At 39.1% G+C, this 121,896-nt stretch overlaps 1 protein-coding gene across 3 annotated transcripts; it reads right to left on the reverse strand.

Moving 5' to 3' along the window:
• Positions 1-28,425: 28,425 nt before the first annotated feature.
• On the reverse strand, positions 28,426-121,267 carry SPAG9 (sperm associated antigen 9). Of its 3 annotated transcripts, XM_063293250.1 has the most exons (30): positions 120,823-121,267; positions 116,403-116,523; positions 105,348-105,418; positions 99,572-99,666; positions 92,019-92,172; positions 79,798-80,005; positions 79,047-79,146; positions 78,173-78,294; positions 73,547-73,604; positions 72,243-72,395; positions 72,109-72,160; positions 71,623-71,753; positions 68,368-68,424; positions 66,718-66,891; positions 64,223-64,352; positions 60,267-60,362; positions 59,556-59,723; positions 58,297-58,468; positions 55,551-55,778; positions 53,736-53,934; positions 49,531-49,653; positions 47,731-47,811; positions 46,721-46,788; positions 45,148-45,296; positions 43,756-43,927; positions 42,740-42,853; positions 40,089-40,127; positions 38,648-38,824; positions 35,171-35,317; positions 28,426-32,085 (listed from the first exon to the last, which is right to left on the reverse strand). In XM_063293250.1, exons 1-30 carry the CDS (start codon positions 121,126-121,128, stop codon positions 31,970-31,972), a joined length of 3,981 nt encoding a protein of 1,326 aa, XP_063149320.1. In that variant the 5' UTR covers positions 121,129-121,267; the 3' UTR covers positions 28,426-31,969. The 3 variants fall into 3 exon arrangements, with proteins under 3 accessions (XP_063149320.1, XP_063149321.1, XP_063149322.1); XM_063293251.1 differs by lacking the exon at positions 40,089-40,127; XM_063293252.1 differs by lacking the exons at positions 99,572-99,666; positions 105,348-105,418; positions 116,403-116,523; positions 120,823-121,267 and adding an exon at positions 98,695-99,023.
• Positions 121,268-121,896: the final 629 nt, after the last annotated feature.

Here is a 121,896-nt window from a genome sequence, read left to right on the forward strand (position 1 = left end):
ACTCCACGCCCATGGCTGGGGTGCGATGTGGGGCACGGGGTTCTCCGCTGGTCTCGGGAGGTATGTTGCTCCCTCCCGTGGTCGGGTTGCCTCCATCGCCATCTCCCCTTGGGGTTGGAGCTGAGGCTCGGGTTGGGCCGGGTGGGTGTCCATGGCTCCGGGAGTCCGCGGTGCCTCTGGCCTCGATCGGTCCTCCTCTGCTTCTTGCCATGCGGCTCGCCCCCCTTGTCCGTGTCGCGCCGGCCTCATCGTTCCTGGTCTTCTCGCCGTCTACTCCTCCCGCGGCTCATTGTCGTCCGGTGGGGCTCGGCGAGGCTGAGTTTGTGACTCTCAGCTTTATGTCATGCACTGCCTACCGCCGAGTAATGCACAGACACTGGTTCAGTTGAAGCAGGCTCTGGTTTATTCATCGCATAGTGCCAGTTGTAGAAAAAAGCTGAGAGTGACAGGAGCGCGCCGGTGCGGGGTTTAAATACCCCGCGCCGGTCAGCGCCCCCTCACTCAGGGTTACGTCACCCCCCCTTTGTCCAACATGCTGTCTTGCCGGTAGGTGAGGGGTTGCGAGGCCCCGCTGGCGCTCCGGGATCGCCCATCATCGGTTTCCTTATTCATCCGGTGATTGCTGTCAGCTGGGCGATCTCCGTTGCGCTAGCGCTAACCGCTTGGGTGTGCCTCGCGATCCGCTTAGCCTTTGTATCTTCTTCCTTCTTCTTTGTGAGTTGATGGCTGCTTATCTTGAGTCCCTTCCCCTGTTTCCTCGTTATTGTCATGTGTGCCATTGCGCTGATGTCTTCAGCTCAACGGCACTCATGACATCATATCAATACTTGAAGGCCTCGGCAGCCCCAATGTTGCCTCTTGATCACAAGACATGGCCTTATTTCCAGCCTATGAGTAAAACATTCTTATGCCAATCCTTTTTGTACCTGCAGAAAAAATGGTTTTCCTGCTTAAGCCAACACAGAACCATGGTACATAACTCTGTTGACTTTTGGGGACGTGTGCCCCTATCACCAGATCAGCCTCCACTGACTGTTGGTACATTTCAGAATGAAGTGGGAAATACAGTCCCTAGCTATTAATCAATGCCATCAAAACATTATCCAATCACCTCCACTATGAGTAGCCATCCAAGTCACCATATCACTATCTTGACAAGATACTGTATCAACACAGCAAGAGCTGAATTACACTAAAAATCCCTACAGGAGAAGCCTTAGGCCAATTCGAAGGTCACCCATCTGCATAAAAAAGTATTTTTGAGTTATATATTTTGTAATACGAGCATTGTGCTAAGAAAAGAGCTGTCTTAACATGGATTTTGGATATTTTTCTTTTTTTCTAATCAACATGGCTAATTTTGCTTCTGCTATCTCTAGATTTCTCCCTCAAGTCAAATATCAGAAAAAAACAGGTTGGAGAAGAATAGAAAGGAAGATGGGAGGAGAAAGGGTGTTTTGTCACTGAAATTATGACCTCTATGGGCAGCATCTTAAGGTCCAATATGGGAGAAGACTACAAGCATTCCAATGGATTGATTGATTGATTGCTAAACTCAGTTAGACTTTAGGCAGGTACATGCAAATGAGGTTCTACCTCAGCCTTCCCCAACTTGGCACCCTCCAGATGAGTTGGGATAGTAATTCCCAAAATTCCCAGACAGAAGAACTAGAATAGTCTTGGGAAGATAATTATGCCTGGGGCTGTGAATGCTTCAGATTGCTTCTAGGGGCACCACCAGATTTTGTATTAAAACCTAAGGGAAGGGAAGTAATCTCTCTGTTGACAACAGCATTGCTGGGTACTACCTGTCATAGTAACAGGGAGGCCAGATTTGGTGCAATGGAAAGTGCTCAGCAGATCATCAGGTAGAGGCCTCATTTCTTTTCCTGCAAGGATTCATAACCATACCTAAATATACCCTAGGACTACTGAGATGAAGAAAGAAACACACAGTGGTAGATGCCCCATTATAAAAATATATATAAAACTCAAGAGTTACTCAATCTATTAGCTTCCTTTGGTGAATCACACAGATTCTTTGGTGGTTAAAAATTGAAATGGAGAGAAAAAACACAATTTGTTTATGAGCGATACTACAGATAATGTTAGTATACCAGGGAAATACAAATTAGGTGCCTTTACCTAATGCTAAATAGAGAGGCTAATGTAATAAATTTTCTCATGATGTAATGTAGGTACTTCTAAGTAGGGATGGGATATAATTTCTTCAGTGGTTAAGGTGCTGGGCTAGAAACCAGGAGTCTGTGAGTTCTAGTCCCACCGTAGGCATGAAAGCTGGCTGGGTGACCTTGGGCCAGTCACTCTCTCTCTCAGCCCAACTCACCTCACAGTTGTTGTTGTGGGGAAAATAGGAGGAGGAAGGAATATTAGGTATGTTCGCTGCCTTGAGTTGTTTATAAAAATAATAAAGACGGGATAAAAATTAAAAATAAAATAAAATAAGAGAATAGAAAAAACTTGACATTTAAAGCAAATGGAATGTGGGAGAAAGCAAAATGGACACATTTGTCCTGCCAATACTGAGACTGTTGACTGCTCACATCTTACAAATGTGGGTTTGAGTCCCTTTGTATTAAGCTTGCCACCTCATTTTTGTGAAGCTTCATGACTGACAGACACTGGTTCTTGGTAGCAGAGGATCATTCATCTATGATAAATTACAGGCTAAGATCAAAAGAAAGCCCCAATTCTTATGAAAACAAATAATAAAAAAAGAATCATAGAGGGATTAGTATTTGAGAGAAAAGAAAGAGAGAGAAAATTTAAAAGAGAAAGGCTTAGCCTGCAGTCCCAGAAATATACACAATCACCATCTAAGGCCTGATGTGGCTCCTCTGAATATTTTTGCCAAATTTCAAGCACTAATATGACAAAGAGTAAAAACTATTAAATATGTAATTAGCAATCCTATTAAATTAAAATAAATCAAATTAAATCCAGTTTTTGTCCTGTCTGTATCCAGCTTTTTGGAGCACTGCCCTTGGTATGCCATCCAGAGTACAAATTTCTTCAGCCTGAAAAAAAAAGTTGTGCATTCCTAATTTAAAACAAATATCCTATGAGATTTAGATTTTCTGCCAGCTTTAAAGAAGCATGCACTGAAATTAAAAACACATGTAGTTATATTTATTAAGCAGAAATATCCCCTTAATATGGCTTGGAAGGGAGAGATATTCTTAACAGTCTCCTTCAAATTGATCTTTTTTATTGGCCACAAAATAATTGAGGGTGTTTGGCATGTCTGTGCTGCTATATAGCTAAGAATTTTGGTAAGGACACCAGATCTCTCCCGTCTCCCTTTCCCAGTTATTTTCCAGTGCTACTCACTGATTTCACAGATGTGGCATGAAATAGTAAGTTCTTAAGATCCAGTTGACTGCCATCACAATAGTGGGGACCCCAGCTACTGAAAAGAATAAAAGGGGCAATGAGCTTATCACAGGTGGGAAACCTGTACCCCTCCTGATGTTGTTGGACCCTGAGTCCCATTAGTCTTGGCCCCTGGCCACACTGCCGAAGACACAGGGAGACGACTCCAACTATGCATGGAAAAGCACAAATTCCCTCTAATCACCTTTTTGCAGATCTGGCCAGTCCTCAAGGGCTCTCTCTCCTGTTCCTCCTTATGCTGCAGAGTACCACAGTTCCCATCTCTCCTCTGCCACCAGCACAAGTGCCCAAACCTATATCTGGCCCTCATGTAGTTCTCACTCTCATAATCATAGTTATCCCTCTTTTGGGTGGGAGGGGGGTGCCCTCAATCAGTCTTGACTCCTGGCAACTGCCTGGACAAGTCCCTGCAGTTTTCATGGCAACAATTTTCAGAAGTGGTTTGCCACTGCTGTCTTCCTAGGGCTGCGAGAGAGAGACTACACCAAACTAGATCTCCTTCCCTCTTAGGTTTTAATATTCTAATGTTCTGTGTGAGAGTTAAAAGTGCTCTTTGAACCTGAACTCTCTTTCCAGTATTTGGGATCTTTGCTGCTATAATTTCTTCTGAATACAGGGGTGACTCACAAGGCCCAGGAGTTGCACAGCACCAGCAAATCAATCCATTCTTTTGCTTGGCTTGCCCAGAGCTATGCTGAGATACCCTTTTCAAATATTAAGAGAGTTGATTTGCTGGCTTGGCAAGACTGCTATTTCTATTAATCTCCCAGGGAGTCTTGTATTTGTTTTGTAAAAGAATTTTGTTAAGGAAATCCAAGTGGACCTACCCTCCCCCCCACTTTTTTTTTCCCCTTCGTTTTGTTTCCAGTGTCAGCTGAAGATCTAACCTTTGGAAATGGGGAAGCAAATTATTTGCACATTCATTCAGGCCAGATGTTAGACAGGGGCAGGGAAGGAAGACAATGAAAATATTCTTCATTCAACAAATCAAATGATTCTTTTTATAACACACCACCCCAAAATGTGTAGCTAGCCTAGAATGAATCAGCTGCCTCAGTACCCCTTTTAGGAGCACGTAGTAGGAACAAGGGAATTGGAAGACAGAAATTCATGGCACACAAGGCCAACCCCAGACTTTCTAAGCTTGGCTCAAGTAGAGAGGAGGATGCTTCTCCACTGCTCGTGTTCAAGTCCAATTCAATTTCAAATCCAATCAGTTCTGAATAGAAGATTAAAGGGTAGAGAAAGAATAACTAGTTCATTAAGGGACAAAAGTGAAAGCAAAAACCCTGCAGAAGACTGTTTTTATCGGCATTTATTTCCACTGTGTAATTAGCCGTAACCCTGACTTAGGAAATGCCACTTGGAATCCTAGGTTTAGCCTTATAGTCAAAGGACGCCAGCTAGTTCATTAGATTTAGTCAGTATGGAATGGGAAGGAATGCCATTTTGTCTTTTTCTCAAGCAACAAAATATCTTTTGTCAGCTCTGCAGTAGTTAAACCCTGCCTTTTTGTGAAAAGTTATGTGTTTGGCTTTCCTGGAGATTGTCAAAGTTGCCATGGTAGTGACCTTTTAAATACCAAAGAAAGTTCAAAGATTTGGCAGCCTGCCTTGCTATTTCTAGGTGGCTGCAAGGCAACTCCATAAAAGTTAAGAAGATGTTTGTTTTTTCTGTGTTTAGCATCACAGAAGGAGAATGCCCCAAAGGTTTTCCAGTCTAACAGTTGATCTTCCATTGGATCTCATGTAACACCAGCATCACCTAATATAAGTTTGCTGACCCTTCTCTGAGAAACAACCTTTCTGTGGAAATAAGTCCCACAACTCTGCAGGCTGCATATTCTGCTGCTGGCATGTTGTTTAATATGAATGTACTTCGTTCCACTAGTTTAAGTCTCTTGTTTCTTGTCCAGTTGCTAGGTAGATAATCTCTCTTGTGCCCTTCTAGTGGCCTTAAAAACGAGAACCTTTCCATGTTCCTTCTTATCTTTTCTGCAAGATACATCCAGTTCTTTCAGGCTTTTGTTGCACAGTTTAATTTTTAGGCCATCTAGCACTATCAGCACTGACTAAATCTAATCGACTAGCCGGCGTCCTTCTTCAACGATAAGGCTAAACCTAGGATTCCAAGTGGCATTTCCTAAGTCAGGGTTACGGCTAATTACACAGTGGAAATAAATGCCGATAAAAACAGTCTTCTGCAGGGTTTTTGCTTTCACTTTTGTCCCTTAATGAACTAGCTATTCTTTCTCTACCCTTTAATTTTCTATTCAAAACTATTATCTCACCCCTTTCCTTGCCTCATTGGGTTCATATATTCAAATTTACAAGTGATTGTAACACTGCATATGGAAGGTGGGGAAGAACTCAGCATATTTCATCTTCCTAATTGCATAAAAGTTCCCATAATACTTATTACCTCTTGTTACTCCCAGCAATGGGGACTGGGGATTCTGGAACTTGTAGTTCTCCTTGAAAACCAAACCAAACCTTATGGCTGACTGGAAACCCCTTACAGATTTTTGCATGAAAAAGAAAAAAAATGCACTTGTGATTTGTGGTTTTGATGATTAGAAACAAGCTAGATAATAGAAAAAAGTGAGCTTTTCTTTTTGTAACCATGGAGTAAGACATAACTTTGTAATCATATTTGTATTTGCTGCAAAGAAAATCAGAAGCTTCTTCTTTCTATGTCTTTTTATATGTTTTTCCTGCACCTTTTTTTTTCTTTTCCCTTTTTTCCTTTCTTTATTCTATATTAATCTTTGTTAGTTTTTATCTTCTCTTTAAAACTTTTAATAAAATTTTTACTAAAAAAATTAAAAACCAGACCAAACCTGAAGAGTACCAAGTTTGGGAAGGTTGAACTAATATATCTGACAGTCATTATACGAAGCATGGGTAATATTAATTGTATTTAAGTAAACTGATTTTAAAATGCAAATTAATTGAGCTTTTGCCCAGCCTATGGGTATCCATGGGGAACACATGATGAAATGTTTGTGATGATATTATCATGCAAATGCTGTGACTTAGGGTGTCAGATGTCAGGATTCAGATACAAAATTGGGGTGTTTATATTATGACATCACCACATATCATCATTCAGACATCACTGCTATGGACCTTGCTAGCCCTGCCCACCTTTTGGAGTTCACCCTGAAATGCTGCTAAAACACCAAGTGTGGACTTTGACCAGAGAAAGATTAGACAACTCCAATATATCTTACACCAGAGTTAAGCCACCTGATTACCTCTGGAAGATGTATAAAGCATCCAAAGGCATCAAGTTGCCTATCCCTGCATTATGCCTTGTAGGGCTTCAGGATTGTGCCCTCCCCTCCTCCCAGAACAGAGTTGCCTAGCTCAGCTACAGTGCTTCCTTCCCTGACCTCCTTCAACTGTATACACCACTATTGTAATTAGGATCTCTAATCCTGATCTTTCAGAGCAATAGCTTCCAACATTGGCAGGGGTGGTGCCATTGCTGTGGCTTCCCAAATAAGCATGGCTTCCTCTTAATGCTATTCAATAAGCCACTGTAGGAGGAATAAGGGCAGCACACACTATAATTAAATACAGAGGGCTCCCATAAATGCAACACAGGTACTCTTTATTAAGAACTCAATGTTCTTCTTTAAATCTAAAAGCCATGCAATAATATTATTACCACAGTTTGTTTTCTTAACTAGTTTCCAAAGCAGAACTTCAGACAGAATGTAAATAAGCACTAATCCTTTTCTCCACTCCTGGTTTGAGTTTGAGCTTGGAAAACTCAAGAAAAATGTTGCTATGTGGCTTTCAATTGATAAATATGCATAAGCAGCATGTTCAAAACTTCCTACTTTCTTGTGCTTACTACAGACACATCCACTCATGAAATAGAGCCAAGAGAGCAGCATGGTGATGTCCAATTATTTAGACAGAAAAACAATTATTTCTCATCAGTTCCAGGATGAATTAGTCCTTGTGTTTTATGTGAAACTGTTTGGACACTATGTTCATGGAGTTAAAAATAATGTGTTACATTTATATAATCTACTTTTCTTTCCTCCGCAAAGGATCGTTACCTTGTCGTGGTGCTGGAGCTTGAGCACCTCAATGATGCCATGAGCTAAACCGTGAAGGGCCACCCAAGACGGGAAGGTCATGACAGAGAGGTCAGACTAAATGCGATCCCTGGGGAAGGTAATGGCAACCCACCCCAGTATTCTTGCCGTGAAAACTAAATGGATCAGTACAACCAGAGATATGTCGGTATACCATCGGAAGATGAGACCCCCAGGTCGGAAGATGGTCAAAATGCTACTGGGGAGGAACAGAGGATGAGCTCAACTAGCCCCAGTCGTGATGACGCAGCTAGCTCAAAGCCGAAAGGACGGTTAGCGGCCGACGGTGCTGGTGGTGAACGGCGAATCCGATGTTCTAAGGATCAACACACCATTGGAACCTGGAATGTAAGATCTATGAGCCAGGGCAAATTGGATGTAGTTATTGGTGAGATGTCAAGATTAAAGATAGACATTCTGGGCGTCAGTGAACTGAAATGGACTGGAATGGGCCACTTCACATCAAATGACCACCAGATCTACTACTGTGGACAAGAGGACCACAGAAGAAATGGAGTAGCCTTCATAATTAATAGTAAAGTGGCTAAAGCAGTGCTTGGATACAACCCCAAAAACGACAGAATGATCTCAATTCGAATTCAGGGCAAGCCATCTAACATCACAGTGATCCAAATATACGCCCCAACCACAAATGCTGAAGAAGCTGAAGTAGAGCAGTTCTATGAGGATCTGCAGCACCTACTGGACAACACGCCTAAAAGAGATGTTATTTTCATCACAGGAGACTGGAATGCTAAGGTGGGCAGTCAAATGACACCTCGAATTACAGGTAAGTATGGCCTGGGAGAACAAAACGAAGCAGGACACAGGCTGATAGAATTTTGCCAAGACAATTCACTCTGCATAACAAACACTCTCTTCCAACAACCTAAGAGACGACTTTACACATGGACTTCACCAGATGGACAACACCGAAATCAGATTGATTACATCCTTTGCAGCCAAAGGTGGCGGACATCTGTACAGTCGGTAAAAACTAGGCCTGGAGCTGACTGTAGTTCAGACCATGAACTTCTTCTTGCACAATTTAGGATCAGACTAAAGAGATTAGGGAAGACCCACAGATCAGCTAGATATGAGCTCACGAATATTCCTCAGGAATATGCAGTGGAGGTGAAGAATAGATTTAAGGGACTGGACTTAGTAGATAGGGTCCCGGAAGAACTCTGGACAGAAGTTGGCAGCATTGTTCAGGAGGCGGCAACAAAATACATCCCAAAGAAAGAGAAAACCAAGAAGGCAAAATGGCTGTCTGCTGAGACACTAGAAGTAGCCCAAGAAAGAAGGAAAGCAAAAGGCAACAGCGATAGGGGGAGATATGCCCAATTAAATGCAAAATTCCAGAGGTTAGCCAGAAGAGATAAGGAATTATTTTTAAACAAGCAATGCACGGAAGTGGAAGAAGACAATAGAATAGGAAGGACAAGAGACCTCTTCCAGAAAATTAGAAACATTGGAGGTAAATTCCAGGCAAAAATGGGTATGATCAAAAACAAAGATGGCAAGGACCTAACAGAAGAAGAAGAGATCAAGAAAAGGTGGCAAGAATATACAGAAGACCTGTATAGGAAGGATAACAATATTGGGGATAGCTTTGACGGTGTGGTCAGTGAGCTAGAGCCAGACATCCTGAAGAGTGAGGTTGAGTGGGCCTTAAGAAGCATTGCTAATAACAAGGCAGCAGGAGACGACGGCATCCCAGCTGAACTGTTCAAAATCTTGCAAGATGATGCTGTCAAGGTAATGCATGCTATATGCCAGCAAATTTGGAAAACACAAGAATGGCCATCAGATTGGAAAAAATCAACTTATATCCCCATACCAAAAAAGGGAAACACTAAAGAATGTTCAAACTATCGAACAGTGGCACTCATTTCACATGCCAGTAAGGTAATGCTCAAGATCCTGCAAGGTAGACTTCAGCAGTTCATGGAGCGAGAATTGCCAGATGTACAAGCTGGGTTTAGAAAAGGCAGAGGAACTAGGGACCAAATTGCCAATATCCGCTGGATAATGGAAAAAGCCAGGGAGTTTCAGAAAAACATCTATTTCTGTTTTATTGACTATTCTAAAGCCTTTGACTGTGTGGACCATAACAAATTGTGGCAAGTTCTTAGTGGTATGGGGATACCAAGTCATCTTGTATGCCTCCTGAAGAATCTGTATAACGACCAAGTAGCAACAGTAAGAACAGACCACGGAACAACGGACTGGTTTAAGATTGGGAAAGGAGTACGGCAGGGCTGTATACTCTCACCCTACCTATTCAACTTGTATGCAGAACACATCATGCGACAAGCTGGTCTTGAGGAATCCAAGGCTGGAGTTAAAATCTCTGGAAGAAACATTAACAATCTCAGATATGCAGATGATACCACTTTGATGGCTGAAAGTGAAGAGGAACTGAGGAGCCTTATGATGAAGGTGAAAGAAGAAAGTGCAAAAGCTGGCTTGCAGCTAAACCTCAAAAAAACCATGATTATGGCAACCAGCTTGATTGATAACTGGCAAATAGAGGGAGAAAATGTAGAAGCAGTGAAAGACTTTGTATTCCTAGGTGCAAAGATTACTGCAGATGCTGACTGCAGTCAGGAAATCAGAAGACGCTTAATCCTTGGGAGAAGAGCAATGACAAATCTCGATAAAATAGTTAAGAGCAGAGACATCACACTGACAACAAAGGCCCGCATAGTTAAAGCAATGGTGTTCCCTGTAGTAACATATGGCTGCGAGAGCTGGACCATAAGGAAGGCTGAGCGAAGGAAGATCGATGCTTTTGAACTGTGGTGTTGGAGGAAAATTCTGAGAGTGCCTTGGACTGCAAGAAGATCAAACCAGTCCATCCTCCAGGAAATAAAGCCAGACTGCTCACTTGAGGGAATGATATTAAAGGCAAAACTGAAATACTTTGGCCACATCATGAGAAGACAGGACACCCTGGAGAAGATGCTGATGCTAGGGAGAGTGGAAGGCAAAAGGAAGAGGGGCCGACCAAGGGCAAGATGGATGGATGATATTCTAGAGGTGACGGACTCGTCCCTGGGGGAGCTGGGGATGTTGACGACCGACAGGAAGCTCTGGCGTGGGCTGGTCCATGAAGTCACGAAGAGTCGGAAGCGACTAAACGAATAAACAACAACTTTTCTTTCAGGATGGCTCTCGTGATGGCATACAGGTGATGCCCAGGTACTCTGCCATTCACTAGACAGGTTCGGGCTCACTTGGCATCTATAGGCTGTGTCCTATCACAAAGTGGCTTGGCTTTTTCTTAGGTTCTGAGGCTGTTGAGTTGCTCAGGAACAAAGACTGGATTTGAAAACTCCAAAGACATTAAAAGGATGGGCTCTTGCCCAGACTCCATGCTCTTGGCTGGGTCCTCAGGGAAGCTACAATCAAGGTCAGCTTCAAGGTCAGCTTCAAAGTCTTCATCACCTGGGATGCCCAGGGTGGACATAACAGGTTGTCGTCTTTGCATCATGTAAAAAAAGATCATCGCTACTGAGGAGGTGATGAAAATGTAGGAGACAACATAAGTCTACTGGCTTATCCATGCAAGAAAATCACATTCTTGAATGCTGAAGCAAATATGATGGTCCTGCTCCAAATATTGAGATTCAGACAAGCTCTAACAAGCATAAACCATAAGTCTGAGTCCACAACTGATTCAGCAGTTGAAAAAGTAACCTCCAATATCCTCTTTCTCCTCCTCAGGAGTTATTTGATTCAGTACAGCAACTCCACTTCCAGAGGAAGAGCATCAAACCAGACTTCATGCCTCTCACTAACCAGCCCTTGAGAAGCCCCAAAATGGCTTTTTAAAAAAACCTTTTAACAAAATGAGATTTAGTTTAAAAAAACGTTTTACTGTATATAATGACCTTTTAATGATTTTTATATGGGAACTCTAAATGTTTTCAGTCATAAGAAACTTCCTCAAAAGCATATTTGAAACTTCAATAGAAATCATGCTTGGGAAGAGTGGGTGGAATATTATTTGTTTTCAGGTTTGTGAACCTGACAGATTTGTGGTTATCACATTTGCAACAGCCTTGACAGTTAAAAATGAGAGTTAATTTTTAGAAGGTCAAATTTCAGCATATAATTTAAACTTCTAAGCAATACTAAAGTGCTTCAGGGCCCAATTTCAGTCTTTCTTAAAATAGAGATCTCTGTCTCCATAAGCTGAATTTTCAGCACCTATGAATTTCTGCTCCAGATCCACTCATTAGGGACTTGAATAGCAGAATGTTATATACAGTTATTACATACAGCTCATCATTATATATAGCTCATCACTACATTACTTCAGCTGCAAGCACTATCCAGATGAAATATGAATACCTTCTTTGGGCAGATAGAGGCAACTCCAGGGAAGCAAATGAATTTATGAAAACACAGTATAAATAACCAGCTTGATGCATGTCACAACTGGTGCATTCCACAACTTTGGACTACAACTCCCATAAGTCCTAGCCAGCATTAGTACAGATCAAGTACATAAGGCTGTATACACGAATTCTGTAAAAATGAAGTCCAAAATGATGAAGAGAACAAACTGAACTCAAATTGCCTGCATGAGAAAATGAGAGTTATGTCCCTGTAGCACCCCATTCCCATCTCCTGCTTAAAACACTTATTAGCTATAATCAAGATGCAAAGTCTTTTCAAGGGAAGACCATGGCCCTCAGGTAGAACTTTGATGAGGAGAAACAGGTCTATCTATTCAGCAATCTTATCCAACCTGATATCCTTCAGAGGTGTTGGATCAACTTCCATAATGTCTAATCAGACTAGTGTGGGCTGAATCAAGACAATAGCAGGTGTAGTGATGTAGATATTTTGTCAGGACAAAGGAATCAGCCATCAAATGAAGCAAAAGTCTGAGAAACCACACATTTTGGATACCATCCCTGAAAGAAGGAGCTGTATGATGTTAGGAAGAACTTCCATCAGAAAAGACATAGTATGTCAGTTGCAAACAACAGTCGAAGTACAAAAGCTCAATGAAGTTTCCCAGAAGAGAGAGAGATCTGGAGCCTCATCCATACCGTGTGTATGTGTGTGTGTACACACACACACACACACACATACCTATTTGATCAGCAATCCCAGTTCCTTGAGCTGGATCAGAAGTTGTATAACTTTGCTCAGGTAGCCTTTCAAGGAGCTGAATGTAAGGGGGACATTCTCTCTAGTGTAACAATTCCTTTTTAATTTGAAAAAGACAATTTAAATCCTCCGTAAATGTAGAACATAGGTTCTCAATAGGTACATGGGCAGAGATGATATAGAGTAGCTAGCTAGCAAAGCCAAACTTTAATTGGCTTCACACACTGTGCAGTTTGTCCTTTTGTCTCTGGATTTTTCCATTATGTTTTGTGACAAAGAGCCTCACTTTCATTAGCATGCATGCCCACGTGAAGAGCTGCTTTATAAGCAGAACATTTCTCTCTCCCCCTTCCATGAATTTTGCTGGATTCAGTCATTGTTGACTCAATCTTTTGCACCATAATTAACACAAAGCAGGGGTAGGGTGGGGAAAAGAGGGTCTTAGGTACAAACACAATAGATTGGAGTGTCAGCTTCCATGACCTCACCTGTAAAGTAAGAATCTCCAGGCCTGTGCATGGAAATGTTATTAAAAAAACTGTAGTTACCATTTTTTTCCTAGGTATTTTTATACTGCAACTTTGCTATCAGGCCATTAAGGTGATTTTTAAAAGTAGTAATGAAAACCTAAAGGTGGAACCTACTATAAGTTCATCATAAAACATAAATAAAACATAAAGATATTTTACTACACACCAAAAACCAAACAGTGAACAGGCTAGCCTAATCTCTTTGGAGTTTCCTATCAAAAAGACCATGTCTAGAGTTCCCGCTAACCCAGATCTTTTTTTGATGATGATGATGATGACGACGACAATGTTACATTGCAAATCCTTAGATGAAAATTGTAGATCCCCATCTGGTGCCTTTCAGATGTCTTGGACAATTTCTATAATGCCAAGCCAGCTTGGTGAGCATCAGTTGGGGTCATTGTCATAAAAAAATGCAGGTTCATATCAAAATAGGTAGTTCCATATGAACCTGCCCATACCAGGATCTCAAATTGGGCCTGGAAGCAAAAATGTAACCAGTGCAACTGAGATGAGTATAATAATGTCTGCAAAATTTGCACTAGACAAGTCTGCCTACAGCAATTTGCACCTGTTGAAGTTCTGTCTTCAATGACAGACTCATGCAGTGCATGTTGCAGAAGTCTGAATGAGAATTAACCAGGGCATGAATCAATGTAGCTAGATCAGTCTTCTCAAGGAAGTGATACAACTGTTATTCCAGCCCAAACTGGACAAAAACACTTCTGACCACAGCTGCCACTTTAACTTCCAGGGGCAATGCCTGTTGTTGAAGAACTCCCGAGTTACATACCTGCTCTCTCAAAAATGCAGTCCTACTCAGAAAAACTCAGGTCCCGGTCCCATATCAGATTGTCTATTGACAATTCTGCCTTATTAAGACTGAAGGTAATTCTCCTGGACTACATTTAGTCCACTGTTATCCTTGGTTAAGTTCCCACATCGTATGAACCCTAAGTTGGTTAGTTTTACTAGTTTTAGTTGGTTAGTTTGACCAGTTGTATGAATCCAACTACTATGGCATGTAAAGTTAGTTTGACCAGTTGTATGAATCCAACTACTATGGCATTTTTGGCTTAGCACCATGTGTGAATTCAGTCATAGTGGCTTATTCAACAACACATGGTAAATGTAAAATATGATTTAGGAGACTATGAACCCAACCAAATTTTCCACAACTATTTGTCATCAGTTGAAAACAAGACTGAAAACTCTGCTTAATGATAAAACTTGATTCAGTCCTTGGAATAATATCTCTCTTGCCTTCTTGTTGCTGATAAAAAACAAGGGAACTAAAACAGATGCTTGAGGTATGCATGCCACAGGCCAATAGCCCAGGAGACCAACAACCATCTGGACTGGCTATTAGAGGGACAGTATAAGCACTGTTAGGCATAAAACAGCAGCAGAATATGATTTGATAAAAAGAAGGAAAGAATAAGATGCAGACTTAGAAATAATTAGTATAATTTGAATAGAAATGCAGTGCATGATATCATATAGAGAAGAGGGGCATTCAATGATTTATATACAACTGCTTGGTCTCTTAGTCAACAACTTAAAGTTATTTTCATGTCCCCCCTCATTCTGATACTTTAGCTTTAAACTGGAACTGTGCAGGACAATCCATCACATACTGTGTTGGATCATCCTTTGAGAACGAAAACCTGTTGCAGCTTCCAATAGAGACATGATGAGCTAAACACATCTCCAGGAGAGCAGTGACAATGACTGCAGCAAAGACCAGAGAACTGGTGAGTAGACTGGTTCTTTGGAACTCTCCAGACATGGAGAGGACTGGAGATCACCCACATGTGCTCCGTACGGCTGCTCCTCATGAGGAAACTGCAAGACAGCAGTCTCCCATGGGTTTGAATGCCGGGAGATGAAGGGATCAATCATCAAGCTCACAACAGTGATGGAGGACACTAAGTTTTTGAAGGACACTAAGTTTCCTAACCTCACTTCTAGTCACTTTCAAAAATTGCTTATCTAACCATCTTAAAGCTATTAGAGATCCTTGGAATGACAAGTATGAAAAGCCACTTGGTGAGTTTATCTTAATTTCTGAACAAAAGAAAAATTAGCTATAAGTTTAGGAACTTAAACGAATTAAATGCCAAAAAGCTAAATAAGATTTTGAACCAAGAAAATTGTAAAGGAATTAAGGATCCAGACAAATCGGGAATATGAAACTTTTACTGTAAGATGTTGGTACTAACTATATAAAATAAACAGCTTTTCATGGGACCCAAAATTACTTTGCCTACTGTAAGTCATAACAGAGACTAGAGACTTTATTATTTAAATTGGACACTAGAGGGGACTAAAGATTCCAGGCAAAAAGAAAAAAAACTTTTTGGTTTTGATTAGGATTGGAATTTACAAAATGACACAAAACACTATAAAATTTGAATATTAAAGGCAAGCTTTGAAGAATGGGGCCAGAAATTAATAATCACAATATCGACAATATCAGTAACAACGTCTGCTTCTGTAGACAGACTATGTCTAGAGGATGTTAATGAAGGAATGACAGATGTGAAACAAATCTTGCTTGATGTAGAAATAGTAGGATCAGAAATACTGGATTAAAAAAAGTGGATTACAAAACAGAGAAGCTATTCAAAGTGGAAATACAAATGATAAACCAAGAGAATGACCTGGATAATGTCTTTTTACTGGATTTACAAGAGGCTTGTTAAAATCTTGAAGAAGCCTTTGTGATGGGACAAAGAAGAATTGAAGAAAGATCAAATCCTATGACAACATTTGAATGAGTTAAAGATTAAGATTTTCAGAAGTAAAAGGAAGGAATATAAAGTTGGTTTATTTGATCAAGGCTAAAATAAGGCATGTTTTTATGAATTCTGGCCACCCTTTACAGACCTTTTGCTGACACCAGGATTGAAAAGTTGATGTCTTATGGATTTGTTTATAGATAAGAAGAGTTATCTGTCTGAAAACTTATAGTGGGTGAAGAGCTACTAAACTTGTTTATACATGTTGTGATGAAGATTGGAAGTCCTTCTTTAAATATTTCTTTTCTGTTTATGTCACTCTTTCCTTTTTCTTTTCTTTCTTTTTTTAAACTTTTTCTTTCTTTGCACTTTTTACTCTTTTTACTTTCCCTCTCTGAATTTAATTTGTATTAGTTTTTATTACAGTAATTAAAATCTTTGAATATATATACCTATACATATACATATACATATATATCCTGTTGCCACCTTACATATGAGTATGCATACCGCCAGTTTGCTTAAAACCTCTGCCTATCCAATTTCCAATTCATGGTTGGGATGATCGCTTGGAAATCCCCATGTGCAGGGCCACGATGAAAAGGTGGAACATAAAGACAGCAAAGAGAACTGCTTTGACAGCATCTTTTTATAATATTAAAACAATGAAAACAGAATCTGATTATTTGAGTGATAGGTGGGTAGGGGAAAAACAAGTTACATTTTGATAGATGTGTACAGATTTACCGCTGCTTTTCCCCTGCCTTAAAGGAGGCCCAGCTACAGTCTCTTGAAAACGGATGATCAGGTCTACGCTTGTGTTTTCTACTGAGGTGCAAGTGGGAGGGAGAAACTAGGTGTTTTAGTTTCTTGGGAAAACACTCAGATCCTGCATCTGCTTACTGACACAAGTATGCAATAAATATGCAAAATAACCCACATATTCAGAAGATATTATGAAGATCCCATATTACTTCTGATGCTTAACTCTCGGATTTATTTTTCTCAAATGTTTGTCTGGAAATCCTAAGTTGGCCCCTTTGCGCTGGAACACACATCCCATGGTGAAAAAGCACATTCATGAGGTGCCAAAATAAAACAGTCAGCCTTCTGACAGCTCATGTAATAAGCAGAGCCTGCGTATAGATTTGGTTGCCACACCACCAACTAGTAAGGCCAGGTCTTCAGGGGACCATCTTCCCCATCTTGCACAAGTTTTGTGAAGGATAAATGATCCAGCAAAACAAGGTGGAACTTAGCTGGCTTCCTGTAAGAAATCTGTTTCTAGAGTATTTATGTGTTTGCTGTGGGACCACATATAAGAAGCATCCCTGAGTCCTGCTCATTAAAAGCATGTAACACATTCCAGATTGTATAAGGCAGCCCTCTCTAGGATGCAGAATGCTGTTAGAATAGCCAAAGTGCTAAGATGATGTATAATCCCTTTTCTATACAAACTGCAGTGCTTGGCAATTTCTGGTGCTGGCTAGAAAAGCCCTCAACAGTGCAGAACTAGTTCTGCTTGGAAGTTTCTCTTTCCCCAGGTGAATTTACCCATCCTTTAAGATTAGCTGCAGAGCCTTTCTTGGGTGGTCCAGAGCCTTCAGAGTACTGCACTCTGAAAGCTTTGCTCCTTTCTTTAATCCTCCCATTCACGCAAGTTGGGCAGGCAAAGGAAAGACGAATGAACAAAAATGGGGAGGTTGTGGAAGGGCTGTTGCTTTATCATCTTTTAAAAATGTGTTTACAAATAAAAATTTGTAGTGGCTCAAGGGCTCTCCTGTAGTGTCTTTCAAAGAATGATTAAAGGTGCATCCATCCTTTTGCTCCTTGATCTCTCAGCAGCTTTCACTACCTTCAACCGCAGTATCCTTATGAGCTAGCTCTGGGGACTGGGGATAGGGGCACTGCGTTATGGTGCTCCTCTTCCTTTCTCCAGGGCCAGTTTCAGTCAGTGGGGGTCGGGGGCAAGAGATAATTCACTAGGCCCCTCTTCTGTGGGGTGCCACAGGGCTCTACTCTCTCCCCATGCTTATTCAGCATCTGCATGAAACCACTGACTGAAGTCATTTGCCAGTTTGGGGTTCAGTGTAATCAGTATGCTGATGATACCCAATTATACCTTCTTTGGGCCCAGTTCCCCTGGGCCAGTCAAGTGAGGCTCTGAGGTTCTGTCCCAGTGCCTGAAGGCTGTGCAGGTTTGGATGGGGAGGAACCATCTCCAACTCAGTCTTACCAAGACCGAGTGGCTATGGGTGTTTGGACCATCCAAGTCTGAGAATGTTCCAACTTTAACATTGGATGAGGTAGCACTTCCCCATTCAAGAGTGCTGTATAATCTGGGAGTCTTCCTGGCCTCATAGCTCCTGTTTGATGAACAGGTGGCAGCTGTGGCTAGGAAGTCACTGCATCTCTTCCTAGATCTGAAGGCCCTTCAGTCACTCATTCCTTGGTCACCTCATGGTTTGCAGTGTGCTCTACATGGGGCTGCCATTGAAGACTACCCAGTCCAGAATGCAGTGGCCTGGGCAGAGATAGACACACCTTGGTACGTCCGTGTAACACCTCTGCTCTGCGAGCTGCACTGGTTGCTAGTTTGCTTCTGTTTGCAATTCAAAGTGCTGTTTATTACCTATAAAGCCCTACATGGCATAGGGCCTATCTACCTGAAGGACCACGTATCTCCTCCAGTATCTACCTGACTGCTTCAATCTGGCAGGGTTGGCATGCTCTGGGTTCCTTCAATTAAACAATGCCATCTATTGGGACCCTGGAAGCTCCCACCCTATTGGTGTTTTGCAAGGCCTTGAAGACCTGGCTCTTTGCCCAGAGCATTGGCTAGGATGGGTTGCCCCCCTTTGTCGCTGCCTGTTCTTGCCATCTTTGCTTATTCTTTTACCACTGTGTTATTGTTCTGCAGCTTTTTGAGTTTTTTGTGAACCACCCAGAATCACTGGGGGTTGGGCAGTGTACAAATTGAATCAAATAAACAAACAAACAGCTTGACCACATAATGGTCCCTCCACTATAAAGAATGACCAACTGATTATACAAATTGAAAGAAACTATTGGAAGAAGGAATGCCTCTATACTACTGCCAATATGGAAGCCTCTCAGGAGTGAAAGAAAAGAATATAAAAGCCCCATTAGTTGCCACTAAAAGCTAAAGTGACTTCTTGTCCCTCATCATTAATTTTTTTTGTTGAGATTTTAACTACAGGGCTTACAAACCACTCCTATCAGATCCACTGAGCAGCATACAGTTCCCCAGATCCATACCCCAGATTAAAAATAAATAGAATAAATACATCATCATTCACAACATAATCAAAATAAAAACTAAGAGCTGTAGGACACGATGCAACCATATATAAACCAGGAATCAGACATTCAAAATCAAAACAACCAACTCATCAAGCAAGAATCATCATCACAACAATCTTCACCCCTCCAAGCCTTGATGGAACAACTAAGTTCTTAAAGAATTTTGGAATGTCAAGAGGGAAGGGGCCTTTTGTACATCTGGAGATACTATTTCAGAGAAGAGGGCAGCCACTGAAAAAGCATGCTTTGTGCAAAAAGGTCAGAAAAAAAAACTTATTTGTTCAGGGTGTAAAGAATCTCATGAACTCAGAGGACAGGACTGGGCCCTTCTTTATTTCAACAATATAAGCGTTGGTATAGATGATCAATGCTTTCCGACTCTGTAATTTTACAAGTTTATATTTTTATTATTCCATGATTAACAGCAATGAGTAAGAAAGCATGACCTGTCAGAACTTCCTATACCTCCCTCCTGATTCTGCAGTCTACCAGTAGCTGAAGATGCCTCTGTTAAATGTGTTTCAGGCTGCTTAATTTCACCTGCTGATTGCTGGTCTTGGTCATTTGTGATCCTCAATGCTTTTAGATGGTTGTTAATATATTTTATAATATAGCTTTAATACCTTTATAATTTTGTTGCCAGCATTAAGTGTCTTCTTGTTTTGAGGACAATTGAGGACAAAATTATAAATAATAATGAAATGATGATGACGACGACAACAAAGGAAATAATAAAGATAATTACCAGCTATTACTTTATTGAAAAATAAGATTCCTTTACTGCAATGGACAGTCCATCTATTTGGTCCATCTTACAACCTTATGCTTCAAGATGGTGGCCTACTACATACTAGCATGGGAGGGACGGAGCAATAGGAGTGATCTAGACAGAGGATTTCAGAGAGCAACCAGGCAGTTCTGCACAGAGGTCTTGGTTACCACAAGCAGGAGGCACCATTACTGATTGCCTTGTATACTTGATGACTCTGTTTTAGCTGACATAACCAATTAGACATTAAGAAACCTATCCTCCCCCATGTTACTTTTTAACAGTCAAGTTAGTTATGGGGCATAACTGCATTGTATGGAAATGTGGTCACTAAGTAGTACCCTGAGAGGGAGCCAGGAAAAAAGTCTCCCTATTGTTCCAAATTATACAATTTGTACAACAGGGGTTGTAGGTTCTTCATCTCTGGAGGTTTTTATGAACGGGATGGACAGCTACCTCTAGAAATGTGTTTTGCTTTTGCTGCACATTGCAGTGAGTTGGACAAGATAGATTATTTATTTATTTTAGCTTCCCAATGACTCTGGTCCCTTCCAATTCCAGGATTCTACGATTCTACAAACTTTGAAACTCAACAGTAGGTGGCAATATCTGGACCTGGTTTATACTTGGATGGGAGATCTGAAGAGAATGTGGAACTTTTAGGCTCCAGTGAGAAATCAGAAAAAGGTGATGGCAAACCACTTCTATAGCATTGCCAAGAAATTAAAAAAAACTTCATGGTTGTATCTCGGAGTCACCAAGAATAATAATTCCTTCGTTTTAAAACTTTAAAAAGATCAAAATATTTTATTCATCCTCACAGAGGGGAGAAATACTTACAACTTCTCAAACAACTGCATAGCACGTTTATTTCACTAGAAAAGGTAGAGGGAAACATGCCATAATAGTAATTTTCTGAATTCCAAACACAAGCCTTTTTCTGTCAATTAAATGAGAGTAGAAATAACAGCAGCTTTTTGGAAATGTGGGTGTGCCACCAGAGATGGTTATATAGTAGGGTGCAGCATATATTGATTATATAGCAGCATAACTTCTTATAATACAATTTAATATACAATGTGTTCCATAAATGACTAAATGGACTCTGCCGAATTTGAACGCCTCTTGCAATTAAGTGCCCTCCTAAGTACTTAGATAGCCCATTTGTGCCTTCTATCTAGCTTCTGACTGGGGTCACACGTGAACCATAATTTGTTGAACAGACTGCAACTGGCTGGATTTAAATAGCACGCTAAGCCAAAACCAAACCAACCACATTTTGCCTGAGCACAGCATGTGATCCCCGCTGCCATCTTCTGAGAGAGTATTCCAGAAAGCAGAAATACAGGCTTCCTTCAGCCAACACTAAGTGAGTATTGCCAGGCACACTAGAGACCAATCCATTCTAATTTAAGAATACAAAGGAGAGCCAGCAAATGAAGATGGCATGTTGTGTACAAAATTGTAAGAGTGCCATCTTGTGTTCAGCAAGCTGAGAAGTAGCTGGAACAACTCTGATTTCTTTTCTTGTATCCTTTTTCTTTTGTTACCCACAGAATCTCATTTCTGTTGCGCTACTGATCCTTTTGTACCAGAGATACATTTACACAAAGGCAAGCTAAGAGGAATGTAGGTTTCAGTCCATCGATGGCTCACTGGCTAATTTAAGGTGAGCACCTGATGTTCAGTCAAAGAATGTAGAATTGTCAGCCCTACAAGGTAGACCAGACCAAGAAACAAATGCCACATAGGCCTAAAATTACTTTTCTTAAGTTTGGCTATAGTAACAGAACCTTCCAAGTCTGAATATGCTTCCCCTCCTCCCTCTTTTATATTCATGTGAATTAGGGGAGGGGTGTCTGAGTTGTTTTTGTAACCCTCCCTCGTCTGGGCCTCTGCAATGTTTATTTTCTCATTGCCTTGGTAACGGATCTTCCCTCTCTCCATCAAAGTCTTCCTCTTTACTCTCTACATGAATTAAGGGGATCTTAGCTGGTTTTACTATGGTATTTAGATACTTAAGAATTGCCAGTCACTTACTATGGACTATCTAAGACAGTATGCCTGCTTGCTTCATAAATTTAAAATATTGGGAAAGCCACATTTTTTTTTTTTAAAAAGGGCAAAACTGGGCAGCCTCTCTCTGTCCTAACAAAACTATAGGTTTAATTGGCAGAGGAGGCTACTTCACATTCAGGGGAGAAGATGCCCATACAGATATTATTTCCAAAATTCAAAGGAACATCATATTTATTATCTTTATGTTTATATACTAATTCCCATTTCTTTGTAATGTGTAATAAACTCACATATCCAATTTAACGAGTTGAAGAAGGAAAACCAAAGCAAAAGTATTCTTACAGGAAGGAGGAGCTGTCAAACCAAATGTAGACATGGTATGTCATTCAGAAATTATAGTGCTCTGGATAGAAAACATAGAAATTATGAAGTAACTGGTAACTGCAGCAAGATGCTGTACACACAAGGATGGAAGAATAATAAAATACCCACAGTAGAAGATTGGATTATAAAATTGATGGAGCTCTTGGAAATGGCAAAACTGGCCAGTTTGATGAGGGAAAAAACAATAATGACCTTTTTACAGGACTGGAATCCTTATATGGACTTTTTGTTGAAAGAAGAAAAGATTGAATTGATGATTTATGGATTTGGGGATTAAAAAGAGTCAAAGAGGAAGGGGAAAGAATAAGATGGCAATTATTCAATAGAAGGAAGGGCAGAAGTCATAATTCTGTTTTTTTATTTTTCTTATTTTCTATATTCTTTTTCCCCCTTAATCTTCTTTTAATTTTGTATACTTCTATTGTATTGAAAAACTCTAATAATAATAATAAAAGAAATTATCAAGTAATGTTTCAGAAAGCAAATTGTGTGGTTTCAGTAGCAAGGAACTCAGGGCAGGGTTGTCTACAGGGTGTGGTAACAAAATAAATCAAGATGGTTGCCACAATGATGTGACTGAAGCTCTGTTTTTATGTGCATCACGCATGCAATGCACATTAAAAACAGCTGGAACTTTGATTGCACCATCATGGCCACCCTCTTGACCACACCTTACAGACATCCCTGACTCAGAGGTATTATCTAAATTAGGCAACAATTGGTCCCAACAATAATCCATCACATAAGCCCTTCAAAATGAGAAATATCAGAGTAGGTAATAATCAGGACATACTAATTTGTCTTTAAAAAGTTGTATTACTTTAACAACAACAAAAATACAATGAGTCAGAGTAATGCCAGTAAGATAGACATTCTCAAACTTTGCAGTGCCACAAACCACTAAAATTTGGTATGCAACTGCTATTCTCCCCACCTTGTTGTTGTTTATTCGTTTAGTCACTTCCGACTCTTCGTGACTTCATGGACCAGCCCACGCCAGAGCTTCCTATCGGTCAACACCCCCAGCTCCCCCAAGGACGAGTCCGTCACCTCTAGAATATCATCCATCCACCTTGCCCTTGGTCGGCCCCTCTTCCTTTTGCCTTCCACTCTCCCTAGCATCAGCATCTTCTCCAGGGTGTCCTGTCTTCTCATTATGTGGCCAAAGTATTTCAGTTTTGCCTTTAATATCATTCCCTCAAGTGAGCAGTCTGGCTTTATTATTCTCCCCACCTTAGTATCACAAATTCAAGTATCTGCCCTAAATCATTCAATTTAAAATTAAATTGAAATGTAGCGGTTTGGGAATGTGAGACTGACAAGAAAAAAAAACTCCCATAAAAAGAATTCTCTTTGAGCTGGATAGCATTTCTCTCAGACCCAGTGCTGGGACGGGGTTGGGGGAGAAAGCAGCAGAATATCCAGCATTCACCACTGGAAAAAAATGGAGGATGATGTAGCCAATCACCTTTATGTTCTAGACAGTCTAAATCTAAAAAGCCAATTTTATAATTTTTCAAATGCTTTAAAAAATAAACCACTCTATTTGCTAGGTTTCAGGGAAGGGTAAATCTTCCAAGGTCAACATTTCTTGATCTTGACATGGGCCAGCATTACTGATGGAGTTTTCTTAAAATACCTTTTCAGATAAATAGTTAAATACCTCTTTTTATGCACTATGGAAAAGGTCTTGAAACTTGATGTATTCATATAACAGTTTTAGCTGATTTATCTTTATATTGTTATACAAATTCAAACCAAACAGTCTAAAAATATACAGTTAAGAACCTTTATGACATGACCAAGACACGCTGTCAGAAATACCCACCGCTATGCACAGGTAGCTGTTGACTATGACATTTTGTCAGAAAGGAACTTGAGAAAAAATGAGATATTCTTAAGTAATTTTACATAAATGAAAACTGCTTACCAGACTCAATATTCAAGAGGAATGTCATTTATAGGGATAAGAATCCATAATTTCTCTTCCTGTGAATGTATTTAATATTATATTTTAACACAACTTGGGAGTCAGTCAGGAATGGTTCAGGAGTCTAAAATGGTATCTGAACCAAACCCTTAACATGAGCCACTATTGCCAGTGTAATGTAAATTCTGAATTTAAAATCAAACAGTATTTTTATAAAGGGGGAGGCTCCAGAAGTCAGGGAGAAATTCTGGAAACTAGGTTACTTTGTGTAATATCTGTTCTAGTAAAATAATGGAAAGCATTTTTGAAGACACAATTATCAATAATACAGAAGGACAGTTTTCTGCTGAACAAAAATCAGCATTGCTTCTGCAACAATGATCCGATAGGTGTTGTTAAAAACATTCCGAACGTCCAAGAAAACAAAGTAAATTTGATGTTCATGGAATGAGAGAGCATTTATGCATCAGCACTTGAAGATCAGAAAGCAGAAAATAGGAATAAATGGTTCTTCTCACGGAAGCATTTTAACATCCAAAGATCTCACTTGGAGTTAAGACATTTTAATTCATCCAAGCATTGTCTGCAGTTAGGGATTAGGAGTGAGTTTCCCAATGACACCAAATAATGAAGGGTGGTGCACTTCAGTACAAACCAGTATAATATGAATGTCTGTATCTGTATACAAATTTCCTTTTTTAAATATATATAAAACAAAACAATCTTTAATTTTAAGAAAATAAAAAGCTAAAATAAAACTAAGAAGGAAAAAAGAAAAAAATATCTTATATTTTATACTTATCAATAGTCACCAATGAATTCACTACTATAATATGAACAATACAAGATATTATTGTAAGATGTCATAGAACACATATTGCTGCATCCTTTGATTACTAGAAAATATAACCTTTTCCAAAACAGATAGATCACACATTTCCGACTATTCCTTGACATCTGGAATAATATCACTTTTCCAATTTCTTAATTCTTTTAGCCACCCCTCATGCTCGATACAACTATAATTCCTGATAAACAGTCAAGTGTATGTATAAATTTCCTAATTTTGCCTACATGATGAGAGAACCTGTGCTGGTTGGGAGAAGGGTGGAAGAAGAAGCTGAGTAATGTGCTGACTCAGAATGTGGTGGCTGTGAAAAAGACCAATTCATGCTGGGGATTCACATTGAGAGAGAGGTCAAAAATAAAATTGCCAATGCTATCATTCTTTAGCCAAATCATAACTACAACTGGGCAATTTTGGTTGCTGTACCTTAACATTGGATATTGTAGACTGGAAAACATGGCAAAAATGGCAACAAAAACTATGTAAGGAATGGGATCTGCCTCACAGGAAAGGATATGCTGGTTAAACACTTTTAGTTTAGAACAAAACTTGGGCTGGGTGACCCAGATACTCACAAAAACAGTACACAGCATGGGTAAGTTACAGACCCTTGAATACCTTCTTCTCTGCTGGGGCAAAATTCAGTTAGAGGATTTTAAAAGCAAAGAAAAAGATGGCTGTAGGGGAACAACAGACCTGACCTGCTCTCCTCTGGTAGTTGTGGCCCTGCAAATGCTGAATGGTATCTCCCAGCATACCCCACCATCATCCATGCTGGCTGGGCTGCTGGGAGCTGTAGTTAGCTCATCATCATCTAAAAGGGCACTCCAGAAGATGCTACTGATTTTAAAACACAGTCAGAAAAACATTTTAAATTATTAAATGTATGCTGTCATGTCTCTCCATCTTCACACCTCAGTCAACAGAAACTAGAAATGTAGGTATTTCATTTCCAAATGCCCAACGTTTTAACTGTTTGTTCAAAAAGAAGTCAAGCTCTTGAACAACAGATGAGACTAAATCAAGAAATCAGAACTTACTTTCACTTAACAGCTAGTTTTTAAATGAGTTTCAGTGCCAATTCTTTGTCAATGTGCATTAAAAATGTTGAAAGCAACGCCCAGTGTTACTGATTTTCCATTCCAGGTTCAGTCATAAGGAAAATCCTATTCATTCTTAGCTTATGAATCATGTATTTTGTATTTAACAGTTAGCTATGCAGGAAAAATAAAATTGGGAATTAAAGACAAAGGCACTGACACCTTTAAAAAAAAATAGAACTCAAGTGTCTTTAAGAATGGGAAGATTTTGGGGAGTAAGTATAATTATTTAAACAGTCATATGAATAGTGAAAATATTATCTGGAAATTTTTAAAATACTTTGTTATAATTCAGAATTCAGGAAGTCAATGGCTGTCTCAACTCTAAATTAAATGTAAACCTAACACTGCAGTTCAGATTTTATACCAGTTATAATACAGAAATCTTTGAATAATTTTTGTATAAATACAAATACAGGTTTCCCAATAGAACATGTGCATATTTTATAAAAATTATTACAAGAATTTTGTCAAGTACCCATATTTGTGTAAAATAAATCAGGAGCTATTTAGCTACAAAATCTGTTCATATTCAGCTTCTTCTTGGCAATTTTTTTTCATACAGGTTACCCAGAATTATGATTGTAGAGAAATACAGAAATAAACATGAACCTGATTCCCAACTCTTTAAAAAAAATACTTCATTGCCTAGAGACTGCTGTAAGAACACTTTTGTTTCCTGGTGGAGGAAGGTGTTGGCAAATAATCACTTTCTTCAGTATTTCATTTTGAGCATGCTGAGGATTACTGTATGAACTTGGTTGTCACAGATAAATTGCTAGGAATAGTAATTCCCTTTGAGACTTGGGTGGAGAGAAGAGCTATTTTTCTGAAAACTATTGTATTCTTTCCCAGAATCATACCACAAAATAAGTGATCTATTTGATGGCCTATATGTTTTTCCCAGGCATCACTAGGTCTAAGCATGTGGAAGCTACTAGAATAGTGGTAGGCATACAGAAAGAAAACATCTCCCTGATAAGCTAATAGCAATCTGGTTTGCAATGGTAGAGCTAAAACCACTTCTCATATATACAGATTATCTATTAATGAACGTATTTTTGAAGTAGGCTAAGACTATCTTACCATCAGTTTAAAAGGTAAGAAATGAACACCCACAAATAGTGAAACAACTTCTGTAGTCAACAGAGGCTAAAAAACTTCAAAGCTGGGCATCCTTCCTGCAATCTACTAGTCTTTTCAAAGTCTACCTAATCCAGAAATACGCATTCTTTTAGTGGTCTGAGTTAGTAGCCCTAACATACTTTGAGAAAGCAAAGCCACAAATAGGAATGATAAAGTGTACAGGGCTGTGTCACATACATGAGAGTGCTATAACATGCTAGTTGTTTAAGAAAAGATTGAGGGGTTTTCTTTAAAATATAGTATTAAGTCTAGTTTAGGGCTTATATTAGTTTTATACTGTCCCCAATCTTTGTCACCAAAATGACAAGAAACAATGGTGGCAAGCTTTGGCAAACATGATCAGAGGGCCTTAAAGGGAGGAGAGCTGAGAGCTCATCTCGAACCCAAGCAATGCAAATCAACTTGCACAAACTTTGAACCCCCAAATTCGTAAGGAAGGTTTGGACAAATCACTCTTAACTTAGCCTGTTACAGGCTTGTTCTGAAGGGGCTTCCTGGAGAAAAGACAAAAGACAAATAAATAAATAATTATAATAAGTTTTATAAATAAGTATAAAACTTAAATGACTGGTGCATTTGTTAATTAAAAGGTGTCCTTTGAGGAAATTAGTTGTATTTTTATTTACATGTATAGTTCATGTAAGGAAAAATACGTGCTAAGAGAAAATTGGGAAACTTCAAAAATAACTTTAGAATCCCTTTCCTCATCCCACCCCGCCCAGCATGGGGACACATTTATTACTGTCCTTTTTCAACACTAAACATTAAACACCAAGATAATTTCATTGTTTCCAATTTTGTCGAGTTAAATCTACAGTTGTGAAGAACAGTTTCCTGCATCTCTCCAATCCCCAAACATCCATGTTCTTTAATACATGACATACATTAATTTTAAAAAGTTATTTCCCCCAAGAATAAACTACATATAAATTACAATTGGTGCTGACCACAGAGATATAAGAAACACACCAAAACAAGAATGCTTTTCATATACATATTTATATATATTTCATGTACAAAGTTACATTCTGAACCCCCAAGGATTCAATAATAAATACTGAAATAACTTCACTGCTATATGAGCATATCAGCTCACAGAAAAGAAGCCTCAAGTTTAAACAGACAGCAGGTTTAATGCTGCAGTATTCATCTCAAGGTTACAGAGGAAAGTAAAATTCAGCATAAAGTGTCTAGACAACATTTTCAAAAAGTTAATGACCATAAAATGTCTTAAAACATGTTTAAAAGATAGAGAAGTGTGCAGTAATGACATTGTTAGAGAGAAGTATTTAGTGTTCAATGTTTTGAAGTGCAAAACAAAGGTTGTTACAATATGGCATAACCCTGTTAAGAAAATAAAGTTAGCATCCACAAAGAAGTGTTTTTCACTCTGTCATTTTTTACAAACTTAGGATCTTTACAAAATCCTTTATGCACAGGGTAAACTGTAAGCGTGCCAAGTCAGTTTCAATCCTTTGGTAGCTTTCATAATACTCACATGGAAATAAATATTTAATTAAACATTATTTTCAGGACACCATGTTCTTTAGAACAGTTAGCATATTAGAAGATTATAAAACATTTTAGTTACTAAGGCAGCCTATGATAAAGTGTCTACACTCTGCCAGCTCTAACTGATCCAATGCAGGAAGACCTTGCAAGAAATGAACTAAATGGCAGAATACATAAACTTATTCTTATCTTTTACCATGCAAAACACATTTACCCAAACAAATCATGTGCTGCATTTTTTTGTGCTTGAAATGCTCTCTCAAACTATTAACAAAGCTGTTAACTATCAAGAGATTCATTCCTACTTCTGATTTTCAAACTATGATTACATGAAACATATGACACTCTCAAAACAGATTTGTTAGGCAATCGTTGGATGCTTGAAATTTAGCAAAAATTTTATCAGCTACAGTTTAGAAGTGTACTGGAATAGGGAGTGTATAAATTTAAGTGAAAGTGATCTTCTACATCCATCTTCTAAAACTGCAATTCTTTAGGGCACAGAATAAAGTTAAAAATGGAGGTCTAAAAAATGGTGCTATTCCCTCACTTGCACAAATACAAGTGTTGATCTCTCTGGTGGACTCATGTCTTTTCTGCCGTGAATGACAACTGCCCGTATGAGGACAGAACGGTGGCTTACCCATAGCATCTGGAAAGGCATTAAACATATCACACAGATGCATTTTTGTCTGACAGCAAGGAAACAGAGAAAAAGCTCACTAATGTTTTTAAAATGAAAACGGACAAAAATGAAAAACATACATGTGCATTTCATTTTTTTCCCCAAAAACTATTCTGCCACTCATGAAAAGCCAGGAGGATACTTCCAAAAACTCTCATCAAAGGTGCCTTGAAAGGCAAAGGGTGACAGGGTTAATGGAACTGGCTGTCTTTTGGACATCTAGAATTATGAACTGCATGAATGGCTGCTACTGCTCTGAGGGTAGGAGAAAATCTTAAGAATCTATCTTCTTTTGGCAAGGCTTGTGTGTACCTTTTAGGCACATCTGGTGAAGCTTTTACCATCTCACCTAAACATCTTCCCCAAATTGACTATTAAGCTTTCCTATGATGGAAAAGTATGAAAGGTGCAACACAAACATGAGTCTGGTATGGGTGCATATGAGTGCAGCAGGGGTACTTTCTGGGAAAACATCCATATCCTCTGAATCTTTCTTACAGTTTTTCATCAGTGTTCCTTTTGTTAAGTTTCCTAAACCCAGCTGAGCAGTTGAAATCTTTAAGTATATTGTGATCAGATCACTTTGGGCATATTTAAGGGCAAAAAATATATTACCAAGGTATTAAACATTCAACAATTCTCAATTATTTTTAACCACACATTTTGTGGTCAAAATACATACTTACCAGAATGCATTAGTTGTGTACAAAATAGGGTGCTTAAAAAGTATTTATACATATAAATCTATAACCAATAGATCTGAAGGGAATTTTATTAACTTTTCATCAGATGATTGTTTCTTCCATTAAAAAGCTGCCTAAATAAATATTTACACAATAGATCTCAGTTTAACATGATTTTAAAAAGTAATATGTATACATATATATATATATATATTAAATACATGTTTCCTTGACAGAAGACAAACTGCTCCTATTGCATAAAAATGTTTAGGCAGTTTTTCAAGACAATTCCTGGTTTTAAATGTTGGCATTTCAAATTTAGAAATTCTTCCATTCTGTCATGTAGATATTATCAACTCCCATCTAATGGGAAGAGCTAGAGTCTCTTAGTGGACATGAGCTGAGTGTTAATATTGTCACTCCTATTTTGTAACAAGGAAAACACTGAGAAGCTGTTTATCCTCTGAGTTACTAAAAATATAGCATTTAACTTAGTTTTATCATCAGTTGGGTAACTGAGTATCAAATGAGAATACTGAGCCCAAAACTTATTGTGGAAAGACAGAATAAGTTGCATGACAGTATCTTTCCAATTCCTCAGATTTACAGATGGACCACTCAGGTTTCATACAGTGGTGTTCATTCACTGAAATTAGTGACATCACTTTATTAAGTCCACCAAAGCAGCATACTACATAGTACTTCTTTCTTTTGAATGGCATTTGTAGGCTGCTAATATGGATTGAAAAATAATGTAATTTAAACTTAATTGAGGCTGTTTCCCATTCACTGTTACTGCTATTTTGCTCACCACTTAGAGTCCTTCTATATCCCATTGCAAGAACTGGATCCCCCAAGATCCAATAAATAGGGGCATGCAAAGTTAGCCCATCTTCTGTTCAAGGAGTACATAAGGAAGATGATTTGGTCTAAGAATGCCCTTTTGAGATTAAACTGGATGCTTTCAAGTTAGGTTAAGTAAGGAAACTGGGAAAACTATCCCCGCCCCCCAAATACCACATTTTTCATTTATTCAGGATAGCAGTACTGATTTTTGGTGCTATTAGCAACTAAGTAAGAAAAACTTCTGCAACTAAATGTCTGGTAAATTTTTAGCTCAAGGATCTCAATATAAACAAAGGTTCACAAGATTGGCAGGATTCAGAAATGAAAAAGCAAAGTCTTTTAACTCATTTTAACCATTGCTAGATGTGTTCATTTTATCTTGTATATTACATACATCTGATGTTTTTGAAATACTACCCAGAATATGACATTGCTGTTTTACTCTATAAATGTTATGCAAATGAATTCAAAATGGTTCAAAATATAAACTTAATGCATTGTAGAAAGTGGGAAAAAAAGAGTTCAGTTACAGATTGCAGCGGGGCCTATAAGGTGCATTTTGGAGACAAAATATGGCATTTATCTGTTTGGGAAGACCAATTTATTCTCGCTTTGTAACACTGATGCAGTAAAACAGCATGAGCTGGTTCCTGTGTTAAGGTTTGAGAGGTTTATGATATGAAGTCAAATGACAAAGGAACGTTCAAATCGTATGCAGTGAAACGGGTTCCACAGAAACAAAACAAAACCAAAGACATGCAAAAGCTTTTGCAGTCTCAAGCCATTTCCCACGGGAGCTTATTCACTGCCACACATAACTTGCCACACTATCAGGTGGCTCCTCTCGGCTTTGGCTACAGAAGGCTCAAGTGGTAACGCTTCTCCGAGGAGTTCAGATTCACCAACTTCATCACCTGAAAGCAAGAATATTTCAGTTAGTAGTACAGGCGGATTAGAAAGAATTACACGTCCCCCCCCCCCAAAAAAAAGAGCTGTTACACTTTATTACCAGTTTGAGATCAAGGGAAGATGGCTATCTATCATTCCAGAAGCCACTGAAAATGCAAAATTCTCAAAAGATACTGAACTGTGGGCTATGTATGTTAGAAGAAATGGCGTTCTGGCACTTCCCTTTCCTACAATAATACAGCTAAAGAACAGAAACAAGGTCAGCTGTGAAATAACATCAGAAGTTTCCCTTCAGCTAAAATGGATACTTGCTGGGAAGTATCTTGGCGGTAATCCATGCGACCATTCTGGAGAAAGTGCAATAGGTAAGATACAAACAATTCTAACCATCTCGATGGTTCAATACAACACATTTTTATAATAGGAAGAGGGAAGATCCAACTTCCAAATAATTGCAGGCTTGAATAACTGGGAATACTTTTGTCATAAGGTAGGAATGGAAACCCGTGGCCCTTGTGTTGCAGCTACAATCCCAGCTTTCCTCGCTGTTGGCCAACCTGACTGAACTCCTGGCGGTTGCAGCTGACTAGCATCTGGAGGTCCCCGGGTTCTCATCTTCATTTTAAAGTTGTATTAAGTAGAACTATGGAAAGGGAATGAGAAAGTAGACAACATAGGGGTCTCATCTTAAAGACAAAACCAGTATCTAGTTTGCATTACTATCACCCTCTAGCAGGAAACAGCACTATGTAATAGGATCTACATAAAGCAAGGTGTACCTATGCTAGTGGGGCTGGATCAGTTTTCAACGGCCACCTGAGTTTTATGGCACTAAATAAACTAGTTGGTTTGTTTATTAAATTTCTCTGCCGCCCATCTTGTACACAACGACTCTGGGCGGCTTACAAAGAATAAAAGTAAATATAAAAGCATACAAATATAAATATAAAATTCAAAATGGAAAATAAGATCTTATCCTGGCACCCTCACGGAGCCAAGCACCCCCATAAATAGCTGTTGCCCCTCCCATCCCAGTCAAGCTATGGGGCGTGATTATATTTGCCTCCTTTCGGTGGCATTTACTAGCCTGACAGGAACAGATATTTTTCCTTCCAAAAAAAGCAAATGTTTTCTGAAAATCTGGCCCGCCTACAAGGCCCAAGAAACGTATTTAATTTTCTGTTAATACAAAAAGAATTGGCATTTTAAAAAACCCTCAAATCAAGACACCCTTAAACCTAATTCAAATGCTACCTTATGGAGTATTATTTAATGGGCATGTCCTAAGTTAATCTATGATTAATTTAGATTACTTGATCTGTGATTCAAGATGGCGACCGGGAATCAATGCCAGCCGGCAAGCTAAGGGTACCGAGCTAAGGAAGGTGGTCAGTTGGACCCTGAGAAGACCCCAAAGATCCCTCCTCACTCCCTGCTTACCCTGTTTACTCCCTCTTACTAGGTGGGGTCATTTGGGGGTACCTTGACTCCTGGCACCCATGGCCAGAGTGAATAGCCAGCAGCCCGTGTTGAGCTGGGGAGGACCTTGGAGCAGCCTCATGGCAGGGGAAGGCCTTGGAGGGCCTCGCAGAGGACAGAGCAGCCTCGCAGCAGAGTGGTGGAGGTGGCCGGAACAGCCAGTGGCGCGGGGACTGGGGCAGCCTTAGAGCAGCCTCACAGTGGGGAAAGGCCTCGGAGGCCCTTGCAGGGGAGCAATAGAGGTACGCCAGGACAGCCAGTGGACTGAGGTGCACCAGGTCAACTAGCAGCGTGGGGACCGGTGGCCGTGGTGACCCAGGGAGGGCCTCAGAGAGCCTCAGAGCGGCCCCACGGAGGAGTGACGGAGGTGCAGCCAACCAAAACAACTAGTGGCTGGCAGTGAGCGGGAGAGGGCTTCAGGTGGCCTCGTGACGGAGGAGAGGGCCTTGGAGCAGCCTCGTAGCATGCCAGGATAATCAGCAGTGAATGGGGAAGGGCCTCGGAGGGCCTTAGAGCAGCCTCGCGGCGGAGGGCCTGGGAACGACCTTGTAGCGCGCCAGAACAATGTGGCAAACAAGAGGTGATTGAGCCCTCAAATGAAGGGTTTGGATGGGAAACAACAGGCTTCAGCTGAACCCTGGCAAGATGGAGTGGCTGTGGGTTGGGGCCTCCCAGGTATCCAGAAACTTACCATCTTTGGTTCTGGATGGGGTTGCAATGGCCCCAGACAGACCAAGTGCAGAACCTGGGGGTTCTCCTGGACTCACAACTCCTGCTCGATGAGCAGGTAGCAGTCATGGCCAGGGGAGCCTTTGCACAACTTTGTGTTATGCGCCAGCTACGCCCTTTCCTGGATCAGGAGTCCCTTTGAACGGTCACTCATGCCCTGGTCATCTCCCACATAGACTACTGCAATACCCTCTACATGAGGCTACCCTTGAAGAGTATCCGGAAGCTACAGCTGGTGCAAAGTGTGGCCACGCAAGCAGTTTTGGGAGCCCCTAGGAAGGCACATATAACATTGTTGCTGCGCAAGCTGCATTGGGTGCTGGTTTGCTTCCGGGTCCAATTCAAGGTGTTGGCTATCACCTTTAAAGCCCTACGTGGCATGGGTTCAGGTTACCTGAGGGACTGCCTCACCCCAGTTACATCGACTTGTCCCACCCAGTCAGGCAGAAAGGGCATGTTACGGACCCTGTCCATGAAGTATTGCCAATTGGCAGGGTCCAGGAAGAGGGCCTTCTCTGCCATAGCACTTGCCCTTTGGAACAAGCTACCCCCGAGGGTAAGATAGGCCCCCACTCTCCCAGCCTTTCAGAAGGAAGTAAAAACATGGCTATGCCATCTGGCCTGGGATGGGAGAGGGGACAGCTATTCATGAGGGTGGTTGGACCTGTGAGGGTGTCAAGGTTAAGATCTTCCCATCTTGAATTTTATATTTTATATTTTGTACTTGTATTTATGATTTTATGTATTTATACTGAATTGCCACCATTTTTATTATTTGTAAGCCACCCAGAGTCATCGTGCATGAGATGGGTGGCAAAGAAATTTAATAAATAAATAACATAAATAAATAGTAAAAAATATTTGGAAAGTTGAAGTTCTTACCCATCCTGAAGTCAATGTACCCTTCTCCTCCACTTATCACCAGTACTGATTTTAAAGGAGTCTGGCCATTAGGTTCCTGTGCAGAAACATTAGTTCTTTCACCAGATAATTCTGAGCCTCCTCCCACTTGGGGACAAATCACCTGACCTAGATGTGAACAAAGTGTATATATTACCTTTTTGTAGAACTGTTTAGGAATATAAAGCTCTGCCAAAGTTATTGAATGGGTCCTTGCAAAAGAGAGCTTTAATGTACTTCCCCCAAAACTCCTCACAATACAAAAAGCAGAAAAAGGAATGAATTTTCTCCATTTCACTTTCCAAAGCTGCTTGGCTTTTGTAGCTGGAAAGAAAATTTACCACCATTTTTGATGAACAGATCACAAGAACAGTGACAACAGACTGCACACTAACTATGAGGGCTGTACTCAGCATTCTCAATCAACGAACAGAATGGCCTATCCTGGGAATTAGATTAAATTCCCCCTGTTGAGTGCCCTCAAATTTGTGTTTGAAGGTTGGGGAACTCTTCAGAACAGACCCGAGTGCACAAAAAGGGGCAGGAGTGAGGAATCAAGGAAAACCTGTATCTTGTCTGTGGAAATTGGCTCTCATAGCCTTCAAATAGCAAAAAGTCCAAAGTGCTGCTAAACTGCAAATAGCAAGGGAAATACTAGTTTTGAGGTCTGACTGAAACAGTATTTTCCAACCAGATTCAACCCAGTCAATCCACGCATCCCAGGAGAAACTGCTATAGACTTCACATTTTCACAAGAGCTGAACCGTTAGGCACTGTTTCTTAGTTGGTGTGTAAGGGTTCTTTGCTTTCCAAGGACTGGACACACCACAGCATAGCAGATCTGTACGCAATGCTTTATTGTGGCATATACCTTCACCAACAACAGGCTATTGCTCTGGGTTAACTCGACCCTTCTAGGCCTTGCAAGTTGATGTTGCCACAAAAATATGTCTTTAATACTCAGTCCTTAAAGCAAACGAAAGTCTCAAAGTCTGTGAAGTGGAATACAACCTTTGCCTCCCTCCAAAAGTTCTTGCACTGGTTGGGATGAAGTGCTGCCTCAGTGTGGTTGCTCCTTTCCTGCTTGCTGCCAAGCTTCCAGGCCAAGCTCCAAGCTCTGCTGTTAAGCAGTGTTGCTTCTGAGCACTCCAGCTGAGCTCCCAAGCCAAGCTCCAGGCAGGAATCCCACCAGGATATACTACTTACTGTAGCTTGTGGTCCTGGCAACTGACTGATAGCCCTCTTGCCTGCCTGTAACAGTTGTCAGTCTCCAAAGGTCACCTCCCGCTTCCCTGTCTGCTTGCCATTTCCTTATCTCCTCTTCTCCTGCACGCCCACACACACTCTGTCTTAGCGTTTGCTTTTGTAAGCTGAGGGTCTGGGTGGGGTGAGGCTGCCTCTGGACCTTGGCATGTCCTTGAAAATGCCAGGTTGTGGCTCCATTAGCCAGGCAGCTGGAACACCGGTGTGGATTCTTGTAAGTAAATTGTGAGTGCATGCATGCACCCATCTCTCAAGTTTACAACCGTTTGGAAAAAAGCATGAGTTGTGCTGAGCCATGGGGAAGTGGGGGCGAGGAGCGTTTCTGCATGGCTGCCGCTGCTTTTCCCAAGCATGGACAGCAATTCCAGCTACACTTCCTCACATGGTGGCCGGCATTATGAAGCAGTCTCCCCTTGGAGATTTAACTGGTCCCTACATTGCTGACCTTCTGCAAGCTTCTAAACCTGAATTATGTTAGAAAGCCTTTGGAGACTAAGATGATGCTATTAGGTTGCACAGTGGATGGATTTGTGTTCCATTTGATTTGCATTCTTAGTAATTTTTAACTCTGCACCATGGAAGTTTAACTGTATTGCCTTTAAGACTGCACCGTGAACCACTCTCAGGCACAAAAGGCAGGCAGGCAGGCTATCAGCTCTCATCCTGCTAAGATAGGCAGGGTATCTCTGCCAGAGTAATATAAGCTACCTGAATTAGATTTAATGAAATGGAAATCATGCTGTGAATGCCAGCTTTCAGGCTGCTACAACACTGTTTGACTGAGATTTATGCCTATTGTGATTAAAAGTATTTCTTACTGCATTAACACAACTCTAGGAATGTAGGCTGTATACACAGTTAAAATTAAAACTGTGGCAGTGGTGTGAAAAAGAGGAGATTCAGCAAAATGGATGAGTAAGTATCTTAAGGTTATCCTAACACATGGGGTAATAGTAATAGCACAAGTCCACAGAAGAATCAGTGGTCTTTTGAACAGCAGTTTGATAGTCCAAATAGCGCAGCAACAGCAGCAGCAAACTCTCTTTGTGTTGAATCAATTGCCTCCTATAAGTGAACAAAACATAAACTGAAAATTTTGTCCATGTTTTAATAACTTTTTGCCTATGTTCCAGTAATCCTCTCCTTGCTGGTCCTTCCACTGATTCGAAGTTTCTATGCTAAATATTCTGTCTCACCATGACAACATACTTCCCAATCTTCTAGAATTTCCATACACTGTTACTCTGAGGCTGGTTCACATACTACTAGCTGAGTGCATTGTGTGAACCCACATGTTTAACTTACGATATGTGCCTTGATAACCCAGAATGTTTGGTTAATTCAGCAAACTATGCTTAACACCTGACTAGGATGATACGTAAACACAGCCTAAGCATCAGGTTGAAATTTAATTCATATTCAAAGTCCCTTACATCTTTTACAATTTTGTGTCAGTTTCCCACTCTGCCACAATTCTTTTTACTTCTTCCTGATACTGAAGTCCCTAATGGCCCCTCATCTTGTCAGTCTTCATCACTGATGGTGCTACTTATAATTGAACAGGCAGTGTCTTGCAGACAGACAAGGGCAAATTCATCCTTTTTCTGGTATCAATTCTTCATGCATCTCTGATTATTCTACTAAAGTTCAAGGCAAGTTGTCATGTGCCATGACAATTGTGGGAGGAAAGGACTCAGGACACCCTGATCCTTGCATGGAAGTCTGGATGGGGGTTTAAGCTTGCACGTGCTTTCCCTCCAGTCTGAGAACGCTTCAGAAAAAGCCATCCCTAAAACACCCAAGACAGCCTGTTTATACTTGAGTATTGTGTGACTTTCCCCTAACTGCACGGCTGCTGTCCCAAACTCTTCTCCCACCTGCATCTCCTACCTGTAACAAAGAGCTTGCTGACTTTTTTTGAGTGTGCCACACACTGCTGGTTCCAACATCTCATCTGAAGCAACAGTCCAAAATTAGAAGTGAACATTCCCTCTGGATGAACCAAGAAAGAAAGCATGGAAAACCGATGGTTCTATAAAGAAATTCCTCTTCTGAAACCTTTGCGAGTGGGAGCAGCAGTGTGCACCAATTTCTCCTCAATGGATGGGCAGTAGAAGGCCTTTATGATGGATTCCAGCGGAAACTCTCCCCTCGTTAAATGAAACGCTGAAGGGCAGAATGACACACAAGGCTTACCAGGTACTGCGACAAAGAACTTAACAGCATCACGATGCCCATGGAAACAAAGCTGTGCATGTGCCATTGAACAATATGGAATGAAGGTTCCAGGGGTCACTTTGTCACTGTTTTCATCTCCATACACACGTATTACGTTGCCAGGACGGCTGCCAGAGCCTGCTACCGCTTTGTTAGCTACAACGAGAGAAATAAAACATTTTCCTGTGAAATGGCAAGTTGGAAAAAATGATTTAAGGAACCTTGTGGTATCCAATCTAGAAGCTAAAGCAAACTCAGATAAATAAAATAGAAAGGGCAACAAAATGCCAATTCAAGGCAAAGCTAGAAAGAAATAAAAGACAGCATGCTTAGTTATTGGAAGTACCTCAAGGGGGAAAAAATGGAGTAGCTTGCTAGCCGAGCATAACTGCACATTTTTGTTATTTTAAAAATCTATGTGCAGTATAAACAATGCCAAATGGGGTTGTTTTAATACACCAAAACAACCGCCTAAGTATATCAATGACATACCAAAATATTCAATAAAATCCTTTCTGTATTTTAGACGAGGAATTCTTAGGGTAGCCATGCTAATCTGTTGTAGCAAACATCATAGTGTGCGGTGGCACCTTTAAAGCAGTGTTTCTCAACTTGGACAACTTTAAGATGTGCAGACTTCAACTTGCTGAATTCCCCAGCCAGCCATGCTGGCTGGAGAATTCTGGGAGTTGAAGTCCACATATCTTCAAGTTGAAGAGGCTGGGAAACACTGGTGCAAATGGCTGGAGAGTTGAGAAAGGGCCAAGGCTGAGAAACACTGCTTTAAACTAAATACATTTACTGTAATATGTTTCCATGAATAAACACAGCCTGCCTTTAAAGTGCTACAGAACTTTTAAAAAGAAGTTTTCCTTGGAAGTTACAAACCTTGGACCTCTTAAAGCCAACAGTACAATTATAGGGGATGAGGAAGAGATAATAAAATGTTGTTGGCTAGTTTGTGGGACTCCTTTTTCAAGTACTATATTCCACTGCCAAAAGCAATTTTTTAACCTTACAATTTCTGCCCTTTTTTTCATGCTAGACACACAGAACTATCTCCATTTTGAACAGTGCTAGAAGAGGAAAAGAAATGTGGTATGCAACAAAAGAAAAATGGTGTGGATTAATGACAGCTACAAGGTTACGGTGTCAGAAATGATGCTGGAAGGAAAACAAGAAGCCAGCATGAGAAGTTCAGCTGCAACAAAATACGAGGGCACTAAACTGTTGAGTAGGATTGGTGGTCATTCAGCAAACATAAAATACTGCAATGCAGGTAACTGCAAGTGGAAATACAGCTTAGGAACAAAGGGGAGGGGGTGAATTTTAGAGAAGTGGGAACAGCCTTCAAGGGGCTATTAGAGAAGCCTGAGAATATGGGGGGGGGGGGGTTGGTTGGTTTGGGATCAGCACTTACCCCTCAGCCCCAGTAAACGTCCCTGGTGGAGGATTACAGCTAAAGTAAGAAAGGAGGAGAGGGGAAAATGGATAGGTGTGACAGCAAAGGAGAAGGATTAATCAGAACCCAGAGTTTGTGTTCTGCTACTTGAAAAGAGCTTCATACGTGAGCTCTTACCTAGCAAAAGTACAGTAAGATTACTATAACACACACATTTCTTGTAGGAAGAGTATAGGCAAAACAAATAACGAATTATTATTACTGTTGTTATTGCCACAGCTACTTGCTGCCTGACTAATTGTGCTTCCCCTTTCTCTCCTTCTTTTTGAATAGATATTAAGACAGAGGTGCCAGGGCCAAATGCAGCTCCCCCCCAAAAAAAATTTGGGCACGGCCCCAGAGATCTTTAAAAGATGTTACCAAATTGACCGTGTTAACATGATAGAAAAGGGAAAATATTAGGTACATGACTAGAGAATGTTATTTAATTTTTATTTAAAATGTAGTTGAAAGGAAATTAGATGGTGTTTTTATTCTGGCCACACCTACTATTGTCTGGATAGCACATCCATTGAAAGCCAAATGTGTCCCTTGGGTGAAAAAAGCTTTGCGTGACCCTTGACCCCCCACCCCCCTGCAAGATGATAAAAGCTGTCAACTTCTCTGGGGGTGGGGACAATCCATCTGCCTAGATCAGTGTTTCTCAACCTCGGCCACTTTAAGACGTGTGGACTTCAATTCCCAGAATTCCCCAGCCAGCATGGCTGGCTGGGGAATTCTGGGAGTTGAAGTCCACACATCTTAAAGTGGCCGAGGTTGAGAAATACTGACCTAGATAGTGAGCATTATCTGTCAAATGTTAATTGGTCTGCTGGCAAGCAGGATCCAGAGTATCCAGCTTGTTTGAAGTCTGCTATTATGCAACCAGCAGCAGAAAGATAGCTTCTTAGAGAGATAAGTACTTACCTGGTTGTATACTGTTCCACCAGCCATTTCCAAGACAATAAGGATAATGTCACAGACATCAACCTCACAGCACCTCCTATAGGAGGCTACTAACAGCTTGTGCCTTATGGAAAACTGGTGGAAAATAGTTACTTAGCCATTTCTTCAGATTACAAGCCATTTCTAAAGAGCCTAGTAAGAAGTACACACAAACCCCAATGTGAAGAATTCCTTTTTTATTTATGGTGAATTTGAAAAAGATTTTTCACCATTTAAAAATGTGAATTATTTGAAGTATTTCTGTTTATTGAAGACACGTAAGCCAAACCAGACATTTAATGGATGGTCAATGTAATGGTACAGCATGGAAAACAGTGCGCATGGTACTCAAGCAATTAATATGAAAAAAGTTCATTATTTATTTTTAAGAAGTAATTATATTTACTATATAGCAACATTCTGTAATGACCTATTCCACCATGCTCTCTATATCGCAGAAGAGACTAGAAACACTTGTTAATTGATTCTAGTAGTAACAAATCGGTACTTTTCCCAATGTGGAAACCCTAAACAGAAAAATATGGACTTTTTTCTTATTTAATTGCAGAAAACTAACAATTAAATAAAATAGCATTTCATAACTGCATGTATACCAGACAAGCATTAAGAAAAAAATAAAAATTAATGTAAAACAATTAAAATTAAGCTGCTCTTAGCACTTATGCTCAGAACAAAAGCTATCACACTCCCCTATTTTTTCAGCTGCTTTATGGGGTTGGAAGAGCAACAGAGGAGAAAGAAGACAGCTGCAAAGTCTATCAAACTAAAAAGAAGAGTAGGAAACAAAGCAACATTAAAGCAGCGGGCTAGAGAAGAGAGGTTGTGGAAAGAAATTGAACTGGAACAAAGTTGTTAAATAAGTGTCCCCTATAACCATTTTTTTTAAAAAAAAATCCATTCAATTGCGTCCGATTCTCGGAGGCTGCCTGAATGAGTCCCTGCAGTTTTCTTGGCAAGGTTTTTCAGAAGTGGTTTGCCATTGTCTCCTTCCTAGGGCTGAGAGAAAGTGACTGGTGTAGACCCTTAACCTCTACACCAAACTGGTTCTTATATAACCATTATAACCATTTATTTGTAAATTTAAAATATTATTTGTAAAAAACAAACCCTCTAATATATTTAATCTTAACATATTTAACATCATATCTTTTAAGACAAGTTTAATACAAATTCTTCCAGAATTGAACATCATGACTCTTGATTATCAAATCAATGGAGTAGGACTAAGGTCCTACACAAATTTTACCTAGAACAAGGCCACATTTCAGCATGTCTTATTCTTCTGTGTTAGTATGCAGAAAACTGGGTTGCAAGACCTTACACTCTCATAAGCAAAATTCATGATTTTCCTCCCAGTTCAACATTCTTGTACTCTAAAACTACATGAATTTCTGCCCCACCATCAAGTCCTTACCAAGACTGCCTCAGTTTTAGTGAGTTATGCTGCCAGCCAGAGAAGAAATTGAAAAATCCCTGTAGGGTCCCAACTGATAGATTTGCTGCAGTTTACATGATGCTCCAATTTGAAGATACTGAGAGGCTTACAAAATAGATTGGACCTCATTCTGAGCATAGTTGAAGAACACTGAATTTGTGTCTGTATTTCATATTTGGTATAAAATTGCTGGCACTCTTGGATACCCCACTGATTCTTATAAACTTACTTTCTGTTAATGGTATTGAGATGATGACTCCATTTCCTGTCCCAACCCATAAACGATTGCAAGATACCATAAGAGCTGTGATTCTCACAAATGAAAATCCCAGTTTTCCTGTACCTGAAAGAAGTATGCAGCATTCATTAAAACATAAAAAAGACAATTCTTCAGAGAAGATCTATATGTTTATAGCTAACAAAATAGCTTTGGAAACTCTTTAAATAACAAAGAATTCCAAACCAGTTATTTGGCTGCTATTTTGAAAATAGAAGACTTGCATTCACACAAAGGACAGAGATCCAAAAGGATCTCCCACTGACCCTAATTTTTTCTTCAATCTGCCAGTCCTAGCACCACCTCCAATGCTGTTCAAGGATCCCCTGATCCTTCAGAGTATCTTCCAGGGGACAGCATGAAGTGCAGCAAGAAATCAAATGTGGCAAGCTCCAATGCAGTTATACAACTCAGCAGAGCCTTTCCCAACCTGCCCTGTTTCTGACCTGTTAGGACGACAACAGCTATGCTGGCTCAGAATACTGTATAAGTGTTATAAGTACTGTAGCTAAGTACTCTAGAGTGCATTTTACAGATGCTGCAGTTGCTAGGATTACATAATATCTGTTGGGCATGTGCACACATGTACTTGCATACATATGCCTGTAAACACACACATACTATAGTAATAAACTGTTTTGCAATAAATCTTTTTTCCTCAACCCATTGTCAACATGTACAATGTATACTGTTAGACATCAAATAAAATTATATTTTCCTTTTCCAATGAAAACATCCAGATTTCCCATTCCTCTGTTCTTTCAATGAGAATATTTCTTCATCTCAAAAAGATAAAGGTTTCTTTTATTTCTTGAGATGATGTTGTTGTCAGTGGCCCGCCTAGTATTATTTCTGTGTGGAAAATGTTTATCCATAATTGTAGGATACTTCTTAAAATATTTAAAACATTGTCTGCCCAAGGAATTTGCTTCATCCAAAAACAAAAAACTCCAAGGCCAGGGACTTACCTAGCATTTTGCTTACATAAGGCTCAATGTCGACATCTTGTAGGTGCTGGTAAGTGTGCGCATGGTAAAGACGGAGGGTTGAATCTAAACGAATGGACACCCACACTCCATCTCCCACCCAAGCCAGCTGTCTCACTTGGCTCTCTTTCCTTGGGTGTGCATCAAATGATTTCTAAGAGAAAATTATGGCTCAGCTGAGACTTCAGAACAGAACACTTCTCCACACTATTTACCCTTTATAATACATGCAAGTGTCTAAGAGTCTTCATTAAGTAACAACACGATTGTATACATTTTTTCTCCCTCTCTATATTGTGAAAAGACTGACAATACAAATCTTTCCCTCCCTTGATTAGGATCTATTGTTAGTTATCTCCCAAGTTCTGAAAATGCTATTTTTAAAATGTTCACGCTAATGTCTCATTTTGTTCCATCTGTTTGGCCTTCAGTGATATTCTCTCTATACGGTATATATTCATTTCCTTTTAAACTTCCCTTTTTCTATGTTAGTTCTCATTCAGTGCTCTCCCCTAACTCATCATGATGGGATCAAAGGGCTTATAATAAGCAAAGCTGACTGCATTATGGGGAGGAGCAATGGAGTTTTGCTATCCTTAAAGTAGCAGGCTCATAACCAGGATCCAACACATTATTTCCAGTTCCTATTCAATATACTGCCCAGATCACTGTTCTATGTTTATTGCTCCTCATGACAGACCCAAATCTTCCTTTACATTTAAGCAGGGAGGTGGGTGACATACATCAATGTGGAAGGTACTGAAAAGTAGAGGAGAAAACCAGATCCCTGGCTCCAAAAAAATTACCACCTCATGTTGGAGATAAGAGAAACAAGAAACAGGAGTAAATAAGGAAATGCTAATTGACTGCTTTCGTTTCATACCTTTATGTTTTGTCCAATTACAAAGCAGGCACTGTTATACCATGAGAAAGTATCCATAGTTGGGTTTTGAAAAGGAATGTAAGAAACCTGCCTCCAAGCAGATATTCTGAGGGGCAGCAAAACTATTTTAAGTGAGCAGAAGACCTTTGGATACTGAGCAGCAGTGAAACTGAAGGTATGAGGCCTATGGACAGGGGTGTACTGAGGTTTAAGGAACAGATATGGACAAGGAACCTCTTCTACACCTGGAACAGAATACAAGCCAGTGCAAATACTGGAGGAGGAACATGGCATTTCCCAAACTAGCACTGAAAGACCGTTTTACTGAATAGGCTGCATGAATATTTAAGGAGTTAATCAAGACCTCCTAGTTTCAAGCAAGACAATGGCTGTTTATAGTGGCTGGCAGTGTTTTTTCTCGGTTCTATGGCTTAAACAGCAGAGAGAACAGACACCAATCCAGTTTGAGGAATTGCTTTGTTTTCACTTGCCTCTATTTTCATTGCTTTCGGCTGAACCACATAGATTTTATTTCTGTAGCCACACCAGACTTTATCATGCACCACAGTCATACATCGGATTGAATGATGAGGTCGGCCAAGATCTAAGAGATGATAATTTGTCAAATCCCACTGCCCATCTACAAAGAAAAGAACAGTTAAGGGAGTCAGAAAAACTGATTTACAAAAGTGTACATGAATATGTATTATATACTAGTATACTTCTTTTTAATTCTTAATACTTTTAAATACAACTGTAGTCTAAAATCACAGAATTGGTGAATTAGATGATGGCAACAGTTATCCAGCCCAACTCCTTGCCCGTGGAGGAAATCAGTCATCATATCTCCTTATTTTTGTAGCACTGTAAAATCCGGTAACTATAGAAAGGAGTGGCTCAGGGCTTGGTTCTCTCCCCTAAACTGTGTAATATCTATATGAAGCCAGTGGGAGGGGTCTTCCCCAGTTCAGGGCGGGGTATCCTCAATGTGCAGATGATACCCAACTATACATCTTCCCCCCGGGCCAAATGGAGGGTGCAAGAGAAATCCTGACCCACTGTTTTGGGTCTTTCAGAGCCTGAATGGGGAGGAATAGACACAGGATCAATTCCAATCAAGACAGAGTGACTATTCATTCACAAGATTATTGATTCTGGGATTTTACCATCTTTGACTCTTGTCAGGGTCCCTGGGGGATCCTCTTGGACACGCTGCTCCTCCTGGAATAGCAGGTGGAAGCCATGGCCAGGAGGGAGTTTACCTGGCTTAGGCTAGTGTGCCAACTGCAGCCTTAACTAGAACAAGGAGCACTTAATAGTGACTCATGCTCTTGTCATCTCTTGTATGGCTTACTGTCGTTTGCTTCATATCAAGCTACCACCGAAAACTTCAGCTGGTACAAAGTGCAATGACTCATATGCGTACTAGACATTCTCATTGCTGGCATGACCACCACTGCTGTTAGAGCTGCACTTGCTACTGATGTGTTTCCAAGTACAATCCAAGACGTTGGTTATCACTTACAAAGTCCTACAAAACTCAGGACCTTGGTGTTGAGAGGTGTGATGTGGGGGCAAAAGTAGGGAGTCTCTGTGGAGGCTCCTACCCTCTAGAACACTTTGCCCCCACAAACACACCCCAAGGGTAGTTCCCACTCTTATGGCTTTCCAGAAGCTCATGAAAAGTTCGCTGTTCCTGAAGACTTGAGATTGGAGTGCTGTAGAGCTTCCAGTGCCGAGAATGCTACATCAATTATAATCTTTGAAACTGCATTTTTATTGTATATTATTGTTATTATTGTATGGGGGGATCGGGGGCTGTTGTTTTTTATATACCACTTAGAGCCACAATGATTGAATTGGTTTATATATTCATAAATAAATATGCACTGAATGAAGTACTGAGTGAAACATTATTGGTCAGCAGTACTCCAAGAATTACAAATAGCCCATTGAGCAGATCACCTCTGAAGATATAAAAGGTTTCCAATGCATAAACCTTTCAGAACCAGATTAATAATGTAAAACACATGACAGTTCAATATATTGGAGCAAGGCACTTACCAACTCCTCTATGAAATATTGCTAAGGTCCCATCAGCTAGTGCGACTAGTACTATTCCTTTTACGTGTCTAAATAAAAGAAAAGGGCAGAAGTTATACTTATTACAGCTAACAGTAGTAAACCGATATGCTCATTAATTCTACTCAACAGTTCATAGACACATACACAGATGCATCCAAGCCTCCTCCCTTAAATGGTAGAAGACCCCATGCTGTAAGAATCCATAATGCATACCACCTGTAAAAGAGACATGGGCACTGAGGGAGGAGGGCGTCTATTAAAGTTATCGTATCAACAACTGGCTAATATAGTGAATCAGATGTACTTAGAGTGCCTTTAAGTTCTTAAAGCATTTTTATTGGCCAAACGTAGGAGAACTTCAATCCAGTATTTCAAAACGAGAATCCACTGAAAATTTCCCGTTTTCACATCTAATATGTTTGACCACTAACAAAGTTTTCACAATCTACATTTTGCACTAAGCAGGTTATTGGTGGGCGACCTGTGGCAGGAAATTGTAATATTAATGGAAGGGGGAAACTGTAGGGATGAGATAAGGAAAAGAATTCGGTACAAGCAAGCATGCAGTATATATGAAAAGTGCACATAAATAGGTGAGCGCAGCAGCCTTTACAATAGAACATTTGCTCAACCAGGAAGGAGACTTAAATAAACCTAAAATGTCTATGTACAATGTAGGATCATTCAACACACGTGGGAAAATGGATCTCTCCCGACATCCTATCAGAAAATATGGTTGAGTATTTTCACCTGTTTCTTTAATAGGCATCATCGTCCGACAATTAATGTAACAAGGATTGCTCCTTATTAACAGATTCATGATCAAAAGCAATTCTCTTTGTGACTTAATACCCCCTCAATATTCTTTTTCTCAAAAATAAAAGTATAAGCACTTCAACAGAAATGAATACTGTACTCTAAAAGTAATCTTCACTCTGCAGGAATTAATTCTAAATTAGGGAAGTACAAATTCATTTGTAACTACTTACACTATACTGAGTATTGAATCTTTAAGTTTAATTGCATGAACACATTTTCTCCACTGAGCCACTGAAGAATGAACATATAAACTGCAACAAGAAAATTAAAATAAGTTAGAAATCCAATATCCCCGCATTCATGTTAGCAATTAATAGCAGTATCATTTAGAACTGGTAGCTTTAAAAATTGCAATAGGAAAATACAGGCTTGACACAAACGCATCTAACTCTCTTTGCTGATGCTTCTTCAGGTGTTTTGGCTTACTCCCAAACATATCCTGATAATGTTACAAGTCCTCATTGTCAGAGATTAGACAGGTGACACCCAGAAAGAAGAAGGACTACTTATGGGATACTCTTCCCAGGAAGATTCAAATAGCTCCCAGCTTTTTATCTTCTTGTTGCTAGATAAAACTGACAGAAGCTTTTTTATTCTGTAGATCCAAAATGTATATACTGTTTTCAAATTTGTTATGTAATTATTGTTTGTAACTGTTTTTACTACGTAAGAAATGAATAAAAAGAGTAAAAGAATAAAATATAAAAATATAAAAATAGGGATCCCCACAGTGGGATTGGCTAGAATTAGGAGAGCAGCTGGTAACATGGAAATTATTCTGAGGATTGATGCTCCTGTACCAAGGGTTGGACATTTAAACTTAACATTTTGGATGGGATTTTAGCATTTTCAGCAATAAGAGCTTCTAAGAAGAAAGCTGCCCTAGCAACTTGTATATGAGGTGATGTAAAAGTAGGATTGTAATTTTATAAATAAAGCAAAGTGGTAGCTGCAAATTTTGCAATATTTGCCAAGGGAAGAATGCACCCTCTGGGTAATTCTGATGGCTTCTGTGCTCTAGAGGTAGTTTAAATCAGAAAGGAAAACAGAAAAGGCATTTTTCTAGTAGAGCTTACATTTAGAAAACGTACTTCTAGGCATCTAGTGCACAAACCTCTTGGTATTGGTTACAGGCTTGGCTTTAAAGACGCTTTCCCCAATATGGAGCCTTTAGATGTCTTGGGGCTGCAGTGGTAGGTTTTTATAAAGACTCTGCTTACAGGAACCACGGCTCCCAATCTGCTGGTGATGCTTCAATATGACCACAGTGCTGGCCTGACCAAGGCAGTGATCAACATACACGAACAGCCTCTGCCTAATCCACAGTTCAACCCAATTGTATACTGTGCATGCATGTCCCTATTCTGCCCAACACAGTTTGTTTACTCCTTAATCAAGAAAGACTGCCATGTTCTTTTTTAATTTGTAGGTCTGGAAGTGTCATATTTTCTCAGCCACATTTTTTTATCCACGACTCAGAAGCAAAGGGAAGAAGAAAGATACTTTTCTTTTAAAAAAATGGAAAATTGTTAAAGGTAATGTATTAAAAGAGGGGACCTGAAGAAGCTAGCTCTGTTCTAAGCAAAAAAAAAAAAAAAACAGGGAAGGACTTGGGATGAGTCCTACAACAAGAAATCTATCACTGAAATTGACAGGAGGTGATGATCTTTCCTGGCTGACTTCTCCACATCAGAACACTGTGCTATTCCATGCTTTTTTTTTCTCAATAAAAACCATAGCATAAATAGTAACACTTATCTAAATCTTATTTCTAAATATCAGCTTTAATTAGCTGAGTCTCACATCACAAGCAAGCCAATGAATGACTACGGATGAGCCCCAATTAGTATTCATTAACTGAAAATCTCATCTGGAATTAGAATTTGCATCAAATACTTAAAAAGAGGTATTTAGCAATGGTACTAAACTTCAAATTCAAAATGTTTCAAGGTCAAAACATCTGGCAATACCATCCATTCTGTGCTCCCAGCCACATAGTAGGTAAAAGGCTACTCATTTTTTGCGCTTCTTCTCTCACAAGATCCTGCTCATTGGGTAATTCAGCAACATCTTTATACAACTCTGATTCATTGCTGAAAATGGAAGAAAAAGTCAAATAGTTAAAAAGTATGAAAAAAGACAACTGGAATCTAAAACAACTGTACAGCAGATTAAGACAAGTGCTTGTGTTTTGAGGCAATTAACTCTATGAAGAGTTTTGAAAATTCTCATAAAACTGTATGGTTTTTAAACCAGGGGTCTTTTCTTTTCCTCTATCATCATAAAACAGCTACATTAGCCATCAACAAAATTTGATAAAGGGACTACACTTAAAGACACTAGCAGTTGATGATAAATCAAGTATTGCTTTCAGCCCTAAAATCCCAGAACTGCCACCAACTTCTATTTATTTCAACATCTTTCTGAGTAAATGTAATCTGTAATGTAGAATGGGAAAGCCAGAAGTGAATGCCAGTTTGCTATTTTCTTAGTCCAAAATATCTCCCAAAGCAACTGAGATATTTTCCCAAAGCAACTGGGAAAGGAGATCTTCCATCTACCCACTATTCAACTCCCTACAAAGGAGTAAGTTATTGCAGTTAAAGGTATACATTATGCAAGGGAAAAGGAAGAGGCTGAAAATGGTATGTTTTTCTCCCTACCTTACAACTTTGAGCTGGGCCATGGTCCAGAAATAGCACTGGTTGTTCTGACAGACAATCTATTGAGGGAGCATAACAGGGGGAATATAGTCCTACACATGCTCCTTGATCCATCATTCTTTTTTCATGCCATTGACCACAGTATCTTTCTGGATTGCCTTAGACGGATGGAGGTTAGTAGCCCAGCTCCAAAAGCAGGTTTCAGTCATGGTGCTGTGGAAATACTGTTCCACCACATAGCCTTCTTTCCCCATGGTGTTCTACCCCTGTACAAACTTTCTGGGAGCAACTGCCAGGAAGTGTGGGACTGGGTGCCATCTTTATGTGGGAACTATTCAATTCCCTCACTGACTTCTGCTTGGACTGAACTGCAGTCTGGCTAAAGCTGAACCCAGAAAGTCCAAGGGTCTGGGGGACTGGGTTAGGGTCCTCAATCAGAAAGAAGGGACTCTCCCTGTTCTTCATGGGGTTGTTTTTCCCTGCACCTTGGGGTGCTCTTTGTCCCTGTACTATAGGACTCAGGTCAGCACCAGTTGGAACAGAGAATTGGAATATCCCATACTACAAATCAATGATCTCAGGTTTTAAGAACTATGAAGTATCTTTCATATGATTTAAAAACTTTCCAATAAATATTTAAAAAAGAATGGTCATTGTTCATCCTATACTGGAGATGTAACTTGGAAGGTACATCAGTGAATAAGCTTTGGTCATATCCAATGGGGGTTCCTTTTTGCCTAGATATTATTACCATGATGAACCAGGTTCTTGGGAGGAAGGTGAAGTTTAAAAGAATTCATGTGTTGTTAAAGTATACACCTCCAAATTGAATTTTTTTTCTATTTATGAGGAGCTTTGTATCTATTGTGCCTGGACAATAACACAATAACAGTAAAAAGTTAATGCCTTTGTGAAAGATTTGTATGCACCAGACTAAAGATTAATGAAAACTGTTAACTCTCAGACTTTGAATTGGCACTTTACAGTATTAACATAAATGAAAGATTGGACAATATGATTCTATTGGATCAAGATTGTTGTTTAAAAATTGAGTTTGTAGCAATTTGTATTGGGGGACGCGGTGGCGCTGTGGGTTAAACCGCTGAGCTGTCGATCGGAAGGTCGGCGGTTCGAAACCGCGCGGCAGGGTGAGCTCCCGTTGTTAATCCCAGCTCCTGCTCACCTAGCAGTTCGAAAACATGCACATGTGAGTAGATCAATAGGTACTGCTTCGGCGGGAAGGTAACGGCGTTCCGTGTCGTCATGCTGGCCACATGACCCGGAAGTGTCTATGACAACGCCGGCTCCAAGGCTTAGAAACGGAGATGAGCACCGCCCCCTAGAGTCGGATTCGACTGGACTTTACGTCAAGGGAAACCTTTACCTTTACCTTTAGCAATTTGTATAAAGATGTAATTTAGTGGATTTCAGAGATATTAAGAAAGCCATTTTCCAAGTTAGAACCACTATGTGAATGGTCTGAATGGGTCATGGAACAGGTGTAGGTTTCATGAGAGTAGTTGGGGCATACATGAAGACTTCAGTAGAAATACTTAGGCAAGAACAGCTTGATGTGTGAGTGTGTGGGATACAGGCCATCCTTCAGCCTCTGCAAGAACTGGTGCCAATACTGAGAATTTCCATTTCAGTGTACTCAGTTGCAGGCACTGATCCAGTCCAGACTGAAGGAAGGCAAGTACCTGAGGAACCAAAGTGGACAGGGGTTGAATCCCCTTTGTCCTGCTCCAACATAAAAGGAACATTTGGCAAATTTATATACCCAGACTATAGATATTCCAGGAAGCAAACAGCAACCTCTGAGATGACTGCTGGCCTATTTCACCGGCAGGATTCTGGATGAAGCATGGCTCCATCAGTCACTGGTAGAGGTAGAATCAGGTGTCCATCGTGAGACTCAGTTCCTCTCGTCCTCAGAACCCTTATTCTCTAAGGGAATCGAGGATGACTCCTTTATCCCAAACGAAAGAGTATGGACAGTGTCTCAAGTCTCTCCTGCCACTATCAAAAAGTTCTGGGGCAAATGAGATGGCCAGCCATCCAGACAGGAGGTTTAATCATCTTGGAAAACTGGTACTTGAAGAACACAGCCTCAGTGTCATCAGAAAACTCTATGGGGAAAGGGAGATTGTTGAGAGCTTTGGAAACACTGGAGTGATCAGAAAGAAAAGAACTAAGAAAAAAGCAGAAAGGGGGTTCCTGTGACAACTTGTGTACCAGACGAGGCAAGACCAGAAAACTGGCTGGGAAATTGCTTTCTTCCCTACTGTTAAGGACACACAAAAGTGGTCCTGGCTACCAACGTTAGGAAGAAGACTACTTCAGCTAGGTATCTTCCTCCACTGTATAAAACAAGCATGCTGCAGTGCACCAAGCAATTGGTTCTGCTGATCCTTCCCATCAGCAGAAACAGTAGAACTAGGAAGACTTATCTCATGCTCATTGAAATCCCTGCTTGTCATTCCCACATAAGACAAGAATTAGAACTCATGAATGAACCATGACTTCAGATTCCAACTTGTTAGTAAAAGAAAAAGGTTGGGATCCTGGTACATGAATAATGTTAAAGAAAACACAGAAAGTAAGCAGAAGAAATTTAAAAAAGCACATACCAGCACTCTTGACCATTCATAAGAAGCAGGTATTTTAGCCTGCTTCTTTTATTCTGACTTTGAATAACATGTAAAGGCTGCCAAATATTCTCTCTTTGCAATATGATGTGTTAAACTTGAAGAGCTAGTCAAATAACCAATTAATACGCATTCGGTATTTTTATATTATTTTTATTTGTATTTATTTGATTTTTATTATTTTGTATTGTATTAACCAAAATTATTTGCTTAAGATGGGCGGCCCTATATATTTCCTAAATAAATAAATAATACTGGAAGTTACTTATATGCCAATGGCATACTTACTTGTGCCATTTAAAATCTGAGTGCTGCAACTACAGGATCCACAGAAGAATTTGTTTATTTCCTTACCTACTTGGGCTTAAAAGCCACTCTAATTCATGGAGCAGCTTACAAAACACTCTCCAATAAGAGGATTGCAAAGAGTACATTAAAATGGCAAAAGAAGTAACAAGGCAAAGCAAGTGAACTTTATGCCAAGGAATAAACATACACCAATGCATACTATAGCAGGGGACCTCCTTCTTCCCAATAACGCCTCACTCCAAACTCTTTGGATCAGCCAGGGTTTAATAACTTTCTGAATGTTAATAGGGATGTTAATCTAGTCTAATCAGGGGGCGGGGCGGGGCGGGGCGGGAATACTCTTCCAAAGAAATGGGAGCTGACACTGAGAGGGCTTGTCCCCCACAATCCATGCAGATGACATTTTCTTAAAGAAGAGATCCGAAGGCAGCCCACTCTTCCAGATCTTATCAGATGGGGAGAAACCAGTGGGAGTAGTTAAATATTTCTCATTAAGAGCACATAATAACCTGTTTCCATCAACTGCTTCATACTGGTAGTACAAAATAGGCATACCTAGACTGGAAAGCTGGAGAACCCCCTTCCACAGCATCTTGGACTCCCAAAGGATCTGTGAAGACATGCTCTGTGTAAACGCCACTTTGTGCAATATCTGCTACTTCTTCTCCCAAGCCAGCACTGACTTCTGTTGCTTCAGTTGCTTCTTCTGCTGTCTGAATATGCTCATCTACTCCATCATTTTCAGCTGTAACATCTGAGTAAATTTTTCAATTATAGGTGAACTTGAATGATCATTCAGCTCCCTGCTGTTATGAAGCATGCACGAATTTAAGTATATTAATTAGTAATTCCTCTTCAGCTTCTTCAAGCATTCCTTTTTGTTTTCTCCACTAAGAAGCTGTACTTAAATTAAGATACAGGAGGAGATAAGTGAGGAATTCACCTGTTTTATCTACTTGTTGTATAACATCAGTGTGTACATTCTCCATCCCTGCCCCCAAAGTAATATACTGCACCCATACACTGAAACAAATAAAAAGTATGATGCTATCTGCTGTAAAAGGTGTTATACATTTCAAACTGGAAATATCCTCCTTCATGAACTTAGCAGTGAATGTAGGTTATTTCATCATTCCATACAACATATTTTAATTTTCCAGTTCACTGGTGGTTACTTTTATTTTTCATTTGATTTATACACCCCATCCTACTCAAAACAAGTATTTAAGGCAGCTATTTATTAATAGAATCTATTTTTCCTTCCAAAGCTGAACCTCACCAAAAGACGGTGATAATCAGTTCTAACATAATTCACCCAAAAGCAAAGGGCAAGCTTCTAGCTCAATCCAAAGGGCTTTTTGGAATGCAATGCTTAATATGGTTAGCATTCCGTGAAAGCACTTTTACGCATACTCCCATCCCCATCTTTCCTTTCTCCCCACAGCCAGAAGGAAATCAGAAATTGTTAAAACTAACCAATGTTTATTGTTGCCTTTAAACCTGGAAAACAATGGTTAGTCTTAATAGTTTGGGAAATAAGACCATTTTAAACTGTTATTTAGGAACCAGGCCTTCTTCTTAAATGATTATTAAAATTAATGACAGCTTTGGATGTTGCAATGAAACTCCAGTCCTATTCAGTCACACACTACTTGCTTGACTAAAAGAAGCATGGTGAAATGGGCAGTGTTTTTATCACATCCACAAAGTTGAACAGCTCTTCCCACATTCACTGGAGTTAGCATAACTTCTGAAATGGAGAACTTCCAATGTGCACCTTCCAGTATAAAGCTGGGCTAAGGTTAATTGAACATAGGAATGAAAGCTTTGGTTTGTCTTTTCACTGTTGTAGGAGTACCAAGCCTAAGGCTTAAGCACATGACAATACATGCTTCTATCAGTATATATCAGCATTATATCTAATATAATGGAGGATATATGGAGATGACACTGCCCCCCTCCATCCTAACCTCTCCTTTTTGATTAAAAATGAAGTGGCTCATACAATTAATGTGTTGTAATACTTACGTTGATGCATGTTATTATATTGCCCTGCACTTTTTCAGAGTATGAGATTTCCCACTTCAGCTAGAAATCCCAGGGGCAGCCAGGAATAAAACTGTCTTGTGGAATGAGTATAATGCTAAATAATAATGTACCTCTTTTCTTAGTTGCATTAAGCTATGTTTTAGAAGCAGGGAGGGACCTCCTACTTGACTAGCAGTCAAAACTAAAATCTCGGAAGATGGCAACCACTTCCATATTGTTGCCGAGGAAACTACATCAATGTGCCTACAAAGTCGCTAGGAGCTTAACTCAACATAAAGGAGAGTTAACCTCTTTTTCACACAATGGTAAGTATTTTTATACCTGGCTGTTTGTTTATCTCAGGCGAGGTAGCGTTGGCACTGTGGGAAGCAGCAGATCCTATAATGCCTTCAGCTGTACATCCAACTACTGTGATTCCTCCTAACAGACTGTCTGCTTCTGCTGAACTGTTGCTATTTACGCTGCCACACAAGGATGACTTATCCACTACACCAGAGTCTGGTTCCTGTGATCCTTCTTCTCCTGTAGGGTAGTCAGTCTCTCGAGCCCCTGAAAGGAAATGTTACATTTGTTAGCTTGACTATAGCTACCTTCCAACAGAAGAGAATAAATGTAGCCCAGGACTGAGGTCCTGTGAAGTCCTAGGTGCTCTCTAAGAGATATGACACACCATGCAGAAGAGACCATAAAAAAGCTAAGAAGAAAACAAAAGGACCAGAACACAACCTTTCCAGCAGCCAACACCCAGATAAGCAGGGATTAACACCAGACAAACAATCAAGCAGAAAACAATACCCTAATCAAGAAACGACCAAGGGAAAAAAACTACACCCCCACCAACACTGGCAAACTACTGTATATAAACAGGGAGCAAACCCCACACTCACTAGCACTTGATGATGCTATCAAGCCAGGTAATGAAACATCTGTAAGCAAACCTTTATTGTAAACCGCCCAGAGTCCTTCCTCTGGGGGGAGATGGGTGGTGGCAAAATTTGATGAATGAATGAATGAATGAACAAAGAAACACACAACCAAGCTCAGAGAGCACCAAGGACTCCACAGTTCAACCCTGAGCAAAAGATATCCTCTTCAATTGGTACCACCTTAATCTAGAGTAAAAGAGTCACCACAAGGACCCTCCATAATCTCACATAAAGTTTACTAAAACTACACTTCTGTTAGTGTATAAGAACATCACATAGGAATATACTGTAAAAACAAAGTGTTTTGTGGTAAATTAAAAGAATAACACATTTATTATGGCATCAGTTTTCATGGCCTGCTTCACGTGAAATCTTAGCTGCAAGTCTCCAATCAATAAATCTTTTCAGATTAAAAACAAAATTTACATAGGATATTTCAGAAAATCATGAAAAAAAGAATAGAGAAAGAATGGTATCCAGGAATAATCTGCTACATGACAGAAGAGAAAACAGAAAACTGATTCTTGTCACCTACAGCTCCAGGTTAAAACCATTCAAACATCTCTCCACTGCTTATCCAGGGCAGTGACATTTTCTTCTAACAGGTCTTCAGTGACAGATTGCTGTCTGTAACGTAACATAGGTTAAAACAGCTACGTAACAATGACAGGGCCTACAGCTGAGATACAGAAACAAACCCTTGCAGTAAATCCAATCCCATTCCCATATTTACTCTACTAATACTATTCTAATATCTAATAACAACATGTACAACTTTAGGGTTTCATCTACCTCTGTTCATCCTTCTATCTGATACACAACCTCATTGGCCAGCCATGCCACGAAGCTTTTTCTGTCTGTAAAACCAATACTGTGCAAAAAAAAAATAAAGGAAGATACAATCTGACATATTCAGAAACTTCGCTGAGACACTTTTTTTCCCTATATGTTCTTGGCTTTATAGAGATACTTATTTATTTCAATTTATATGGCCACCCATCTCATCGTTTTGAATTCTGGCCAGCTAACAACAAAAACCCAAAATAACAACGTAACAATAGATACATAACCAGCAGCCAGGATAAAACTATGAACACACATCCAAAATCCAACTCCAACTCCAACCATAATCTCTGGGGTTATCTTCCTTGGCCCCGCCAGATGACACTCTTTCATCGACAGGACTCAGTGTGTCTCTCCTGCCAGATCTGATGGGGCAGGCAGACACAGTGGGGGAGAGATGATCCCTCAAACAACCTGGCCCCATGTCATGAAGGGCTTTAAAGGTAACTACCAGTACCTTGAATTGAACCCAGAAGCATACTGGCAAACAGTACAACTCAGGGAGCAGAGATGTAACATGCCCTGATTGAGGAGCACACGTAACTGCCTGCACTGCTGCATTTTTATTATTTAATTATTTAATTATTAATAAAATGCCACACATCTTAATCAATTCACCAGTGCAATAGATCATAATCAACTATTTTGATTGATGCAGCTACTTTAAAGCCATTTTAAGTTTCAGAAAATTAAGATGAAATATTTTAAATAAAGGAATTAAATAGATGTTGAAAAGCCACTGCTGATAATTCCACAATTCATACAAACCCCTCACTGCTTACAATGTTACTCATATTCCCAACACAAAAACCCAACAATGTATATGCACTCCTATCTCAGCATGAAACTCCATCCACCTGACAAAGTAGCATAATTAATAAATGAATACCATAATAAATTTATTGATTTTTAGAAATAACTTGCTGGTTTTAGCAGAACTCAGGTCTCAGACATACAGTATTCAGAATAGATTACATAAATCCTGAGTTTTATAAAAACTCAGGATCTTTCAAATAGATCTTACCTATTTTTTCCTGAGCCACAACAGAGACAGTTGGCTTCTTTTACAGAATTTGGCCACCTAGGGTTTTTGCAATTTACAAAGCAGACTATATGTTAGGTAGGCACTTCTAACAGTCTGGACTATCCAAGAGAAAGATTAATAGCCACTTTGCAAATGTTGTCTAAGAATGGCTCAGCTCTTTAACTGAATTTAACCAAAGCCAGCAGTGTCCAGCCTTGTCAAAACAAGAGGAAACAAATCCCTGATAACTTAGTTGTTATACTGGGTCTCTTACCTGGCACACTAGCTATACAAAGTACATGAGAATTGCAAACAATGAAACTGTCTAGGATGTTTCCTGGCTGGTTAGCATCAACAATGATAACTTTGGTAGCAGAATGGGTGCTCGTACAGATCCAAACAAGGCTTGATAGTTCTTCTTGATTTTTCAGCTCTTTCTGCTGGTCCTGTATAAGGAAAACCAAGACCAACCAATATAAACATACAGCCATGTCACACATGATGTATTTTGAGATGTGCAATAACAATCTCTTTTATGGCGGGGGGGGAGGTAACACCAAGTTGCCAGATACATGCTCCAAGTATGCATTTGCATTAAGGAGGTGCTAACACGGTGCAACAACTGAAGATGGGCAGCCAATACATTTAAATAAATAAATAAAGATGCTGCGCCCTATTGCTACTTCCACACTCTTCGACTCAAATATGTATCTTCCTGAGGTGGCACCCCTGCTCTGAGCCCAGGAAAAGGTGCCACCTGAGTGCACCCACATCCTCTCTGAAACACATTTTTCCCTTTCAGTTCTGAGCAGCTGCATATCCCTAATGGTGTGAAACTGAGTAAATGAAGTAACAGCTTAGCATACAGAGCAGGAAGTGTTTTTAATACTTTTACGGCAGCCTGCAAATTAGTGAGAGGGATGCAAATGCCACAGTAGAGTATTAGTTCCATTTTGAAATGTATCAGGTGGTTGCTGAACGCGTTCGGTTGCAGAGAATGTGGAATGCTGCCTCGTCACCCAGAATGAGGCAAAGCGTGGAAGTGTGAGCAGATTCTGCAGTCCCTGACCAGTTTTCAGAGAGGGAGAACCACTTCCTAGCAATTAGAGAGACCCAGGTTCATCTCTCCCCCATGTCAGAATTTCAATGACAGGAGAAGGCATTACAGAGACTGGTCCCCAGATATACCTCCAACCTTACAGCAAATCTATGTCAACCTTAGTAGTGACTTTGATTACTTCCCTCCCAATAAATCCAATGGAAGGCAGTATGTTTTTGTTTGCCATAAAAGGAAAAAAAAAATAGGAGGAGGAAAAAATGTGCCTCCCCCCCAACTTCTGTTCTGGCAGGCCTTTTCCAAACAGTGATTCACTTGCCTGCTATGTAAAGCAAACACTGGCGTTTCTTCAAATGCATGACTATGAACTAAGAAGTATTTTCAACTACAAACACAAAGCAGATGTCTTCCATTTCCTTCAAGTATTAAATAGTTTTCAAAAGCTATTTGCATTTTGTATCTATCTCTGACATTACCTTGAGTTCTTGATCCAATCTATCCAAGCTATTTTGAGATGCACTTCTCTGTTTGCCGCTGTCCATGTCTGTAGCTGCAATATCATTGTAGAAGACACTGGCACCAACTACTGAACCCCCATCCCGTGTCTTCCCTCCAGATAAGTTCGCTCCTACAGCACACCACAGCTTTAATGACAAAAGAACTTGATAAACATTTTATCAGATTAAGCTTCATGAAATGCAGTAAGACAACAATGCTTTAAGTGCAGCCTGTATTATCCATGCCTTTAAAGAACAAGAAATGTACCTGAATTTAATAATCAGAGATTCTTAAAAATTGGCATGTTATCCATCATAAGATCATGAATGAGGGCAGCTTGACTACAAGCCAACCTGGCATTTAGAAGCAATCGCTGGAGCCCAGGGCTACCAAGGATCCAATAACCAGGCACTGAGGGTAGAAACCGAGGGCCAGACAGTGGGACCATTTTCAAGCAGCACACCCAATGTCCCTGAGTGCATCCTGCCCCTGGGTTCCTGCCATACCTACCTCTGTCCATTACTGTCACGATGTCCCAGCCTGCTCTCTCAATCCCGCCCAACCCAGGCCAGGGCACACATTCAACACTGTCAGCTCACCCCTCACAATCCAACCCAACAATCTCCCAGCCATCTTGGCATTTGTTTATAGTATATGAGAGGAGAAAAATAAAATAAAAACTCTCCTACCTTCATGGATGTATCCTTTTCATCAAGTGGTCTCAGATAAACAGGCACCGGCAAATTCCTCATCTTGTTGTCACCCTGACCACCACCATTTATAATCTAAAGAATTAAAGAACAGAAAACACTGATTTTGATATGAGTGTGCCAGCCAACAGTGAATTAATTATTTCTATCACCCAGAAAGACAGGAATCCTGTGACTGCATTTCATCCTATGAGGTCCTTGAAACACAAAGAAGAGATGGATATAGGCAGAGTATCCTGCTACAAGTAGAGAAAGTCAGCTTGCTGAATTCTAATGAAGCATTCTCAATAATCTCTTTAATATATTTAGTATATTCTAATTTTATGAAGATAGTCCTTTCAAAAGCCAAACAGTAATTAGTATTTGGCCAAGCATTAAGTATTTGGAATCTCAGCGGATCATAGGTGCCAGCTGAATCATGAGTCTATTTCCACCATGTGAAAGATCTCTGATACCATAGACTCTGTAGCCAATAGGAATCTTCTAGAATTACTCATTTGGCTCTGAGCATACTAGGCATCAGTAGTATTGGCAGGACAATATACACAGGCCTCTCTGATCTCTGTTGCACACTTTGAGGAAAATATAGAGGTCTTGTGATCTGCTGGGTTGTGATGAGATCTAGGTTTTGGTAGCTAAAGCATCTCTAGGAAATCAGGAATATGAGCAGTTTAATTTCCTGAGTAAACTATTAACTGATTCAGGAAGTTAGGGGTGACCTTGAGCATGTCCTTGATGTACAATGAATTACTGGTAAGATTGTCTTTGTCTATCCATTACTAGCATGAGTTCTGTTCCATACTGGAGGCAGTAAGATCGGGGACAGTCTGTAAAGGTATTCTGGGGGGGAAGCAGATAGCACAATTTAAACCCCACTGAACAGGTTCTTTAGTTTTGTCCTTATCCATTCTCAGTGTAAGAAGCCGCTGTGACAGGGAATGAAGCTATGCATGTGGAAAACTGCCCAGAGAGACAATGTGGCTTAGCTAGTATAGCAGAGATATTGTCATGAGTACGGATGGTGAGCAGGAGGGGGCCCCTATCCAGGGGGGGAAATGCATGTATAGTTTAGAGACTTTGAACTGTCCTTCAAAGAAACTCAGAAGAGAACCGCCTTGAGTTTTGGGGTTTATCTGTCTGTGTTTCCCACGCTCCTTCAGTTTGGTAGAATTTTCTGTCTACTAGAGCAGTTAATAAACACTAGAGACTAATTTCTTGTCTCAGTGTGGTTTTTTGCTTCAGTGAGGACAGATACCAGTCTCTCAATATGCTGAATCTGAGAAAACTGATGCACCTGCACTATCCAAATGAGACCTCCAAATATATCTGAGACAGTCAAATATATCTGCAGGAAATGTCCATCCATTCTCACAAGTACAAAAGGTTATGGGCACTTTCCTTTCCTTTTGTTGGTTTTTAAATCAGAATACAAAGAAGTCTAGCTCCCAAACACCTCTACATAATTCTTGCGAATTGACAATGACAATGGCTTATATTGTGACAGGAATCAATTTTCTAGATCAGGACAATATCCTAATCCTGTCATCTCTGAGGCAACACGTATTCCAAACAAGACAAAAGAAGTGATAACCATCATGGCAGCGAACATCAAACTGAGCCCACTATACCCACATTCTGCATATTTACCTCTGAGATCTTTGTTCTGACCTTCTTTCACATTTCTATAGTATAGTATCTACCACATGTTAACGGATTTAGTGTTCTTTCACATGGCAGCACTGAAGTGCTATTACTCAATGCAGGCCCTGGCAAAAAATAATGATGCCTTTAAAAAGTGCTAACTGCACTTTGAACACCTGATCTGCCTGACAATAAAGAATAGGTGTTCTGTCGGCACTGATAATCCAGAGGGAAGGAGGACAGAGGTTAGGGGAGAATATTTCCTTCAGTGCCTAGTAACTGGCAGCACAAGATCCACAGGTCACTTGCTGTCAGTTCTCTGGTCCCACAGAATGATCACTCCTTGGATAGAAGAATGGGCCCCAAAGGATGCAAGCTGCAGAGCTACTTTGAAACAGATCAGCAGTCAGCCTCTCCCTGGTACAGCTACCCACTCCACTCTGCTGCAGAAGTGGCAGCAGGGAAAGGTTTCTACAGTTGTTCAGCAGTCTTCCAGAAGACTGCTAGATATGAATCAAGAACATTCCCAATGTCCTAAATGTTGCAGAGAATAGTGACCTCCACAGCAGACCTGCCAGCTAACTATAGCTCATGAGATCACTGACTTCTGAAGGCTCCTTAGAATGTCTGCCTGGGGTGTCCTGTGCTGCAGTAAAAAGAAACATAGGCGGCAGGCAATGAGATGAGGGCTGTGCTGTGATGACAGGTCTTCAACAGACAATTAGTGGGGCATTGTCCCACGACAGTATGCACAACAAACCCTTAGCTTCTACTTCATTTTTCTCAGCATGGATCAGTTTGCTATTTCCTTATAACAGCTAGAGTTGTTTCCATTTGTTTCCTCACTTTGCAAAGTTTATGCTTCTTTTTAAACTATTTTTTTATTCACAGGCTTAGTAACATTTTAAACCAAAGAGCACAAAATTTAAAACAGTGAGAAAATCTTAAGATAATTTAACTAAGTAACAGCAAGTTGAAGCAGAGCAAGAAAAAAATAAAAGACACAGAACTCTGTCTATAGGAAGACAGAAAAAGAAGTAAGAGACTATCTGTAGAACCAAGTTTAGTATTAAAATCTAGATTAATGACAGATCACAAGCCTATTGCACGTCTTCTCCTGTCACACATTTTTTTCTTTATTTTACATTAAGACATGCCTGATATCCTGCAGATAGATACTCACAACCACACCCCATATCTGATGAATTTGACACAATAGAAAGAATATTAAACTCCCAGGCATGTGAAAGTTAACTAATTCTCTGATTTTAAAATAAAAGGGCTGAGGGGTAGAAAATACTTTTCTACACAGAGCGGTACAGTTCTATCTTAAAGTCTTTCACGCCCCTATCCAAGAATAGGCTAATAGACTCAGAAAGAAAAAGAGAATGAATGAGAGAGATCTGCACAGTCCTCAAGATCCATGAAAGACACAAGTTGCAGGCATGTTTCCCATTCTTCAAAATGCAGTAAAAATATTCCATTACAAAGAGGACTGACTAGTAGGCCATCCCACTCTTCCTACAGTTTAATGACCTTTTATTGCTTTTATTCTGAACAGCATTTATGCTTCAACAGAAATGTTGCGTTTTCATATGAAGGCTCTAAAAGTCAGTCTTCACTAGAATATTGGGGGATTTCATATAAGAAGTGCACAAGATTACCACTCCACAACTATACTTTCTTATGCATTTTACTTAAAATCTTCAGTTCTTAACCAACCATTTAGCAGGGGTATAGTAAAGTCTTCCGCTTTATGCCTTCTGGTACATCGCAACTTGCAAAAGAGGCCTTCCTCAGAATTTTCCTTGCTGCAGGAGGCCAGATGCTTAAAAAGCCTTTTCAGCACTGCCAAACCAACTCTTGCAACCTAATGAGATTTTCTTCTCCATTTTCACCAATACTTAAAACCCCCTGACACCCTTTCAAACTGGATATTAACTTTTCAGGGCTATTAATTTCATCTAACCCTTTGTTTTAATTGGTAGCTTTTTATTTTCACTTGGTGGGTTAGATCGGATAGTGCTATAACATGCAGTCATAAATGTCATAAATAACTGCCCAGAGTCCCCTTTTTGGGAGAGATGGGCGGTGATAGAACTTTGAAATATAAATAAATCAATCAATCAATCCTCAAACAACTATTACATTTTTCCATTTTTGATTTATATAGAAATGCTTTCAGTGATCACAATATTCCCATGGAACAATAATACTTAAACAACAAAGAACAAGTAATACACAAGGATGGGTTTACCTCTCCTTTGCCAGATGGTTAATGTCTAACACAATACCTGTTTGTATTTCTGAGGAAGGCTCCAACCAAAAGCTTGCACTCGGCCATCTTCTTTCTGAACATGAGCTTTCACTTGGCGATACTGTTCTCTCTTCTGCTCCCTTCGTGAGGCCATACTGGCCTCAGTCCTAGACCAAAGGAAATACCTGTTTTAATCCAATTCATTCTATTCCCTTCTAATTCCATGTTCTTAAAAATGGCTTTCAAAGATATGCAGATTTAGTGAATGTAAAAACAGGTTCTCTTTAAAGTTACTATATTTAACCAAATAATAGTCCTGAATTTAAGATGATCCTCCCCTAAAACAATTATAAAAAAAGAAAATAATTTGTCTCCATTATTGCATTGTCCGTGAATCTAAAATACCTCTCCCATGTTATGATAAATCACTTGAGAGAAAACTAGATTTTCGTTTCGGTAAATATAGTAATATTTAGAATAATATACCAAAGGAAACTGCATTTTCTTACTATATAGAAGAATCACAGAATAGCAGAAGTTGCTGCAGTGAAAATTACTTTCACTGAACATTAAACCAACTTCTGCTAAACTGTACAATATATTATTATTGTATTTTTCAGCAAAAGCTCATTTCTGAAGCAGGAAGAGCAATTTTCCAAGCTTTTTAAAGTTACAAAATTAATTGGCATGGCAGGGGGCTGAATGTTTTATTTGACTACCCTCAAGCTGACGTACAGGAAACCTTACAAAAAGTTTTATGCTCTTCATTTATCTAACAAAGTGGCATAATAGTGCATTTTAATATGAAGATCTTTCTTGATACCTAAATTGCCCTGAAATCCACACAAAGATCTTTCTGACATAATATGTTGTTAACTATTATGGGCATGCTATAACTTGGAAGACTGGTATTCCCATCCTAAATAGGATTGCCCCTCTTCTATTTTGCTCTTATAATTACAGGTCTCAAAGTGTTTTGACATCCACAGCATGGCTGGAAGCTGAAAATGGTGATAGACAGCATGCTCCTTGGCAATCTCTAGGAAGAACTTAAACTTGATCTGATGAGGACTTTTCAACAATTATTTACACTTCTGTTCCTTAAAGAACAGTTGAACCATGTCCAGTTCCCAAGATTAATTCTCCAAAAGTTACTGTCAAATGTTACATGTTATATGACAGAAAGGGAAAACTATAAATAGTATTAACTGTATTAAATTAATTTTAACTAATATTAAATGTAATCATCAACTTCCTGTGTGCTCCAATGGAACCAGCGAGATTCCATTAGGAAAGAAGGCTGGGAGGAGAAAAGAAACTTAACAAGGATGTTTCAAGTTTGCAGAGAACTACTGAGCAGTTTTTGAAAATTAAAAAAGGGGTTAACTTCTTGTTTCTGCAAATATTTCAGCAAAGGAATGTGATGGAGGAGGAGGAGGAGCTATGTCCCTCTTCACCATAAATTACACCTACAAGTATCAGCCAGATTCATGCAAACACAATTAACATTGTTCTTGCAACGGCTGAGTTATTTATGCTTGTATGGTACTTTCCCATTTACTGAATAAAATATAACACTTTGGGCACTTGTGATCGCCTTTTAATAAAACTGCTATCTGTGCAAAACATATGCAAACTAGACACTATAAATGGAAGCAGTGTTCAAAAGAAAAAAAGAAAGCAAATGTAAATTAAATAACCTGGGGGATTTTTTAGTATGTTACACTAGTTTCAAGTATGACAACAAAGGTTATACTTTAGCAATGCTGAATGAATGTCATGGATTATAAATTATGTAACTTTAGATATATAATTGTCCATTACACTCTTGGCACTTATGCAATATTCAGAGCACTTATCAACTGAGATTCATAAAACAGAAGGTGTGGTGGTAATAATCACACACAATAAAAAGCAAACACCACTAAAACAAACAACTTCCTAAATAAATGTGACTTTACAATAGAATACCTAGAAATTATCAAACTAGTTTTCCATCATAAAGAATTCTATTGTTTTACATGACCACCAAAAAGACGCTTTCTGTGTTTGTCAACTGGAACATATAGAAAGGCCTCTCTCCATCAGATAATGATTGCAGAAGCAGACTGGTCTGGAAAAAAAATTATGCTTTTAAAAGCCACCATCACCAGTGCTTTGAATTATGACTGGAAAGTGGTAAGGACTACAATCCTTTAAGAGAATACCCACCAGCCTTTTCAGTGTTACACTCTGGGCCAGGTGCAGTTTCTACCCTTCCAGGGTAGCTTGAATTGCAATAATCCAATCTAGAGGTAAGTAAGGTATGTGTCACCATGGCCAGGTTTGACCTCAAGAAGACACACAACTGGTGCAACGAGCTGGGCAGAGGCCCTGGCACCACCTCAGCATTCAGGACAAATATGAGTCCAGACATACCCAAAGCACAAAGTCAAATCATCAGAAGAAGTATATTGACCATGCTGGTGTTACCACTATAGTTGGTAAGTTCTGCCTGCACATTTTTTGCTCTGTGAAGAAAACACAACTTACTCTTCACTGAGGAAATCAAAAGCTTTTGATTTGTCACTTGGTAGCTGAGATAAGGTGCTGCTTCTTTTCTTGACTGAAGGAGTAATATGTGAGGTTGGCGCATTGTACTTAACATTAACTGGTGGTTCTGGTTTCTTAGCAGTGTTGCCTGATGAACTGAATAATCTGCTAAAACTGGAGGGGAAAAAAGCAAGAGCACTTGAATACATAAGTATAGACAGTCCCTTGGTCATCAGAGTTTCACTGGTGCGTGTGCATCCCACACAGTGCCTTACTCAAAGCAGGGTAGAAGTACAAATAGCAGGAAAAGAAGAGCCATTCACCCCCCAACACAGCCACACCATTACAAAATAGTTGTAAAGCTTATCAGAATTAGCCTATACACTTTCAAGTCAAAAACGTACAGAGCCTAGCTGAAGGCTAGTCAAATGTGGTTCTTAACACAGGAACAGTTTTCTCTAGGGATGCACAAAAAGATGCCAGCCATCAAAAAGTATGACTCTGGCCCCTGGTAATTCAGGTAGTCCTCAGGTTATGACCATCTGAAGTTATGACAGTGCTGAAAAAAAGGACTGGTCCTCGCACTTTTGGCCATTGCAGCATCCCTGGGGTCACGTGATCAAAATTTGGGTGTTTGGTGACTGGCCCACATTTACAACCATCGCAGCATCCTGCAGTCATGTTCTTTTGCCCTGAGGTAACTGCTTCCACTTCAGCTCCCCCCACTTGCCTATCTCCCCACCATCTCTGCTCTTTTAGCTGCCCTGCACAGCATGGCTGAGATGAAAAGGCCACTGTATTCCACCACTGCCACCTCCCACTGACCTTCGTCATCTTCTTCATCTCACCTTCCCTCTGCTGGGCTTGCTGACGCCAATATTTAAATAAATATTGCTTTAATCTGTCTTTTTTTTTTAATAACATAGGTTACTCAAAATATATCCAATTAACCTAAAATCAATGGGTATATATCCAGACATACCAGATTATAATGTTCATAAATCAGTCCTGGTACTAGGGATTTACAATCTCTATGTATCAGTCCAACACCACAGCAGAAGGCAAGAATGGGCAACATAAATTAATTAAATTATATGTGCAATAAAATTATTATGAAGACACAATCCTGCAGGATTCTGAATATTTAGCAGCTGAATCCTGCAATTTTGCCAGCTCATAACACTTTCATTAAGCAAATATTTCTAAATCATTCCCCATGAAAATAAAATAAAAGCTCTGAGGATACAGGACAGTCAAGCAATCTCTCATGTCAATTTTAGTAATTTCAACTTTAGTATTAATCAGAGCAATAAGCAAAAATTAGAACTCCCCTCAAATAGGTTTGGTGAACTGAAATCAGTATGTTTGCAACGCACACAGTGGTTTTAAAAGTGTCACAATTAGAGAAAGGCAATTATGTTTCTCTGCCAAGTGCATAACAAATGTTTCAGGATGCATCTTACAATACAATTCATCTTTAACATCAGTCTTACCTGGCTGGCATACTAAGCAAAAAAAGAAAATAAATGTGCAGTCATTAGTCCCATAATTACTACTACTAATTCCTCATTACTACTAAAAAGACCCTAAAAGACTGATCATATTATTTTTAATAAATGCAAGTACTTATATTTATATCTCAATACTTACAACTGCCAAAGACTTGATCTCTTCTTCTCTTGCATGGCTGGATTTTCTCTTGATGCCCTGAAGAAAAAAATTAAAAGCACAGATTATAAAATCTCTCACATTTGAGCATTCCATGCAATTGGAGACACGTTGGCATTTGTATAAGTAAAGCCACAATAACAATTTTCCAAATTATGAAAAGGAATCTGAGATTTAGACAGAACTATAAAACACCACAGTGGTACATGGGGATATGACATTATTTAAGAAAATCAGCATTCTGCACTGATGTATTCCGCCTTATATTCAATTGTATCTCCTATGAAAACAAAAGCAACTGCAACTAGTCCAATACAAGAACTAATTTCACAACAATAGCAAGTAATCACTCTTACAGGTTGAAAGTATAGCTGCTACATGAAAGCAAAATAAATTAGTTTTGTTGCAGAATTATATAAATTTATATGGCTGCCCAACCTATACACAGTGAATCTGGGCAGTTTACAGGATTAAAATCCATAAAACAAAACACCATCCATGGCAGCAACAGACACACTCAAATTAACCACTTGATCAGCTCTGTAGCAACCTGGAGTCCCTGGGCCTACTGACAAAACCACGTCTTCAGGGCCTCCCACTAAAGGAGCAAGGAGGGGGCCAATTCTATCTCTGTGGGGAACGATGTTCCAAAGGGAGGGAGCCACCACAAAGAAGGACCTTTTTCTCAGTCCCACTAGATGTACTTCCCTAATGGATGGGACCTGCAGCATACCCTGCCTCTCTGCTCTGGTGGGCTGGTAGATATGACTGGGGAAAGGCGATCCTTCAAATAACCCGGCCCCAAGCCATGTAGGGCTTTAAAGGTAATAACCAGCACTTTGAATTGGACCCAGAAGCAAACTGGCAACCAATGCAGCTCCCGCAAAAGAGATGACACATGCACAAATCTAGGCTTGCGCAAAACTGTGCGGGCCGCTGCATTTTGAACCAACTGAAGCTTTGTGATACTCTTCAAGGGCAGCCCCATGTCAAGTGTAGAGAATCTGAGAATGTCTCATGCAAAATAATTCAATCTAATCACAAAAATGTATTGTTCTTCTGTAAAAACTAAGTGCAAAAATCAGTAATATCTCAGGCCACTAGATGGCAGCAAAACAGGATGGTAAATGTAGTTTACCTTAAATAGAAGTTTTTAAAAATTAGCTCAAACTAATTGAAGACAGCCAGTTTGGTGTAGTGGTTATGGTATCAGGCTAGAAACCAGGAGACCCTGTGTTCTAGTCCTGCCTCAGGCACAAAGCCAGCTGGGTGACCTTGGGCCAGTCACTCTCTCTCTGCCCTAGGAAGAAGCAGGCAATGTCAAACCACTTCTGAAATCTTGCCAAGAAAACTGCAGGGATTTCTCCAGACAGCTGCCAGATACACACAACTGGATACCACAGGAGGGGTCCTTTTTAAAAAGAAACAGCTAAAAAGCACATGCTCAGAAAGGAGCTGAGAAGAGTCAAATAGAGATGGTGGAAGGGCATACCAGCACCTCCACTGTTAAAAAATGGATCGTCTTGTATATTCAATAAGTGGGACAAAAGTTTAATCCACAGATTTGTCATCGAATCACAGAAATGGAAAGACATTTGGTCTTCAAGTCCATCCCGTGCTCAGTGCAGGAATTTAAATTAAAACCTCACAGACAGATGGCTGCATAGCCTTCACTTGAGCACATCCAATGAAGGGGAACCACTACCTCTTTGGGTTGTTCATTGTGTAAGTTTTTTTCCTAAATTAATCCGAAGTCCAAAAAGTTACACATATACATACGTACGTACACACACATGTGCATGACCAGCACTACCTAATCTGTGCTCTGAAAATTATAATGAATTTTTTATGGCTCACACGTGCATATTCAGCACTATGCAACAATGCCAAGACCAGCCAAATGTACAACAGGACCTGGAGAGGTTCAGAGTCTACTATTTTACTGCCTCCATGTCAAGCCTCAGTCACATCAGAAACATAGCTGTAATCAGTAATCTAATCCTAGAGTTGTCATGTCAGCTGTTTTATAGCAATTATAATACCAACTTTGCCAGTTTTAAATTTGAAACAGATTTCACTCACGAACAGCATGCTGGCATCAGGCCAATTTTCTATGACTGATATGCTGCTTCCCAGTGGTATCCCTCCCAAGTACCATAACACCTTTTAAGAAACTAACCCACTCACAGTGGAAACTGAATCAAGCTTCAAAATACCAAGTACCACTTCTACTTCAGCTTTACAACTAGCTATTCCATTCTTTCTTTCCGTTATCTTTCCACTCTGCTATTCTTCTTCATGCCTTGACTTTTTTTGCTGCCCCTGCACAACTTTCTTATTGTTCTTTCCATCTTTTATCTCTTCACCAGAAGAGATAAAATAATAAAACCCATTCCTTTCCCTTTATTCTACACCCATGCAATTTTTCACAGCTCATTTCTGAAGAGAGCCAGTGTGCTGTAGTGGTTAAGGCAACAGGCGAGAAACCGGGGGACTGTGAGTTCTAGCCCTTTCTTAGGCACAAAGCCAGCTGGGTGACCTTGGGCCAGTCCCTCACTCTCAGCTCCAGGAAGGAGGCCATGACAAATCACATCTGAAAAACCTTGCCACGAAAACTGCAGGGACTTGTCCAGGCAGTCGCCAGGAGTCAACACTAACTTAAAGGTGCGCACACAAAGACACTTTTCTGAAGGCCTTTAGAACAGTCCTTAAACATAGTCGAAGAGAGTAATGGGAGATGCCTATAAAATCTGGATCGTTTTATCTGTTCCTCTTGCAGCAACTTTCCACATGCCATGTTTTTTAACTCATTTTCTAGAAACCTTAAGAAAAATTAATCTTTTTTCCTTGGTGGAGATTTGCCTACAAAATTAATCTTAAACCAGCTGACATCTCTGTTGATGTTGATTTCTTAAAAACTGCATTGAAAATCTAAAAACACCAGAAAAGCAGGTCATAATAATTCTGTTAGTCTTTAATAGTGCTAAACATTTTTTTAAAAAATAGATTCAAAAAACAAATACATAAATAACTGCCTTTAAAATAAAGAATGAAGCATTTTTCTCATGCATAGTAAACAAAAAGTATATGGCTTGTTTAATCTGTCCACAGTGTTAACAAAGTATACTTCAAAGCACAGGAAGTATTTATTAGCAATCTATCTATTACTTTCAAGGAAAAGATACCCGGGTCATGCATTTATCAGGCATTGCAACTTTAATCATAAATTTCACTTGCCTTATCATCTCGGTCCATCGCACTGCTTCTTGGAGCTCCATCAGCCTCTCTTTGTACTGATTTCGTTCCATGAGGACCCGGGCCATCTCAACACGTGTGAATCGCTTCCTCTGAGCAGTAGGAATATCACTCTGTGCAGAGTTGAAAAGACAGCAAGCATGCTTAATCAGGCAGATGGGGAAGCACAAAAGCCTGTCTCACTGAGTTTTGACAGTACAGGACTCTACAGCTACGCATGAGTATTGAAAAGGCCCTCATGACTGCTCTGGGCCCGAATGGAGGAAAGCAGGCTCATGGAACATCTTCCAGAATCTCTATGCTTTACTCCCCAATACAGACTAGGTTCCAAGACTGGCATACGAAAGGAACCTATAAGCCCACACTTCTCCACAATAATGCCACGGAAAATTAGGAGGATCAATCCCGCCATAGTACTGTCCAAATAAGAGAAAATTTAGATCCAACAGTATTACTGTAATTACATACATCATCCTCTTCCTTCGCTTTTTGCCTTGCTTCTTCAGCTTCTGCTCGGGCTCTAAACAAGAGGGATTAATGAAATTAGTCCAAGAGTTCTTTTAGGAAACTCACTGTAACACATTCAAAAGTTTTATGCTCACTTTCTCAGCTCTTCCTCCAACTCCTTATTCTTCTCTTCAAGCTTTTGTTTGGCTAGTTTTACAGCTTCCAGTTCTCCTTTTAGCACATCCTTTTCACATGTTAGTTCATCAACTTTTGCTATTAAGTCATTCTTCACCACATTCAAGGCATTTCTAGAATACAGATGTTTGCAATTAGATCATTTTTAACATTATTTAGTGATAGAAATAAAGTCACTCTCAGGTTTATTTTCATCATAGCAATATATACAATAAATCATATTCTACATAAAAATGATAATTTTATTTTTTTTGTACTCTGTCATTTTGCTAGGTGAAGCCAACACACTTCATAAAGGACTTTTTAACAAAAAAAAAACGGTACAGTCTAATGGTCTGAAGTAAAATCATCATTTCAAATATTACTACACATATGAAAGAATTGGATGCTTTAAGCCAAACCTCCATCTCTCGTCTTCAACTGTAATCACGAATATCATGCACAAACTGGATATTCTCAAAAGCAAAAACTTCAAATGTGATAGAAAGTCACCTCTTACTGTTTGTACTTAGGATATGGTAATCAGAATCAGTGGTCTTAAAACTGGATGCTCAATTCTTAGTGCCTAACTAATTATATCTGTTTAAGTCAATACCCCAGCATCAATGAATATCACTATGTATTGCACAAATTATATGAATTTCAGTAAATGAAAATCCTTTTTGATTGCCCTGAAACCACTGCCAGTGAACTGAATGAAACCACCTCCAGTGGTTTCCAAGCCTTTTATAATTCTACATCTCTATAAATATTTTATTCAATCTATATTTATATACCTTTATCTGTATATATAAGTATTTTATTCATTTTACATCAAAGTTCAAAACACTACATCAATTACCATATCTTTCACAAAACTCTATGCATGTATACTGTCATGAGTATTGATGGTGAGCAGGAGGGGGCCCCCATCCAGGGGGGAAAAGGCATGCGTAGTACTGAGGAATTAAGCAGCCATTCAAAGAGACACAGATCAGACCCGCCTTGACTTTTGGGGGTTTATCTGTCTGGGTTTTCCCACACTTCTTCAGTTTGGTAGGATTTTCTGTCTACTATAGCAATAATAAAGCACTAGAGACTTCTTCCTCGTCTTAGCATGGTTCTTGCATAGTCAGGACATATACATAGGGTTAGAATACACACACATATGAGACTTATGGAAAATGATTATATCCTTTATCAGACAGCAACTCCAGGCATCCAACATCATGCTTAATTAAAGGAACAGATTAGTGTATTTACAAGCTGAAAAATGATTACTCACTTGGTTTCGAGTAGTTGTGTATTTTCTAAGATAAGGTTTTCAACTTCACGACCCATTCCTTTCAAAAACCGTAGAGAATAAACAAATATTAAAACACAGATATGACAACTGCAAGTGTTAGATATCCAGGGAATATGCACTGATTAGCATATTCAGCATGTGCTCTGGAACTCACATAATTCTACTGCACAAGTAGGCTCTCATTCATTTCAATGGAATTTTCCTACAAACTTATAGAAATGTGTGTAGATTTGCATCCTCATTGAAATGCAAGAGAATTTTACAGGCAGAGAAGTTCTGTGGTTAGAGCACTATGATCAGAAAAGAGTTTTCAAATATAGAGTATTTTGCTGTTAGGTTTTAAATGAGTTCAATATGGAGGCTTTTTGAAACCCAAGGGACCAAGGCAAAATACTTTCAGTCCAAGCACACAAAACAAAATAAATTCTATTTCAGTTGATAGTGACAGTAAAACATCAGAAATTCTTACACTTTATATTATGTAATTTCATACTCAAATAGATGACACCACAAGAAATGTTGAATATGAGACACTCAAATAATGGAAAGCCCTTGCAAATGTTCCTCAAATAAGATGATGCCTTACCAAAGAAATTATGGTCTTTAAAGCCCATGCATCCCATGAAGAGCAAAAGGAAAAAGAAATATGTAATGAGAACAGTAAAGGTGAAGGTAAAGGTGAACTACAGAAGAGTGAAGACTAAGAATTTATGAAATATGAGTGATTTCAGGGCAAAGCCAGTGTTAAATGTCTGAAGCAAGATATGTAAAACAGCAAGACAAACAGTTAAAAGAGAGCCATGTCTAGATCAAGGATCCATCCAATCCAGCCTCCTGCTTCTCAGAGCAGCCTGCCAGAGGTCTCCTCAAAGACCACAAGAGGCCTGAAAGTGAGAACATCCCCCCAATAAGCTAGGATTCAGAAATACTGTTAAAATCAGCTCCCATTTCACTATCAGAGCGGATAGTGCTATTCATTGCTACTTTTAATGCAAATGAATTCAAAAGTGAGTTATGGGTCACCTGTCCTCTTTTGTTTTTCCCTCAATAACCTCCTTCAGAATTTTTTAAATAAATGTGGCACTTAAATTACTGAAATGGTACTCAGTTTAATGAGATGATTCCAAGATAATTCCCCACAAAAAAATACCCCTTATCAAGTTATCCTAAACCTTATCAATTCATTCTAAATCATGCTTCATTTTTAAAATATTGTATCGCATTCCAATTCTTCTAAAGTAAAAAATATATAACTTTCCCCTTATAGAACATACTCTTGACCATAAAAGTTTCCTTTATCTTTACTTTTTCTAGCCCAGTTGTATCAAAATTGCATATACTTCAATGGAACGAAAGATAGCGAGGACTACAAGTTATTACAAGAATTACCTTTTCAAAGGGTGCAGTATAGTACCCACATGCCTGATGTTTGACTTTGACTTTGACAAACCATTTTTTTAAATTGGGCCTTTGTACACAAATCTAACCATAGGTTAATCGTTTTGGGTTGGTAATTGACAGTTATTCATATGCACACCCATCCACATTTTATATAGCTAAAATAAAAGAAGCTACTAATACCACATCTTAAAAGGCCCAGCAAAAGACTAATGGAAATATCAATAGTTTTGGCCTAGCTTTAGAAAAACTGGCCTCATAAAATGTGGATAAAAGTAGGAAAAGACATGGCATTTCTGCATACACATAAAATTAGGTAAAACGAGACCAACAAGTACACCATTTAAGGCTTAAACAAAGCTACTGTCCTCAACAAAAGCCTCACCTACCATTCAGAGTACACAACTCTAAAGAACTTCCAGAGCAAATGGGCTGCCTGTTGTTTCTAACGTTTGTACACCAAGAATTTTCCTCTTGACTGAGATGAACAGGGATTTTCTTGCAGGGAGGGGTGTTCTGCGAGCACTTTGGAGTTGTTCAGAAAGTTAGTGGAGCAAGGCAAAACCAAGCTTTTGAAATTCTCATGCAACTGGTACAATTTTTTCAATATCTGATCTTCTAATACATGAAGAGCTGACTAAACTATGGAAAAAAAATAATAAAAGGGGCAGGAGTTTGTTTTGTAAGACACGCTCCAAGTGCTGCTCAGGTCCACAGATTAAAAAAATCCCCAGTGTATTATTTCTGGGCATTCTGTGTGGGTAGCAGGAACACTCTGTGGCCATTCCGCCAGGATAGCGTTATTACATTCCATTCTTTATGTCCTCCAACTAGCCAGCATTTGTAGCTTGCATCCTACAACAAGGAAGTTTCCTGTTTGCGTAGGTTTCAAAGATTAGAAAACAGCCTTTTGTCCTGCATGAAGAGTTCAAGGAATAATGAAAATGGTTTCAGAAGGATTATTCCTTGCCGTATGCTTATTCCCAACCACTTCCCCATGGTTGCATGGTTGATGTTTGCATTGGCAGAATTTGGATCAGTACCACAGAAAAGAAGACTACTTTTTTAACAAATGGTCAAAGTTTGGGTTTTTAGAATACTTCTCTTTGGAAGAGGGAACTGTTTCAGTTATTTGAACAACACTTTTAACTGTTGGTATTCCAAGCAGAATAAAACTATCAGGCAAAATAAATTAAAAAGCACCAGGCAGGATAAAGACAAAACAAACTGCAAAACAGATATTATGAAAGCAACAGCCAAGAATACTGAAATTCAAAACAACCACTTTCAAATATATAAAAAAGGATACACACCAGAATATTCTCCTGGGTACGCAGCCCAAGAGAAAGCAAATTGGAGAATCCCATTTAACTAAAGTTGCAGAAGCATGCCAAAATACAGCATAGTAAACTACTAATACAAAGCATTTCATATAAAATGTGTTTCCTTCAGACGGAGTACAGTTTGGCTTCTGTAGAAATACATTACAAATGCTGGTAGCTCTACTTACACAAGAACACACTATCCCAAAACAAAACCAGGTCTTTGCTTAAGTAATTAATGCATAGTTAAGGCTGAGCAGTATTACAAATGATGGAATGCCTGTTGATCCATTTTAATAAAATACTGCACTAGTGATCTATTTAAATACATTCTTAAAATTACCTGTTTATATATAAAAGTGCAGTTGCAGTCTCTAAGCTATCCCTAACCTTTACTACAGCCATCTCTCCCCTTATCAAAGCCACTCCCCACTTCTCTAAACAGTAATAACACAACTGAGACCATAGTAATCAGGTGCCGCTATGATTACATATACAAAGAAAGCAGAAGGACAGAAGTGCCTATATGAAAGCTTATATCTATTATAGGACCAACCTTAATGGCCCAGAAATCTTAATGGCCCCAAAAATACAATTTTTAAAATTGTAGAAATGGTGTGGGCATAACACAAAGTGACTGCTGGTGGAATGGGAAAGTCATAAAACATTGGGAGTTATCTCCTTTCCTCTTTTGTGTTTTATTTTAAGCGAACAGAGCCAGGCAGAGAAAATTATACAGAGAAGTGGAAAGGAGGGAGAGGAAAGAAGGAAAGGTAGTGCTTTTCTGCCAGTAGAGATATCCCTCCCTCCACACCGGCACAGAAACACACTTCCAAATGAATAGAGGAAAGTGTCTTATTTGAATGAATTTAGGGTGAGGGACCTTCCTCCACCAAGAAATATCTGGAGAAGGAAGAACTCACACACACCCCAGATCAAAAAACTCCTCTTGGCATTTTAAGGTAAACATTTATTTAATTTTATTCCATCTGATGCCACCCAACTCCAAATACATTGGGCAGCTCACAATACACCAGACAATATAATAAGAAACAACAAACAACAAAACCAAACTAGAAGAGAAGAACAAGAAAGAAGAACAAGATAGCAAACCCAGCAGATACCCCAGAACATCCCACCAACATCTAACATCCAGCAGAAGGTCTCCAGCCACCCCAGCTTAACAACCAGGTCTTTAGGGTGCTCCTCACTCCAAGGTAGGAACTGTAATAATGTCAAAAGCATTCATTACTTTCCCATTAATTCCTAGATAGAAACGGCAACTAGGATGTTCTCTTATAGGTGAAAAGTTACAGATTTCCTAAAACAATGTGCTTCCTTTGTCTTCTGCTTATCCCCCAGAAGATTCCTTCCTCACCCATACAAGCAAAATCAGACAGGAGGAAGATGGAGGCAAACTGAATGATATGTTTGTAAAAATGTAAAGTATTAGTTCATCTAACATATATTAATAGCAACCAAAAGTATAATGATGCAATGGAAGTTTTCACCCATGATTAAGAAAATCTCACCATAATGAAATAAAAAGCATGACCACCATAACTACACACAGTTTGAGCTGTCAGTCTCCCAGATTATTGGACAGAAGACTGGTTGCTAATGAGTATTACTATTTCATTCTATTTCTTTCCCCAGCAACCCCTTTTTCAATAAATGTGCAGACCTAAATATGATTTTATTGTTAGAGATTTAAACAAGTGAGAAAATCAGAGATCCATGGTAAATAGTGAATGCTTTCAACTCTATTTACTAGGCAAATTATGTATGGATATATCTTTGGTACTTTTTTCTTACAATTTTATCCTTGAACTGTCCTGTAACAATTATTCTCACCATTTCTAAAATGCTTTAAAAAAATACTCACCCAGCAAGTCTGCTCCTTCATCCACATCCCCAATCAGACCAGAGCCAGCGGAAGACAGTTCTTCAAAAAGTGATTCTGTGTTACGATCAAATGCTTTGTTCTCTATGCCTTTGGTAGGAGTGCTATACAACAGAATTCAAATGAGAGTGAGGAGAAATAAATCTTTAAAAAAGACCTCTCCAGTCTAGACCTCAGCCTGCCAATGTGCATACCTTCTAAATCACTTCAAGGATTTGATAATGTGGGCTCTGATCCTTAAAAATTTATGCCATAATAAATGGCTTATCATTTAAGAGTGCTAAAGCAAGACAAGACATCCACCAGTCACCCTCCCTTTTCTTTCTTCTTTCTCTTTTCCTGGTAGGATGAAGAAGAATCAGGCACATTAATCCAGGTATTGTTTCCTCCTCCACAACACTGATGTTCACATGCTTACAGGCTCCTCTGGTTCACTTAATTCTTCCCCTTTCTTCCTGACAGTTTTGTATCTAAATTGCCATCATAACAGGTTAGCCCTTTTCATTCCTTTAGAGCCCCCACACACTGCAATCTTCACCTCTATGCTAAGCAGGTGAAAATAAGCAGCAGCATAACAATCTGACATGCTACCCTTATCTTCCAGGAGGCCATGATTTATGGCTACTGCCCCAAATACTATTTTCCCCTTCATGGTAGGTCAAGGATTTTTGTGCCAGAGCAGCAAGGGAAAACCTGAGTACCACAGAATGTCTGAACACAACTACTGACCTTCCTAGGCACCCTCTGCAAAGTACCGATCATTTGCCATAACAACCACAAAAGAGCTACAAAACTCTGTTGTAATATTTGTATTTTTCCCAAACTCTCCAGTGACTGAAAACTGCTGGCAAAATACCTTGAACCTTTATATCCACTAAGATCTTTATCCATATCCAGCTCTGGAGTAGATTCAATGATTGCCTGAACTTCAGATTTGTCGTCATTTTCATTAGATCCTGGGAAAGAAATGGGTAAATATTTGTCAAAAGCAGGGAATATTAGAGATAAAGGCAGCATATATAGGATCTCCCCACATTTTAACCCCAAAATATAATCCTGTAAATTAGGTAAAGGTGAGAGTGACTGGCCCCATATGACACTGAGCTTCATGATCAAGTAGGAACTAAAAAATTTAGGTTTGCCTAGTCTAACACATAAAAACATTATACTACACTGGCTACAGTATCTTTTCAGAGAAGACTATTAATTTCTAAAAGTAATAGTCACTTCTCACAAACCATGTTTTCTAAATATAAAAGACTTAAGTAACACATGCTTTCATACAGAAAATCATATTTTACCAGCATAAAGATCCTTAAATGTGACAATTTATTCTTAGCTGATCATATACTAAACATAGGAGTGGTGGTTATTTAATCATCTTATATTTTGCAAATATACTGAAGTACACTTGTGATTAATCAGGCCATTTTCACATGAATTTCCTGCTGTTTTCTGTATGAGGATGACTTCCTATGAGGAACACATGTAGCACTCTAAGTATTTATTAATTATTTCTGGAATCCTGTAGGGATACACAAACACTGTGGATTTTAAATTATTCAAAATATTAAGTTATTCAAAATGTGAATTCTCTAGCAACTTACCAATAGATACATTTCTTGTTTCTTGGGCTACCTGCACTTCAATGTGCTTGCTTATATCCAATTTCTGGTTCCACAAATCAGAATTCTTCGCAAGGCCTTCCTTGTCTTCATTCAGGGGAGACTCAGCAGATGTAAGCACATCTGAAGCCGCAGCTAAGATTGGTGTAGTAGATTTGGACCCTGCTTGGCTAACATCAGAAATTTCATCCTAAAGTGTAAAGAAGTTTGGAGTATTTACAGAATTTATATGGCACATTCCCTATCCCTGGATGAATACTTGACTGGTTGGAGCCAGGTCATTTACTGTGTATGTGGTTGCATATTCCTTTTTGCAAAAGCAATTTCACTTAAGATTTTTCTCTTACTGGAGATGCCACCCAGTTATATTCAAGGTACCAATCTCCGTGATACATTAGACATTTGTCTCGTGCTCAATAATACTTCAATATCAGCTAAGCATTTTAAGTTCTTTTTAATTAACTGTTAGCCCTTTGAGGAAGTCCAGACAAGAAGCACAACTCTATCTTTACTATAAGGTTACATTAACAGAATCTTGCAAGACTGAAAGTATTTCTCCCCCGACTTTACTCTCCAGAAAACTAGGGAGGGTCCCTTCTGAAATGCTTCCCAGCCCCACCCCCATGGACTGAGATATCTTTTACATGACCATTGTCCAGTCTGGGGCTCTTCCTCCTGTCTCCCAAGATCATTCCCACAGACCATTACATTAACCCACCTAAAGTCAACCTACAACATGTCACTTTCGAAGCTTCACCCTCTTCAACCATGCTTTCCTTCAAGAGGCCTCTATCCCAATGCCAAGGAGTTCAACTCCTCATTAGCCATCCACCCCTTTGTTCCTAAAGATCGTGTTCAGTTGTTTAAGGACTGGCACTGCTGAAACATATCACAAAAGCAAGAAGGAAAGAGGAATTTATAGGAATCAGGCTGTCTAAGTATTTGAAACAGTATTTTATTGTACCAGTCTGCCAGAGGAAATGCACAAGAGCTACGTGCCCATGAAATTTCTCTTTTCCTTTCCATAACAAAGCATATGTTAACATCATTAGACTAATAAGTACTATTAATTTATACATTATTTTGAAATATGCATATTTAATCTGTGCATAAGCTGTTGAAATACACTTAAACAATTTACATACTGCCTTATACTCCATTACATACTGTGTCATTTAATTTATATGTCATACATTCTGAGTATAAAAAAGAAAGGCTACCACCAGACGCAGATGGGCCGCCATATAAAATGAATGAATGAATGAATGAATGAATGAATGAATGAATGAATGAATGAATGAAAGAAACAAACACTGTGCTTTCATTAACAATATATTCCAAGCTATATTCTTCTTCTGGGTATTTTGAATATAGACAATTTAAACTGGTTACAAGCCATCTGGGCAAATTTTAATTGTTTGTCCATTTTTAACTGACACTTGCAATTTGTATCAATAGCTAAGTGATATTCAAATTTTCCTTTTATGTTACAGAATGGAAATGTACCCAAATGGCTTTTAATGTGATCTCATGTTGAAATTCAGGACTTTGTGCACAAGGATATTTCTAATTTTCTCCTCACTCCTGCAAGAGATGGTTTCTCACAATTTACTTTGCACAACAGACACCCCCAAAAATGTTTTATTTCATTTTTGCTTCCTTCTTCTATTAGAAGACAGTCAAAAAGATGTATGAGAAAAACGGTTGCCCCTGTTATGTTTTCCTTGGCTCTCAAGTGGAGTTTGGTGACAAAAACTGCCAAACATACATGACTGACTTTCTGCACAGATGAGGCAGGCACATGCCTGCCATACCATCATACACAGGATGATCCGATCTCAGATTCCAGGGTCTATTTTGATTCTGATTGGAAATCAGAAGTCAAAAAAGTTGGTTGTCATACAAGATAGTGGCTCAAACAGGCAAATACATACTAAGAATTCAGGAACAAGCACTTCTGAACATACTTCTCAGGCTGGGAATTTGTAATTAGTAACCAGAATTAAGTACAAATTCCTCTGGCAAAAATCCAACCTTGATTTTTTTTTTCCAACTGTCAAAATCAAGAACATTGGCAGTTAATCTACTGCAAACACTCAGAGAACTATCAGAAGATCCAGATCTATGTATCGATCATCCCTGACTTATATATTTTGATCTAAATAATAGCTTATCGATACACATACTTTAAAGTTAAAGAGAAGGAAACGGTCCTCTATAACTCACATTCAAATTCTAACTTCAACATGAATGAATCCAAGAAACTGAGAAAAGCAAAAAATTCGTAGCAGAGCACAAAAAATTACAGCTGCCATTTATTGGCTCTAGTTCCATTTCCTGATATTACAAATTATTACAAATGTTTGAAGCAACTTGAAAGAAAAAGGTGCTGCAACTTGAATTATTATCATTTAAATTTATATGCCACCCAACTCCCAGCAACTGCGCAGTTCACAAAATGATTTAAAACATGAAAATAAGACAAGAAAAACAAGAAACAAAAAAGGGCAGAGATGGCAGAATAACAAACCGGGTGGAAGCAAAAGAAAACCACCTAGGTTAAAAGGAGGCTTCAGTCATCCTCACCAAAGGCCTGGGTGAAGAGCCAGGTCTTCAGGCCCCTTTGAAACACCAGCAGGGTGGGGGCCATTTGGCTCTGTGGGGGGGAGAACCTCGTTCCATAGGGCAGGTGCTATGACAAGAGAAGGCCTTCTTCTGGAATCCCGATAGATGTCACTGCTTAACTGAAGGAACCCGGGGAGCACCAACCCTGCCAGATTGCATAGGCTAGGCAGATACGATGCGAGATAGGCGGTCCCTCAAGTAACTAGGCCCTATGCCATGCATCTTTCTCAACTGATTTACCTGCATCAGGTAAATGTTTGAAGCAAACAAGCTATTTTATTGTAGCCCCTTACCCTTGCTCTGCCCAGTCCATGAGTATCAGACTGGAACACTCTGACCGAAATACTCATTTATATCCTTTCAAACACCCTACTTCTATATCCTTCTAAAAGTTTCATTTCTTCTCTTCATTAACACATACAACAGCAGTTACGATATCTTGTTCTCTGAATTGCATATTTGTTGCATTCCTGGCCCAGAGTATCTGGATCCAATCGCTAAATCACTGGCTTTTTCTGATTTGCTTTGCTAATTCCCCTGCCTTTAGAACTTTAACACTGTAAATTTCAACACAATGAAATGTTTACCCTTAGACAACTATCTTTCTTGGTTATATTTATGCAGACAGAAGATTGTTAAAGTCTTTGTTTATAACCTTCTCGTACAGGTAATCCTCGCTTAACAACCACAATTGAGACCAGAATTTTGGTTGCTAAGTGAAGAGGTCATTAAGTGAATCCAACCCAATTTTACAACTTTTGCAGCAGTCATTAAGCAAATCACGGCTGTTAAGCAAACCACATGGTCATTAAGTGAATAATGCGGTTCCCCATTGATTTTGCTTGCTGGAAGCCAGTCGGAAAGGTCAAAAATGGCAACCACATGACCATGGGATGCTGTGATGGTCATAAATGCAAACCAGTTGCCAAGCACCCAAATTGTGATCATGTGACCGTAGGGATGCTGTGACAGCTGTAAGCACCAGCTGTAAATTGGATTTTTCAGCACCATCCGAAGTCTGAACTGTCACTAAATGAATGGTCATTAAGTGAGAACTACCTGTACACATTTTCCATTTGAAAGTGGAGGTCTTGTCCAGAAGATACAGACTTTGTATGGACAAGTATAATATGGAACTCATTTATACAAAATACAGTAGTTTAAAGATGAATGATAGTTATATAAATGTATTAGAAATAAATATGTATGTACTTGAATAATATTTACATTAGATAAGTATATATAGAATTGTAACTGTTTTAAGGATATATTATACTTTTTTTCTGTTGTATTTTTTCACCTTTTTAAAGCACTTTTTATACGTTCTCTTCTGAGAAATGTATCTGCATAATAATTATATTTGCGTTTTATTTCTCTTCTTTTTCTTTTTATTATTTTAAAAGCAATAAAATAAGTAAGTAAGAAAATCTTCAGCAAAGGATCGTTACCTTGTCATGGTAATGGAGCTTGAGCACCTCAATGATGCCATGAGCTAAACCATGAAGGGCCACCCAAGACGGGAAGGTCATGACAGAGAGGTCAGACTAAATGCGATCCCTGGGGAAGGTAATGGCAACCCACCCCAGTATTCTTGCCATGAAAACTAAATGGATCTGTACAACCAGAGATATGTCAGTATACCATCGGAAGATGAGACCCCCAGGTCGGAAGATGGTCAAAATGCTACTGGGGAGGAACAGAGGATGAGTTCAACTAGCCCCAGACGTGATGACGCAGCTAGCTCAAAGCCGAAAGGACGGCTAGCGGCCGATGGTGCTGGTGGTGAATGGCGAATCCGATGTTCTAAGGATCAACACACCACTGGAACCTGGAATGTAAGATCTATGAGCCAGGGCAAATTGGATGTGGTTATTGGTGAGATGTCAAGATTAAAGATAGACATTCTGGGCGTCAGTGAACTGAAATGGACTGGAATGGGCCACTTCACATCAAATGACCACCAGATCTACTACTGTGGACAAGAGGACCACAGAAGAAATGGAGCAGCCTTCGTAATTAATAGTCAAGTGGCTAAAGCAGTGCTTGGATACAATTCAAAAAACGATAAAATGATCTCAGTTCGAATTCAGGGCAAGCCATCTAACATCACAGTGATCCAAATATACGCCCCAACCACAGATGCTGAAGAAGCTGAAGTAGAGCAGTTCTATGAGGATCTGCAGCACCTACTAGACAACACGCCTAAAAGAGATGTTATTTTCATCACGGGAGACTGGAATGCTAAGGTGGGCAGTCAAATGACACCTGGAATTACAGGTAAGCATGGCCTGGGTGAACAAAACGAAACAGGACATAGGCTGATAGAATTTTGCCAAGACAACTCACTCTGCATAACAAACACTCTCTTCCAACAACCTAAGAGATGGCTTTATACATGGACTTCACCAGATGGACAACACTGAAATCAGACTGACTACATCCTTTGCAGCCAAAGGTGGCGGACATCTATACAGTCGGTAAAAACAAGACCTGGAGCTGACTGTAGTTCCGATCACGAACTTCTTCTTGCACAATTTAGGATCAGACTAAAGAGATTAGGGAAGACCCACAGATCAGCTAGATATGAGCTCACTAATATTCCTAAGGAATATGCAGTGGAGGTGAAGAATCGATTTAAGGGACTGGACTTAGTAGATAGGGTCCCGGAAGAACTCTGGACAGAAGTTGGCAGCATTCTTCAGGAGGCGGCAACGAAATACATCCCAAAGAAAGAGAAAACCAAGAAGGCAAAATGGCTGTCTGCTGAGACACTAGAAGTAGCCCAAGAAAGAAGGAAAGCAAAAGGCAACAGTGATAGGGGGAGATATGCCCAATTAAATGCAAAACTCCAGAGGTTAGCCAGAAGAGATAAGGAATTATTTTTAAACAAGCAATGCGTGGAAGTGGAAGAAGACAATAGAATAGGAAGGACAAGAGAGCTCTTCCAGAAAATTAGAAACATCGGAGGTAAATTCCAGGCAAAAATGGGTATGATCAAAAACAAAGATGGCAAGGACCTAACAGAAGAAGAAGAGATCAAGAAAAGGTGGCAAGAATATACAGAAGACCTGTATAGGAAGGATAACAATATCGGGGATAGCTTTGACGGTGTGGTCAGTGAGCTAGAGCCAGACATCCTGAAGAGTGAGGTTGAACGGGCCTTAAGAAGCATTGCTAATAACAAGGCAGCAGGAGACAATGGCATCCCAGCTGAACTGTTCAAAATCTTGCAAGATGATGCTGTCAAGGTAATGCATGCTATATGCCAGCAAATTTGGAAAACACAAGAATGGCCATCAGACTGGAAAAAATCAACTTATATCCCCATACCAAAAAAGGGAAACACTAAAGAATGTTCAAACTATCAAACAGTGGCACTCATTTCACATGCCAGTAAGGTAATGCTCAAGATCCTGCAAGGTAGACTTCAGCAATTCATGGAGCGAGAATTGCCAGATGTACAAGCTGGGTTTAGAAAGGCAGAGGAACTAGGGACCAAATTGCCAATATCCGCTGGATAATGGAAAAAGCCAGGGAGTTTCAGAAAAACATCTATTTCTGTTTTATTGACTATTCTAAAGCCTTTGACTGTGTGGACCATAACAAATTGTGGCAAGTTCTTAGCGGTATGGGGATACCAAGTGATTTTGTATGCCTTCTGAAGAATCTGTATAACGACCAAGTAGCAACAGTAAGAACAGACCACGGAACAACGGACTGGTTTAAGATTGGGAAAGGAGTACGGCAGGGCTGTATACTCTCACCCTACCTATTCAACTTGTACGCAGAACACATCATGCGACATGCTGGGCTTCAGGAATCCAAGGCTGGGTTTAAAATCACTAGAAGAAACATTAACAATCTCAGATATGCAGATGATACCACTTTGATGGCTGAAAGTGAAGAGGAACTGAGCAGCCTTATGATGAAGGTGAAAGAAGAAAGTGCAAAAGCTGGTTTGCAGCTAAACCTCAAAAAAACCAAGATTATGGCAACCCGCTTGATTCATACCTGGCAAATTCAGGGAGAAAATGTAGAAGCAGTGAAAGACTTTGTATTTCTAGGTGCGAAGATTACTGCAGATGCTGACTGCAGTCAGGAAATCAGAAGACACTTAATCCTTGGGAGAAGAGCAATGACAAATCTCAGTAAAATAGTTAAGAGCAGAGACATCACACTGACAACAAAGGTCCGCATAGTTAAAGCAATGGTATTCCCCGTAGTGACATATGGCTGCGAGAGCTAGACCATAAGGAAGGCTGAGAGAAGGAAGACAGATGCTTTTGAACTGTGGTGTTGGAGGAAAATTCTGAGAGTGCCTTGGACTGCAAGAAGATGAAACCAGTCCATGCTCCAGGAAATAAAGCCAGACTGCTCACTGGAGGGAATGATATTAAAAGCAAAACTGAAATACTTTGGCCACATAATGAGAAGGCAGGACATCCTGGAGAAGATGCTGATGCTAGGGAGAGTGGAAGGCAAAAGGAAGAGGGGCCGACCAAGGGCAAGATGGATGGATGATATTCTAGAGGTGACGGACTCGTCCTTGGGGGAGCTGGGGGTGTTGACTGACAGGAAGCTCTGGCGTGGGCTGGTCCATGAAGTCACAAAGAGTTGGAAGCGACTGAATGAATAAACAACAAAAGTAAGAAAATGGAGGTCTTGCCAGAAAAACAATAAATCCTAAGATTGAGGGCTAATGCTACTCTCTACGTGGTTATTCAGCAGTAAGTCAAACTATATATAATTAGATTATTTAGGAATGCACACCAACCCTAAACGTAGAATTAGAGGCCACTTTCATCCAACATTATTAAATGCTATCTCATCAGAAATATATTTTAATATATTGATGACATTTCATTTTCCATCCTATCTCAAGAAGACAAATTTATAAGCCAAATTCAAACAAGGAAACATTGAATTGAAAGTTTTTTGAATATGCGTGCATGCACACACACATACACATGCTTCCTGCATAGCTTATGGCGATCACAAAAATCCAAATAAAATAGGATTACTAAAGCCTAAAGCTTCTTATGAACATTAGATACTGGCCTAAGAACAGGTCTTAATGCAAGAAACAATCCTCTACCCAGATCCTCTATGTTTTCCCTCGTTAAAGGAGTTTAGTATTAAGAATTATTCCACATACTGAGAGATACAAAGTATATGAAAGGGAAAATGATGTTAGCTAAGCTAAGCTGATCACCCCCACCTTTCCAGTCATCTTTCCTGAGCCCATTAGAAAACAATAGCAATGCCAGTACAACCATAAAAATGCTTAGAAGGCAAAGAAATGTTGGTAACAAACAGAAGGGATACTTGGACGAGAGGAAAGCTATGAGAAGCAGGGACAAGAGAGGTACAGGTTGTCCTCATTTAATGACCACTAGTTCAGCAACTGTTCAAACTTATGATGGTACTGAATGAGTGGTAGTTACGACCGGTCCTCAGAGTTCCAGCCATCACAAGCAAAGTCAATAGGGAAGCTGGGAGGAAGTCACAGACACGTGAGGTCCTCACTTAACAACGGCAACCGGGACTGCCAGAACTGCCATGGCTAAGTGGCACCGTCACGTGAAGTTGTGCTTTACAACTGCATCGCTTAGGGACAGCAATTCTGGTCCCAATTGCTATCATGAACTGAGGACTAACTGTAACAGGAATAGTAACATCAGTCAGTAGCATATATTCTAACACACAATCCCTGTATTCTTCATAAAACCACTATCATTTTAGTTCCACCTTCACTGCCTCACTACTTCCGATCTCATGGATTACAGGTGCTACAGTATTTTCATTTGCATCAACCTTCATAAGAGGACTGTATCCCACCCCTTTTAGGTTTGTTATTACAAACTATCAAAAGAAACTCAAAACTCAATTTGTGCTTCTACTGACATAATTCTAGTCTCCGTTATTAAACACTCTCATAAAGGAGAAATCTCTCCTGTATAGCTGTTCGTCCATTATGCTCTGCTTCCTTGGACAAGATATTCTAGGATTGTCTTGGCAGCCTGCTCCAGTAAAACACTTCCAGAAATAGTTTTAACTTTCCTGTTAAGGGTGACATTCCTGAATCCATCCTCCCTGCAAAATCCAGCAAAGATACCCTGACTTTAGCTAACGATTTATCCATCAAAAGAAAAAAATCTTCAGTTTTATTCCATGAGTCCAGAGTAAAATGAAGTTTAACTCTGTTAAACGTTTCCCAGCCTCTGTATCCAACCACATCCAGGAAAGAATGCAGCTCTCAGATTATTGACCTTAGCAGACAAAAAGCTCTCAACAAAAAGCCTAGTTACCCACAGAAACAGAACTCGCAGACCTTTCTACTTGCAAAGTGACAATTCTTTTTAAAAACTGCAATTGCTGCACTTCTGCTACTGCTCTTAAAATATCAGGCTGTCTGGACAAATTTAAATTAATGATTAGCCCAAAGCGGATGAATGCTATTAAGAAAATCATGATTACATTACTCTAAGACCTTATGTGTTCAAGATCTTATATTGTCTTATTCTCTTCTCCTTAATGCAGTTTTCAGTCTCTCAAGAAAGGGGGGACTACTATTCAGTATGCACAGGCAAAATTAAGCAGTTATTACCATGTTAAACTACAGGAGTGGAAGACAGAATTTAAACCTCATTTATCCATGAAGTTTCCTGAGTGACCTGTGTACACTTTTTCAAATTAAACTACCTCATATGGTAGCTGTGAAGAAGCCGCCCAGAGTCTTCTGGAGCTGGCAGCCATAACAAATCTAATAAATTAAATTAATGATACGAAAAAAGAGAAGAAACAGCTATATTGGAAAAATATAAAATGAAATTCTGGGTGAGATAGACAGACAGACAGACAGACAGACTTATTTATTTATTTATCAAATTTATCACCGCCCATCTCCCAAAAGGGACTCTGGGCGGTTTACAATAAAACATAAATAAGAAAAATATAAAACTATTAAATACTACAATACATAAGAAAATAAATATGATAAAAACCCCAATGGCTAGAAGTTCTCTGTGATTTGCAAGCAGAACAGGGTCCTTCTAAGAAACTAACCATCCCCAGGAATGGCTACTCTCTCTCCCGCCCCAGGCATGATAACAGAACCAGGTCTTTAGTTGTTTCCTAAAGTCCAGGAGGGAGGGAGCCAATCTCACTTCCGGGGGAAGGATATTCCAAAGGGCAGGGGCTGTTGCAGAGAAGGCCCGCCTCCTGGACCCCGCCAAATGGAATTCTCTTGCAGACGGGGTCCGCAGCATGCCCTCTCTGCATGACCGGGAGGGACGGGTTGATGTGATGGGGAGGAGATGGTCCCTTAGGTAACCTGGACCTGTGCCATGTAGGGCTTTAAAGGTGATAACCAACACCTTGAATTGGACCCGGAAGCATACTGGCAACCAATGCAGCTCGCATAGCAAAGGGGTGACAAATGCTGATCTTGGGAAACCCAAGATCATTCATGCGGCTGCATTTTGCACCAGCTGTAGCTTCCAGATACTCTTCAGGGGTAGCCCCACGTAGAGCACATTGCAGTAGTCTATATGGGAGATAACTGTCATGAGTACTGATGGTGAGCAGGAGGGGGCCTCTATCCAGGGGGGAAAACGCATGCGTAGTACTGAGGAGTTAAGCAGCCATTCAGAGAGACGCAGATCAGACCCACCTTAACCTTTGGGGTTTATCTGTCTGGGTTTATCTGTTTTTCCCACGCTTCTTCAGTTTGTTAGGATTTTCTGTCTAATGTAGCAGTAATAAAGTACTAGAGACCTATTCCTTGCCTCAGCGTGGTTCCTGGCTGTTAGGACAATAATCAGGGCATGAGTGCCCGTTCAAAGGGCCTCTCGCTCCAGGAAGGGGAGTAACTGGCGGACAGCAGGCACCCCTCCTCCCCTGCCTTGAGGTCACGGCTGATGCCAGACTCAAAACCCAGCCGGGCATATCTCTGAAAGAGCAACACCTCCTTCCACGCCCAGCCAGGTTTCAGTAATACATGCCAAGCCTGCCCCCTCTTCTGTGATCAAGTCACATATGAGGGGGGGCTTGTTGTTTATTGACCTGGCATTACAAAGCAGCAGCCGAAAGTCAGGACAACCACGAGTCTGCTGTCCAGGACCAGGGTTCAAGCACAGAGGGCCGGAACACACCACAGGTAACAAACACCGGGGGCGTCTTTCTCTATGATGACCCGCCCTCTGGTTCCCGTCATATTGTCCCCTACCCGTCACCACCTCAATCACCTGCCCCGCCCTACAACCCCTGGGATCTCAAGGTCCATTAGCTCCCACTCCTGGACTCCTGAGATCGCTGGTTAAGGATAGGGACACCTCCATTAGTTCACACAACCACACCACAACTCAATCACAGGGTGATGGAGGGCCCCCCCAGTGCACCAGCTCACGGTCTCAGCACTAGTAGAGCCCAACCACCACCCACACTCACACACTGTGCCCTGCCCCGGCTTCTCTCACTAGTCAGCAGGGGGGCATGGATAGATGAGACTCAACAATATGTTTATGTAGACAGATTTTGATAATTTGTCATTTAACTGTAGGATTTTACAAGGAAGGTTATGTGTTATTGTTGGGAATTTTCTCAGTTTACTTTGCGGTACGTGTAATATCAGTGAATTTCAATATCTAAGGTACCCAGTGTCCAGACGAAGTGCAAAAGATGACCTTTCACCAGACAATCCAAAGTGCATGGAATCCACATAGCAGTACATCTCAATATTTAAGAGTTAACACTACTTTTTCATTAGCTTCATTGACCCTCAGCCCCAACGTGTACCAAACACATTCGAGATGAAGCTTCAGAGCTATAACTTTGAACTGAAGATTTATATGTATTTAATAACCAAGTCATGTGAATGGATTCACATTATGGCCTCCTTCAGGGCTGTAACAAACGCTTGCTAGGTGGATACAATACAATGTAGAAGAAAGGATACCAGTAAGTCCCACTAGAAGATACAGTGCTATGGTCTTATTGATTTAAAGAGTAAAACTCTAAAAGACATTTCATTGATTGCAAGATCATTTACATTCTTCAGCAAACATGAAACTGATCATTTGGATACAGGTATTACTACAAATCAGTTATCCAAACAATAATCTTTCATTTAGACAAAAAGATAAATATGCACTTGCTTTACTGCTTTGTCCTTATGCTTTTTTTTCCCAACAGGGTTTTTCCCATATTAAAACTTAAAAAACAAAACCATGACCATGCTAATAATCAAAACTGGAAAAAAGAAAATATAAGCATTAGTAATTCCTAAAGACCAACAAAGTAGGCCTTACAAAGGACTCCACCCATCCACAAGCTTTAAAAACTGTATCTAGAAAATCAGAATATTTTGGCTTCCCTTATTCCCAAGTGCAGCTAACAGCCCTTCAACAAAGCATATATAAGAAATAAAAAGGAACTTACCTTTAACTCACCTGGAATGAGTTTTAGAAATTTGTGCACTAAGAAAAGACAGTTTGAAGTTTAGGTTTTGCTCATACACATATATCCTAAGAAACAGATTAGTAATTTTTTCACTGTGAAAACTAAAACAGCTACCTTACCTTGAGGCTAGTGCGGGAACGAGGCTGACTTAGTTCACGGAACTTCCAGCTGTCTGATCCAGGAGTTTCCACTGATCCTCTCTGAGTATCAGGAGTAAGAAGTGCATCTCCTGGAGGGAGTGGAAAGATGCCCAATGATATAGGAGGCTCCTTTCTGTGGATAAGGGGGACAACATCGTATGTTATGATTTCTTACTCATTCTTGATTTTTGAAACTGAAAATGTTAAAGTCGTATTTATCAGTAACTGAACATTTTAAATAAATTCAAGGTAAATGCTCTCTTATGCTCTTTTACATGTAGGCAGTAGACAATATATATATATTAATTCACAATAAAAACTCTCAGGAAAGCAAGAAAAACACAAACTGAATAAAGACAATATATTATGGAATAAATTGCATGCAAGTATTACTTTCAATTAGCTTCTAAACCAGCACTTTCCCAATACATTCAATTAAAGGAGACATTTCTGCCTAAAGGAGAGATCATTGCAATCCTCTTTCAAAAATCAATGCTCATATTTTACCTATCAAACATGGGTATTTGATTTTCACCTGATGAAAATAAAGTGGTCTAGATTGCTTAATATTTATCAGACCTATCATGCATGAATATTTATATTGTTTTTCTTGGTTTTGTTTAAAAAAGCTAGGCCAAAGCTGAATGAAGTAGGAATTTGCAACCCTGAAAAAAAGAGAAAATAAAGTTGTACCACACAACTTTCTAAATTCCCACCCTGAGCTTCATGTACTAGATGCTGGAGAGAAGACCTTACACAGCAATATTTTAAAGATACTTTCTAGGAAAGGAAGGCATGTAAACGGTGAGATAAAGAAATGAAAACGCTAGTTACAAGAATAAAATAAATAATATTTTAATTGTAAACTTACATGGTTTTCTGATCAGATTTTATCAGTTTGTAAAGTAGCATCAGTGAAAAACTTGATTTAAATCAAGTTGTTCTTGCCTATTTAAATTAACATTTAAAATGGGAATTAGAGCTTATGGAATGTAATACAGTCTATCTTTCCCTTTGGAGAAGCTGCCAACTTATAAGTATCATTTGGGACTAGAAAATAAAAGGGCCCTCACTGCCATATGGAATAATAATTAGTTAAAAACCTTGGCTGCCACAGAAAGACATTCATGATTTCAGAGGATGTTTAACAAATATTGACTATAGTCAAACCAGCACAGTCATTTGACTATTCAATTGATTAGTATGCTGGTCCTACACATCTGTTCACCAGACTTGCTCTGTACTCTATAAAAGCTTTCATTCACACTGCATCACCAGCCAAGTTTCCCACAGAAAGGATGGCTCCAAGTGGAACAACAAGATCAAGAAACATTGCTGTAACTATCTTAAAGTCTCTATATAGAGTTCTGATTTTAGACCAGTGCTCCCGTGTAGGACATCTACAGCTGCAGGCAGCCATCTCTGCAAAGGTCTGGGTCACATCTATCACATTACGAGGTTTTGCCCCAAATATCATGAGCCCTCCCCCCACAGCATCTGGTTATCCTAAGGAAATACTATTTGCACATGCAAAACAACGAACAAGCATATTAGCATATAGGTTAAATGGAAAAGCAAGGCGGGCTGACATGTGGCCAGGCATAGTGCAGGAGGAAAAGACAAAGTCACATGTTAGCAATGAATCGTTTATGCCACAAGCAATGGAGGACACGCGGAACAGTCTCATCAGTTCAACAAAATCAACACAAAGTAAAATACCAGATCAGACAGCTAAATAAAAGGAGTAACTAAGCAACTATCACCACATTCAGCCAATACTTCACCACGGTTTAGGTCTCAAGTACACATCAGATCATGTGTGCTGGCTTCCTCTCAGTGTCCTGATTAACTTGACCACCAGATGCTTGTTTAGAATTCTGTTCTGCCATTGATTTCTGCTTACAGCTACACTGAGAAATAAGCTAAAAACAAGCCATGCTATTGTTTTACAGTCGCTGTCACATTATACACCAATCTGAAAACAATTTCTAACAAAGTAGCAGCAGCTCTCAGCATTAGTATACAAAATAGACAATTTCACAACAGAACCAAAAGCTGTGGTAAGCACGTCTCTCTCATGTACCTATCTAAAAGTGTTAAAATTTTCCTGAAACAAGGTATACTGAAGAAGGTGCTCATGCAGGACCAAAGGTGGCAATCACTACAGATAACCAGTATGAATTTCTTGAATAACTCACAGCAATGATATGGACAATATTCGTATAAATAACCTAGAAGTTCCATAAATGAACAAAAGGAGGCCCTTTTTTATCGTGATGCTCTTTTTAAGTATGCCTCACCTAAGGAGGTTCACTGGAGTTCACTGAGCAAAGTCTGGGAAGTCATTCCGCTTAGTGGTCTGTTGCTACTGCTCTGATCTTGTTTCACTGCTTGTAATTTATGCTGCTTTATTGTCTTCGTTTTTTTAACATTTTGTTTTTAACATTAACATTTTTTTTAACATTGTGAGGTACCACAAGAAGCTTTTGATTACAAGGATAAATGTTTGTGGATGTACAAATAAATATCTACATGAATCAAACAAATCAACACAGCACTGCAAAGCTGGAATACTGAATATTTTTACAAGCTGGGTTGTGTATCTGAACAGGCTTTTACTGTGTATGTTGGAAAACATTCAGATAGTTTATGTAGTATTGTCACAACTGTAAAGGCTGTGGTGGAAGAGGGGGAAGAGGAACTCAATTTAAGCTTACTTTCCTCAGAAGATTTTGATAACACTTTATTATATTTTAGGAAGAGATCTACATAAAAGATTCATAGGTTGAAAATCCTCTCTCACAAACATCCAAAGAATTTTTTAATACAAAATACAGCCACCCTTTTACAACAATTATAATACTCAAATACCCACCACTCTGGGAAAAGACAAGAAGTTTCTTGGTTTAAAAAATGCTTAGATCATCATAAGCAATTTTATTCATATTGCACAGACACCAAAATTTTACTTTCATGAAACTCAGGAATCAGGTAAATTTATGTTTTGCTTTAAGAATGAATGTTTGTCATAAGAGAAAAAAATTAAAAGGCCTCAGATTAGCAGCCAACGGTATAAAAATCTGAATGAGGCTGAAAGGATTTCCTAGTTCTGCCCTGAACAGAACTCAAATTATTACCTTTGCTAGTTCCATTTTTGTATACACATTCTAAATGTACAAATAATGCAAATACAAATAGATACACAATCCCCAGAACCACATTAAATGTAATGCTGAGATAATGTATGGAATCCAGACTTCTTTTCTGTGTGTGCCATCTAGACCTGATTAAAACAAGATAATTCAGTTAACTGTTGACAAACAGCACACATACTAGGGCTATGCAGTGCTTCCAATTCAATTCCAAAAGTTGTTTGGAAGCACTCAGAAGCACAACTGTATCACTTACTTGCAACTCTTTAAAGTAACTGCATCTTTTCTTGAGATCATGTGACAGCCTCAGAAGGCAGTTGAGCAACCCCAGGAAAACTCATATCTGCTTTAAAGAGTTGCAGAAGAAGCTACTTCTATGCTGCTGCATATTCCAAAACACCTTTCTGGAACTGAATCCAAAGTGTGGCAGAGTCTTAAAGTATGCTGGGTCTCTAATTCATCAAAAAAATTGACTGTATTTGCACATAAAAATAGTCCATGAACCAAAAATACCCTACAGAAGTAAGAAGACTCATAAACACAGTCATCTATTTTCCACCTGATTTCTACACAGTATTTGCTAATAGCACCTATCTCTGAAACCACTCAGATTTCAGAATAAAAGCCAAGATAATGCATTGATAACTTGCATATATTTAGCTATCAGTACCTGATCATAATTGCTTAATTATCAGATAACAATTATCTAAAATCTATTTGTGTATGTGTAGCTAGCCTTATATTCATGAGCTAGCCTTATATTCATTTCTTCCATACAGTTTTTAATACAGGCAGATTCCCAGCCTAAATTTATGCTGCTATTGTGCATCAAGTAAAAAGAGCGTGAAACAATTTTTCTGTTATGTTCACACATTAAGCAAAGCCATGGCATGTTTAAATCATGTTCACTGAACAATGTTCATACATTGTAACAGGCCATAACATGGGGCATTTATATTTGTAAGTCTTTTACAAGGTTACTGCCATAGCAATGAAAAGCACCAGAAAAGGTATTTCATGAAGCATGTTAGTGTGAACAAAACACTCCTCCTCAAACCCCTGAGGCAGCTGCATCTTCTGAAGGCCAGCATAGCAATTTTGAGAGCTTTCCCGGGTTTTCTGTCTGTGTGCATTCTGCTCAGTCTGTCATCCAAACAAAGCAGCTGAACGCAGAGATGCACAAAGAAACAACCTAAGCCACAATTCTTCAAGGAGAACCTCACTTGTACAAATATACTTTGTTAATCAGTCTTTGAATGCTTTGCACAGCTCTAGTTCACAACTCCCCACTTGGACCATTTTGAAGTCCACTGTTTCATTTATCATTTTCCCTAGCTTCAAAGTTTCCACTTGATCTTGAAATGTCATGTCAATGGAAAGGACATCACTCTTTTTTATTTGGGAGACTGACCCTATAGGAATGTAGGGTCAGTCTGACCCTACAGGAACAAACAGCTGTTTTAACTTAACTGTTCATATATTCTAGTGTATATTATTAATGGTACCAAATCTTTTGCTTTTTTTTCCTGTGTAACAGGAAAATATAACATTTTATATAACAAAATATAAAATGTAACAATTTGGATTTCTGGACAGGTCATACAGACTAAAGTTAGATCTGTTGCTTGGGGAAGTTGGCTTTCTTCATCCAGTAGAGAAAATAGCTCTACTGGATGAAGGTTTCTGAAGGAACATATCTAACAATGGTCCATTGTCTTCATAGTCAACTAAGACAGCATCAATTCCTTCATCTTCACCCACTTGCCAAAAGCATCTCTACTGGCCTACTCTGAAGGAATTTTTACATTCTTTTGAGGAACAGGTAAGGGAATGACCACTTATGGGGTTTCAAATGTTTATTTGATTCATCAAATATGGGTAGGCATGGGATAAATTCAAATGCAATATAAACCATGGAAAGATGCTACCAGAATGAGTTCTATACACACGTTTAAATCCCTCATTGTGCTCCATTTAATTAGCTTCACTGTAAAGGTGGGGGGGAGATCTACCCATCTACTGGATATAGAATAAAAGAACATTCAGGTTCCTTCTTCATTGTGTAAATGCCAAATCTGAAAACTCACAATCAATTCAACACAATTGGTCAGATTCCTTTTCAGCCTGCAAAACTAAATAAAAGTTAACCGTTACTCAAAATGTAAATAATATTTCAAGCCAGTTTCTCTATACTTCTACAAATAAACTCCTACAATTTAAGACCCCAGTTAATGCAAAAACTTTATTTAATAACCACTATCTCTCTCTCGCATGTGTGTGTTTAATGTGTTTTAGAAGCTTATACATTAAGTATAAGTAAAGGAGATCCATTCCTAATAAAATAAATGTCTTCATTTTGTACTCTTCAAACTTTCTATGATCTTTTACTGATAAATTAAACCTCCTTAGACTGGATTGCCAGAATCTCCTGATTATGCTGAACTTCTTTCTCCCTTGCTCTTCCAGGGAAATATGAAAAACCTAATACCACACAGGAGATTTGCAGTTCAGCAATAGCCTTGTCCTATGAGACACGACAATTTGACAGAATACATTGATCTACTCACATTAATGCTCTTGTAAAAGCCACATATGCAGCTGGCTTTATTTTTATGTAACAGCAGGGATCAAATTGGTAAGAGTTATATCAACGGATTCCACCAAATATGCATTATATAGGTAAAATTTCATTATGAAAGGGTTCCAGATAGAAATGGATTTTATTAAATTGTGAGAATTATACTGCAATGCTTGATTTTGTTTCTCTAACCGTACCCTAATAAGCATGCAATTATACATGGAACCAAGGTACATATTTGATTTTTTAAGAAACAGAAGTTTTCAAAAAGCAATATTGAACAACACCATTATAAAAGTAGTTTTATAAGTCCCAGACAAGCAGTCTGTAACTCAATGACCTGGGGTGGAAAAATAATATATTACTAAATACAGGGTTAAAATGTATGCATTTATATCCTATTTTTCACATTCTAATATACCTAAATGCAGGTCAGCAATCAATTTACAGAAATAAAAAGCAATTATGCAATTTGAATAATTTGTGTTCAAGAGATTAATCCCTGGCAGATTATACAAGATTCTTGGGAGCAAAGCACAAACTGAATAAATGAAAGGCCTAAGAAAAATTATCCAGTATTAAGTAAGCATCTGACCATAAAATGATTAAAAGCTTTGTCCATAATGTTTACAGAAAGCTTTTTCAAGTTGCTAATTGCATAAAAGTGCTAGTGGCTTTTCCAAAGAACACAACTGATTTTGTAATCTCAAACAAAGCACATCAAAAACCTCATCTCATCTTTACAATGGGAAATTCTGTATTTTACATAGCCTATAAAATGTCAAACTGAGATTTGAAAATGGCACTTCAAATCAGCATCACCCCACCATCTCCCACCTTCCACTCCTACTCAAGAGAGGAGAAATAACACGGTAGGCGAAGAACAAAGAATATCTAAAAAGCAAAGGCTCCAGGGTCAGAATACCTGAGAATCCTTGGTAAGTTCTGCGTCAGAGCTGGCACACCAGTGGATATAGAAAAGTGCACAAGCAGCAAAACGGAAAGAGACACTAAAATAGCTGAATTAATGACCACCGCCCCGCCAACGAAGCCAAACACAAATAGCAGCATGCATCCAGGACTCATGGCGCTGCGCTGGCATGGTGAAATGCAAGAACAGCGGCTACGCAGGGGACAAGGGAGTATCTTTGTAGTAAAAGTCTGTCATTGAGCTGCTGCCACAGAAACAATGCCATCGACAGCAGCTTTCCACTATCTTCTGCAGCAGCTCCAAAGCAAAATGACATCACCTCACTCTCCTCCCCCACCTACAAAGAAAAAAGCAATCCGAGCAGCTTCTTTTCTCCAGCATCTATGCAGCAACCTAAGGATACAAGCAAGCTTGTTGGCAGTTTCCTCCACCCCCTACGCCAAACCTTTGCAGCCTGGCTCCAGTTGATTGGATGGGAAGCTCAGGCATCTACATAATGTAGACAAAGCTCTAGTTGGAGATGTCCTTTCATGAACATGTGCACAATAGTATAAAAAATGGAAATGAGATTCAGTTATTTCAGACCCTTAATTGCATATCCTTTTGTGGTTCTTCATCTCTACTGGAGAATGAAAATTAAAATCCTGCTACATAAGATCTATATAAGAATGTATTTAAACCTAAAACAGTATCAAACAGGCAATTGTCCCATGAAAATAATTTTCATCCCTCCAGAAAGATTTCTATAGCCTTTCCTATATTCCAGTAAAAATATAATTGTGATTCAGACTAATTGCTATTCAAGATAAAGAACAAAGCCTTGAAACAAAAACAAATAGGTTTTACACAGGCAAAAATCAGTGAAGCTTACCTAATTCTACTGTGCATGATGGGCTCTAGCTGATCACCTCCCATCAATTGATGAAATTTTGCTCTTTCCAAGTGTTCCATGTAATTATGAATCATCTGTTGTTAAAAGGGGGGGAATAAAAAGTTTTAAACTGTTTCATACCTATTTAAGCTATTTTTTTTAATGATTTCTTTTCAACTCCCCAAAATCCCCCCTATAAAGGAACTACAGCCAGATGTCTTATGTCCTTCAGAATATATAAAACATCCCATATATCAAAAACTATCACAATATGTTCTTTTTCAGTTCCAAAGTTACTTTCCCCTTCCAACATAAGTAGCGACTTTATCTTAATAATTGTCCTTTACATTAATGCAAGCAGTCAATTTTTTAATCTCCACACTTTTATAGAATTGTGCAATTTCAGCAACATGATATAAATACAGTTTGTCACCCAAGTGCAAACCAAGAGAATCAGCAGAAGCCCCATCCGTGATTGAGAGGAAAAGATACCTTGGTAAACTGAGAAAACATCACATACTTTTGGGGGAAGGTGGGTGGTTGGAGAAGGTAACACTTATGCCCTGTTCTGATGCAATGGGAAATCATGGTTCCTCACTATGTGAATGAGTTGTGGAAAATCTCAGTGCCCCCTCAAAATTCTGTGAGGAAATAAGAAGTCTTTGCATCTTCTTTTACCTACAGAAGAATTACCTGCAAACAACTAAATTTGGGGAACTGAAAACAAGTCTCAGCAAACAGAGGTTTCAGATCCAACTTTTTCAGAAACCGTAACTTAAACAAGTTACTTGACTTTTAAATGGTAGAGGGGACATGCTTCCAACTCCCTTTATTATGAGAAGGGGAATGGGGGAGCAAAATGGCTTCTCATTACATCTGAACTGAGCCAGAGAAGTTGACATTGTTCTTCATTTAGCATATTTATATCCCAGCCTTGTTTTAAGATTATGTTATTAAAAGATTGGCAACTAAGAGCTTTGAATGAATGCACATGCTCAGAACAATGTATCAGATAGGATATGAATTTTAATATATTGTGTCAATATGCCATTATACTAAAATGAGGGACAGAAGGACATTGCTCTCACGCCCCAGTGGTTTTTCCATTGTTGTAAAGGGTCTCCCTTAGTCTGGACTAGGCGAAGACTCTTAGTTCCGGTACTGTGTAGACTACAGGTGAGTAGGACTTTATTGCATTGTATCTTACAGCAAAAACAAACATGGGGGAAAAAAATAAGATAGTTGCAGAATCCATTCACAGTGAGTTTAGTACATTAGTCATGGTCTTGACTCCATGTGATTCTAATACTTCTTTGTGTCACAGTAGACTACTTCCAGATCAATTTCATATAAATGTGTTTTCTAAGATTCTGTGTTGAAAATTAAAAAGTATTCTTAAGCTCCTTAATATACCAACAAACAACTGGGGTACTTTTTTATCTGAGTAAATTAAAGAAATATACCAAGTTTTGGTTTTACCAAGGGTCAGACATCCAGATCAACTATTTATTTACATTACTCCACAAATGGTTGGACGCTATGTCACACTGTTTGCCAAATATCTGATAAGACAGCTTGTAGCAAAGGCCTATTAATTTTAGACAAAATATCACATTTTTAAAATGTGTGGAAGACATTCCCCATATTTCCAGCATCAAAGTAGGCCCAGGTGATGCATAGAAAAGGACTCATATGCATGATTCCATAAAGATGGATGGATTATTAAACAATATTTCAACAACTGTAACATTAAAATAGAAATATTTTCATAGGTAATTAATTACTCCCTTCACAAAAAAAAAACAATTACATAAAAGATAAAAGGAAATTTGAGTTTAAACTATGTATAGAACTCTTTTTTGAGTTCAAACTATGTATAGCTGAACCTACCATCACTTCATACTGTGTTGTGATACTCTGATATATCAAAAGGATCTTCACAGACATTTCAGATGAAGCAAAATAGCATGAGAGGCTATACTGTCATTAATAATGTGGAAGTGAAAGAATCTGAAAAGAAATTGCTACCATAACTGCACAATGAATTCATAAAGAATTAACTTTATTTCAAATCTGTGACCTGTATTGTCATAACTGGATAACATAAACCTCTATGTGATTTATAAACACTCTGAATGGTTTATCATCATCTGCTTTTTTAAAAAATAAAAATGAAAATTAGGCATCATTTGTATTTTTTGTATCATTGCTTACATAACCATAAAACAAATTAAATCTTATAATTAAAAAATACTGGGGTTATTAAAATATGTGTTTTATTATTCTGATATATACTTCATCAGCATTTACCTGATTGACCAAGAACTGTCCTTGTAGCTTTCTTGGCAGTGTTTTCAGAAATGGTTTGCCCTTGCCTCCTCCTTCCTAGAGCTGAGAGAGATTGACTGGCCCAAAATCACCCAGCTGGCTTTCTTTCTAAGGGCAGAACTAGAATTCAGTCTCCCGGTTTCTAGCCTGGTGCTTTTAACCATTACACCATACTGGCTCTCTTTATAGGCATAGAGAATTGTAAAGCACAGATATGAAAGATTTGAGGGTTTATTTTGGCAGGGAAGACATTAATTGCTGCTTGTTAACATCACTTGTTAATGATTGGGTTTAATCATTGCTTTAGTTCCTATTCATGGTTTTTGCTACCAAATTGGCACTCAAGGTGGCTTAATCAATCAGTACACATCAAACTGAAAACATCTGATTGTTCTAAGAGGCACTTTTGATTAAATTACATTAAAATCTTTTGCCATTTATTCTTAAATATGTTTTTACAGCACTTAATTATCTTCATCATCATGTTTGAGAGCACTTTTGTTTACCAATACCAGTTCAGCTACAGCTGAGCCATAAGAAATTACAGTACTGTATTTCAAGATACAGTTTTTTCTATCCCTTACTAAAATACAAATCCATCTACCTCAAATTAAACAAACTATATATTAGAATTAAAATTTCTAAAGGTAATGGCATAAGTCCTCAAGGAGTGCTACCTTTAATTTTCACAAATTGACTCTTCTAGGATACAGTGAAACACTACTGAAGCCTTCTTATTTGATTGTCTTACTTGATTATTTAACTTGCTCAACCTGCTGGTGAAAATCAGCAAGCCTTTAATATACTTAGTGTTGTAGAACTACATGTTACAATGCTTTCCACATGCTCTTGCCATCCATAATCTAATCGACACTTTGAAGAGAAACGTGTTTCCAACCCAATGGTTTGTTTAAGTATTATCAAATAAAGTAATAGACTTAATTAAGTTAACTGATATTTGGAATATTTATAAAAAAAACACAATATTGAGCAGCACTAATGTACAGGTATGTAATTCATTTTTTTCCATATTCCCAAAGATTATACTGCACATTTCTGTAAGTATATTCTACAGAAAATTTCCACTCATCCAAGTCAGACTATTTTCTAACTTATGAAGCCATATATTGAGGGGGCCTTTATTAAATGCTTACTTCACAGACAAATATGGGTAGCATTTTAGCATTATAATCAGCTTTTTCCAGTGTCAGAGCTATTTTATCTATAGGAGAAATTATGCATTTTTATAACAACTAATATGATTACAAATACCAGCTCCTTTCAGATAAAATTCTGTTATCATCTTGAATGCAATGTAATTTTTCAGCAAAAACCATGTTTCCTAAACTAAGATAAAGAATGTCTGGCTGGCTGGGCATAGCTACACGTTTCATAAATGACAGATTGTGATATGAACAGAATCCAAGCCCTTTCAAAGATTAACAATAAACTCTTGGTCTAGACTTACAAGATATATATATAGTAGGTAAAGGTAAAGGTTTCCCTTGACATAAAGTCCAGTCGAATCCGACTCTAGGGGGCAGTGCTCATCTCCGTTTCTAAGCCTTGGAGCCGGCGTTGTCATAGACACTTCCGGGTCATGTGGCCAGCATGACTCGGAACGCCGTTACCTTCCCGCCGAAGCGGTACCTATTGATCTACTCACATTTGCATGTTTTCGAACTGCTAGGTAAGCAGGAGCTGGGATTAACAACGGGAGCTCACCCCGCCGCGCGGTTTCGAACCGCCGACCTTCCGATCGACAGCTCAGCGGTTTAACCCGCAGCGCCACCGCGTCCCTTATATATATATATATATAGTAAGTAACAGTTAATTGGTATTAATATTTCTTGAACACACTGGGTCTGTAGGACAAAACAGAAATAACTCGATGTGTGATATCTTGGGGTACCACCAATACCATTAAGTGAGCATACTGCATCCCCAAGGTAATTTAACAGACAATAATCTGGACTGTAAATGTAGACTAGAGAAAAAATGGAATTATTTCCTATTGCTCAAGACCCAATGAAGGCAGAACACAGGAATCAAATGCATAGGAAAGAGTTAATACTGCACATTACAGATTCTATCCTTTATTTATACTGCCTGTACAGCTCCCTGAGACTGTCACCTGGCTGTCTGTTAATTCACAGGTGGTCAAATATGCTCTTCATTTGATAATAAAACCATGAGTACCACCATCTGTGAAATTCTCCCACTCCTTCCCTATAGCTTCATTTTTTACTTTGTAACCTTCAAAGGAGGTCCTGTCCCATTTTTACTACTGTACAGTTTACATCACCAGCACTGTATTGAAGTATTAAATTGACCCACTTTGGGAAACAACTATTGCCTGAAAAGCAGGAATATAAATTCCCACACACTATCCTTGAGGTTCAAAAAGTGACCAGAGTCCAAAAAAAATTTTATTACATGAAGTGAACAATCTATATATCTTCATTCCAACCTTTAACTTAATATCATTCTTCAAGTGCCTTATATTTCTTTTCCTGTGTCCATCTCAATTATTCTGCAGCTTGACAATGGCATCTCAATGTACAAACTCAACATCCAAGGAAAGACAAATTGCACTGGCCACAATTATCACCAGCAGTACTTCACAGTCATTTTTGTATGATCAAGACTTTATTTGCTACTTAAAAAATATAAGCTTGGTAATCAAAAAGATGCTACTAACCTTCCATTCAGATTATACTTTGATGGGGCATTAGCTAGATCACATTCAATGCCATTGCCTTAAAAAGGAGCATAACTAGCTTAACATCTATATATGAATACAAACAAAGCATGCATATTTAATATTTTTACCCAGAAAAAAGGTAGATCTGAGTGGCATAAATCAGGCAAAGTTTGACAAGAAAATACAAACACCGGAGACCTGTTAGTGACACCAGGGATGGACTTCCAGAGTTGTTCAAGGGATCATCATTTCCATCTTCCAGAGCCCAGAGTTGTTGCGTGTCAGGCAGCATACAAATTGTATTATTATTATTATTATTATTATTATTTGTAATGCTCACTAAAACCAACCGTTCAACAGATTTCATACTGCTCTTATTACTTTTCTAGGCAGTTGAAGATAAATTTCCCATCTCAATTTATCAGCATTTGGCAGTAAAGGAACTAACTACCTTTCTCAATCATCTACCAATCTTTCCCACAAGTGCTCCCTTCCCATATTCAGTCATGACAACTACCATGTGTCTGCACTCAAACCATATGTTATCAATATACCATCTAGATCTACTCTAACACATCAACTGTATCCAGGACCCACCAATGCCTTCCAAAAGCAAAGAATCAAAGCCCTAAGAGATTCCTCAGAAAATGCTGATACAGGTTAATACACTTGGTACTCTTAAGCACAAGTCCCTGAGTTGACATCACATAGAGGCACTGTTCAAAGAAATACCTAGTTACCTACCTCTGTATGTCTTGAATGAAGAGCATTGTATTCCTTCTTTAGTTCCGCTTCCCTCTCCTCCAATCTACTAACTGCAAAAGAAAATAACTTAGTTCTATTTTCAATAATGGTAACAAACTATATTTACATCAGATCTAGTTTTTACAAATCCAAGCTATTAATTCAAAAGCTATTTTGATCTATTTTCAGGAAGAGATATTCTTGCTTTTCCACCTTCATGAACGTCTTTCTCAACCACTGGACAGACCAATGCAACTGAAGGGAACAAACTTAGTCCACACTCAACCCATATCCTGTCTCCTCATTAATCTTGACACAATCCAGGCAGTCCAAAAGACAAAAAAAAGTGTTCATGAAATTCTTATACAATGCAATATGTATTATACAGAAAAACAACGACTTGCACATATGTGGCAAATTCATCCTGCTCTTTTGGAGTGGCTTACTAATAGTTTCTTGCCCAGGACTACTCTGCTACAAAATCCTAGAGTTACATTTGATTATTATCCCACCATATTTCTTTAACATCAGAAGTATGAAAATGAGAAAGCTAAACAACATCGTAACACAATCAAATTAATAAATTAGCAACATATCATTATCCAATTATGTATGTTTATTGGCATGGGGAAGTAAGAAAGAACAGAACAGACTATAACAAGTTTGCCCAGCAATAAATCATTAGTTATTGTTTTAAAGAAGGGCTTAGCAACATCTAAGCACAATAGCAAATATTAAACATATTTATTCTCCACCACCTTGATTAACTACACAAAAAAAACAGGAAGGTAACATTCCACCTAAGCTTTCTAGTAAATTTCATTTTAATCTCGGTAGAGGAGATATATAATCTCAATGTCCTCTTTACTGAGTCATTTGTCGACTATGCTTCTGCTCCATCTAGTGGACTACTTTTTTGCCAGGATGGTAATACACATGGTGTCAGTAACTAAGGATATTGTTTTGGATACTTCTGCCTCCTGAACAAAGTAAGATGTTCTCCAGATTTGGTTATAGCAAACTCATGTAGCAGGACCCAGAGTTTTTTAGACACAGTATATTGCTGCTTAATGTTCTCTATCAGTGTTCTTTAAACATCTGTGAGTATGGGTCTTTGAAGTTCCTCATCCACAGCTAACCAATAACAAAATCAAGGCATTATCTAACAACAGATGGTTAACATTTATTTGTTTGTTTATATTTCAAATTTAGTCACCGCCCATCTCACAGAATTTGAAAAAATTACTCAAATACAAAGACATGGATGCAGTGGAAAAATATGATAAATAAATAAATATCTGTGTGCAACACTATCTCATGATCAACAAGGTTAAAAGATAGCCTCCTCCACATGTTGGATTACATTTCCCATTAAGCTTATCCAATTATTATTCTGTAGATCATTTGGATTGTAATAAAATACATCTGAGAGACACCAGGCTGGGGAAGACTGTTCTATATTTTAAGCTTTCTTTCAAAATCTTCATATATATATATATATATATACACACACACACACACACACACACACACACATATACATACACACACACACAGATATACATATGTATACACATATTCCCCACCAGAAAAATAATTCCATAACACAGCATGATATATGATTTTTAATCCCTGTTCTAAAGGTCAACAGACAATGCCTCAAGGATATTCTTGGAAGGACATAAAGAGCACCATATCCTAACGTTACTCTCTTAATATATTTGCACTTCATTGAGAAATTAGAAAATATTGAAGCTCAGACCTTGAGGAAGTTACCTCATTTGGAAACAAACAAATTGATCAAGAACTGTCCTCAACTTCAGAAAATGTAGACTTGAAAAAAAAAAGCACTGGAGAGGAAACAAAATGGCAGCCTTGCTATATACAAGTCAAAACAGAAGCTGCTGAGTAAGGTACAAATCTTCTAAACTGGCCCTGTTGCCATGGCAGAACCAATCAGACACCAAAGGGTGCATGGACAGCCTGTTTTAGCTGTCCCTAAAATGTATCTTCTAAGAGGTGAATGAAGAAAAGTGAAACCATTTTTTGTTTCCATCTGACAGAAAACGACATGCAATCTCCCCACTGCTACCATCTAAACAAAATTTCTATACATGTGTGAATAACAGCATGTTCACATGTTCACATTAAGGCTCATTCCTATAATTACTGGGAGTGTTCACATTAAGGCTCATTCCTATAATTACTGGGAGTGTGGTGCACACACTTATAAATGTTACAGAGCTGGAAAGATCAATTGGACCTTCATACATCCCTCCCTTCCATGGTTAAATACCTCCCTAAATTATCTATTTCAAATGCCCACCAGTCCACTTTCAAACGGAAGAAGTTTCCATCCTTACACAGATTTCTTTGGTCAAAATAATAAAATTAATAAAAGTCAATTTAATTATTATTTAATTATTATTATTATCACTATTATTATAAAATTATTTTATTAATTTTATTATTATTAAATAATAAAATTAACCATCCTGTAATTTAACCTATTCTGTTCCAGGTCAGTAACATAAACAAGTTTTCCTTTCTCTTCCCTCTGAAATTCCTTAAAATATTTCACAGTTTGCAGCATAAAATAGGCAGACATACATGATTATACATCAAATATTTTTTCGAAGCATTTAATCCAACTAATACTAAAAAACTTCAGCAAAGGATTGTTACCTTGTCGTGGTGCTGGAGCTTGAGCACCTCAGTGATGCCATGAGCTAAACCGTGAAGGGCCACCCAAGACGGGAAGGTCATGACAGAGAGGTCAGACTAAATGCGATCCCTCGGGAAGGTAATGGCAACCCACCTCAGTATTCTTGCCGTGAAAACTAAATGGATCAGTACAACCAGAGATATGTCGGTATACCATCGGAAGATGAGACCCCCAGGTCGGAAGATGGTCAAAATGCTACTGGGGAGGAACAGAGGATGAGCTCAACTAGCCCCAGACGTGATGACGCAGCTAGCTCAAAGCCGAAAGGACGGCTAGCGGCCGACGGTGCTGGTGGTGAACGGCGAATCCGATGTTCTAAGGATCAACACACCATTGGAGCCTGGAATGTAAGATCTATGAGCCAGGGCAAATTGGATGTGGTTATTGGTGAGATGTCAAGATTAAAGATAGACATTCTGGGCGTCAGTGAACTGAAATGGACTGGAATGGGCCACTTCACATCAAATGACCACCAGATCTACTACTGCGGACAAGAGGACCACAGAAGAAATGGAGTAGCCTTCATAATTAATAGTAAAGTGGCTAAAGCAGTGCTTGGATACAACCCAAAAAACGACAGAATGATCTCATTTCGAATTCAGGGCAAGCCATCTAACATCACAGTGATCCAAATATACGCCCCAACCACAAATGCTGAAGAAGCTGAAGTAGAGCAGTTCTATGAGGATCTGCAGCACCTACTGGACAACACGCCTAAAAGAGATGTTATTTTCATCACAGGAGACTGGAATGCTAAGGTGGGAAGTCAAATGACACCTCGAATTACAGGTAAGTATGGCCTGGGAGAACAAAACGAAGCAGGACACAGGCTGATAGAATTTTGCCAAGACAATTCACTCTGCATAACAAACACTCTCTTCCAACAACCTAAGAGACGACTTTATACATGGACTTCACCAGATGGACAACACCGAAATCAGATTGATTACATCCTTTGCAGCCAAAGGTGGCGGACATCTGTACAGTCGGTAAAAACAAGGCCTGGAGCTGACTGTAGTTCAGATCATGAACTTCTTCTTGCACAATTTAGGATCAGACTAAAGAGATTAGGGAAGACTCACAGATCAGCTAGATATGAGCTCACTAATATTCCTAAGGAATATGCAGTGGAGGTGAAGAATAGATTTAAGGGACTGGACTTAGTAGATAGGGTCCCGGAAGAACTCTGGACAGAAGTTGGCAGCATTGTTCAGGAGGCGGCAACAAAATACATCCGAAAGAAAGAGAAAACCAAGAAGGCAAAATGGCTGTCTGCTGAGACACTAGAAGTAGCCCAAGAAAGAAGGAAAGCAAAAGGCAACAGTGATAGGGGGAGATATGCCCAATTAAATGCAAAATTCCAGAGGTTAGCCAGAAGAGATAAGGAATTATTTTTAAACAAGCAATGTGCGGAAGTGGAAGAAGACAATAGAATAGGAAGGACAAGAGACCTCTTCCAGAAAATTAGAAACATTGGAGGTAAATTCCAGGCAAAAATGGGTATGATCAAAAACAAAGATGGCAAGGACCTAACAGAAGAAGAAGAGATCAAGAAAAGGTGGCAAGAATATACAGACCACCTGTATAGGAAGGATAACAATATCGGGGATAGCTTTGACGGTGTGGTCGGTGAGCTAGAGCCAGACATCCTGAAGAGTGAGGTTGAGTGGGCCTTAAGAAGCATTGCTAATAACAAGGCAGCAGGAGACGACGGCATCCCAGCTGAACTGTTCAAAATCTTGCAAGATGATGCTGTCAAGGTAATGCATGCTATATGCCAGCAAATTTGGAAAACACAAGAATGGCCATCAGACTGGAAAAAATCAACTTATATCCCCATACCAAAAAAGGGAAACACTAAAGAATGTTCAAACTATCGAACAGTGGCACTCATTTCACATGCCAGTAAGGTAATGCTCAAGATCCTGCAAGGTAGACTTCAGCAGTTCATGGAGCGAGAATTGCCAGATGTACAAGCTGGGTTTAGAAAAGGCAGAGGAACTAGAGACCAAATTGCCAATATCCGCTGGATAATGGAAAAAGCCAGGGAGTTTCAGAAAAACATCTATTTCTGTTTTATTGACTATTCTAAAGCCTTTGACTGTGTGGACCATAACAAATTGTGGCAAGTTCTTAGTGGTATGGGGATACCAAGTCATCTTGTATGCCTCCTGAAGAATCTGTATAACGACCAAGTAGCAACAGTAAGAACAGACCACGGAACAACGGACTGGTTTAAGATTGGGAAAGGAGTACGGCAGGGCTGTATACTCTCACCCTACCTATTCAACTTGTATGCAGAACACATCATGCGACAAGCTGGGCTTGAGGAATACAAGGCTGGAGTTAAAATCGCTGGAAGAAATATTAACAATCTCAGATATGCAGATGATACCACTTTGATGGCTGAAAGTGAAGAGGAACTGAGGAGCCTTATGATGAAGGTGAAAGAAGAAAGTGCAAAAGCTGGTTTGCAGCTAAACCTCAAAAAAACCAAGATTATGGCAACCAGCTTGATTGATAACTGGCAAATAGAGGGAGAAAATGTAGAAGCAGTGAAAGACTTTGTATTCCTAGGTGCAAAGATTACTGCAGATGCTGACTGCAGTCGGGAAATCAGAAGGCGCTTAATCCTTGGAAGAAGAGCAATGACAAATCTCGATAAAATAGTTAAGAGCAGAGACATCACACTGACAACAAAGGCCCGCATAGTTAAAGCAATGGTGTTCCCTGTAGTAACATATGGCTGCGAGAGCTGGACCATAAGGAAGGCTGAGCGAAGGAAGATCGATGCTTTTGAACTGTGGTGTTGGAGGAAAATTCTGAGAGTGCCTTGGACTGCAAGAAGATCCAACCAGTCCATCCTCCAGGAAATAAAGCCAGACTGCTCACTTGAGGGAATGATATTAAAGGCAAAACTGAAATACTTTGGCCACATAATGAGAAGACAGGACACCCTGGAGAAGATGCTGATGCTAGGGAGAGTGGAAGGCAAAAGGAAGAGGGGCCGACCAAGGGCAAGATGGATGGATGATATTCTAGAGGTGACGGACTCGTCCCTGGGGGAGCTGGGGGTGTTGACGACCGACAGGAAGCTCTGGCGTGGGCTGGTCCATGAAGTCACGAAGAGTCGGAAGCGACTAAACGAATAAACAACAACAAAATACTAAAAAGGCTCCCAGAACAGCATATAAAGAACAGCAAGATTACCTAGGCATATGTAGAGCCCCACTGACACATTCAATAAATCACTTTGCAATTAAAGATGACCTATCAAGCAAATACATACTGGCAATACAGCAAATGACAGCTGTATTTTTTGCCTTTTCTCCAAGCTATTTTAAATATGGCAGTGTTCCATATATATTTGAACTAGCTGGCTAGCCATTATTTGGCTTTTTTTCTCCCACAATATCCTCTTTTTGGTGAAAACAATGATCTGATGGTATCAGAGCCCATGCAAAGAGAATGGATAAAAACCTGTTCCTCCCCGCATAGTAAAACAGAATGCAGACAGAGCAGCAGCCAGAGGACAAAAGAGGACCCTGTCCACACTCAAATTTATTTATTTAATTTTTATCCTGCCTCTATTATTTTTTATAAATAACTTAAGGTGGCGAACATACCTAAGACTCCTTCCTCCTCCTATTTTCCCCACAACAGCAACCCTATGAGGTGAGTTGGGCTGAGAGAGAGTGACTGGCCCAAGGTCACCCAGCAGGCTCTCATACCTAAGGCGGGACTAGAACTCACAGTCTCCTGGTTTCTAGCCTGTTGCCTTAACCACTAGACCAAACTGGCTCTAACTCTTAACTCCAAACTGGAATTACATTCCAGATCACAGCCAAGGTAAATTCAATTAAAGCAAGGGATGAGTTGATAGCTGTGCTTTAGCCATATTCTGATTCCTTCTCAGGGCATTGCCCTAAACTACTATAAAGCACAATGCAATTTAGTATGTCATGAAACAACACCCTACATAAAGGAATGAATATAGAAGATCAGCCTTGTTCTGCTAAACTGACAGAAGACTGATCAGCGGCTCACGCTCCACTTTCCTCATCAGTTCTGCATAACTCTGTCTTAACAGGTGCTGTGTGAGTTTCTACTCCCCAGCAATAGCTACACTGGAACAGAATTATGGAAATGCAGTATTTTAGCAAATCCTACCTTTTAATGAGCAAGTTATGTTGCTTGTTCATTTCACTCTCCTTGCTAACAGCTAACCAAGTTCAAAATGGTTCTTTCCATATGTATTATTGCAAAGTCAGCTATCTACCATCTCAAATTTGTACATTCGCTTTTTCCTAAAAAAGAAGTTTTATTTCTTTGCAATTATTTCTTAATTATGTGCCATCAAGTCGATATCAATTCTCAGCAACCACATAGATAGATTTTCTCCAAGATAGGCTGTCCCCAGCTGGGTCTTCAGGTCTTCCAGCCATGCACCCATCACTACTGTAATTGAGTCCATCCACCTTGCCACTGGTTCCACCTTTCCCAGCATTATCTATATTGTAATCTCTGTGTGTATGTATTAATATAAAATCTTCATTTTACTGTAATTATTGATTGTTGTGAGCCACCCAGAGTCTCTGAGAATTGGGTGGCATACAAGTTTAATTTATTATTATTATTAACATTAATATTAATATTAATTTCTCCAGTGAGCTAGGTCTTTGCATAATGTGTCCAAAGTATGATAATTTGAGCTTGGTCATTCACACCTTGAGTAAGAACTCTGGGTTGATTTATTCAATGAACCATGTGTTTGTTTTCTTAACAATCAATAGTATTCTCAGGAATGTTCTCCAACACCAAAGTTCAAAAGTATCAATACTTTTTCTATCTTGCTTCTTTAAAATCTTTCACTTCTGTAATATCTCATGGGAAAAACCATGGCCTGCACCATTCTTAGGCACATCTCAGATCTGAACATCTTGTCCTGCAGCTTCATTGCTATTCTACCAAGTGCTAGTCTGCAACTCCTTGACCTTCATTACTATCACTTGCAGATCATTTGCATTTTCAGCTATCAAAGTAATGTCATCAGTATAGTGCAGGTTATTGATGTTTCTGCCTTCAGTTTTAAAATCATGCTCATCTTCATCCAATCTTCCCTCCAAATATATATACAGCATATGAGTTGAATGAATAAGGGGAGAGTACATAACCTTCACTAACTTCTGGAGTCAATCTATTTCACCATCTTCAGACTGTGGTTTCCTGACCTGTGTATAGGTTTCATGTGTTCCAAGTGCTAAATACTGTGGTACCTAACTTGATTCCTCATACTCATTTAATGTGCTTTCTTTTAAGCATAGATTTCAAGCCAGCTATGCAATCCATACTTACAACTCTTATTAGCCAGAATTACAAATCAGGATTTGTTCCTTTGGTGACAAAGGAAGTGTCAGGGTTTGTCTGCCATAACAAGCTTTCGTTATGGCTTTTGTCATCTAAGCCCAAAGAACAAGTAGAAACAAATAGACTACATGCACCTTGCTTAGCAAGATTCCCAACTCAATGGCATGCAAACACAGTCAGTGCAGGTGAAACCAAGCCATCCAAAAAGAATTTCACATATTTCATTTCTTGTGTATCTATAATTCTGAATAAATACTCAAATGAAATGGTAATGCTGGCACACAAGAGCATTACCAACAATAATGCTGGTAAAACACAGAATCTCACAACCAATCAACAGAAAGCAGAAATTCTCCATTTGCATTATGTGTGTTATTTAGTGAATAAGAACCTTGTGCATCTGGGAAAGAGTAGGTGGACATTTTCAAGATAAATTACACAGAACTATTTTCTTTTAAGTTATTTTAGGTTCAAGCACAACAATATTTAAATTGAGAGAATGTTATAGTCCAAATTCATTTTTATTTTAATTTCAGATAGGCCATGTTACATTTAGAAGAAAAGTGACATTATTCTTACTCTTAATTTATAGGTCTTTAAATTAAGAATACACATAGCTCTGGGAAACAAAAATTAAAGCCAAACTACATATTTCCTAAAGAACAACCCTTCTTTACAAAAGTAAACCACAGGAAGGCAGAGATGCCAAGTGAATAAACAACTTGGACAGACCAGACAGCTGTGATAGCTCTGTATTTTTCTACAAGTAAGCTGGGACAGTAGAGATTACAGGAAGATAACACTCTGCGGCATACAAAATTTTAACAAAAATCTGCTTCAGATGGACGAAGCAGAAAACCTCTAACAGCTCCAATCTCTCACAGAGTGGGGAAGAGGGAACACACCAGGCTGTTTGCGTAGCATGCTCGCAGCTACCGCGCCAGCACATTGCTTTCAATGTGTACTCTCCATTGTGTGCCTGCTTACTCTCTTGTAATTCCTTCCTCTCCAATGAATGTAAATGTAAAACATCAATTCCATTCTTGTTAATTATCCCAGCCCCCGGTTAGCATTCCAAAGGGCTGGCCTGGTTAGAGGGAAAGAAAAGCCAGGTGTGAAACTGATTAGTCCTGTCAGTTTTTAACTGGAAACACAGTCACAGTCATGTGATTTCCCACTTAGTGACAGTGTTACTAAGCTTCGTTTAGCAACAGTTGCCTGTCCCAATTGTGATTGCTAAATGAGGATTACCTGTAGAGATGTAAGGCCAAAACATTCTATCCCTAAAAATGTTTTTTCCAACCTCACCAGATTTTTTCTGAAATTGCAACACTGTCAGAAAAAATCAGAATGGAGTATTTGAGGTTGGAACATTTCATCCTTGAACTGTTTTGTACAGTTCTAGACAGTGGATTCATATGAAAATTTTAAGAATAGGAAACATTCTTAAGTAAGCAAATAGGTAAGCAAACAGTGGATTGCGGTCACCCAACCTATTGTTTTCTAAGAATCTATCTGGTGTCCAAAAGCACTGTTGGAAGTACAGGTTATATTTCAGGTTGACACTTTACAACGTTCTAGGTTCACTAAATGAAAATAAACTAAAACATTAAATTAGGAAGGACAGGGAGCCTTGAAAGTACAAGGAAAAGTGTCAGCAGTCACACTTTCATTTCAGGTGCTCAAATATCCAGGAGTAATATCCATAAAGTCCACCAACTTGTTGGGATTCTGGGGGATGGAAGAAACCTTCTGATTACATAGAATTGACTTTGTCTGTATAAAACTGTTTCTGAATATAGTGTATCAAAGCATTCTAAAAAATAGGTATAATTAATCTATTTAAAATCTAATTAAATTAATTAAAAATCTACTACTATTGTTTGAATAACTGCTACAGAAAAGTACATGTCAATATTGCAATTTTCTCTATTATTCTTTGTACTCTTTCTGAAACCTTTAGATATGTCCATCAGGTATAATTTTAAAAATCTCCCATATATAATTTGGGAGATCCCCTTGCATTCAGGTAATATAGAATTTTTATCACTAAATTTCCTGGAATGTTTTAAGAACATTTTGAATCATTTTACCTTGAGAAATATTGCAACAGGTAACAGAATCCATTTGAACTTAGCTGATCTAAGTCAAGTCAAATCTGGCTAGCAACTGGAAGCAAGACCACAAGGATATCCCAAGTTTGCAGAATAAATTGAAAAGTTAATTTTCAAAAATCCCTGATTAAGCCACAAGGACAAGGATGTGTGAAATCAGCAACTCAGTTCAAAGAAGAAATAAAATTTCAAAGACTCCCCAAATTAGAACTCCATCTTAGTTACACTAGCACACTGTAGAGATTTTGTATTCTCAGCGTCCTTTTGTGTTTATTCATAAGCAAGATTCACAAGAGTCAATGGGATTTATGAACAATTTTAAACATGCTTACCAATAAGTCTCAGCAAGTATTATGGAACTTTTCCTCAGGAAAATTATGTGTATCTTAATCCTTTTTAATGTTTCAGTCTGTCACAGATCCAGAATGGCTGTTATATGATTATTTCAGATGGGCAAACAGTTAGTTAAATGTCTTTCAGCAAAAATTCCCACTCAGCTGCCACAAAAAATTTAACTAGGTTAATATCTACATAGATTGTACCAGTTAATGCAAAATATGTGCATATACATATCAATATGTGTGTGCGTGTGAATGCATGCACCCATGTACATGTATGTGAATATATCTGAAGACAAAATATAATTGTGGTGTTATTTTTGCTGTTCTCATATTGTTTTTACCTGTTTGTGAGTCACATTGAGATGGGTGGCTATACAAATTTAATAAACAAATGAATTGTTTTGGTACAAAGCTCTTTTGTGATTTTGACTTTCAAAATATAAATGAACAAAACTGTGAGAGACATTTAAAAATACTTAACTAGAATTTACTCGTAAGTCTTACTTACTTTGATCAGCATAATTTTTTGCTTTCAGTTCAAGTTGCCGAGTTTGTGACTCTAAAGCTTCTACTCGTATCTGTATTTCTTTTTTTTCTTGTTCTTGAGAATCTTCAAATTCAATAAATTTCTGTGTCAAAAGACAAACATATTTATGAGTATAGTTAAACACGTACTTTATATTTGAAAAAAAAAACCTGTAGAAGCTGTTTAATTTCTTTTCCAAACCCTTTTAGCGGCACAAAAGAATACACATTTTTGTATCCAGAGCTGTACTATACTAGAGGCTACAACCCTGATTCTTTCAGGGATAATTTTTATCACGAGAAGTATGCCTCAGCCTTTAGTGGCAGCACCTGGACAACAGTTATCTTGGCTCAGAAACTAAACAGAGTTTATTCTGGTTAATACTTTGATGGAAGGGCTACAGACTAGATTGGAATTTTAAAAAAACTCTAAGAAGAAAGCAATGGCAAACCACTTCCATACCGCTGCCAAGAAAACTAGTGGGATGTTTCCATGCAGTCATCGGAGTAAAGTTAAACTTGAAGGAGCTTCTACTTTTATCATAGAAGTAATGTCACAAACATTAATTTCTATAATATCACTCTCCCTATATCTATTCCAAAGGATCCACAGCAATCCAACATGTGGGAAATGTGCAAAAGTCTGCTCTGTTGACAGACACAGCTGACACACCTTAGCTTTCTACAGACACTTAGAAAAAGACCACAGATTAACCTCTTTAACTAATCCTTTGAGTCTCAAAGTTCTTAACAGTGAGTTTCTAATCTATTTACCCTGAGCCTCCCTGATAATCCAAATGGAATTATAAGGGGAGGAAATAATGAAACCTATATTCAAAACATATAACTAATATACTTGTGTTAGACATCAGGATGCAAATACCTAAGGTTGGAGCATGTCATAATTCTGATGTAATCTTGGTTTGCTGCGGATGCCTGTATAAACAGTAAAATCAAGGAAGCCAAAAGACCACAAGGGAAAATACAAATGACATACTGTACATACATGCAAGTGTAGGGGTGGGGGGGAGGGTATATATGTATGCTAAAGCTAAAAATCTCCCAACAACTGGTCTGCTTGATTTTAAAATAAAAGCAAACACAGATATATCAAGCAAATAGTAAGGGCAGAAAAGAGCACTCTACAGGTGGTGTCACTGGATATGTCAAGAAAACATTTCATATTCCTTCACAATATTGCTGTGAGTGATAACATCAAATTCCAGAAATAATATTACACTAGTGATGTAATATTGAACTAAAGACATATAAGCTCTTGTCCAGGGAAATCTTGAGATGAAGAACAGAACAGTATTATGATAATGAATATTTACAAATAATTTATTTAGGTTGAATATTCATATTTCATATTCAAATGCCTATTCAAGAGATTTGTGTGCATACACATTAGGTACTGATGATTAGAATATATACATTGCTCTCTGGCCATTTCAAAGCACCCCAGATTGAACTATCTTTAACCCAATCAATATCAGAAAGCTTGTGTTTTTTTAAAAAAAAAAGATCTTAGAGTCACATGTAAATCATATGCTGATCAGATTATTGTTTTCTCAAAAAGTTTGATACAAATTATATCTGTCTGAAAAGATCCAAGATAACATAGTCTAATGGTTGAAAAGAGCCAACTGCATTACTTAAAATAGTTTTACCCTCTTCTCTAGCCAAAAGAGTCCTTACAAATACCATATGACACATTCTGCCTTCAGGTACAAAAGAAATAGTAAAAAAGATAAGGTATTCTTGACTGAAGCATGACTACAAAAGAGTAGGTATGCCATCTCTTTTACTTCAGATGCTGCTATAAACAAAGAGTATCGTTACTGCTATAAATCGTAAGAGAAAAGAAAATTAAAATGCTTAAATGAGACTAACATAAAAATCCTGCTAGGCTATATATAATACCTTGTCCCCTTCTTGTATAGTTCCTACCCCCCACATAATACCCCCAAACAGATTCAGAAAGTGCTACAGTTTTCTAGAGAGACTTCAGAAGATGAGAGGAAGGCAAGTGAAGCGAGGAATTCAGTCGGACAACCGTGTTTGCAGAGCTGGTGGAAGGATACCACTAGCTATATATTGTAATAGTAATTGCCTTACAATAGTAAATATACCACAGTAGTGGTTGCATTCAGAACTGTTTAAATAAAAAATAAAGTAACATATGAAGCTACCTTATATCAAGTCAGAATTTTAATCCATCTAGTTTGCTACAATTCTACAAATCAACAGCTCCAAAGTCTCAAACAGGTTTTTCCTAGTCCTGTTACTCAACCCCTGCTTAACTGGGGTTTAAGCAAAGCAAATGTTCAGGTAAGTTCCATGGATAAGCAGTAAATGATTATTATTCAACTAAAAAACCCTTCCATTTCCACTCATATTCCTGTCAGTTGTGCATATATGAATGTAAATTTAACTGTTCATTTCAAAGCTACATCTTGCATTCATCAATGCATTTATATGTTAACAACTAATGTGACTTTTAGGATTTGGGTTACCCTACCTCACAGACAAGAGCAAAACAGAAGAAAATTATTTCATTACAGACTTTATAAATGTGTCTCTTAATGCCTATTTGGATATGTTGGCCATGATAAACTCAAAGTGTCTCTATTTAAAGATCTATTTATAACTCTAAATGCAACTAATCAGTAAAATATCTATTTAACCTCAATTTCTACCCCTATTCAACTTTTTAAACTTTGTTTTAAAGCTTGTGAATCTGATTTTTCAGTCTAGGTCAATTTTTTTATTTCCCACTCCTAATCCTACAGAGCTGGCCACTTGGTAATAAGTTGATCATCAATATATAGCTAGCACCGGAAAAGATAAATCACCACAGTTGTTTCTGACTTCATTACTGAGCTAAGTAACATGGTTCATCTACATATCTTGAGCCAAATAATACTTTGACACATTTTTGTTTCTGATGACAGTCTCTTCCCTAATTTATCTTTCATTCTCAATACCTATTGCTTCTTCTTAAGCAGCAATATTAAGTCTTTTATCAAATGAATCCCCAGATGCCTGGGACTGCCCTATCCTGCCTACAAATCACAAGAGATTTTCCTCCTAAATTAAGAACTGAAGCAATATCACAACAATACTTCTGCTTTCTCTTCAAAATGTGTTACTGAAACACAATAAATGTGATCAACTTATGAGGATCACAGTTGTACAGGACCTAAATCACCATTCTAGATGCAGCAGGAGTTGAATCTAGAATGCCATGCATCCACAGCACGGCTTTATCAAAGAATTTATCTAAAATGCTTGGTTGTGCTATTCCTTGTTGTTTAATGAAAAGCAACCTTAAATGTTACAGATGGAAGAATTGCATAAGGAAGGGATACTTAATTATCTCTCTTTCATCTATTTAACATTTAAAGTTTCATTTACATATAAACAGAGAAGATAGCAAGATAAGATTAGGTTGCTCTTTTCAAAATTAGCTGTATTTAAAATCATGGTATCTACTAACTTTTAGAAATTCAGCATGACAGAAAAAGCATTATATTACTAGCAATTGTGTTTTTACATAATGCATCCTATATATAATTCTTTAGTATCAAATGTGATATAAAGAAGTGAATTAATCTCACTCCTGATATTTAGTACCTTAGAGCTTCAACGAAAAATTGTTTTCTTACATTATCTGTTCCTTTAACTAAAGTTTCATTCTCTGTTACTTAAGACCACAACTTTCCAATTCCAAGAAGTGTAAACATCATAATCTTCTACAAGAATGAATTTATTGAGGCCTAACATTGCATAACAAACATATGGCAACTACCATCAGTAAAATTACTACCCCTAGGGAATGAAAACGTTGAAAGCAATAAACTGAGCCTTTCAGAAGTTCAACCTAGTCCGCCCATTGTGTCATAAGATACAACTGGCAAGAATTCTGTGTAACAGCAGCCAATCAGATTCCTCTGGGATGATCACAAGCAATGCAATCAAAGCATCTCCTTCAACTCCACAGTATCCTTTACCCCAAGTCTGGGACAACAAGCTCTACTATAAGGCCTTCTCTACAAGATTCACATCCATTCCTATTGCTCATGATTCTTCTTTTCTACATTAACTTTTTTCAGCTCTTCGTGCATTGACAATAACCCACGTCCACCTTGGTTATGGAGGTCCGTTCCTGTCAACCAGGAACCACCAGGCCCAGACTACCGTACAATCAATGTAGCTTCTTCATCCTCTCCTCAGCAAACTTTCAACCACCAGTAGTCCAGTCCTTTACTTGCTGCCGCTCCTCCAACTCATCCTTCCAACCCTCGCTTACATGTATATGTAAGCAGAAAAGTCTCTCGAGATCCTCCGGGCCAACAGGACCCCACCACCGCGCCCCAGTCCCCCCCCCCCCGTCTACGTACCTCCTCGGCCTGTTTACGCAGCGCCTTCTCCCGCTCGTACTGGGTGAGGAGCTGTTCGTTGTCGTCCCGCAGCAGCTCCAGCTCTACGCTGGTTTCCTGGCTGTGCGCACAGACTGAGTCCAGGTTCTCCAGCACCGCCACAACCAGCGGCATCAGTTCGGCCACCACCTCCTCGTCGTAGCGCCCGATGAGCCGCTCGAACTCGCGGTAGATAGAGCCCGCCAGACCCGACACCCGCTCTGACATCATGGCCGGGCCGGGGCCGCCCGGATCCTCCTGGTACACCACGCCGTCCGCCAGTTCCATGGTCTCGGACCACACGGCGACAAGGACCGGGCGGGCGGCAAACGCGGGAGGCGAAGAACCCGCAGGAGACGCAGCACCTCCCTCCGCAACAGAGCCTAGACGGGAAGGAAGCCTGGGTGAAAGGCGCGCGGCGCTGACCTCACCCACGGCGCCGAAGCGGAGGGAGGGGACGCGGGGCAGTGGCGTCAGAAATGGGCGGGACCTTACAGAGGCCCAAATTCTCGAGGCCTCGGCGGCTGACGTGCCACGGAAAAGAAAGTAGGGCGGGGCGGGACATTTGGTAGATGGGGTGGGTGGCCCGGGGGCTGACTGGGTAGTGCAGCCGTTTGTGTGGATGATTCAGGGAGAAAATTGGTAGGTAATTATTCAAGTTGCATCACCCCGTTTAGCCACCTTTGTCCCTAAATAAGGTTCCGAAGATTTCAACCTCCTTTCCTCCTGGAACTCAAGGCGGTGCACACAACATGCATACGTCAGTTGTGCAGTATGTTGCACAATTACGTGGCAGCAGTGTGTGTTTCACGCAGCACTGTAGGTTCACACCGGTTTTGGCTTAGCGTATAGAGTGAACCCAGGTATCCTGATTTGCAAACCTTGATGTATATCTTTCTCATGTGAGCCCGACCACACCTGCTTTATTCAATAATCTATAGTTACAGAAACCATGGCTTAGTTGGCTTAAGAGCAGTACGTGAAAAGGTCCAAGCTGCATTGCCAGTGGATTGATTTTCAAGTAACCGTGCATAGGATTGGTCACTAAACTGTTTG

The sequence above is a fragment of the Candoia aspera genome, chromosome 2 (assembly GCF_035149785.1).
Source record: "Candoia aspera isolate rCanAsp1 chromosome 2, rCanAsp1.hap2, whole genome shotgun sequence".
Taxonomy (NCBI): Eukaryota; Metazoa; Chordata; class Lepidosauria; order Squamata; family Boidae; genus Candoia; species Candoia aspera.

What these genes read in the sequence shown, in the direction of transcription:
- SPAG9 (XM_063293250.1), bottom strand. Translation starts at nt 121,128, where the DNA reads ATGGAACTGGCGGACGGCGTGGTGTACCAGGAGGATCCGGGCGGCCCC. An exon ending in GATTCAATACTCAGTATAGT is followed by an intron (nt 46,789 to 47,730) that starts GTAAGTAGTTAC and finishes TCTTTTATTTAG; the next exon opens with ACACGTAAAAGGAATAGTAC. An exon ending in GTACATTGACTTCAGGATGG is followed by an intron (nt 32,086 to 35,170) that starts GTAAGAACTTCA and finishes TCTTGCTTTCAG; the next exon opens with GTGATGAAGTTGGTGAATCT.